The following is a 144,179-nucleotide window of genomic DNA, read 5'->3' as shown; positions in this document are numbered from 1 at the left end:
AGATAGAAGACTATACAAGAGGAAGAATGAGGAGAAGATAGAAGAATTTTCACGGCAATCGCACTGAAACCGAGGCGGTCACACTGGAGCACAGTGAGGTGCCAAATTTTTTTTTGAAATTTCCTCTAGTCGTGCCGATCCAAAAATGGGCACATCGAAGCGTAAATCCTGCAAGAAACCTTCATAAAAAACTCAATGTTTTGTCAAATTTGGGATGTGGGTCCCACCAGGATGCCAAAATGAAGAGGGGAAAAAACAGCAAGGTGGATTCAAGTGGTTAGTGCACAAACAAAACACTAAAAGATATTCAAACATGAAACATGCATATAACCACATAAAAACATGAATATAATGCTTATACCTTGCAAACCTTTACCTTCTCCCTTGGATTGAGCCTTTGGTGAAGTTAAATAGCGCCTCTCTTCAACTTGATTGGATGGGCTCCTTCTTGATGGATGTGGAATGCTCTCCAAATGCTCAACAAGGTAAGTGGATGGTTGGATTGGATTTGAGCAGTGGATAAGAGGATTTGAATTAGAAGAGAATGAGAGAATAAATAGGCAGCATGACAATGCATGAGAAGTGGATGATTTATGAGGAGAATAGGCTCCAATTTATAGATTGGATGAGGCCAATGGAGGGTCAAGATTGATTTGATTATGAAGGGTTGAGATTGATTTTAGATAGAAGGCATGGATCAAGGGTGCCTTGGGAAAATAAATAGGAATATTAAATTCCTTTGGAAAAAGTGGGGAGAAATTTGAATTTCAAATATTAGGAATTAAAAATTCCAAAATAAGGGTGCATTGAGGGATTAAAAGAAATTCGAATTTCTTTGAGAGACTCAATGTTGATGTGACATGAGTGGCAATTAATTATGTTGATAGGCTTAAATTAATTAAATATTAATTTTAGGTTTCTACAGGTGGTTATGCTAATGATTATTTTTGCACTCCTAAGAAGCCTATTATTACTGTGCAAGGAGCTTATCCTACTAAGAGCACTTATGAGTATGCTAAGAAAATCACTAGAGAGAGTTATCATGTTGTTGCTCATTTCTACAACACAAGAAACAATAGGCAACCTATTACTCCTCTAGTTATCCCAACTTCACTTTGTTCCTCTCAACCTATTCTTCCAAAAGCACCTCCTATATCAAATCTTGGCAAGGATTATGATCTCATTGAACAACTTAAGGTCACTCCTACTAAGATTTCTATTTGGGATTTGGTTAAAACTTCACCTTCTTATCATGGGATGTTACAAGATGCTTTGAAAAACTTAGATGTCCCACCTGCAGTGACACCTAATAAAATGTCCGCTTTGATTGATCCTACAAACACATCCAAAGCTCAAATTGTATTTACACAAGATGAGTTACTTTCTCTTGAAATCCAAAATCAATACGATCCTCTTATGATTGTGATTATTATCCATGATAGTTATATAAGATGAACCCTTGTGGAGAATGGGTATGCCCTTAATGTTTGTGGTGTGGACTTATTGGATAAGATTAAAGTGGATCATTCTCTCATCGAATCTTCTTCTCTTACTATTTGAGGTTTTGATATTGTGGCTAAATAATGTCTAGGTGTCATTACCTTGCCCATTAAACTAAGTCATGTTGTGTTACCTACACATATCCATGTTATGCCTAGTAATTTGACATATAACCTTCTAATAGGGAGACCTTAGATTCATACCATGCAAGTTGTCCCCTCAATGCTGCATAGGCAAGTCAAATTCATTTATAACAATGTGACATACACCTTATTAGTTGACCAAAATTCAAGAACAGTTAAAAATTAGATCTTCTTGTTCAACTACTTCTCATTCTTCTCCTAATCCCCCTACTTCTTCAAATACCTCCATTCCCTTCGATGATGTTGTTCCTTCTATTACTCTTAATTCTTCTACTAAATTGAAATCTCCTCCCAAAGCTATCTTTTCTCCTGAAGAAGTGCTCGTAGATAATGATTGGGGATCTCTAGAATTTAACCCTACATTTGTAGGAGAGTATAGAGTATCTTGGAAAGGATCTAAGACTGAGAAAGATAAATCTAAGTAGGAATCTAAAGAGCAACCCACCTTGTCTAAACAATTAAGTAACCATTTTGTAGCTACTTCTAATTCAAATGATTCTTCAAATCCTTCCTCTAATTCATAAAGAACTGAGACCTATGAGGCATCACCATCTCCTTCTAATTTGGCATCCCTTTATGGTCCTGGTTTTCACATTTTAGCTAAGAGTGGCTATGATTGCAATGATTGTGACACGAATGAACAAGGAATTAAAGTTCCTGTAGAACATAATACGCATGAAGCTTCATTTGGACTTTATATAATCCTTCTAATCCCACCAAAGAATCTAAAAGACCATCTCTCAATGTGAATGCTATATTTAGTAGTGATGATGACCTCACCTCAATTAAATCATCTCGTACTTCTTTCAACATTCATCCCCCTCATAACGAAATCTTGGTGATGAACAAATCCCTTTATGAATCTCCTCAAGAGATTTCTAATCCCACTTATGAGGCTTTATCTTCTACTCATTCTAAAATCCCTCTTCTAGGAATAAGGCTCTAAGGGATTACACTTATCCCTCTCCTAAGATTTTTTCTATGCAAGAGAAGTATGACTTAGTGGCCTATTCTTCCTTCTATAAACTTTTCTCTTTCTAAAGACTTTTTAACATTCATCATTTTATACATGTTTTTAATCCTACTTATAGTAGAGCATTTAACATGTCATATTCAAATACCTCATTCAATCTAGCATGTATTTAAATAACATTAATGGTTATTATGTTGCTCATTATTATGTGACATTGGTAGCTCACTTACTGGAGGCTCATTGTCATTCATGATGGTACAATTTCACGTGCAATCATACTTTTGGAAGGAACATAATAGCCTATTTCTATTCCATCTCTTATCCCTATATATATAGGGGGCAAGAGTGATTTCAAACATCTCTCCTTATTAATATTAGAATTTCCCCTTTGTGAAGTAGTGTCTTCTATAAGGATTTCTTATTGATTGTAGAGTTGTATTCATATTTTAATTCCTTCTCTAATATTGGAACAAAAATCCCTAATGGGGATCTTAAGTACATATCCTTAGTTGGGACCTCCTCCTTGGTGATTGGAAGTCTTTGATCAATTATCAATTTATTTTCTTCATTGAGTAGTATCTTTTATAATAAACCCTTCTATTTTGTGCACGTGCATATCCCTGATGAGGATCTCTTGCCTTCTTTTAAAAGAGTGTTTTTATAAATAATCTCTTTTTGATGTCATCTCAATCATCTTTTCTTTCCAAATCTCATGCATTCATTCATCCTAGAAGATGTTATATTTGTTCAAGACAACTCCTCTTGAAGGTAGATGTCTTTTGAACAAAGATATATTTTTCTCCAAGGATCTCCTTTACACTTATATAGAAAGATATATCTTTTCAACTATCTTATCCTTGCTCTAAGAGTATTACCTCTCTTGCTTGGATTTATGACATTGTTGCATGATGGATAACTTCTTTGTGTTGAAGGTAGGTATCCTTGTTCTACTTGCACACACATGCACAAGGTTGAGTGGAACTAACAATTTTCTCACTCTCATCCCTTATATGGATCACCCAGATACACTCTAGGGGCTAGTTTTCCATATCCTTCTCTCCATGGATCACCTAGTTTTAGGGGCGATATGTCCATGGTTCATTTTCTCTTCTCATGGATCACCAAAGTGTGTATTCATGATTTTTGTCTCTTATTCCTTCTCTTTTCCTTTTTTTCCATTTAAATCTTTCATCTTGTGTTAGAGAGCTCTCAAATCCTCACACTCTTTGTTGTGTTGGAATTGAGACTTAGTTCTCTTTCTTACCAAATGATTCTCTATTAATTTTTGATCTTGTATCAAATTTTCTTGTGAGCATTTTTTATCAATCTTCTTTCATAATTCGATGTGGTAAGCATGATACCATGTTTGAACTCACTAAAAATTAGCAAGCCAAAATAGGGGGGCATATAGCTACCCTCGAATTTTCATCACCTTCCTTAGTAAGCATTTAGGTGATTTTGTGACTTTTTCTAACATGTGTTTTGGTAGGGTGTGGATCCTAACTGTGTATTGCAGATACCGTTGGGGGATTCATCCAACAACTTATGGATATATCATTTTTCATGAATGTTTACTTTTTTTTACTTTATCTTGCATATGCACGTAGTCTCATATGATTTCTAAAGTGTGGGATAAATGTACTGTCATAAATTGTACACCCTTGCTAGGGTGGTACAATTTCATACTTAGGTTAGCACCTGCCTTAGTGTGTTTGTATTTTGCATTATTATTTCCCTTTAAGAAATTTAATTAATTAAGTTAATTAAATCTAAAGTCATATTTCATCACTTCATACATTATAAAGTTGGGCCCTTTACCCTAAGTGTGCCCCTTTTATTTTATCTCTAATAAATCATTTAATCATAAACCCTAATTGTGTCCTATTTCAACCTTTAAGGCCCAATTTTGCATATCAAAACACCTTGAAATAAGATGTAAATTTCAAATTGTCTCTAATATCATCATATCTAATGGCCCTAAAAATTTGGTGAAAATTTGATGAGACCATGTGCGTTCCCGCCATGGTCCTCGACTTTTTTCCCAAAATTTTGGGAGCACAATTCCATGATATTATAATGCTTAACCCCAAAATATTGGAAGGAAATTAAATTCCTAAGTCATCTTGAAGGTTAAATAAAGTCAAAATTGAGATCTAGGGTTTCATACATAAGAGCTCTCTTTCTTCATTTGAAGGGAACTAAGATCTATCTATCTGAGAATCTAAGAGCAGGTTTTTGGAGCACAAGGAGCCTTCTATGTAGTGAAAGAGAATCCTATGTGGAGTCTTCAAAAACATTCAACAACATTCATCAATAATTTTTTAAGCATTCATCATTAATTAGGAGCCTTGAAGACATTGAAGAATAATAGGAGATCTAGTGGCAATATCTCTCCCTTGGGGATTAGTATGATTTCATGTTATTTTCATATCTTTGTATGAGCTTCTTTACATCAATTTGCATATTTACATTCATTATTTAGATAATTTAATATATTTGGTTTGAAGCATTTTCATTTACATTCACATTTACATTTAGGGTTTACTCTCATGTGTAGGGTATCTCTAGTTTCTTATCATTTAGGATCTTGCAAACACACAAGATTCTAGCACACATATTTTCAGTATATTATTGGCTATTTGTGGAGGTGGAAATAACCAACACATGGTATTGACTAAGTAAAAACCCCATATAGCCACTCAAACCTTCTCTTTTCACTTGGAGATGCAGAAACAGGTACCCGGAGGCACTTTCAGCTCAATAAAAAGCATAGGAACCACCTAGAATCATCAAATCTGCCCTAAACTGCCTGGGACAGGGGTGTGGCACCTTGGTCCTACCCAAGAAAGTGGTGTGGCTCCATGGTCCCTCTTATTTTCAGTGATATTTAGCAGGTTGCAGTTTCAAGTCATTAGATTTGCAATCTTTTAATTGTAGCCTCTTGTCTGCAGAAACAGGACAGTGGTGGGGAACCCTGGTCCAGGTCAGTTCTGTCTAATTTCCAACATTAGGTAAAGGTGAAAGAGCACTAAAAGGTTTATTAGCATCTTTGCATCTTTTCACCATGTGTTTACATGCAACATAATCTGTTGCCTTCAAAGTTTCTTGTGTAGATCCTAAATAGATGTGGTAGGTCCAATGCTATCAATGCTATGTAATAAGCCTAAGGCTCCAAGGTGTGTATACTTGGTCAAAATCCTTATATGGTAATTTTATTTATTTTTTGGTGTCTAGGGTTCCTATAGGTGTTGTGTGTCCACTTTGTAACCTTTCGTGTGAAGGAAAGTGTGTGATGTAATCATTTGTCCAAAGTTGCCATGTTGTCATAGGCAATTTTGCAAAAAATGTGAGTTGTGGTTGCCCAACGACTAGTTGGTTGCACTTGTACATTAAGGGGTGGTTAGAAGGGTTCCTTGGAATTATTTAAGCTTGAGGAATGATTCCCAAAGGTTAGATGAAGATTGTGAATGAAATTTATGCTTCCTACTATTCTGAAATTGTCATTTTTACTATATTTTCTTGTGTTCTTGTCTTTCGTACAGATTTGTACAGATATCTAAAAGGGATAATTTCTTGAAAATGTTGTAACAATGAATAACCTTCCATTTTATTTAGGTTTGAGGTCTTTAAAACCTATGGTTGAGGAGTAATTGAATTTTCTTTCTCGCTGCATGGAAGAAACCCCAAAAATCAGGGTTTGGATGCAAAAGGTGTCATTATTCAACATTCCTCTATGGGAATGGACTGAAACCATGGGGAATGTTGTTTCACCATGTATACTAACTTTTTTTCTTAGTTTTGGAAGAAGGAGATTCCATATTTCACTTTTGGAGTGATGCCCTAGACTTGACATTACCCATGTGGCAAGTCTGTGAAGTGAAGGATTGATTGAATCCTTGGTACAGTGGAAAAAAAGGTGGTAAAAAATTTCATGGAGGGGACCCTTAGACATGTGAAAACCTTATCCTAAATCCCAAACTTCATTCCCATTTGATTGGTGAAGGCTTTGAGACCAAAAACCTCTATACTAGCTAACTAGGCTAAAATAGGCACAATAGGGTTTGAACACTTACACTCAAAACCTAGAAGAAAAAGTTTGAAATCCTTTAGAGGGTCAAAATGGGTTTCTAAATATCAAATTTTATCAAGGGTTTGTTCAGAGAGGTTGGTAGATAAAGAGGAAAAATCCCAAACAAAGGCCTAATTGCTTGTAGCCATATTTCCTAGGTCACTAAGAACAAAAGGCACAAAGGGCTTGTAAGAATAAATTAAAGAGGTCTAACTCAAGGAAAGTACCATTTCAAACATTCTCAAACACCCACACATGACATATTCCATCATTTGATCAAAAGGTCATGTTGGCAAGGGGCTTGGGGTTGTGAGATGTCTTGGTTCAGGGGTTGAGTACATAGGAGTAGGAGTCTCCTTGTAATACCAAGTTGTCCTGAGTGGATTTATCCTTGGAAAGGATCAAGGAAAATATTAAGAACCTTTCAAAGGTTATTGGTATTGGACCATTGGATGGTGCCAAGTGTTGACCCATAGAAGAAACGAAGGGAATTTCTTATTAACTCCAAACCCTCTACATCATAGTGGTATCAGAGCTATACCGAGGGTGGAATAGTGTATGTCAGACTCAGAATTTGGAAGAGAGGCTGATACAATTACTCCTAAGGAAATGAACCCATAGGCCATCAAGAAGATGGTAGAGGAGCTTCTTAAAGAGAAACTCAAAGAGACCAAACATACCAAGGGAAAGGACAAAACTTGTAATGATGAATCAGAGGAGGAGAATGAAGAGAAGGAGGCCATTCTTCAAAATATGGCACCTGATCAAAAGATGTTCTTGGATGCTTTGAAATTAAAAAATAGAGACAATGTGGAAATTTTACCTATATATGGCGGTAGCATGAATGGGGAAGAGGTGCTTGAATGGATAGAAGCACTCAACAACCACTTTGACTACAAAGAAGTTACTGAGGAGAAAAGAGTGAGTTTGGCAAAGTCTAGACTCAAGGGGTTTGCCTTGTTGTGGTGGATAGTATTGCAAGAAGATAGGATGAATATAGAGAAGAAGAAGATATCCACTTGGGAGAGGATGAAGAGAAAGATCAAGGATCAATTCCTACTAGTAGACTATGAGGTTTAGATGTACAAGAAGTTGCAGAATCTCAGATAACGAGAGTTCAATTGTGAATGCCTATATTTCACAAACTAAGTCTTAGATCAAGGAAATATGAATAAGAGGCGAAGAAGGTGGCTAGATACCTGAATGGGTTAAGGCAAAACATCCAAGATGAGATCAACATCATGGCTCCAGACAATATGTACAAATGTTTCCAATTGGAATTGAGAGTGGAAGATAAGATAAAGAGAAGGGGAGAGAAAAATAATAGAGAATATGCACTGATTCTAGAGGCATTAACGAGATCACAATTAGGTATCGGTTTCCTATGCCTAGGATTGGAGACCTAATGGAATATCTTGGGGGATCTTGCTACTTTTCAAAGATTGATTTGAAATTAGGTTACCATTAGATCAGAATCAGACTTAGGGATGAGTGGAAGACTACCTTTAAGACAAATGAGGGCTTATATGAGTGGTTGGTGATGCCCTTTGGGCTCACAAATGCACCTAGTACCTTTATGCACCTCATGAATGAGGTATTAGTTTAATTTATTGGAAAAAAATTTATTATTTATCTTGATGACATCTTGGTGTTTATCAGGTCCAAGGAGGAGCATTTGAAGCATTTGGATCGGGTTTTGAGGAAACTTCATGAGGAGAAACTGGTAATCAACCTTGAAAAGTGTGAATTCATGAAAACTGAGTTGGTGTATCTAGGCTTTGTGGTTTCTAAGGGATGTTTAAAAATGGATCCTTCAAAGGTTGAGGCTATTGTCAATTGGCCTAAACCTAGGACAGTAGGTGATGTTAGGAGCTTTCATGGGTTGGATTATTTTTATAGAAAATTCATCAAGGGTTTTAGTCATATTTGTGCTCCAATTATTGACACTATAAAGGGAGTAATCAAATGCAGGTTTGAATGGATAGAGAGGGCATCTCAAAGCTTTGAGATTTTGAAGAGGAACTTTGCAGAACTTCTTACCTTGAGTCTCCCTAACTTTGATCAACTTTTTACAGTTGAATGTGATGCAAGCAAGCAGGCAATAGGTGCAGTTCCTAGTCAAGAAGGGTACCCAGTGGCATTATTTTCAGAGAAGTTGAATGAGGCTAAGCAAAGGTATTCAACCTATGATTTGGATCTTTATGCTATGGTGCAAGCACTCAAAAAGTGGAGCCATTACCTTCCTCCAAAAGAGTTCATTATTTATATTGATAACCATGCATTGAGTTTTCTTAATGGATAGGAGAAGTTGAATCAAAGGCATATCAAGTGGGTTGAAAAAATCCAACCTTACACTTTTACTATCAAGCATAAGAAGGGTGTGTCTAATAAGGTTGCAGATGCCTTGAGTAGAAGAGTTCTCACTATCCAATAAATCCAATGGCAAAGTGTTGGTGTTTATTCTCTTAAAACCATGTATAAGGAGGATAAATATTTTAAGGATGCTTATGATGTATGTACTAAGTTTTCTGATTCCTTTCATGTTGATTTCTCTGATTTCATGTTGCGGGATGAATTGCTTTTTAAGGGGCATCAACTATGTATTCCTCAATGCTCTGTGAGGGAGAATATCATTAGATAAAAGCACAATGGCAGCCTTGGCGGTCACTTTGGTTTGGATAAAACTTTGGAGCAGGTATCAAGGTTTTACTTTTGGCCTAAGATGCAAGCAAAGGTAAGAAGATTTGTGGAACATTGTCCCATTTGTCCCTTAGTATGGATTTTGTACTTGGTTTGTCCAAAACTCCTAGGGGGTTTGATAGTGTCTTTGTAATTGTTGATAGGTTAAGCAAGATGGCTCGTTTTGTGCCATGTAAATGCATAAATGATGCATCTCATATTGCACGTCTCTTCTTCAAAGAATTTATCAAAATACATGGTTTACCTCTCAATATTGTCACTGATAGAGACTCCAAGTTTGTGGGTAATTTTTGGAGGACTCTTTGGAAGAAATTGGGTACCAATCTATCATTTTCTTCAACATACTACCCTCAGACTGATGGCCAAACTGAGATGGTTAATAGGTCTCTTGGAAATCTTCTTAGATTTCTTACCAAACAACATGGACAAAGTTGGGATTTGGTGATTGGACAAGTTGAATATGCATATAATGATTTAGTTAATAGAAGTTGTCAAGCTCTGTGAAGTGTACCTATACCTGCAAACATAATGCACTCAATAAATCATTACAAGCATGGTTAGCAAATTGAAACAATGAAAGACAAAACCATAGCTAATCGACTTATTGCCTCCTAGTAAATGCAAGTATGAATTTTGCTCTCAGATCTTATTATGCAAATTCCAGTGACTTGACTACACTTAGATGGAGGATTTGAATGAAGAAAATGCATGATCTAGCAAGAATAGCATGATTAATCTATATGAGTTCATGATTGATCTAGAAAATGGACTAAGATTAAGATGCAATTAAGCTAAAATTGACCATGATAACATTGCTAAGAATGATAAACTAGAAGCTAGATGCCTATAGTAATAATGCTTGAATGCAAATGAGATGAATCAAAAATGATATGGAATTGGGACAAATGATATGAATTGGGGACATGAAATTAGGACCCATATTTCTCCAAAATGAGGTTTATTTATAGGATTTTCCAAGGCTAGGGGTGATGTGGCAAGAATCAACGGTCAAGATTGATCTGAAGATATCAATGGTTAAATTTGAGGAGGATGGAAAAGGGGTTGGTTTAAAGGGAACATCTGTCATCTCTATGGTGACAAGTGTCAAGAGGCTTCTAGAAGAGTTGGATGAAAGGGAACACTTAGTGCCAAGTGTCACAAGGTTCTAGAAGATGTTGCATAAAAGGGGACATGTGGGTAGGTAGAATGGGTTAAGTTTAGGAATGGTTAGGTTTAGGAGTGGTAGAAGTTAGGAGAATTTGAATTTAGAAATTCAAATAATATGGAAAAAGCTAATTATTTTCAACAACTCATGATTGATTTGTTTTAATTAATTAATGGATTTAGAAGAAATGAATTTGATGGGGGGAATTAATTAATTAAAGGGGATGAAATGAACCTATTAAATAAATCCTTAGATTTATAAATAAGTAGATGAAAGGGGAAATTTAATCAAATTGCTTAGTGAATTCAATTAAATTGGGGAGGAGTATTAATTAAATAATTACTTATTCAATTAATTATCTTCAGACCATTTTTAGGTGTATACATTTTCCCCCTCTTTGAAGCGAGGTGTGATGACGTGTAGATTCAAATAATAATCTCATTTTGATGTTGATATTGGTTTGATAGGATGCCCCGGCTCTTGATTGCTAAATTCCAGTATGATGATGCCCCCTCAGGAGATCAATTGAGATAATTGATCTTTGGAGTTTTGTGATGTTGATATCCCGATAGATTTGATTTGATTTCTGCAATTGTGTTTTGATGAAAATGTGAGTTCTTCAATTAGCTTGATTGCTTAGATTGATAAGATTAAAAAATCTTGATTGATTAAATTGATAAGATTGAAAAATCTTGATTGATTAGATTCAGTTAGGTTTCAGGAAGGATTCATCCTGTATAAGACAACGATGATCAAAGCGTTTGGTTTTAGAAAGGATTCATCCTGTATAAGACATGATCAGAACGTCTGGTTTCAGGAAGGATACATCCTGTATAAGACATGAATCAGAATCAGATTGTCTGGTTTCAGGAAGGATACATCCTGTATAAGACATGATCACAATCAATTAGGTTTGATTGATTGATTTGATTTGATAAGTTTGATTAGATAAAGAACTGGTAGTTTGTTGATATCAAGATACAAATTTTTTTGGATATGTTGATTGTTGATGTTGTTGAGGGAGATAGCATAATATTTGGGCTAGGTCGATAGTATCATGAGATAAGTCATTCGTCTGATTGTGTATACACTTGTGATGATACTTTGATGATTCATGTGATAGATTTAACCTTGGATAAAAGGAGCTTGTAGGATCCCATGCAAGAATGAAATGCAAGCTAAAATGCAATGGAGATGCAAACTATGACCAGTCTAGTCACTAGATTATTTTGTGTTTTGTCATCATTGAGCTTTTGAAATATGGGAAGTGAGTGCAAACATCAATGATATAATTAAACCATGATGACCTGAGCACTTCTTTCCTGAATTTTGATATAGAAAGTTAACACAAGCATCTAGGTATAATTGAACCCTGATGACCTGAGTGTTGTTTGCATAAAACAAGCAGTATTAATAATTTCAATATGCAAATTGGAAATGTCTTCAATGATATTCTGATGATCATGTCTTGAGACAAATTTGCACATATTAATGATTAATTTTTAGACAACAGACAAGAAAAATATCATGTTTCTTCCTTGTGCCTCTAGTCAAAGACATCCTGGAGTCACTCAGAAATCATGATAGCGAAAAGCAACATAGAAAAGTTAAAAGTTGAACAATCATGTTACAATCATTATACAAAAAACATATTATCCACTGAAAAGTGTGTGATGTGCTTAGATTGATTTTGTGATAGCTTGATAGTTGATAGTTTGATCTCGTTTTCAATGTTGGATGTGTCTCAATTTTCTCCTGATAAGAGTTGTGTAACTATTTGTTCTGCCTGTTTGATTTAGCTCAAAATTGATCCAAAGTTTTGCCCTTAGCTTGGTGTAGGATTTTTCCCCAAGCCTAGAAACAAAGTTGTTATGATATATCCAATGATCCAAACCATGGCAAGAAGCCACCTGAGATGTCTGAATATGTAGAAATGGCTTATGATGGTCAGCGCCGATGGAAAATGAATGCAAGCGGAAAGATGCATGAACTAATAGATGGAAGAGCTAGCTGAAAGATAGCACCTGTTTGCCAAGTTTTCACCATCTATTTTTATTACACTTTTTCTGATATTTGATTTTTTTCTTTCTTTTTCTTTTTCACTTTTTAGGATTTTTCTACTTTTTCACTGTTTTTTATTTTTCTAATTTTTCAGACATAGAATTTCTTTAGGTGCATGCTATTGATGGGTTCCTTGAGTTGATCTTCATCCTATGTTGATAAATGATATACTCCTAATCCAAATACTATTGTGACCACAAATAGACCTAACCAGTTTGGTTCAAACTTTCCTTTCTTTTCTCGATCTGCCTGGTTGCATGGATTTTCTTTTAGCACTAGTTCTCACACTTGAAAGATTCGAGCTTTAACCTTGTGATTATAGCTCCGACACATTCTTTTCTGATATACCTTTAGATGATAAAAGGTATTTTGTCTTCGTTCATGGATCAGTTCTAACTCTTGCATTCTAGATACTCTTTGTTCTTCATCTGGGATGAGTCCTTTTCGTGATACACGTAGAGAGGGTATCTCTACTTCGATTGGCAATATGGCTTATGATCCATATACAAGAGAGAAAGGTGTGGCACCTGTCAGTGTGTGGATACTTGTGTAGTAGGCCCATAGAGCAGGGTTTAGTTGAATATGCCAATCTTTGCCAGCATCATTTACTGTCTTTTTAAGGATTTTCAGAATAGTTTTGTTAGATGCTTTTGCCTGCCCATTTCCCTGTGGATAATATGGTGTTGAGAATCTGCATTGGATTTTGAACTTCTCAAATAACTTTTGTACATCTTGATTCTTGAATAGTCACCCATTATCAGTGATAATGGTCATTGGTATTCCATAGCGACAGATGATATAATTTAAGATAAATCCAGCAATTTGTTTTCCTATGATGTTGATGAGAGGTACCGCTTCAATCCATTTTGAAAAATATTCAGTAGCTACCAAGATGAATTTGTGTCCATTAGATGAAGAAGGATTTATCTTTCCTACTATATCAAGACTCCATTAGCAAAAAGGCCAAGATGTTGCTAAAGCTTGAAGTTCTTGTGTGGGTGCATGAATCAAATTCCCATGGATTTGACATTGTTTGCATGTTCTTGCTATTTTAAAAGAATCTTGTTCCATAGTCGGCCAATAATAGCCCAAGCATATGAGTTTTTTTGAAAGGATAAGACCACTTGACTGAGTGCCACAAATGTTGTTATGGACCTCATGTCGGCCTTGTAAAACCCGTTTGACCTTGGTTGACTTCCTATGTGGCATTTTTGAATGGTTGGTTAACCGTGATGCAAGGTTGTAGATTAGATAATTTAAATAATGGTGCATACCTATCATTGCGCTTTTGCATCGATTCTTGTGTAAATGTAATTATTTCCTAATTTTTGTGATAAATCCTGAGCTAACGCCTTCATTGAATATGTATATGTATATGTATGCTTGCGTGATTCATGGGTGCAGGAGATTGCAGGTACAACACCGCCTAGGGCGAGGTTCAACTCCTTCGGGATTCGCAAGGTTGAGTAAACCTCCTCCATCCTCAGAATTCGGATTTGGGGGTCATAAAACTCTCATCTTGCCTTAGCCATGGTCAGGTGAGCATCGTGTGTGGTTCGTGGGGCTTTCTTTTCGTTGGGTTGCGTGTTGTGTGATTTGGTGGACTTCCTCGGTTTGTGTGCCTTGCGCGGGGTAAGTGGAGTTTGTTATCCTAAGTATTTAATCCAATTTAATGAGTGGATGTACGCATTAGTAATTTAGAAATTTAAAATAGGTAGTTTCTTTTATATGATTAATCGTTAATTTAAAGAGATTGCTTTAATTATAATTGTAGCAAGCTTAAAGTATTTAACTTGAATTAATGTGTTCATTTACGCATTAGTAGTTGAGAAAATTAGAATAAATAGGTTTCTTTCATGAGATTAGTCACTCATTAAAAATGGTCGCTTTATTATGTTGTAGCGAGTTAATTTAATAGTTAATTTTAAAAAAATAAAAAAAATAAAAATAACAAAATTCAATGAGTTATGCGTTTTAGAAAGGAAAGATTTAAAGTCATTGGGAAATAGAAATAAATTAATCATTTTCACATTTTGGAAGAAAAAGGGTAAATTTTATTATTTAAAAGAAATTATTTTCTTTTTACTTGTAAAGCTGATATAGTATAAAAGATTGATTTTTGGAAATTTAAATTAATCTAAATGCCTTACCCTGGTCAATAGTTTTGAAATATAATGTAGGCCTAAATTAATATTGAGAAATTAAAATTTAAAACTAAATAAGAGATAGAAGCATTTTAATTTTAATTAGAAAAGCGAGTTAGATTTATTGAGTAGTGGAAAAGAATGATTTCCATTTTCATTTTCTTTTATTTTAAAAATAAATGCTTAAATTCGAAATTGGAAATTAGGTCAAAAAAAGGGGGTTTCTCATTTAACCTAGTTGTTGAAATATTTTTGGGGGTTCTTCTTTTTGGGGGCTCTTTGGAGAAACGAAAGGGGGAGATTTTGGGAGGATGGATTTTTCTTCCTACAGGTGGGCTCTTCTTCAAAAATCCTTGCCAAGAAAGCTAAAGGATGTAGGTTTCTTGTTATCCCTTATTTCATTGTGAATCAAAAAAAAATGTGTTTGTTTCTTCCTCATGAGATTCTGTTTGTTTTGAAAAAAAAAATCCATATTGGTTGTGTTTTAGATCAAGAATGTTAAAAGGTTCAAGGGTTTCGAATAAATCCTGCCCATTTGAAAGTTTTCTTGAGTTTTTAGGGAATCATGACTGCTTGAAAAGAAAAGGGTTTCCCATTTTGTATTTTTGGTCATTCTGAAAAAAAAAATTTATTTCAGACCCTTGTGGAACTGTGAAAGAATTAAATGGGGATGTTATCTTGGTTTATCTTCATTCCATTAAATGGGGTTATTTCATTGTTTTTCTTTCAAAAAAAAAATTAAATATTAAAAAGAATGGTAAGGAATGCAAAATCGAAATAAATTCGATTCAAAAGAATTTTTTTTTTTTAAATATAGAAAAAAAAATAATAAAAAAAAAATATTTAAGCGGCTAGGGTTGGAGGGTAGAGGAGCTGAGGGCTCTACCCGCACCCTCCTCCCCATAGGCCGCAAGGATCCCTGTGTTCATTGTGGCCGCAGGGTAAAACCTTCGACCATGGTGGTCGCAGGGAAACCCTGCGTCCACAGTGGCCGCAGGGGGAATCCCTGTGCCACAGTATGGCAGCAAGGGAGCTCCCGCCTCTTCCATGTTGGAAGGTGGGCCCCGCAGTGCCCCCCATTTTTATTTTAGTTTTTTTTTTTTTTTTTTAAGAAAAAAAAAATAATATAATAAATTAAATAAATTAATTTTAATGACAGTTCTTTTAAATATAGTTTTTAGTTAATAATTAATTTTTTTATTAATATATATATTTAATGTGAGGGTTAATATATATATTAATAAATAATTAATATGAAATTCGTATGTTATTAAACAATATTTTTTTATATATATTTTTAAGGAAATTTATATATTATATCGAATAGTAATTAATAACTGGTGATTTTTAATTAATACAGTATTCAGGAAACACATGGTGATTCTATCTGAGCATTCTGAGAACTTAGAAATAGGAATCGAAAATGTTAAAGTATTTTAAGTTCGTCATGGAAATTTTGAAAACTCAACTGATATGCTAACAAGATCATCAGAAACTTAATAATGTGTCGATTTGAAGTTTGGAAGAAAATGATACCTTCTTTTAGTAAAATAAATAGTTTAGTTATTTCTTCCCCGATGATGTGAAATAGATAATGGAAAAAATGGCAAGTTTATTTTATGTTTTCGCTTGTGTTAAGTACTGGCAAGGCTTTGCTAGGTTTGTTTGGACCCTGTCATCTGGTTACTTGTGTTGGTCATAGCCAGTTACATCCCTAGTCAGAGTATCGTCAGTCATTAGAACCTGTAATTGCTTGAAGTGTTCAGTTGGATCCGCTTCAAAAGGGATCATTATGTAAATTCCGACCGAGGTGTCTATTGTATATTGGTTGTGTTCGCCTAAGTGGCAAAGATGTAAAAGACTTATAAATTATGTATTCCTAACGATATTAATACCAAAGGGGTCTTGCAGTTGAGCAGACCCAGAGATGTAGCCCTTTAGGGGTGAACTCCGAGATCATATCTGTGTTATGTGATGCCTTGTCTCTTTTACTTCATACTTTAAGTTATCATGTATGGTTGTTATCTTGTATAAGTGTATGATGGGAATTTAATGAAACTCGGTCAAAGTGCACAAAAGTAGACATCTTGATAAATGTAGTAATCAGGTTCATAAAACATTGTAAATTATAATTATGGAAAAGTATTTGGTTTATGTTAATTAAAAGAAGTAATAGTGGAAAGAATATCGCTAGGTTACCATTATTGTTTTAGCTTGATATAAGTTGGTAAATTGAACGAATGTGAATGGGAAACAAAGTTTGAATTAATGTCATAATTTTCTAATTTGAAATCTAAAGGATGGACATCATATAGGTATTTACTTTTATCTTCTTAAATGAGTATCGCCATGTTAATTATATTTCGCTATATTGGATGGATTTGTTTAGCTATTTCATGTCTTAATCTTAACAAATAATCTTTACCAAACTAACTTGATAATTGGGTGAACTCAACTATTCATCCATAATTATAACCCTAATAAAAGAATTCTCTTATGATTGCTAAAATTGGACTGAAAAGGGAAAGATTCATATAGTTGTTTATATCTTAAACTTAGTAAATGTATCTCTTCATATTAACTTCATTTTAACTAAAGAGAGTGACATACATTAAGTTAGTTATATTGTAATCCTAATGGATGAACGTCACTATGAACTTATATTTTAATCCTGTAATAATGAATATCATCTTGCGAACTATTTATTAATTAAAGGGATGAACTCATGTGTCCCTAATACATTTTCACCTTAATGAATTGAGCTCCATCTATTAGCATTATTAAAACTTCAATGAACGAACTCTATGGCTACTTACATTCTATCCTCCACAAAAGAACTACGATTCATTATGTGGTCATGCTTGAATTCAAACGAAGGAACCTCACTCTATTAATGGTAGTTTAATACTTAATGAATGAATCTCACCTTATTAGCCATACTTCTAATTATAAAGGATGATATCAATTGTGGGTGGTTACCTTAAACCCAAATGAATGAACTTCGCGATATTAATCGCATTGAACCTTATGGGAGGCCTCTTAAATTAATTATGTTCTAAAGTGCATTGAGTAAATAACCTTGCGATGGCCTCCTATCCACCCAAAATAGATGAACGCTTCCTAAAATTCTAAGATGTCAATTTATTGAACATATATATATCCATGACTTATGCATTATCTCGTAATTAAGATATCCAGCTTGTTGGATCAATTGACGCGAGTTGAGTTAGCTGTAAGGCTACGTAATCGCGTTGGGAAACTCCTTAGGTTCGTTTAGCCTTCCGCTGTGCTATCTAAGTTTTAGATAACTCCAAATTATCTTAATGCTGTAACTAATCAGTAATACTCTTAACTATTATATATATAAAAAAAAATATTTACACTCTATTTGAGTGTTTTTAACTTAAACTCCGAGATCAGACCTGTGTTATGCGATGCCTTGTTTCTTTACTTCATACTTTAAGTTATCATGTATGGTTGTTATCTTGTATAAGTGTGTGATGGGAATTTAATGAAGCTAAATCAAAGTGCATAAAATTATTCATTTTGATAAATGTAGTAATCAGGTTCATAAAACATTGTAAATTATGATTATGGAAAAGTATTTGGTTTATGTTAATTAAAAGAAGTAATAGTGGAAAGAAGCTCGCTAGATTACCATTATTGTTTTAGCTTGATATAAGTTGGTAAATTGAACGAATGTGAATGGGTAACAAAGTTAGAATTAATGTCATAATTTCTAAGTTGAAATCTAAAGGATGAACACCATATAGGTATTTACTTTTTATTTTAGTAAATAAGCATCGCCATGCTAATTATATTTCACTATATTGGATGAATTTGTTTAGTTATTTCATGTTTTAATCCTTACCAAATTAACTTGATAATTGGGTGAACTCAACTATTTATCCATAATTATAATCCTAATAAAAGAATCTCTTTATGATTGCTAAAATTGAACTGAAAAGGGAAGAATTCGTATAGTTGTTTATATCTTAATCGTAGTAAATGTATCTCTTCATATTAACTTCATTTAACCAAAAAGCATGACATGCAATAAGTTAGTTTATATTCCAATCCTAATGGAAGAGTGTCACTATGTACTTATGTTTTAATCCTGAAGGAATGAATAACATCTTGCTATCTATATTTCAATTTAAGGGTTGAACTCATGGGCCCTAATACATTTCCACCTTAATGAATTTAGTCCATCTATTAACATTATTAAAACTTCAATGAATGAACTCTATGACTACTTACATTCTATCCTCCATAAAAGAACTACGACTCATTAGTTGGTTATGCTTGAATTCAAATGAAGGAACCTCACTCTATTAATGGTAGTTTAATCCTTAATGAACGAATCTCATCTTATTAGCCATACTTTTAATATTAAATATAGGTATCAAATGTGGGTGGTTATCTTAAAACCAAATGAATGAACTTCGGTATATTAATTGCATTGAACCTTAAGGGAGGCCTCTTAAATTAATTATGTTTTAAAGTGCATTGGGTAAATAACCTCACGATGGCCTCCTATCCACCCAAAATAAATGAACGCTTCCTAAAATTCTAAGAGGTCAATTCATTGAACATACATATGACCATGTCTTATGCATTATCTCGTAATTAAGTATCCAGCTTATTGAACCAATTGATGCAAGTTGAGTTAGTTGTAAGGTTACGTAATCGCATTGGGAAACTCCTTAGGATCGTTTAGCCTTCTGCTATGCTATCTAAGTTTTAGATAACTCTAGATTATCTTAAGGTTGTAACTTATTAGTAACATTCGTAATTATTATTATTAAAAAAAAAATATTTACACTCTATTTGAGTGTTTTTAACTTAAACCCTTAGGGGTTTCCTGGCGGGGCATTACACTTGGTATCAGAGCCAGGTTGCAACACTAGGATCTCTGGTTTCGCTTGTGCCCTTAGTTGGTGTGTGTGTGTCTACCTTATGTTGTGTGCTTGTCCTCCTTGATGTGAGGGTGGGATTGAAGAAACCCTACTTGTGTGTAACGCGTGTGTTCACACCTTGTTTTCACCTTATTGATGTGGGTGTTTTGGAAATAATTATAGGTGTTTTGCCTGCTTATTGAAGTCTTAGTCTACGATTTCTCTTACTTTGAAAGGGATTCATATGTACCTTCGATCTTGATTTGTTTTACTCTTTTGACTAATCCATCTGGGTTGGTTGTTAATATCTTGAATCTAAAAGTACGGTATGTGCTTGTTTATGGTATTGATCGATTTTAATGATTGTCCACTTGAAAGACTAGTATGGCAAATGTTAATGCTTATTATGTAGTACATTGAGTGATTATGACTCTTCTTCTTCTCTCTCTCTAGTAAATTAAAAGGATTTGATATGGGTAATTATCTCTTATTTAAGTTTTCTTATTGCAAGAGAAAGGATGATATTTCTTGAACCCTTGTGTGAGCCTCATAACATTTTGTGTTTTAGATTGTGAAAGGGATTGGTTTGGGAGTTAATTTTTGGTTAATGATAGAAAATGGTATGTTTGCATTAAAGGGTTCTCCATGTGCTTGGTAGGAGTAATATAATTAAATTCCATCTTAAGTAAGGTGCATTAAAATGCGCATAGTGATTTTGTGAAAATTGCTTGATGTGAAAGGAATACCAAAAGAGGACATGTTGTAGTAGCTTCAGGAGTGTATTAATGTGCTCCTTGAAAGATTGTTTTATGTGCTTATTCAACTAGTGTGATTTAGGACCTATTAAGTGATGTACCATTTAACTTGCTTTGGATATGGGTAATTGCCTTATTATGTTTCAAAAAGAGTAAATGAAAGACTTGTTAATTTGTATGCATTAAATGTGTAATATCTAGTAGATAGCTCTTCATTTACCTTCTTGTCATATTATGAATTTTCAATGTTAGATTTGATGTGTTATTGTATTGTATTGTATTACGAATAGTGATTGTTCTTGAGAAGACCTGTATTACAAAAGAAAATTTGGTTGTCTTGAATTCTTGTTCGGAAAACTAGAACATTATAGTGCAACAATAATGATTAGAAATGTCATGTTAGGATGCTTTGGCACCTTCCTAAAAGATAGAAAAATGAAAACCATGCAACTAAAATGATAGACTAATATCCGAGCATATGGTGTGATCTTGAAATTCTTGTGTATTCGTAGGAAATAGTTGATTTTCCAACTCTCTTCCTCCTCTTGTCTAAAATATAGGAATTGTTGTTTTTGAAATACTATTTAGAATGCAGTGATTTAAAGGAATTCTTATAACGCACATGAAATTGTATGTTGCTTTGGGCTTCTAATTGAAAGGGGAAAGTTTTTCATCTTGGAAAGGGAAATTGCATGGTTAGTAATGTGAATGAAAATGCTTAGGGGAAATTGAGGAAGATATCAGAATGATGTTAATTCTTTGTGTAAATTTGATTATTGAAAATTTTAGTACGTGGATCTAGAGTAAACTTTATTTAGTGATTCATGTGTAAAGCATAATTAAAACTTCCCTTAAGTATATGTTAGCATAATGTAAAGTACTCCCCGTAAATGTGACTAAACTAGTAATGGTGCTATTCTATGTGTGTTGTAAGAAACCCGTACTTGCTAGGTGTGCCCATGGGATGGTGAAGTAATCAACCATGGGGAATATGTTTGCTTATGAGTATGGGAAACCACACCTATCTATGTGATGTTTCTTATTTGTTTCCTTACTGAGTGCCAACCCATGGGTTGTCGATAAGTCAGTATGTGAAGGGGTAGTAGTAGAAGTCACCATTCCTTGAATAGAATGAACAGCGTATGAGTAATGTTGACACGAAGCAACTCTAGCTTCCCTATTTTGAGGAAAAATATAGTTTTGTAATGAAATTGTAACATAGGTGAACTCAATACTTCCCCTTGTGATGAAGCGATCTATGAGGTTCATGTGTGCCAGCCTAATTCCTATCCTTTATTTTGAGCATATAGATGACTGATCTTGAGCATATTGATGGATTTTATTGGAGCATCTGTTGCCTTGTCTTCATGAGAGGCGTGTTATTTTTCTTACATAAGTTGCCAACTGACTAGTGTTGGTAGACTTGTGGGTAGACCTTATCCATGTATACCTTTGGCTTACGGCAAGTATCCTGAGAGGAACATCGCTATGCGGGGTGTGACCAGCGTGTGCCTTATCCGTGGAGTACACTGCCATGCGAGATACGTCCATTGTGTGCCCTATCTGCTTGGAGTATTGCCATGCCGCGTTGAGACACAATGTGGGATGTAGTAGGCATTTCCATGCGGCCTACCGATAGGTATAGGGTAGAGCCATGCCACGTGACGACGTGATGCGGGGTGATGTCGAGGTGCACACTGCCATGCCATGCGGATGTGTGACTTGGCCACACCACATGATGAACTATTATGATAGCTAGATGATTGTCCCTTCCTTCCTCGTTGGTGGCTACCTACTAGTCACGTAGTGATGTAATGTGCACTTATGATTTTCTTTTATTTATTTATTTATTTCCTTGTGGGCCAGCAATTTATTTTATTTTGACCTTGACAGTTTAGCCATGAACTTGCAATCTTGATCTTACTTGATTTGATGTTGCAAATCCAGAAATTATTTCTTGTTTTATTGTTGGAATTGACAATTATTATCTTTATTCTTTTGTACTTTGGTGGCTAAACTGGTTTATCCTTGTTGTTTTCATATGCTAGTCTTGTGTTGCAATGTGAATTCCTCTCCAAGAACGTAGGAGAAGGTCTTGGATGAGTGTATACGAGGAAGTAGACGTAGGGAACCTTGAGGATGGAGGTATGTGAGGCTGTGAGACAGCTAGGATCCACTACCTACCTATGAGTGGTGACTATCTCTTGGAGGCTAAACACCTTACACAACAAGGGATATTCACGAGGGACTTGTATGGAAGGTAGCACCGCTATGGTGTACCCTAGCACCATCAAGCCCTTGAGTGAGATGTTGGATATTGATGATCATGTATTTGTTCTGTGAGCAGGCATAGAGATGTTGATCTTATATGTTACCTTTGACCAAGCATTAGACATGCTCACATGTGGCCTTTTGTGTTGTGCAAACCAGTCTTGTGAATGGATATTATGTGTTATCATGGATTAAATGGTATTAACTTGTCACTATGTTATGGGGCATAGTCATTGGAAAGGTTCTTGTATGTCTGAAAAAGTGTAAACAATTGAGTTCTTACGTTGCTCTTATTTGTCGAAAGTTAACTTGGTTGTAGAAATTGATATTTGAAGCTAGTTCTATACGATAAAGTTTTGTGAAAAGAGATGAATTGGTGAAAGAAATTGATCTTGAGGGCATACTTTCTTGTCATGTTTGATAAATGGGTATGATAACTATGTCTATATATCTTAATTGCTTTAATTTGGTGTAATAAAAAGGGAAAATTCTCGTTTCTCTACTATGATTGTGTAAATTCTAGAATATTTTAAGATGTGAATGATGTTAGATGCATTCTCTTAATGGATAATGATACTCATAGAGGATTTATAAATAATGTTCTAAAATGATGACAAAATAGTTGGTTGTGCAAATTGATAATTGTTAATTGAGTTTAAGGGCTAATACGTGTTGCATGACTTCCGTTTAGCTTTGCGACTTCCAGGAGTAAGTCGGAGCCTGGGGGGGGAGAATGTAATGCCCCTACCCTAGTCAGACTTGTAAAACCCATTTGACCTTGATTGACTTCCTATGTGGCATTCTTGAATGGTAGGTTAACCGTGATGCAATGTGTAGTTTAGATAATATAAATAATTGTGCATACTTATTATTGTGCTCTTGCATCGATTCTTGTGTAAATGTAATTGTTTCCTAACTCTTGTGATAAATCTCGAGCTAACGCCTTCATTGAATATGTATATGTATATGTATGTTTGTGTGATTCATGGGTGTAGGAGACTGCAGGTACAACACCGCCTAGGGCGAGGTTCATCTCCTTCGGGATTCGCAGGGTTGAGTATACCTCCTCCATCCTTAGAATTCGGATTTGGGGGTCATAAAACTCTCATCTTGCCTTAGCCATGGTCAGGTGAGCGTCGTGTGTGGTCTGTAGGTTTTTCTTTTTGTTTGGGTTGCGTGTCATGTGATTGGTGGACTTTCTCAGTTTGCGTGCCTTCCGCGGGGTAAGTGGAGTTTGTTATCCTAAGTATTTAATTCAATTTAATGTGTGGATGTACGCATTTGTAATGTAGAAAGTTAAAATAGGTAGTTTTCTTTCATATGATTAATCGTTAAGTTAAAGAGATCGCTTTAATTATAATTGTAGCAAGCTTAAAGTATTTAACTTGAATTAATGTGTTCATTTACGCATTAGTAGTTGAGAAAATTAGAATAAATAGGTTTCTTTCATGAGATTAGTCATTTATTAAAAAGGTCGCTTTATTATGTTGTAGCGAGTTAATTTAATAGTTAATTTTAATAATAACGAAATTCAATGAGTTATGCGTTTTAGAAAGGAAAGATTTAAAGTCATTGGGAAATAGAAATAAATTAATCATTTTCGCATTTTGGAAGAGAAAGGGTAAATTTTACTATTTAAAAGAAATTATTTTTTTTAACTTGTAAAGTTGATATAGTATAAAAGATTGATTTTTGGAAATTTAAATTAATCAAAATGCTTTACCCTGGTCAATAGTTTCGAAATATAATATAGGCCTAAATTAATATTGAGAAATTAAAATTTAAAACTAAATAAGAGATAGAAGCATGTTAATTTTAATTAGAATAAAACGAGTTAGATTTATTGAGTAGTGGAAAAGAATGATTTCCATTTTCATGTTTCTTTTATTTTCAAAAAAAAATAAATGCTTAAATTCGAAATTGAAAATTAGGTCAAAAAAGGGGGTTTCTCATTTAACCTAGTTTTTGAAATATTTTTGGGGGTTCTTCTTTTTGGATTTTTTTTTGGGGAGAAGAAAGAAAATGGTTTTGGAAGGGAGATTGGGGATGGGGAGAAAATGGAGTTTTGCTTTGAGTTGCAGGTGGAGCTCTCCTTCAAAGTCTTGCCCGGAATGCGATACAAGGTAGGATTCTAGCTTACCCTTTTATTTATTTGTTGAATCAAAAAAATTGGTGTTTGAATGTTATCCATGAAATGCTGGAAAAAGAAATGATAATACCCATGAATGTCTTTAAGATTTAGTTTCAGTTTTTGAAAGCTTGGTTGTTCTTGGATTCAAGATTTGTCATGGTTTCTTAGACATTTTGAAAGGAGAAAATCTTCCCCATTCTTTTCTTAAACATTCTGGAAAAAAAAAAAAAAGAGAGATATCATTTAAAAATATATATATAAATAAATGACTATGGTTGTGACTGTGTTTTGGTTTTTTTTCAGTATCCTTTTTTTTAAAAAAAAATTGTCTTAGTTATAAACTGTGATTCTTCCAAAAATAAAAAGAAAAAAAAAATGAATATAAAAACAAAAATATATATATATATATTGGGGTTAGGGTTTGGCCGGCGAAGGAGCCGAAGCTCGGCTCGCGCCACCGCCCCCTCCCCCATTTTCTCCCTACCCGTGGCACTGCAAGGGTCCCACGCCGCATAGGCCGCAGAGACCTGCGTCCGCGGCGTCTGCAGGTTTTTCCCTGTGTACACAGCAGCCGCAGGGGCCTCTGTGCCCGCGGAGACCACAGGCACCTACGTCTGCGACAGCCGCAGGGTTTCCCTGCGTACGCAACGGCCGCAAGGGTTTCTGCACCCATGGCGGTGTCCGCAGGGAGGAGCTGCGGGCCTCTCCCGTGATGGGAGGTGGGCCCCGCAGTGCTCCCCCATATTTTATTTTTAGTTTTGTTTTTTTTAAATTATTTTTTTTATTTAAAAAAAATAAATAAATAATATAGTACAATAAATTAAATAATTTGATTTTAATGATAGTTTTTTTTAAATGTAGTTTTTAGTTATTAATTAATTTTTTTATTAATATATATATTTAATGTGAGGGTTAATATATGTATTAATAAATAATTAATTTGAAATTCGAACGTTATTAGACAATATTAATAATATATATATTTTTAAGGAAATTTATATATATAGATATTGAATAGTATTTAATAACTGGTGGTTTTTAAATAATACAATATTCAGGAAACACATAGTGATTCGATCTGATCATTCTGAGAACTTAGAAATAGAAATCTAAAATGTTTTAAGTATTTTAAGTTCGTCATGGAAATTTTGAAAACTCAAATGATAAGCTAACAAGATCATCAGAAAACTTAATAATGTGTCGATTGGAAGTTGGAAGAAAATGATACCTTCTTTTAGTAGAATAAATAGTTTAGTTATTCTCTTCCCTGATAATGTGAAACAGACAATGGGAATTATGGCAAGTTTATTTTATGTTTTCCGCTTGTGTTAAGTACTGGCTAGGGCTTGATAGGTTTGTTTGGACCTTGTCATCTGGTTACATGTGTTGGACCTAGCCGGTCACATCTCTAGTTAGAGAATCATCAGACAATAGAACCTGAAATTGTTTTTGATGTGTACAATTGAATCTGCTCCTAAAAAGGGATCATATATGTAATTTATTGGCCGAAGTGGTCGTTGTATAGTAGTTTGTGGTTGCCTAAATGGCAAGGATGTATATGTCATGAAACTTATGTAATCTTAACTATATTAAATGCCAGAGGGGTCTTGCAGTTGAGCAGACCCAGAGATGTAGCCCTCTAGGGGTGAACTCCGAGATCAGACCTGTGTTATGCGATGCCTTGTTTCTTTACTTCATACTTTAAGTTATCATGTATGGTTGTTATCTTGTATAAGTGTATGATGGGAATTTAATGAAGCTAAATCAAAGTGCATAAAATTATTCTTCTTGATAAATTTAGTAATCAGGTTCATAAAACATTGTAAATTATGATTATGGAAAAGTATTTGGTTTATGTTAATTAAAAGTAATAGTGGAAAGAAGCTCGCTAGGTTACCATTATTGTTTTAGCTTGATATAAGTTGGTAAATTGAATGAATGTGAATGGGTAACAAAGTTAGAATTAATATCATAATTTCTAAGTTGAAATCTAAAGGATGAACACCATATAGGTATTTACTTTTTATTTTAGTAAATAAGCATCGCCATGCTAATTATATTTCACTATATTGGATGAATTTGTTTAGTTATTTCACGTTTTAATCCTAACAAATAATCCTTACCAAATTCACTTGATAATTGGGTGAACTCAACTATTTATCCATAATTATAATCCTAATAAAAGAATCTCTTTATGGTTGCTAAAATTCAACTGAAAAGGGAAGAATTCGTATAGTTGTTTATATCTTAATCATAGTAAATGCATCTCTTCATATTAACTTCATTTAATTAAAAAGAGTGACATGCAATAAGTTGGTTTATATTCCAATCCTAATGGAAGAGTGTCACTATGTACTTATGTTTTAATCCTGAAGGAATGAATAACATCTTGCTATCTATATTTCATTTTAAGGGTTGAACTCATGGGCCCTAATACATTTCCACCTTAATGAATTTAGTCCATCTATTAACATTATTAAAACTTCAATGAATGAACTCTATGACTACTTACATTCTATCCTCCATAAAAGAACTATGACTCATTAGTTGGTTATGCTTGAATTCAAATGAAGGAACCTCACTCTATTAATGGTAGTTTAATCCTTAATGACCGAATCTCATCTTATTAGCCATACTTTTAATATTAAAGATAGGTATCAAATGTGGGTGGTTATCTTAAAACCAAATGAATGAACTTCGGTATATTAATCGCATTGAACCTTAAGGGAGGCCTCTTAAATTAATTATGTTTTAAAGTGCATTGGGTAAATAACCTCATGATGGCCTCCTATCCACCCAAAATAAATGAACGCTTCCTAAAATTCTAAGAGGTCAATTCATTGAACATACATATGACCATGTCTTATGCATTATCTCGTAATTAAGTATCCAGCTTATTGGACCAATTGACGCAAGTTGAGTTAGTTGTAAGGTTACGTAATCGCATTGGGAAACTCCTTAGGATCGTTTAGCCTTCCGCTGTGCTATCTAAGTTTTAGATAACTCTAGATTATCTTAAGATTGTAACTTATTAGTAACATTCATAATTAGTATTATTAAAAAAAAAAAAATTACACTCTATTTGAGTGTTTTTAACTTAAACCCTTAGGGGTTTCCTAGCGGGGCATTACACAATTATAGTCGGGATGAAATAACTCTTCAACTAGGAATTCATAACACTCTTGATTTTCCTGTGTCTACAATAGAGAAGCAAGTGTAGGCATGGCGTCTGCTTCTTTATTATCATTTCTTGGAATCTGTTCAAAATTTATTTCTACAAAGTATTTCTTGAAATCATCCACTATCTTTTTGTAAGGCATGAGTTTGTCATCTTTTGTTTGATATTCATTGTTGATTTGATTAATGATGAGCTGAGAGTCTCCAAAGACTTGAAGTTGTTTAATGTTCCATTCTACAACCATTTTGATACATGCTACCAATGCTTCATACTCTTCTATATTGTTTGTACACGGAAAGCTTAATTTGTATGCTTTCGGGATTGTATGCCCTTGTGGTGTGATGATCAGAATTCATGCTCCTAATTTGTGTTATGTATATGATCCATCAAAGTATAGTTGCCATGATTTTGTTGTAATTGTTAAGATATCAGCATCAGGAAATTCAATTTGTAGAGGATTGTCATCTTCAAGAGGTCTTTCTGCTAGTTGATCTACGATAACTTGTCCCTTGATAACTTTTCTGTCAACATATTTGATATCAAACTCGCATAGAATCATGATCCATTTTGCTAGTCATCCTTTTAATGTGGCTTTGCTGAGTAAATACTTCAGAGGATCAATTTTAGCTATCAACTTGATGGAGTGAGATAGTAGATAGTGTCATAGTTTTTTAGAGGCAAAAACTACTGCCAAGCATTCTTTTTATGTTAATGAATAGTTAACCTCATATCCCACTAGTGTTCTGCTGATATAGTAGATGGCTCATTCTTTTCCTTCCTTATCTTCTTGTGCGAGCAAAACTCCCAAAGATGCTTCGGTAGTTGATACATAGAGTAATAATGGCTTTCCTAGAATTGGTGACATTAGAATAGGTGGTTGCATGAGATATGTCTTGATCTTGTTGAATGCGTCTTCACATTGATGGTCCCATTTAAAATTAACATATTTGTGCAATAGGTGAGTAAATGGTTGACATTTATTTGCTAATTGAGCCACAAATCTTCTGATTGACTGGAGTCTTCCTTGTAGTGATCTTAGTTGACTGATATTCTTGGGAGATGCCATTTCCATGATTGCTTTTACCTTAGCTGGATCTACTTCGATACCTCTTGCTGAAACAATGTATCCCAATAGCTTTCCTAAAGTAACACCAAAGGCACATTTCTTAGGGTTTAGCCTTAGCTTGTATTGTTCTAACCTGTCAAAGATCTTTTCCAGTATCTCTATATGTTCTTCTCTGTTGTATGATTTAGCTAATATGTCATCCACATAGTCTTCCATGAATGCATGCATAATGTCATGAAATATAGTTGCCATATCTCTTTGATATGTAGCACCTGCATTCTTTAATCCAAAAGGCACGACGTTCCAACAGAAAGTACCCCATGGGCATGTGAAAGTTGTCTTTTCTTGATCTTCAGGTGCTATTTTGATCTGATTGTATCTGAAGAAACCATCCATTAGAGAAAACATGGAGTGTCCAGCAGTTAAATCTACAATGATGTCGATGTTAGGCACAGGAAAGTCATCCTTTAGACATGCGTTATTAATATCTTTGAAGTCTATGCATATTCTGATGCTTTTATCTGGTTTTGAAACAGGAACAATGTTGGATACCCATTGAGGATATGCTACATGTCTGTTGAATCCTACATCCAGTAATTTCTTTATTTCTTCCTTGACTAAAAGAGAAATATGAGGATTCATTTGTTAGGCCCAATATGGAAAGCTAATGTACTGAGAGGGGAGGGGTGAATCAGTACTTCAAATCCTTTGTTGAACAATATATTTACTGTTATGCATAAACCAAAAACTGTTGTAACATAGCATAAAGCTAAAACAAATAGATAACAATCATACATGATTCACTCCATAACACATATATTTTGGTTACGCAAAAACTCTTGGTTAGAGAGAAAAACTCCGGTGGGGATGGTACCCACAACTTCACTACTGCAATAATAAAGAGTTCTCGGTTAGAGCTATCTATTTAGCTATTTCTGATCGCTTACCTTATTAGGAGTATCAAGGTCATTAGATCTACCTTGCTAAAGGATTTTACAACACTTATTCTAAATACTGCACCTGGTTAAAGGCTTTACAATTTATAGACTTTGTTAGAGTTTTTTACCTTGTAAAAGGTTTCTCTTACAACTTCAAAATATTACAATAAAATCTTTACAAATATCTACAACTTTACATCTGGAATGTTATAGCAGATTCTATGTGCTCAAAGTGAGATTACCTTGCTTGAGGCATACCTCGGTAACCCATAGAATAACTCGATAAACCCATCTGTTTACTCTATTCTTTGACTGTTCTCTGAAATCCTTCTCGGTGACCTCTGTGTCTTTGTAACAGTCATAACACTCAGTGCTTTCCCATGATTTTGCTTTCACATATGTCTGTCTTCACATTCATACGCACATACCTCTATATGTCTTAATTTTATCTCAATCCATGCTGTATAAATAGATCTCTTATGTCGGTGATCTGGTTCATTGCTTCGATCTTACAAACATGATTTATAGAATGAATAACCATACAAAATATTTCATTGGTTAGATGACCTCAAAATCATACACAATCTAGAAGTGCAATTTCCAATGTGATAACAGTTCTTTGTTCCTCAATCTTGTAACACGTTTCCACATGTGTGTCTAGGTTCAATGAATCTAGTAACATGTTATCAACTCGGTGTATCATTATTGCTGCTTGGTAGACATAGAGTGTTACTCGGTAGACAGCTCGGTGTATACTGGGCTCTGTGACTACTTTCTTCTATAACCGACTGCTCTGTGCTTACCGACTGAATGTTTCAGTAGTAGAAACCGACTAGAGTATATAGAATGACTTTGGACATAAAACTAATGGTAACTTAATAAGTAGTAACCATCTCCCCTTTTGATATTAGTTGAGATGTTTGACAAAACTTCTTTCAAAGTCATAACTCAAAAAATCTATATACTTACAAAATTTGACTAGACAGACAGTATATATATTTGTCAATGAAATAGTATATTCAGATATACTCCCCTTATCAATATACTGTACAAAACTCTGATTTTGCATGCTCGGTGATCAATGTTCTATATTAACTGCTCGATTCACTATTTCCCTGTCAAAATTAACTGTGCATTTGGATACTCTGTTCTGCTCAGTATACTCCCCATGTATACTACACTCCCCTTGTATACTTTGATACTATACTCCCCCTTTTTGACAAACATCAAAATTTAGTTACCATTCGATGGTGGCAACTGGTCAAAAATGGATTTGTGCTTTGTCCTTGCATTGATAAAAGCTGCAGAGAGGGCATCCTTGACACTGTCCATGAGTGAATTATGAGCGGTAATGTCAGCTAACAGTGAAATTAGTCCATCTAAGGTGCTTCCCTCTTGTTGAGTGGATAGGGAGGTAGCCTTATTGATCTATTCTTGGACGATGAAAGATGAGGAATGAATAATGTCTAAAGAGTCATTATATCCATCCTGATATTCTGCTCTTCATTCCTAAGTTCCAATTGTTGAGCCATGAGCTGTTGTAGCTTGGTGTAGAAATTCTGAATAGAGTTTGGCTCATTGGTCAACTTATTTGAGAGATCGGTGATCTCTTTCTCAATCACTTCTATTTTATTTTTGATATCCTTAATGAATAAAGAAAATTTACAGAGTTTCTGAAATAAATAAAGAACGTGCTTGCGTTGAGGGGACAACTCAGCAATAAATTTGACAAGTTTTACGTTGCCAATAGCAATAGCTTTCTGTACCTCTTCAATCATTTTTGCAGTGAGCTCTTTGTCCTTTAACTTGCTCAAATATTCAGATGCATCTACTCCAGATGTCTCAATTTTAGTTAGGAGTTCATCTAGTTGAACATGGATGGCTGCATCTGTTGTCACTGTAGCTTCAGGTAGCATATCTATTAATAGTGCTTTCACCTTCTGAAGTACTTTGTTTTTCTTTTGAATAGCCATTTGCTTTTCCTATTCATCTTTGGCTTTGCATAGTTCATCGAATTCAATGAGTGCTTGCCCTTTTAGTTTAGAAATGTCAACATTCGGCAACACTATTGGTTTTGATAAATCTAATTTGAAACTATGCTTTTTCATTTTCTTTTCTTTACCTTTCACTGGTTGAACCAATACAATGGCTTGTGAGGCTTGTTGACCCTCGGTAGGTTGCTCGGTAGAGGCAATACTTTTATCAATTTCTTGAACCTCTGATGTAGCCTTTGTTGTGTCTGTCGGTGCTTCTATGCTTGGCATCTCAGATGTAACATTTTCAGTGCTAGAAGGAGCTTGAGAAGTCTATCTTTTGGTGGCCTGACAAGCAGTTTCTCCTTCTGTAGACTTGTGACCCTCTGTTCCTTGTTCAGTGTCTTGAGGGGCCTCAGTTGAAGCAAGTTGAGTGATCGAAGGATAGGGTTGAACTTGTTCCAAAACTGACTCACTGGATACTAGTTTGGCATATGCATTCCCTTCTATCATTTCATGTTCAGGTGTCTTGGTGTCCATGATATCCTCATCAATTTGTATAGTGTCAGCAGGGTCTTGCTCGGTGATATCAGGATCTTGCTCGGTGACATCAACTGTTTCAACTTCAGCTTGCTCACCATCATTCTTGATTCCTGCCCTTTTTCTTTGGTCTCATTCTCTACATCCAAATAAAATCCATTCATCAATTTCAAGGCTCTTTACTTGACTAAGAAGTTTGAGTGGTAGTTTTTCAGATGTTCACTTATTTCATCTATCGACATGTCTGGAAAGAGATGTACCAGACTTCTTTCTCTCATCTTCTTTTCTGAGTCCATGGCATATTTCCACCTGTTATCAATATGCAAATACAATTCTTTTGGAAGAGAATTAGTTACTTCCAATGGGACCAATCAGAATTTCAGAAGTGTGTAGATTACAGCTTCTTCTATGTATCTCTTTTCTACATCAGATCTGGATTCATAATTTAACATATCTAAATGATCCAAATCCACCATATTGCTTCATATTAGCACAAAAGTTATCAACACTATGCACTTCTTCCTTTTTGCTCTTGACAATCTGAAATTTGCTTGCATCTTCAGATTCGGTGTCACTAGACTCTTTAGTCAAAATGAGTCTCCGAGTAGATTTCTTGTAAGTTTTTGTTACCTTGGGTGAGGCAACATTCTTTGGTTTCTTACTCGGTGACACTGCAGATGATCTTGTGTTTGGGCACTTGACTAAAGGAGTCGGTGATACCTTTGATGTATCTTGTTTCTTCCTTTTCAAATCTTTCCCTTTAGACAATTTGGTGCTCAATGTAATAGCTGCCTCTTAAGCTTCAGATTCCTCCTCGGTGATGACTATAGTTCCCTTGATAGGTGTGGAGGAAGAAACTTCACCAAATTTCTCTGTTAATGCCTTGATCATTTTTGTTGCCTTCCTTGTAGCCTTTGGTACTACAATGCTCATCTTAACTTTCTCTTTCACTTATTCATATGTACCATATCTCAGCTCGATAGCATGCCTTGGTAATGTAAGAAAAGAATCTATCTGCTATTGTGTGATGTCAAAATCAAGCTCATAACCCATAGGTGGCAAAGATTGAGTTCTTGGTTCCACAGCATTACCATAGCAGTAGTCGGTGTCTACTTCAAAGCATATGTCATCCTTGTATTTCTCTACTAACTGGGGTGGGATCCGGTACCTGTTATGCATCTTTTCCTGAAACTTGCTAAAGTAATCATCCATAATATCATTAAATTTATCACCTAGTCATTTGATGAAGTCGTTGATTTGATGGGTGATTGGTCGATGTATCTCCCAAACTACATTACCGACTAATGGAAAGAATTTCTCAAAATAGAAAAACATGCATACTAACAGTGATCCAAACTTCAGTGTGTTAGTTAAGTTGTTCTTCTTCGGCGTCCTTATGGTGTTTAGATTCTCAAATAGGTTTTTCAACAATACTTCACAAAGATCAATTTTCATTCCTTTCCTCACAATTTTATATGCTAAATCGACTGCTGCATAGGGTACATTGTTTTCCCTTGCCGATTGAAAGAAACAATAACCTATGACTCTAATGGCAAACTTCAGCTCTACATCTATCACATTATTCAGTTTCAATCCTCTGCAATCTGATTCAACTCCAGTTAGAGTGATCAATTCCTTCTGTGATATCATTTTCTGAGCTCGGGCATGATCAAAGATAGGGTAGCTGGTGATCAAATGAATGATTTCCTTGGTGATTTTGAATGGTTGCTCTTCTAATGACATGAAATCATCATGAACTCTGCTCAAAACAAACTTGACCCACTGGGGTTTGAATACACGAGGATAGGTTAGGGCTTCGGTCAATCCCTTGAGTTTGATGTGTTCATACTTGCTATCCAATTTCCCATCGGTACACAATTCATCATATGTGTCCTTGATCTCAACATGACCTAGTTCCTCAACATGACACTTAGTGAAGAATTTGACATCCTCAACTAGTAAAACCTTATCTAGAATGAGTGAAAATGCAGTTTTATCATCTGGTTCAGATGCTACTTTGGGAGTTAAAGAGTATTTCAGTGAGGGTTTTTCAATGTTCTCAACAACAACGGGCTTCTGGATCTTAGGTGCCATTGCAAATTTTGGATAATCACTTAACAAAAGATCCCTAGGGTTTGATAACTTTCAAATGGCAGACGCTTCCCACTTAGCAAATGAAAAATAGATATTCACAACTGATATGATCAGTAAACTAGTTTGACAATGCATTGTGATTCATGTAAATACCTTCAATTTTGCTTCAGAGGAGGTTTGATCACCTTGAATCACTTTGCTCTGCTTTCTTGAAAACTTGGTAAGTGTAAAATGACCGCGCAAAGTGCTTTAAGTACACAATATACCTTATCAGGCTTTGTGCACTTAGGTCAAAAGACATTAAATGCACTCGGTACCACTTCCTTTTTATGCTTTTACTGAGTAGCCAGACTTCCTGTATTTACCAACTAGACAGGCTTCCAAAAGACTTGATAAAATTTCAAATTTCCTAATGCCTCTTTAGTTATGCAGATTTTGAATTAAGTACATGATAAAATAGGAACTGTTAAGATTTTAACCTTGAGAGAATGCAGTCCCTTCATACCTTTACCGATTAATTTGGAATAGGTGCACCTAACTCGGTAGGTAAGGTGCTTTCTTCATTCAACACAATTTCCTTATTTTTCCAAATCATCTATAATTTGCCTTTTATTTCTTCAGTGTATCCTCTAGGTTGATCTCTGCAATCTCTAGCCAAGTGTCCAACTTTGTGACAATGAAAACATGCCATACCAAGATTTCTCCATGATCTTCGGTTGTTCATTCCAAACCTTATAAAGCAGTTGGCACTTATATGTTCATATCTTCCACAACATTCACACCATATCCTTGTATTATAATCCCATGGTACTAGATAATACTGTCGGTTAGGATCTGTGTGAGTTCAGTAACCTCTAGCATTTGCTCAGTGTGCAAACCACATATAGTTCTTCTGCTTAAACCAACACTTCTCGGTACTATGTCCATATCTATTGCAGTTTTTACAAAACCCTTTGAATTTTTCCTTCTGATAGTTGTTAACAGACTTTTTCCTACATTGATTAGATGTGTGACCATATTTATTGCAATTGTAACAATAACCATTAGACCTAATGACATTCGGTTTCTTACCTTTTCTGATTTGGCACAAGTTAGCAGTATGACCTTGATTTCCATAGTAGTTGCAAATAGGCTTCTTTCCTTTGATGTTCTTCTTGTTTCCAGCTTGTTTTGATGATTCTCCTCTCTTGGCAGTGTGGATTCCTTTCTTGATAGAGTCTTTTCCTTTGTAACCGAGTCCTACATCTTTGTTGGGTCTTCTTGTATTCAGTTGTTCATCCAACATCTTCGATGCTTCATAACTCTTCTTCAGTGTTTCTTTGGATTTCTTCTCTATTTCAAGTTCATCGGTCAACCTTAATACTTCAAGTTTTAATGCTTGATTCTCATTATCCTTCAGATTTGCTTCATGATGTGCATAACTCAATTGATCTGATAGATTACTTTGTATTCCAGTCATCCTAGTGATTTCATCATTCTTTTCAGATACTAATGCTTCAAGTTGTTGCTTTTCTCTTTCTAGATCTCTTACTTTATCCTCAACTGTCCTTAATGCATCAAGATTTTCAGTCATCTGTGTGTTGAAATGTTCATGTCCTCTTTTCATTTCTTTTAGCTGACCAGTCAGTGCTTTGTTCCTTTCTTTAGTTCTCCAATCATCTCTTCAGTCTCTTTAGATATACTGTTCTCAGATGATGTCTCAATCTGTTCCACTAGCTCTTGAGAGTCCTGCAAATCATCAGACAATCTTCTTCTAACCTTCAATGATTTTTGCATTTGTCTTTGTATGTCTGCAATCACTTGATTAGCATGATCCAACTCTTCTTGCAAATACACAATTCTCCGAGATTGTTTATAGCCTTTCATTGATAAGATCTTTTTCTTTAGGCTATTAAACCCTTTTCCAAGATTCAAGCTCTGATACCAATTGTTAGGCCCAATATGGAAAGCTAATATACTGAGAGGGGAGGGGTGAATCAGTACTTCAAATCTTTTGTTGAACAATATCTTTACTATTATGCATAAACCAAAAATTGTTGTAACATAACATAAAGATAAAACAAATAGATAACAATCATACATGATTCACTCCATAACACATATATTTTGGTTACGCAAAAACTCTTGGTTAGAGAGAAAAACTATAGTGGGGATGGCATCCACAACTTCACTACTGCAATAATAAAGAGTGCTCAGTTAGAGCTACATGTTTAGCTATTTTTGATAGCTTATCCTGTTAGGAGTATCAAGATCGTTAGATCTACCTTGCTAAAGGATTTTACAACACTTATTCTAAATACTGCACCTGGTTAAAGGCTTTACAATTTATAAACTTTGTTAGAGTCTTTTACCCTATTAAAGGTTTCTATTACAACTTCAAAATATTACAATAAAATCTTTACAAATATCTGCAACTTTACATCTAGAATGTTATAGCAGATTCTATATGCTCAAAGTGAGATTACCTTGCTTATAGCATACCTCGGTAACCCATAGAATAACTTGGTAAACCCTTATGTTTACTCTATTATTTGACTATTCTCTGAAATCCTTCTCGGTGACCTCTGTGTCTCTGTAACAGTCATAACACTTAGTGCTTTCCCATGATTTTGCTTTTCACATATGTTTGTCTTCACATTCATACACACATACCTCTGTATGTCTTAATCTGATCTCAATCCATGTCGCATAAATAGATCTCTTATGTCGGTGATTTGGTTCATTGCTTCGATCTTACAAACATGATTTATTGAATAAATAACCATACAAAATATTTCATTGGTTAGATGACCTCAAAATCATACACAATCAAGAAGTGCAATTTCCAATGTGATAATGGTTCTTTGTTCCTCGATCTTGTAACACATTTCCACATGTGTGTCTAGGTTCAATGAATCTGGTAACACATTTCACTCGGTGTCTATCAACTTGGTGTATCATTATTGCTGCTCGGTAGACATAGAGTGTTACTCAGTAGGCAGCTTGGTGTATACTGGGCTCTGTGACTACTTTCTTCTATAACCGACTACTCTATGCTTACCGACTGAATGTTTCGGTAGTAGAAACTGACTAGAGTATATAGAATGACTTTGGACATAAAACTAATGGCAACTTAATAAGTAGTAACAGCATTTTCCTAAACTTTTGTTTGACTGGTTCTTCTCCTGGGCTAACATTCAAGTGATGCATAATAAGCTATGGATCTAACCCTGGCATGTCTGCATATGACCAGGCAAAATTGATTTGTTGTCGTTTGAAGAATTCCACATATTGTTGCATTTCTACCTCTGATAAAGATGTTACTAGATGAAGAATCTTTGGTTGCTCTGTTCTACCAATGTTAACTTCCTCTGTTGGTTCGATCAAAATGGATGATCTTTCTTGATAATGCTTAGATAAAGTGTCAAATCTCCCATCTTCCAGCGCCTCAAGGAGGTTTTCACCGTTAGATGTGTCCTTTCTTTTTACTTTTTCTTGGTCTAATGTTGCCAAGAAATGGTTTTCCACATTAGAATTGATATTGTTTTCTTTATTTTTGCTTTTGCGACTAAGAGATTTGGCACCCACTTGAATGGAAGATACATTGCTGAAATTCCTGGTTAAAGTTGTTATGGGTTCGATTGTGTTAAGATATATAGATGTGGCATGATCATTTGGAAAGGTATCGATAGCAGTATGTCCTTCATTTTCCCAATCAATAAGTTCAGGGTGGATTAAAGGTAGGGGATCTTCAAGTTGGGATGTTTTAAGGGTACCAAGGGTCAAGATGGATGTATCAAAGTTTCCAATATGTGTGTCAATGTCTAGAATGGTACTCTCATTAGAATGATCTCTTGTAAGAAGTTCTTGATCGTCCTCGGTTAAGTCCAAGTTAGCCAAATGTGATTCTAATTCAAGTGAACTAGTTCTTGACGTTTGTCCTGCATACATGTGAACTATAGCAACTTCTATATCTCCTTCAAAGCATTTTTCTTCAGTTGATTCTTCAAAGTGATATGAATTCCATTTCCATTTATTAGAATCTGTATCACTTGTAGCTTGTAGTCTACAGATTTGGACATATAACATTTCTTCCACTTTTCTGGCTAGACTTTTTCTTCTTTCTTATTCAACCTCTTCAGGACAAAGATTGAGTTTTGTCAACTTTTCTATGAGTTCCCCTGAACTTATAATAGCCTCTTTCTTGTTTTGATTGAGATTTAATGTTGCTTGAGAGATGTTTTTAGTTTGTTTCTCTTGTTGATTTAAAGCTTGCTTCTTTTGCCATTTTGTGTTTGCTTGTGGTTGTTGTTGGTTGATTTTTCTTCCTTTTCAATTGCCAGTTGTTCTTGTCTGTTTTCATAAAACTCTTGTTGTTGACTAAAAGATGTGTCTTTCGGTATAGTGACCTATCCATATCCCAAACCTATTTTTGTTTGTAGTCTACTAAGTATGAGGTTGAATAGGTTCTCAGATACCTTCTTTTCTTTTTCCTATAGGGCATGTTCCAGTGTATCCCATCCTTCAAAGAATGTTGAATCCTTTTCAATATTTTTCTGTAGGTACTCTGACATTGTTGACCTTTTGTTGAACTTCTTCATCTTTATATAGCCATTGTAGAACATATTTGTCTTCTATTTCCTTTGATAAGGTTCCATCACTAATAAATGCTCCATCAAATATCAAAAGATGTTTCACAGTTGGTTGTTGTTTAGAGCTTGATGGTTTTCCCAGGATTTAGGAGAAAGTGGTAATTGTGATATTGAGTATTCTTCGTTCCCTTGATCTCTTAGCTGCATTTGTTTTTCCATACTTGATAGAATAGAGGTGAATGATTTTTCCTTGGATTGTGTGTTCGAAGATGTTGCTTCCTTGTTATGAGGAATAATTAGTTGTTGAGCCATTTTTAGATTGCTACAATATTGAAACTGATTTGCATCTGCACATATTGTGATTTCTTGTCCTTCATAGGGAAATTTGACACATTGATGATAGGTTGATGGGATAGCTTGGAAGTCATGTATCAATGGTCTCCCTAGGAGCACATTATATGATAATTCCAAGTCTAGAACTTGGCATGTTGTGTCTTTTTGTAGAGGTCCTACTCTGATTGGTAGTATCACGATCCCCTTGGAGGAACGTTCTTCTTCATCATAGGCTTTTATAGTAATCCTTTTCCAGACATCAACTATATCTTCTGAATATCCTAAGGCTCGAACAAGACTCAATGAGCAGATATTTAGGCCAGCTCCACCATATATTAGAAAATACTTTACTCGAGTTTTGTGAATAAGGACTTCAATATGCAAGGGAGCGTTGTGAGGATGTTGCAAGGACATGTTGTCTTCGTTAGTGAATGATAAGAAATGAGGGGTTGTGAGGTGTCCCACCATGGTTTGGAATTGATCGATATCAAGATCTTTGGATACGCTTGTATCTACTAATGCTCGTTCAAGAATTTCCTTGTGTGCAGGTGAAAGTTTTAAAAGTTCCAAGATTGATATTTGTGCAGGTGTTTTCTATAATTTCTCCACTAGATTGTATTGTTTTGTTGTAGTGGATGATGTGTTTGTTATAGGACCCAACAAAATAACTTTGGGTTTTCTTCTTGTAATAGCTTGAGCGTGTTCTTGATTTTGTTTTTCTTTAACTACAATCACATTCACCACAATGTCATATGTATGAGCATAGTTTACCTTTGCTTTACCCTTACCATTATTTGTTGTTGATGATTCACCTTTCTCATAGTTTGGAAGTAGAGTTTTAAAGGCAGTATGAGATTCATTTGTTGTATGTCCATCTATAGTTATTACACCATTATCAATTAAGTCTTGTATGACATGTTTCAACTTTTGACAATTATCTGTGAGATGTCCCTTGTTTCGATGGAAATTGCAATACTGATTATTGTTCCACCAAGCTGGTTTGATTTGAGGTTCATAGTTCCTTTCTTCTGGTAAAGTGATCAATTTGTTTGCGAGAAGTGTCTTTAGTGGTGATCCAGGGGTTCACCAATGTTTGTGAATTGTCTTCGAAAGAAAGTTTTGATAGTTGCTCTTTGGTAATTGTTGTTTTGTTGTGTTGCTACCGAGTGAGTAGATAAATTGAAAACGGGTTGCTTTGGTTTCACATTGTTGTTATCTACTATTCCATCATTGACGACATTTCAATTTCTATTCCAAAACTTTGGCTTGTCATTGTGATTGTTGTTATTGTTGTTGTTAGGAGGATGGACTCCTTCTTTGTATACTTTCAACTCACCCTTCTTTATCATGGCTTCTTCCATTCTGATTCCATTATCAAACATTTTTCCAAAGATTTGATTTCCTTGTATTTTTAAGTAATAACTCATTTGATCATTTAAGTTGTCAATGAATATGTCCATTTTTTCATACTCTAGCACTGTACGAGGATACCCGCGATGCTAGGCATCTCCATCATTGTAAGAATATCATGAAGGGTTCTCCAATATTTTGTTTAGTGTTACATAGGTCTAGAATTGTTACTTCATGTTGTATGTTATAGGAGTATTGTGAAACAAACTTATCCATCAACTCTGAAAATGATTTGATTCCAGGTGTAAGTTTGGAGAACCATTCCATAGCTAGTCCAGTTAAGATTTTCAAAAATAGTCTCATTAAGTAGGTATCCTCATGTGCAAACTCCATACTCATTGTGCAAAATTCTTGTATATGATCTTGAGGGTCAGTGCTTCCATCATATTTTTCGTATCTCGGAGTTTCAAAACCTATAGGAAATGGTATCATGTTTAGATTTCTATCGAAAGGATAAGGACAGATTTCTTGAAGTGAGTATCGTCTAACATTTCCTCTTTGAATCTCTTGGATTTGTGTTCGCATTGCTTGTATTTGTTGTGTGAGAGTCATGGTAGGATTATCAACATGATTTTTTCTTGCATGACCATGATTTTGCATTCTAGGAGGATTGGGATATCTTCTTGTTTCATCTCTAGCTCTTCTTGTATCCTCATTGAATTGAATATTATTCAGGATTTCTACTTCATCTCTTATAGGTATGCCAGTTTCTTCATTGGTCCTGGTGGTATTGGGAATTGATGTGTCATTCATGTGGAGACCAAAGATGTCCTCATATTGTTCGTTATTAGGGGGAGGTTCATTTTTCTTTTGTCTCAATTTAATCACATCAAAATCTTGGGGAAGTGTAGCACCACATTTGGCTAGCATTAGTAAGTATTTTTCTTTTTCTTCCTCCAACAATCTCTGCATAAATTTGTTGAGTTGGGGATCTTTCTTGATGTCTCTGATGTTTTGTTCTATTATTTCTCCTTCAACTTGTATTTCTTCTTCATGTTCCATGATTATATTTTCTTTGATTGTTTTTAATGTTTTGATTTCAGTCTCTGCTATCCTTCATCTCTGAGCTCTAGTTATAATGGACATACATGTGTGTTATTTTTCTTAGGATTCGATTGTCCAAAAGGTTGTTTTGGGTAAGTGATCAATAGCCAATTTCAAGGCAATAGAGTGATATGACACTAAAAGAGAATTAGTGTTTTAAAGTTTGCAAGTTTTTCGATCTTCGGTTTAGGAGTGCAATGGTGATGATTTGATAAGAACCAAGTCCGGTAGGAATGATATATCCTATGATGTGGGACAAGGTTATCCTGACCAAAAGTTTCAATTTCATGATACAGGATGATTGATCCTGATGAGAAACTATGTTTGAGTGATCAGTTTATCAAAGAGGGTGATAATGCACTTTGAGATGTTTAGATCTTGAACTTGTTGGGGGTGAGCACTTGAAAATATTAAGGTGTTTATCTTCTAAAGTCTTATTTTGACGGGTGATAACTTGACCAAGTGAACCAAGATGACAATCTAAGCATAGACTGATAGATAACAGGTGTTTATGCTTACTGCAAATTGATCAGGCATAAATGATAAATCTAAAACAGGCATGCAGGACACAACTCTAGACTAACAAATGCAAAGTTTTGTATGACATAAGATTCAGCTTCGGATGACACAAGATATAGAGCCATACGACAGAACAAATTTATTCATATAAACAGCAACAACTCGTACGACACACTTTTCTGCACCATACGACAAAACAACTGACTCATACGACACATGATAGCAAACTCGTACGACATAGGATAGCAAGTTAACTCGTTTGACAGAGATTATGACTCATGCTATAGAAAATTAAAGCTCGTACAATAGGTTGCAGAGAATGATAAAAAGTGTTTGTTTTGCTGATTTTGATCTTTGAACTCTGATGATGTTTTGCTGATGTTTTCCATATTTTAGGTGTCTGATTTTCTCATTTAGGGATGAATACACAACAAACACATGATGTGATAAATGACTCCCAATCAAGCTAGACCCTAAGGAAGTTGGCTGAGAATGAAAACCTTTTCTTGCTGACTTAGGTATACATCCAATAGCTAATCAGAATATGGCCGCTGAGTCTCACGCAATGGATTCTCAACGTTGTATTATCCGACTCAAAAGGCTAATGGGGGCACGATATGGCAAGTGTCTTGGGAGAGTTAATATCTCTCTTGCACAAATATTATCAGCCTTTCGAAGGTGAATGGGGAAGCTTCTATTTTAACTGATACTAGTAAGGGATCCTTTCAGCGCATCGGGGTATAAACTCAATTAAGAGGTCTCCCAGTCTTGAAAACCAAGGTTTGATATACCCAAAGGTATGGAAGAGAGCTATTCCCGAACACTGTTGTTGCTTTGATTTTCATCAAAAACACATTTATTTTATAGTGGGCTGGATTACTTGGCATTAGCCATTCCCACTTAGGTCGTTCCCCTCTCACCAACCTTAAGGGCTAAGAGTTAATAACTCCTCGGCAGGGCAGGTCTGCTAAAGAGATGCACTAATGAAAGAAAAAGATGAGTCTACCTTTCTGATCACCTAAGAAAGGTGAGAGCATACTCGCCTATCATCAAAGACACATAAGACATAGTTATTCATTTCTTTAAGCACAAATTGAAGTGTGCCTAAAAATCTTAAAGAATACACAAAGTTTTTGTTGAATCCTTAGGCAACCTGCAAAATAGATACATTAGTAGTCATGATTGTGTTTTGAATTTTTCTTTGAAAAGCGTACCTTTGAAAAGCGTACCTTTGACAAGTGTCCTGCAGAAAAGAGTTAGGCAACAAACATCTCATAAATACATCAAAGGTAGTGTTAGAAAATTTCATATTAGAATCAGAAAACCATAAAATGCAGTCTGTTAAAAATCACAGAGCTAGAGACTTGTACAACACAGATTTCCAGTTAGTACGACATAACTTTAGATTTCGTATAGTATCCAAAACAGGCTCGTAGGACACAGGATCAGCCTAGTACGAGTAAAGAATTTGCAAGAAATAGACTTGTACGACACAAATTTAGACCAAGTACGAATAAAGAATTCGCAACATAAAAGCTCGTATGACACAAAATTATACCTAGTACGAGTCAAGATGAGGTTTCGTCTGATAGTTTTGATACTTAATGTAAGTACAGATCCAATAGCCAACAAGATGAGAGGGGGGGTGAATCATACAAACTTAATCTTCCATAAAAACATCAGATTCAACCTCGGTAACATATACTTCAATAATATAACCAAAACTGCAAAACATGCAAACTCAAAAGCATATAAACATCATAAACCTCATAACACCAGATTTAATGTGCAAACCCAAATAGGGAAAAACCACTATGGGATTTTGGACCCACTAAGAAATATACTCTTCTAGAGTATGCTCGGTTAAAAGCAAATCCTATTAAAGATTACAAACACATTGCTAGATGTGACCCGGTTAAGGGATTTCCCTCAGATCTGTTAGGATCTTCACCTTGTTAGAAGTGACCTTGTTAAAGGATTTCAAACACTCAATCAGAATGTCACCTTGCTAGAGGGTTTTATAAATAAGACTGTTAAGTCCACTCGGTTAAGAGATTTTCTGTCACTTTCACAAAATAATAGTAATAAAATCTATCTGCAACTTCACATCTAAAATGCTAAAGTAGATTCTCATTTGCTCAATACAATATAGACATAGAACTAATCTTGTCCATCTGTTGGGCTTCTATACTCTATTATTCAAACAGGTCTTCAAGCTTCTGTGCTCGGTAATCACTATGTAGCATCCCTGTGCATACATTTGCCCGCATACACTATTTATCAATAGTTCCCTATTTATAAACAATTAGCTAACCACTTAATCTCCTTGATCATATTTCCCATGATCAATCATAGCCATCAGATCTTCAATGTTGTCCAAGTTCAATGCATCTTTCGATCATAAAAATGTTTTGCCCTGCCTTGGAACTTGCATACATTTCTTGGAACTTGTGTTAGGGTATTGTGGTTCAATCTGTGTTGTAGATCTTCATGCCAACTTTCCTTTGCCATAGATTCATTAACAAACTTTATTTACAACATACCAATCATTTAATCAGTTCCAGCTCATCAGCTTCCTTCATTAAATAACGCATGTAAACATTTAATGCATTCTGTTACAGCTCGGTTACAACTCGATGAATACTAAACTTCACTCGGTAGACATTCTGCCTTCATTAACCGATAGCGATAACCTTAGGGTTTACCGACTAGGTTCCTTAGGGTTTACCGACTAGGTTCTTTGCTCGATAACATAGTATAGTATTAACCTTACAATTTACAACATATGTATGATGTTAAAATAATCTAAACATCATGATCTCATCATTGTCTGACTCGGTAATAGTTGCCCATTGAATACCTTATTCATCCCCTTCCTCATCATATTCTTTATGTGTCTTTTACCGACATCTTTATACTCTTCAAATCATAGTTCTCAAGATATGGCAACATTATACTGAATTAGAAAATCAATTTCTTGACATCAATGACAAAATAATAATATCAAGACAGTAAACATCCTTAATCAGTTATATCCATAATCATCAACAACCTTCTCAATATCCTTATTGAAATGCCAACAATCTTCCATTGTTTGTTATAATGTCAAATGCTAACAATCTCCCCCTTTGGCATTGATGGCAAAACCAATTGATTTGACCTTAAAAAGATTCAGATTGCTATGATTTTGAAATGTTGAAATGCTCTCTTGATGTCAATAGATTTCTCCCCCATACATTAGACTTCTTCTCTTTTCAATCTTCAATCTTCTCCCCTTTCTCAATTTTCTCCCCCTTTGACAACAATGCCAAAAAGTAAAGAACTAAAACATAATTTCTTCCTCTATGAAGTGAATTCCTGCTGTAATGTGTCAATTCAATCTCGGTCAGAGCATTTTGTCTTCAATTCTTGTTCCCTGTATTGTATCCTGTATTATTTCCTGTACACCTTTAGAAAAAATCCTAAAGTGTTTAAATCAACATCAACTCTAAAAGGATATTCGATAGAGTCATTGAATTGATGCTTTCACCGAACTTGGTCAGTGAGTAGAAGATAGGGGTAGGACCCCTAACTTACTTCTGAGATATTCAAAAGTGTCCCTTGGTAGTGGCTTGGTAAAGATATCTGCTATTTGTTCCTTTGTGCTAACATACTCCAACACCACTTTCTTCTCTTGAGCTTCTTCTCTAAGATAATGATATTTGATAGAGATGTGCTTTGTCTTAGAGTGCATAACAGGATTCTTTGAAATGTTAATGGCACTAGTATTGTCACAGAATATAGTTACTGGCTCAGTAACTTTCTCATTTATTCCTTCCAACAGTTGTTTGATCCATGCAATGTCGGTATAATTCAATGTTGCAACAACATATTCAGCTTCTGTTGTTGACTGTGAAACACATCCTTGTTTCTTGCTAAGCCAACTCACTAGTCTTTCTCCTAAAAAGAAAGCTCCTCCACTCGTGCTTTTTTTGTCATCAATGTTGCTTGCCCAATCAGCATCAGTATAAACTTTTAAATCAAAATCATTTCCTTTCTGATATACTAAGCCATAATCCTTTGTGCCTTTCAAGTATCTAAAAACTCTTTTGATTGTTGTCATGTGTGTTTCCTTAGGATTTGCAGAGAATCTTGCAACTATACCTACTGCATGTGCTATGTCTGGTCTGCTATGAACAACATATTGTAGCTTTCCAATCATGGATTGGTAAAGTGTCTCATCAATAGATGTAGATTTATCATTCTTTGATAATTTACAGTTGGTAGTCATAGGAGTACTTACTGGTTTTGAATCCTCCATTCCAAATTTCTTCAAGATTTCTTTTATGTACTTGGATTGAGTAATGAAAATCTCATTTTTCATTTGTAGTATCTGTAAACCTATTAAATACTTTATCTCACCGACTAATGACATCTCAAATTCTTTGCTCATTTCATTTCCAAAGTTCTTGCATAAAGAGTCATTTCCACAAAATATAATATCATCAATAAATATGGCTGAGATGAGTATTCCATTTTCATCATTCATCATGTACTTATTGCTGTCTCACTTGTCCTTATAAAACCAATCTTAATCAAATAAGAGTGCAATCTTTCATACCATGCTCTAGGTGCTTGTTTCAGACCATATAATGCTTTATTCAATTTACATATCTGATCTTTATTATTGTCTTCAACAAATCCTTCAGGTTGTTCAATAAAAACTTCTTCTTCTAATATTCCATTCAGAAATGCATATTTGACATCCATTTGATATACCTTGAAGTTTTTGAAAGTAGCATATGCCAACAATGTTCTTACTCCTTCAAGTCTGGCCACAGGTGCAAAAGTTTCACCATAATCAATTCCTTCTTCTTGAGCATAACCTTTGCAAACTAGTCTTGCTTTATTTCGAATGACCTCTCCTTTTTCATTTAGCTTGTTTCTGAAAATCCACTTTGTACTGATTACATTTTTGTCCTTTGGTCTTGAGATTAGTGTCCATGTGTCATTCTTCTTGATTTGATCAATCTCTTCTGTCATAGCATTTATCCAATCTTCACTGTTAAATGCCTCTTTTACTATTCTCGGTTCAAATTCAGATATCAAACATGTGTTCTGTCTCAGTTTGTTCCTTGTCATCATTGGATCATCCTTATCTCCTATAATCTGACTTGGTGCATGATGTTTTCTGACATACTTGGCTAATATAGGCTCGGTAGGCTCTGTATGACCACCTTCATCACTTGGTAACTGAATATTCTCTTCATTTTCTTCAACAGTTTTCTCGGTAAGACTTGTCAGTTGAACATAGACAAATTCATCATAATCTTCTGGTTCCTTGGAATTTCCTTCATCATTTCTTTCTACAAATTCATCAATTTTCACATTTGCACTTTCTACTATTTTTTTAGATGATTTGATCAGACATTTAAATGCTTTGCTTCTAGAAGAATAACCTAGAAATGTTGCTTCTTCACTTTTCTGATCAAACTTGCCATTTCTATCATCTTTGTGTACATAGAATCTACTTCCAAAGATTTTATAATAACTTACATTAGGTTTCTTATCATACCATATTTCATAGGGTGTCTTCAAAGTACCTTGCTTCAATTGTACTTGATTCAGGGTGTAAACTATTGTGCTTATTGCTTCTCTCCAAAATGTTTGTGGTACTTTCTTTTCAATCATCAATGTTCTAGCACAATCCACAATAGATCTGTTTCTTCTCTCAGCTATCCCATTCTACTATGGAGTTCTCGGTGCAGAGACTTGTCTTTTAATACCATGATAATTGCAGAATAAGTTGAACTCATCAGATGTGAACTCTCCTCCTCTATCTGATCTAAGACATTTCAGTTGTCTTCCTATTTCATTTTCAACTCTTGCCTTATACCATTTAAACATTTGAAAAGCTTCTGATTTTTCTTTTAAAAACATTACCAACATCATCCTTGAATAGTCATCCACAAATAATATGAAATATTTATCACCATAATAACTTTGAACTTTCATAGGACCACAAAGATCAGTGTGCACAAGATCTAAAATTCCCTTAGAAGTGTAAGACTTACTTGTAAATCTTGATCTTGTCATCTTACCCATCTGACATCCTTGGCACATAGCATTCTCAGGTTTTTCAAGACTTGGTAGACCTCTTACTCGGTGCTTCTTACTTATTTTGATCAAATTATCAAAATTTACATGACAAAACCTTTTATCCCATAACCAGGTGTCATCTATATTTGCATACAAACACTTGTTCCGAGTTGAGTCAAGGTGAAATGTGTTACCTTTTGTTTGTGTCCCAGTAGTAGCTAACTTCCCATTCTTGTCATGAACTTTGACAATTCCTTTATGAAATTCTATTCGGTAACCTGTATTGTTTAACTGTGCTACACTCAACAAATAGTATTTCAAACCTTCAACCCAATAAACATCATTGCATCTTGCATTGTCAAGAAATGTTATAGATCCTTTACCTTTCACCGGACATGGTGCATCATTACCAAATCTTACATAGCCTCCATCATAATCTTCTAACATAACAAACTTCTGTTTATCACCTGTCATATGATGTGAGCATCCACTATCTATGATCCAAGAATCATTAGTATTTATGTGAGATATTAGGGCTTTTTCTTCATACCTTTCTTCATCTGATCCATCTTTGATAGTCACATAAACTACTTCCTCTGTATCAGTTTCATTTGATTTGTCATCATTGGATTCCCCATCAGCTATTAAGCATGTCTTTTTATCTCTTCTTCTGAAGTCTTGATGTCCTCTGTAATGATTGTCTTTCTGTCTGTCATCTCGGTAATCTCTCTTTTTAGCAGAATCTTTGTTAGGACAGTTAGAAGCCATATGTCCTATCTTATCACAATTGAAACATTTCAAAGGTAGTTTTCCTTTATACTTACCTTTGCCTCTCGGTAACCTTATGGCTAATAGTGCTTCAAACTCTTCCTACTTTCTGATTTCCACATATAGTTTGTGTACTTCTTCCATGTTCTTACAAAATCTTTCACTTGCTCCACTGTGATCTCATTCAGAGTACTTATACTTTCTTTCATTGTAATCATTAGATTCATCAAGATGAAAAGAACTAAATGTAGATTCAACTTTATTTACCAAAGATCCACTGTTATCAAAGTTACTTAATTCAAATGCATGTAGCTTACCAATAGTAGCATCTAAAAAAACTGGCATATTAGGTACATACCTCAATTCATTGATTGCGGAGACTCTAATTGTATAAGTCGGTAGAAGGGTTCTTAACAACTTACTTGTTATATCCTTTTCTTCAATAGTTCCACCTGCTCCTTTGATTTGATTGACAATCTCCTTTAGTCTTGTACTGTACTGAGTTATGTTCTCACCTTCATTCATCCTCATAGATTCAAGTTGTCCTCTTAGACTATCTACTTTTTCTCTTTGAACATGTTCATCTCCTCCATATACTGATATGAGCTTATTCCACATAGCCTTTGCATCATTGCAACCTTCTAGATCATTAACCTCTGAGTCGGTCAATGCAGATGTTATTTCAATCATTGCTTGGATATGTTCTTGCTTTGCCTTTATCTCTTCCATAGTCAATGGATAGGTGCTTGGTGTGATGAAATCATTCTCCAGATAATATACAACATATTCTCCAACTCCTGATAGGTGCAGATTCATCCTTTTCTACCATGTAGAGAAACTTGACTTGTTCAGCTTCAGTGCATCCCTCTTATACATCTTCGGATCTTTGCCTCAAGTACCTTTAAACTTTTCTTCTTGGAGTCCTATGCTCTGATACCAATTGATAGTTCTGATACTTAAGGTAAGTACATATCCAATAGCCAACAAGATGAGAGGGGGGGGTGAATCATACAAACTTAATCTTCCATAAAAACAGCAGATTCAACCTTGGTAACATATACTTCAATAATATAACCAAAACTGCAAAACATGCAAACTCAAAAGCATATAAACATCATAAACCTCATAACACCAGATTTAATGTGCAAACCCAAATAGGGAAAAACCACTATGGGATTTTGGACCCACTAAGAAATATACTCTTCTAGAGTATGCTCGGTTAAAAGAAAATCATGTTAAAGATTACAAACACATTGCTAGATGTGACCCGGTTAAGGGATTTCCCTCAGATCTGTTAGGATCTTCACCTTGTTAGAAATGACCTTGTTAAAGGATTTCAAACACTCAATCAGAATGTCACCTTGCTAGAGGGTTTTACAAATAAGACTGTTAAGTCCACTTAGTTAAGAGATTTTCTGTCACTTTCACAAAATAACAGTAATAAAATCTATCTGCAACTTCACATCTAAAATGCTAAAGTAGATTCTTATTTTCTCAATACAATCTAGACATAGAACTAATCTTGTCCATCTGCTGGGCTTCTATACTCTATTATTCAAACAGGTCTTCAAGCTTCTGTGCTCAGTAATCACTATGTAGGATCCCTGTGCATACATTTGCCTGCATACACTGTTTATCAATAGTTCCCTATTTATAAATAATTAGCTAACCGCTTAATCTCCTTGATCACATTTCCCATGATCAATCATAGCCATCAGATCTTCAATGTTGTCCAGGTTCAATGCATCTTTCATTCTGAAAACTATTTTACTCCGCCTTGGAACTTGCATACATTTCTTGGAACTTATGCTAGGGTATTGCGGTTCAATCTACGCTGTAGATCTTCATGCCGACTTTCCTTTGCCATAGATTCATTAACAAACTTTATTTACAACATACCAATCATTTAATCAGTTCCAGCTCATCAGCTTCCTTCACTAAATAACACATGTAAACATTTAATGCATTCTGTTACAGCTCGGTTACAACTCGGTGAATACTAAACTTCACTCGGTAGACATTCTGCCTTCATTAACCGATAGTGATAACCTTAGGGTTTACCGACTAGGTTCTTTGCTCGATAACATAGTATAGTATTAACCTTATAATTTACAACATATGTATGATGTTAAAACAATCTAAACATCATGATCTCATCATTGTCTGACTCGATAATAGTTGCCCATTGAATACCTTATTCATCCCCTTATTCATCATATTCTTTCTGTGTCTTTTACCGACATCTTTATACTCTTCAAATCATACTTCTCAAGATATGGCAACATCATAATGAATTAGAAAATCAATTTCTTGACATCAATGACAAAATAGTAATATCAAGACAGTAAACATCCTTAATTAGTTATATCCATAATCATCAACAACCTTCTCAATATCCTTATTGAAATGCCAACAATCTTCCATTGTATGTTATAATGCCAACTGCTAACATCGTCCTAGACTGAAAGGAAGTTCGTACGATCTAAAATGGCAACTCGTACAAATATCTAAATCAGAGCCGGACAGAGATGAAATTTGTTGAAGATTAAGAGGCCAAAAGTGATGATTCCAGCCCCACGGTGGGCACCAAAATGTTGTGCTCTATGAAGTGTACCTATACCTACAAACATAATGCACTCAATAAATCATTACAAGCATGGTTAACATATTGAAACAATAAAAGATAAAACCATAGCTAATCGACTTATTGCCTCCTAGTAAATGTGAGGTGGATATCACAAATTGTAGCCCAATTGGTAGTCCACATAATAAAATCGTTAGTGCAAATCAGCATTAGGCCTAGTGTAATGCCCCGCCAGGAACCCTATAGGGAAACAACACATCTAGGCAGCTAAAAGGTGGAATAATTTTTTTTAAAAAGATTATGTGCATTAATTATAACATTGCATGTTTATTAACATAGTAGAAGTCTAACACATGATATCCTAAAGGGTTACCAACGAAGATTACTTCGAAACTAAACAATTTCAAAAGGTTAATCCAGTTATCCATCTAATCAGGAAATTCAATTGCAATTAATAAAACCATTCTTATAAAACTGAATTCCATATTGAAAGATGTAAAGTGTTACATTATATTTATTTTCAATGATTCATTTACACATAAGAAGAAAGATAACTGAAATACCATACCTCCCATTGAATTAAGATTACAATATTCCATAATTACATAGCTTCCAATAATACAAATGAAGTACATAGGTTACAATGCCAAGGTTACATAGTTTATTGATACAATGACCACATGGTCTCAAATATACAACAATCTCGAACAAGAGCTGATACAAGAGTCACCAACCAAGAAACACCATATATATAAAATGCCCAAAATTTAAACACACACACACACACACACACACACACACACACACACACACACACATATATATATACATATATATATATATACATATACATATATATATACATATACATGTATATATATACATATATATACATATATACATATATATATATATATGTATAAATATGTATATATGTATATATATGTATATGTATATATGTATATATGTACATATATATATGTATATATATATATATATATACATATATATATATATATATATATATATATATATATTAAACATAACACAAACAAATAAAAAACCTAATTCTTGATTAATATTGGAGGCATGCAAACCAGGGAGGTGAAATTAATTGTTGCCTTGGTAGCCTTTTTTTGCTACCCTACGGTAGCACTACTCCCCCACTGCTACCGCAGGTAGTACTGCTACCCCAGGTACTACCGCAAGTAGTACTGCTACCTTACGGTAGCATTGCTACCTTAGGGTAGCAAGTGATGCCACCAGTAGTACTACTACCATCGGTAGCAAGCTATTGACCTCCTCCCCATTTGACTTTTCATTTTTCTTTTTTTAAATTAAAATATTTTAATTTAACATAGAGATTAAACATTTCAATACTCTCTTCTTTTTTTTAAAAGGAAAATTTCAACAAAGATTTTCAAATCTCAACATCCCCACTCTGAGACAACAGAGTCTAATAAAACACAACAATTAATTTCACCTCCCTGGTTTGCATGCCTCCAATATTAATCAAGAATTAGGTTTTTTATTTGTTTGTGTTATGTTTAATATATATATATATATATATTAAACATAACACAAACAAATAAAAAACCTAATTCTTGATTAATATTGGAGGCATGCAAACCAGGGAGGTGAAATTAATTGTTGCCTTGGTAGCCTTTTTTTGCTACCCTACGGTAGCACTACTCCCCCACTGCTACCGCAGGTAGTACTGCTACCCCAGGTACTACCGCAAGTAGTACTGCTACCTTACGGTAGCATTGCTACCTTAGGGTAGCAGGTGATGCCACCAGTAGTACTACTACCATCGGTAGCAAGCTATTGACCTCCTCCCCATTTGACTTTTCATTTTTCTTTTTTTAAATTAAAATATTTTAATTTAACATAGAGATTAAACATTTCAATACTCTCTTCTTTTTTTTAAAAGGAAAATTTCAACAAAGATTTTCAAATCTCAACATCCCCACTCTGAGACAACAGAGTCTAATAAAACACAACATAAAAATAATTATAAAACCGTGCAAAAACCCCATTTCGTTAACCAAAATTTTCCTCCATAATCCAAATTTTTCTTTTAACCCAAATTCTAATTTTATTTTCTCTCAAGCAGGAAGAACACAACATCGCATAACACACATGGAAAATTATATGGAACAAAGGAGAGTAAATCTGGCAAATTTTTGCCAGCATAACCCCCTATAATTTCACAATATCAAGATAAATAATACAAAAAGGAAATAATAAAACATTTAAACATAAACAAAAACAAGACTCAACCAGAAATATTTTTCTTTTACAATACACACTAGAAAACTACAGAGAAAGGAGAAATACTTGAGCTAATATATAAAAAAATTAAAAAACCAGGCAGAAGCTATCCAACCTTGGAAAGTCTTCCTGGAGATCTTGAGGAAGAGCTCTTGCAATCAGATATCCATGCCAATCCTCACTTCTCCAACATGCATCCAAGAAAATTTTGAAATTTCTTCCTCCAGACTGCTGCCTCCTTCTCGTGAACTCTTCCAAAAAATAATTTTAAAAAAAATATATATCTTTTACCCAAACCTTTCTAGGTATCCACTGAAAGTAAACAATAGTAAAATATGAGTCTAATAAGTTCAATGGAGGAGGGGTACTACACTGAGATTTTTCAAATTTGAAAATTGCCTCTTTCGATGATACCTATGAGCCCAAAGGAGACCAAGTGGGTAAAATTAGGGAGGTGGATATCCATGGGGGATTGGAATGCTATACTCTCCTTGAAGGAATAATTTGACATCAAGAGGCAAGGAATTCAAATTCCTCCAACATCTCAGACCCTAGCCAAGAAGGCCAAGCGCTACGAAAGCATCAACAACCCAAATTTATTAGGTTTTCTATCCCAAACATAAATTAACCCTCACAAATATTTTAATTAGTCAAAATAAATTTTAATTAAGACTATTTCAAAAGTGTAACTAATATTAATGTAAATAATAGAAAAGATAAAATATAGTTTTCTATGAAAATATATAATTGAGAAAAATGTAAATAAAATAAAGAGAAAAAGAAATGTAATATCTTCACAAACATAGAGGATACTTCAAATTCCTTAGTATTTGGTGGAGTGACCATGGCTTCATTGACAAGCTCAGAGAATGGCGGTTGGAAGGGAACAACATCGTAGGCACTCTGAGCTTCAGACTTGTCAAGAGACTACATTGTTTAAAACACAAGATCAAGATATGGAACAAATTGTCCTTCAAAAATATCTTCTTAGAAAAATTGAGGTTAGAGGAAGAGCTTGAAGCACTTAACCAAACGGTGATGATGGCTGGGATGACCAAAGAGTAATATCTGCTTGAAAATTAGTTGAAAAAGGAATACAATGAAGTACTCAAAAGAGAAGAAATCTACTGGAGGGACAAATTGAGAGAACTATGGATCACAGAAGGGGATCGCAATACTACATTTTTTCATGTCTCCTCCAAAGCCAAGAGAATTAACAACAAGATCACTACCATCAAAGATGAAAAAGGACAGTGGCAGATGGAGGATGAGGATATTCAGAGAACAACCCTTCAGCACTTCCAAAGACTGCTAGGGTATGCTGCAGGGGGAGGTAAGGATTTTTAAGACCTGGTTGATGCAAACACTAGACATAATCTCCTGTCCAACACGGATAAGGATCTACTGACTTCACCCTTCACAATAGAGGAAGTTAAGGCTGTGACGTTCAGTATACACCCGAATAAAGCCCTTAGCCCGGATGGGTTGACTGCAGACTTGTTTCAAAACTGTTGGGAGTTTATGGGGAGAGACATTTGGCTGGTGGTAGAAGAATTTAGGAAAAAACACAATCTTCAATACCAGTAAGGCCCTTCAGACCAAGATTGCTAGCCTGTTGGGCTTTAAGATAGGGACTCTACCCATCAAATATTTAGGGGTAAGAATGGGTTCTAGTTGCAAACAGAGCCACATTTGGGAGGATGTGTTGCACTCATGCCAACGGAAAGTAGAAAATTGGAAAAATAGGTGGCTAACGCAGGCGAGAAGGTTAACAATGATTAGAGCAGTACTCTTAGCCATTCCAGTCTATAGTATGTCTTGCTTCAAGATACCACAAGACACTGGGAGGAAGTTGGATGGTTTGCTTAAGAGATTTATTTGGGAAGGTGCCAAAGACCATAGGAAGATCCCTTTAATCAACTAGGATACTATGTGCCTGCTAAAAGAGGAAGGTGGTGCTAGACTAAGAAAGATGGAGCTTCCGAACCATGCGTTGGGGGAAAAATTAACATGGAAAATGTATAAACAACCAAACAAGCTATGGTGCAAAATTTTTAGGAAGAAATGTTTGGATAGGGAAAATCCAAATAGGATCCTTATCATTGCGGATGCAGCAAGATGATCCTCGACATGAAACTTTTTGTGGGATAGCAGGAGCATAATCAAGGATCACTTATCTTGGTGCATAGGCAATGGTCAAACGGGCATGTTTTGGCGAGATTCATGGGAAGGCAAGCAGGTACTTGGTGATTTTTTTGTCGAACACGATTGGGTTATAGAGGTCGAAAGCAAAATTGGTGTATTTGTTAAAGATTATGTCAGTGGTAGCTCAGACATTGGAGGGAGGCTAAGGTGGAAATCAATTGACATTGGGGATAGTAGGTTGTGTTTGAAGTTGGCAGAGTTACTCAAAAATAGATGCATCATGCAGTTAGAACAAGAGGACACCATCTTCTGGTGTGCTTTTCAACAAATACAGTGTGAAATTGGGATATGAGATCCAACGTCAAAGAGTGAGGGAAAGTAATTGGCCTTTTTATCTCTGTTGGAACAACATCGGTCTCCCTAAAGCCGGAGTTTTTTTATGGATTGTCCTGCATGGCAAAATTCTGACTAGTGACAGACTGAAACTCATTGGGATCGCGAGACCAAGTTGGTGCATCATGTGCAAAAGGAACAAAGAGTCAGCCAATTATTTACTATTTTAGTGTCCCTTTGCTGAAGTGTGTTGGGAGTGGCTTATGAATAAGCTACAATTTATTTCTGCTAGAAATGAATCACTCAAGGAATTCCTAATGGCATGGCCTAAATCAACCCAATCAAAGTGGAGTGGATTGTGGCAGATCACACCTGTTATATTATCATGGCATATTTGTAAAGAGAGAAACAAGAGGATCTTCAGGGAAGCATCTCTCTCGATACAGGAGGTGATTTTCAAAATCAAGGAGGGAATTGAAGAAGTGATCAATGGCAAACCCCCCAAAATGAAATCACTCAGGTATGGCAACTAGGATAGGGAAATGGAAAGTAATTGGACACTCAAAGATTGGGGGTTGGGGGCTATCAGTGCTCCCAAAATTAATAGGAAGTTAATTAGATGGGCTCCTCCGCAAGGTGATTGGATCAAACTAAATTTTGATGGAGCATGTAGAAGGAACCCTGGACCAACAGGAATTGGAGTGGTTATCAGAAATTCCTCTGGGATATTACTTGGGGGACTATATGGGAGTTTGGGACTAGCCACAAACAATGAAGCAGAAATCAGGGCATTAGCGGCAGGATTGGACTTATGTATACAAAGAGGGCTGGAGAAAATATGTTTCGAAGGAGACTCAAAAATTATAATCAATGGGGTTACCAAGTCTAACTTTCTGAATTGGAAACTCGGCAAGTGGGTACATCACATCAATAAGTCTCTAGAATCTATCAACTCATTTGAATTCAAACACACATGTAGAGAAGGGAATAAGGTCGCAGACCTCCTGGCCAACATGGGAATTGAGAAGAATATTGGTACAATTATCTTCGGTAATGAAGATGCAGATACAGTGGTACTAGACACTATATTGAGTGAGAGACCAGAAAGGCAACACACGGGGATCGGTTAGATTTGGGTTATGATACCCTCACATGAGCCGAAGCATAGGTGGCAAGGTGGTATGATAAAAATGTAAAGCATTAGCTCTGTGGTTCCTCGAGGATCTCAACTTTCAGAGAGTGGCGGCGAAGGGTACAAGCTAGTCATTCTTTTGGCAGAAATCCAGAGGTGTCACATGCTCGATTTGGCAATAAGACCCAGAAGGTTCCATTGGTTTTAAATGGAGGGAAAAGAGAGAGCCAGCAATAGGCTCTGTGAAAATGCCGCCTTTTGTGGGTCTGAGCTGCATTAATTGTGGACATAGTTTGGAGCGATAGTGTCTTAATTTGTTCATCCTAGAGGAAGAAATATGTGGGGCAATCATCTCCTTGGTGGACTATTCTTTGAACTTGGAGAGGCATTGGTGTGATGGGCTAGTATATGGAGCATTAATCACTCCCATTGTAGACATTCTAGAGTCGCGGGTGGAAGGTGTTGGCTTGATGCAGGGCTTTGTTAACCTAGTAAACATACATGCTGTAGTGGACACTATTTTCGAACTTAGGGAAGGAAATAGGGAGACTATCTTAAAGTTGTATTTCGAGCCTATAGAGAGTTCCTCCTCTACCTCAGAATCAGAGGACTCATTGGAGAATAATCATGAGGAATCAATAGAAGAAGGCACCAAAGGGATGGAAGTTGAGAGTGAGGTGGGAGAGGATGTAGATGAGGCAGAGGGTGGGGGTGTGATAGACATGATAGAATCAGAGCCCAATGTGGGCATTGAGGAACCTGCAGAGGAGGCTTGCAGAGATGACCAGAGAAGGAGAGCTCGGTTCACAAGAGAGGCATGGCACACAATCAAAACAGGAGTGTTGAGCGGTAACCTCGACAACTTCAGGACGCTTCTGGATTCAGAGGATTGGTGGCTCTCCGAGGGCTCTACTGATAATCTCCTCAGCATTGGGGAGGCAGTATTGGTCATCCTCTGCTTTATCAGACAGATTTAGGAGGTGTGTCGATGTTGGTAGGACAGTCTAGGTTGGTATGTAGGTTTAATATCTTTCTAAGCATAGAAAGTAATGTACCTAAGCTTCGGCTTCCCTTGGTGAAGGGTTTTTGGATTTGTGTAATACTTTTGTACTCAGTTTTTATATTAATATAGGGCGCTATCCCCATAGCTGATAGCACTTACCAAAAAAAAAAATGTAATATATTTAAATATTGTTCTTGTGAATCTATATTAGTTTGACTCCTATATTTGGCAAGTAACTTTTTGAGATCAATAAGAATGAACACATGATATTAGTACACTTTGGAAATAGTCTAGTTGATCATTCTTTATCTCCTAGTCTAGTTGATCATTCAAACCCTAGTTTTTCTCATCATTTGCAACAAGAGGAATAGAAACCCTAAGAGGTAGTCCTTGGCTCTCTCTTTCTCAAAAGAAGTAGCCAAAGTGAGCTATCTCCCTAGGCTCTTTCATATTCCCAATGTAATAGAAAAAGTGGGATTAGGTCCTAGTCACCCAATCCTGCTTTTCCGACCACCACACTTCTGTAAAAACTTCAAAGGAAATCCCCCCAACAACAACTCTACGATTGTTCCAGGAGAGAACAAATTTAATGGAGAGCTACTCATCATGCCCTCATAGATTTTCCATGAACTTTTCCACCCCGCCTTCGACATGACAGTTCGAAACCATAATGACTTTCTTGAAGTCATCAGTTTTATTTGGCTCATAAAGAACCGTGTCACCTCCCATGGCAAAATCATAGATGTTGATAGCCAAGGATTTTTACTGAGCCCTCAACATAAACTCTTTAGCAGAAAAGGTAACCAAAAAAAATTGCCTCGTCAAAATGAGATTATTCTTAACATAAATGTTTAAATTTTTGAAATCATGCAAGCCACCAATGAAATAATTGCCAGAAATATCCATTGGATAAGAAGAAGAATGTGAAAGTTTAATCCAGCCTTTTGAAGTGATATTGGATATTAAAAGTGTCACCTTATAATCAGGGCTTAAGCAATGATCATTAAGTAGACATCCACATGTCCAATCAAGCTCAATCTGTTCCTTGAGCTCACATTTATCTAGAGGTTTCACATGTATTGTAGCTTGAGTAATCTGCATAATTAAAAGAAACACATAGAAACAATGCCAACAAATGATGGTGAGGTGGACATCACAAATCGTAGCCCAATTGGTAGTCCACATAATATGACCGTTAGTGCTAATCAGCATTAGGCCGAGATTTTTCAAATTTGAAAATTGCCTCTTCCGATGATACCTGTGAGCACAAAGGAGACCAAGTGGGTAAAATTAGGGAGGTGGATGTCCATGGGGGATTGGAATGTTATACTCTCCTTGAAGGACTAATCTGACATTGAGAGACTAATCTGACATCGAGAGGCAAGGAATTTAAATTCCTCCAATATCTCAGACCCTAGCCAGGAAGGCCAAGCACTACCAAAACATCAAAAACCCAAATTTATTAGGTTTTCTATCCCAAACATAAATTAATCCTCACAAATATTTTAATTAGTCAAAATAAATTTTAGTTATGACTATTTCCAAAGTGTAACTAATATTAATGTAAATAATAGAAAAGATAAAATATAGTTTTCTATGAAAATATATATAATTGAGAAACATGTAAATAAAATAAAGAGAAAAAGAAATGTAATATATTTAAATATTGTTCTTGTGAATCTATATTAGTTTGATTCCTATATTTGGCAAGTAGCTTGTTGAGATCAATAAGAATGAACACATGATATTAGTACACTTTTATATATCTAAGGCAAAATACGGAGTTTACAAATATGCATGTTGATTATATTGATATGTGAATGGTTGCTAGTTATTTATTTTTATTTATGCCATTAATATAAATCTTACCAATTTTATCAATTGATCTACTTTAGGCTAATATACTAGTGCACTATGTATTTAAGTGTTTATGAATCGATCTAGCATGAGCATTTGAATGTTGGCCTAAATTTTGGTTCCACTATTGAGACTTGATATACTAACCAATGTGCAATATTAGGTATGTATTAAGTAAAATGTGTTAAGATCAGTCACTAGTTTAGTGTACTATTTGGAGTTTACTCTTCAAGAGGTATCACTTAATGAATTATCACATGAATGGTGTGAGTGTGTGTTGTATGATGATTTGTATGACTTTATATAGAGAGCTATTGATTCATTTGTTTGGATGGTCATCATTATGGTTTTACAAATGTTGGAGAGGATTATTGTGTGTAGTATACCAAATGCCTAACCATGTTGTCTAACTCAAAAAACTAGCTTTGGTGTGGAATCATGTTGTGAATTATTTATAAATGGTGTTTTAGAAAGATATATCTTAAAAACAATTACCACATATTCCTCTTTGGATAAGACACTTAGTTTTTAAGCCCATATTTAAAGAATCACAAGTCAATTGCATTGTTTATTGAGATTTAGGTGATAAGACACCTAACATGGAGTAGACGAAGACCCCATAGTTGGGACACAACAAGAGTGGAATAATAATGAGTTAGTGAAAATGGAAAGAAGTCCTAAGATAGTGCATCATGAGAGATAGAGTGAGAAATGGGAGGCTACAATCATCATAATAGAAGAATAATTATGAATCAAGTGGATACAATGCAAACCACAAAAGGATTGATATATAAGAGAGAATTAGGGAAGAAGTAGTATTCCATATAGTTGTGAACATCATTAGAGGAAGTATTCTATGTGGAAGCATCTGATCAAATGATATATTGCATTAATTATTTTATATTATGTTAACCCTTAACTTGACATAATATATTGACTTGATTATTAACTCTTATCTATGAGACAGATAGTTGTGCTACTAGATTGGATTATTGCTTTGAGTATGATTTTCATTATTGGATTTGATGCTTTACCTTCAATGTGTGGGATATATTTATATAGTTGTTTGATCCATAGATGGATGCGAAGGAGAATACATGGATTCACTTGAGCATCTTACCTTACCTAGTTCCAATGGTCAAATTATTCACCCTATGTTTAGTATGGCATGCTGACTTTTTAACCAGTCCTATTCATTTATGAATATAGTAATGCTATTTTTATCTATGCACTTTGCCTCTAATATTAAACATTTATGATTTTAGATCCCTTTGTTGTGGGTAAACCCCTAAAGTTTGTGCATCCTTTGCATATATTTATTTCCAAAATTGCTTTCTATTTTCTTATTTATTGATTTCCACAATGCTTGTTGTGAAGTGTTTGCTAATGATTTTTCTATTTGAATCATTTTTTAATTTATTTGTGTGTGCGCGTGTGTGTGTTCCCTATAGGAAGATGAAAAGAAAGAGAGGTAACGATATTCGCAATAATGATTTATATATCAAAGTCCTTGGAAGATTAATATGGATAAATGTAATGTATACTTTTGCTTAAGGTTATACTCTCATCCCAAGATTTTTTGAGATTCACAAGTGCATCTTTCACATGGCTCATATAAGACAAATGCCATGACACCCAAATAGAAAAGTAATAGACTCTCTCACTCGTTTGACCAAATAAAACTCTCTTTTTTGTCATTAAAAGCAAAATATTTTCATTCTATGTTCTCAAGCTCTCTATCTTAGTGAAACTTTGCAAAAATATCCCCATCCATTGCATAATTTTGCAGAAAAATATTAAGCTATCATGATACATTTGCATACAGTAGCTTAAGCTTAAACAATTTGACTCTACATTGCTATTTGATAAAAAATCTCTAGGAAGAATGCCAAGGTTGTGGTAAAACTCACTTTGTTTATCATTTTTTTTATTTTACAAAATAAATCTTTAAACAATTATATCAATTTATTATTTATCTTTTCTCAAGTATCATGATGCTCTTCCCAATAGACCAGGGTTGACACCATATACATATTTTTAACATTATACATATAATTCTTAATTCCTAATATTGCTAGGGTTTGAAATAACCATTTATCAATTTTACCATCTTTTATCTTTAACTATCATCTTTTATATTTCAAATTGGTTGGAAGATTTCATTGTAACCGAAATGGTTATATATCAAGTTTGAGGCAAGTAGATTTGCAGGGTAAGCAAGAAGTGAATGAGTGGGGCAATGGACAAAGGGAAGAAGATGGAGAGATGCAGCAGGGTGCTTGGCGTAGGCATTGTAATGGTGGTGGAAATATATGTGTATGAATCATAATTAGTATTTTTCATTCAATGTTTCGAAAGAAATTAAAAAATTATTGCATTTATTTGTTAATGTGTGTATGATTATCTGGTTCCTTGAGGTTCCTCGTGGGAGAGATTACAAAACATGATAGCATCCCAAGATTTTTTGAGATTCACAAATGCATCTTTCACATGGCTCATATAAGACAAATGCCATGACACCCAAATAGAAAAGTAGTAGACTCTCTCACTCGTTTGACCAAATAAAACTCTCTTTTTTGTCATTAAAAACAAAATATTTTCATTCTATGTTCTCAAGCTCTCTATCAATTTTACCATCTTTTATCTTTAACTATCATCTTTTATATTTCAAATTGGTTGGAAGATTTCATTGTAACCGAAATGGTTATATATCAAGTTTGAGGCAAGTAGATTTGCAGGGTAAGCAAGAAGTGAATGAGTGGGGCAATGGACAAAGGGAAGAAGATGGAGAGATGCAGCAGGGTGCTTGGCGTAGGCATTGTAATGGTGATGGCAATTATCATGGCCAAGATCAGCACCGCAGAGGGACATGTACTAGACAGCATTCAATACACTGCCAGTCTCGAGTCAATCAAGAAGCTGGAGCTGAAGAAAGGCGATACCCACGCCATTCTTGCACAGATAAAAGTTCATTTACAGAGGTTGGGGTACGCAGAGGCGAAAGCGGAGAAGGAGAATGGGTTGTTTGATGAGCGACTGGAAGCGGCGGTGAGGTTATACCAGAGGAGTTTTAACTTGCCAGTCACGGGTATTCTTGACGGTCCCACAATCCACAGTATCTCTGTCCCAAGGTGCGGTCGAGAAGACGCACCCCTGCCCCAATTTTGTTCCCACTCTGCATATCTTCTGCTGTCTACATTTTTCATTATAGCCTTGTTCACAAAGCTCCGTCATGCTATTCCAATTTTAGTTTCTCGAATCATGAAAAGGGTTTCTTATTATTTCGACTACAGTGAGAGCCACTGATTATTTGTTACATGGGTTACTAGAATTTTCATTTGGGAAAACGTTTGAACCAGGTCTTTTTGCTAATACATTTTCTTGATTCTTTATTCAATGTAAGATTCATTTCTTCATACTTTCAGGTTTTAAATTGAATCTACTCTGAAAAGTATTATAATTATTTGAAGATTTTACATCTTTCAAAGACCCAGTGGCCTACAGTGTTATCTCATCCAGAATGATATTTCCCTCTAGCTTATTTACTTCATTTTTGAAAAGATTCGTTGCAATCACAGTTTATTAACATTTACATTTATTCGTTTTCTTATTTCACATGGCTCGCTTTGTGGGTTCCTCTGACAATTTTCGGGCTTTCTGAAGAGCATTAACAATGTTGCCCTGCTGTTTGAATTAGGTTTTATGGATTTTCCGGAATTTTAGAGCATTATAGGAAACTTGCAATGTTTTTGTTCTGCAATGTTTTGGGCTGTGCAATATAGTGCATGCTCATGGAAAATTAGCAATGTTTTTGTCATAATATTGATGTAGAGTTTAGGGTTTTGAAGAAAATTTGCTATTTATTTGTCTCTTATTTAACACGTTTAGCTTTGTGGATTCCTATGAGAATTTTAGGGCTTTCTGAAGAGCATTAACTGTTTGAATTTTACGGCATTATGGAAAAGTAGCAATGTTTTTGTTCAACAATGTTTTGGGCTGTGCAATATAGTGGATTGTACAGAAATTTTAGGGCATTATGGAAAAGTAGCTTCTGCAATGTTTTTGTTCTGCATTGTAGGAAACTAGGAATATATCCCGCAATGGTGATTCCTTTGCACTGTGCAACTTCCATCCTGGCTTGCGTTTTAGTGTCCCTTTTCACTTTATCCATTAGTGTTTTTACTATTTACTATATGTGAAGACATCTCTACAACCGTTGTCACAGCAAGTTACAACAACAATGAAATACTAAATTATTAGTTTTGTGCAAATACAGCTATCATTTTTATTGTGAAATCTATTTCTTAGAAGCATTTTCCTGCAATTTCTCCATAACCATCAATTTTAATTGATAACCATACCTGATGATACCTGATGATAATTTTAAATGATATCAAACAGTTTCAATTGTTAAATCTTCATATGCTACCAATTTGCTACACAAGTCTAGAGTAAAACATTGGGCTTTCAAATTGTAGGTGTAAGTAAGAATTCGGCCATTCATTTATTATGGGGATTTAAGAGATGATTTAGTTGTCGGGCAGCTTTGTTGTTATGAAACCCTTTTGATACAATTGGGGCTTTGACAATAAAGCTTCCATAATTTTGTCACTTGCATATACTAGTTAACCTTGCTTTAGTTTGCAATTGCCTTAGTTTTTCAGGCACTGAGAATAATCCTCTAGTTATGACCCATCATAATTAATAAGATCACTATTAATGAAAAAATTAATATTATCAATATTAATGAAAAATATGTAGTATTGAAATACAAATTTTCTTTCTAAGTAATATTAAAAAATCCTCTAATATTTTAAGACAAATTACATTCTTCTTTTGAAGATAGTTATTGTTGGGCATGTAAAGTAGGCAAGTATATGGTAGAGTTGGTGAGTAATGGGAGGCTTTGCCAAACTAATTTTACTGTAAATTGAAATAGTCATAACATATTAATTAGAAATATTATCTCTTCAAGAAGTATTATAATATATTTATTTTATATACTGTGAAATGTAATTTAAAATTTTCTTTGTAAACATGTTGGTTATGTTTATGTTATAGATGTAGGAGATTATCAATCAAATTGAAAAAAGCATCATCAATTATGTAAAGCAAATAACCTTCTTTCACATTGACTATGGAATTTATGCGAGCCCTTGAAGAACAGTAAGTGTACTGTTTATAAACATGACAACTCTTAAGGATGTTAAATTTTAAATAATTTAATATATAAACATTTTCTTTTAGATTTGAACCTTCCAATTTATTATTTAAAACATATTTTACTATCAATGTAACCATTGCACCTTGTTTGGTGCAAGTTCTAGTTATGTGGATTTTCCATGTTTGAAAGATCCCATTGCAAACAAGCAATGTTTTGGGTTGTGCAATATAGTGCATTGTGGAAAATTAGCAATGCTTTTGTGGTTTGCTATTTAATTTTAGGCATGGATTTTGGTGTAGAGTTTAGTGTTTTGAAGAAAGTTTGCAATATTTTTGTCTCACAATGTAAATTGGATTAGTTTAGGGTTTTGTGAAATATCAAGAGTTGTGTAAGAGTCTTCACAATTAATAATTTGTGTCCTCTATTTTTTGTTGTGTTTATTTCATTTTAAAAAAATTCTATTAATATCTCTTAAATGAGGCCATCGGTTATTTGATTATTTTTTAACATTATGGCTACCTATACACAAAAATATAGAAGAAATCAAGTATCAAAATGATATATTTATAACAAAGCCAAGGGTGAACTCACAATAACACTAAGATGTACATTTTTAAAATAATCTTCAACTTCTATATACATTTTTTTCAATTTTTTTTTGGTTTTATAGTGATATGTTCAATATTTTTCATTTTATAAAGTTTTGAAGTCCGACTAGTCATAATTCAGACATTTTTTTTTTTTGTTAGAAAGAAGACATGAATACCAGGGGCTGTGTTGAACAAAGAAGTTCATGTTCGGTGAAAAACCAATTTTCCATTAAATTAAAAAAACTAGAACATAATAAATTCAAAATATAACAAAATTATACTCGTTGGAAAGCTTGCTCCGAGTACTACCATCTAATATTTTAGGGTTATCAAGATTATTTCAAAATAGTCGTAACATATTAATTGTATCAAATATAGACCTTAATAAGTTTGTATTAATGCAAAATACTAGTTTTTCCTAATTCTACTATATTTTCCTTAGAAATTCTCACATCTAATTTAGAAATATTATCTCTTCGAGAAGTACGGTAGAATAATTATACCTTGAATTAAAATCTTTCTTTAATTACTATTTTCTTTTTGATAAGAATATCTTTTAATGTTGTTTTCTTATATTAGATATTCTATTATTTATTTATTTATTCTAATTCTTCCACCTCTTATTTTAAGGAATAATTTTTTATTAGGTTAACATTGTATTTTATTTTTTTGTGTTTTTTTATAGAATTACAAATAATAATCAAAAGATGTTAGAATTTATACATTTTGTCTTATTAAAAATTTATTTATTATAGAATAATTATATTTGAATTTTATTCTAATTTATATAATAAAATGAATTTCAAATTAAAACCTAAATTAAATGTTTAGAGCAAGAGAGCAAGAAATAGCAACTAACTTTTGATTACTCATTTCATGCCAATAATTTAAGGATATAATATGCCCTTGGGCAGTTATGTTGATGGTAGCACACCATTTAATTATTATCTCCATCTCCATCTCTCTCCCTTATCTATATATCATTACTTCTCCCTATATCTCTCTCTTTTCCCCTTCTATCATTCCCTCTATTTATCATGTTATCTCTCCCTCTTTCTATCCCCATCTCTCCCCCCTCTCGCTCCCTCTTTTTATATCTCTCTACTTCCATATCATCTCTCTCCCTCTCCCCCCTCTCTATCTATTTGCATATCTTTCTCCCTCTTTATATCTATCTCTATATCTCTTTTACTCATACACACATTCCCTCTTTCTCCCTCCTTATCTCTATATCTATATCTCTCTCACTCACACAAACACACACTCCCTATTTCTCATTTCCTGTCTCTATTCTATCTTACTATCTCTAGATCTTATACACTCCTCTTCCTCCATCTCTCTCACTCTCTCTATATATCTCTCTACCTCTCCATATATCACTTCCTATATCTTTATCTTTCTATCTCTCTATCTCCCCCTTTCTATCTCTAATTCTCCCTCTCCACCTTTTACTCTTCTTCAATCTGTCCCTCTTTTTCACCCCCTTTATATTTTACAAGTTATATTTCTCTCTAGATCTTTTTTATCCCTATATCTATCTCTTTCTATTCATTTACATCCCTCTCTCTCTCTCTCCCTCTTTAGATATCTTATCTCTCCCTCTCTCCCCATCACTCCCTCTTTTTATATCTCTCCACTTCTTCTCTCTCTAATGTGTATACACACACTCCATGTTTTTCTCTCCCTCTCCCTATCTCTAACACTATATTTCCCCCTCTCCCTCACCTCTCCCTCTCTCTAAAGTCTAAACCTTTCTCTTTGTTACTTGTCTTTGTCAGTTCCTTTCTCTCACTCTTGCCTCATCTCTCTCTCGCTCATTCACTCCATATCTCTTGCACAATATATCTTTTTTTTAATATTTCTCTCTATCTCTCACTAGCACATTTGTCTATCTCTTTTTATACAAATATCTCTATAATGGTGAAATAATTAGGGTTCCATCACTAGATGTAGTAAAACTACTAATTTTTACCTAGGGGCCATAACATTAGGGAAAGATGAAATGTGATATATCTAAGTCTAAAAGACCAAGATTCAGGCCAAATTCCAAGGGTTTTAGGTATGCCTCTTCTTTCCCTTTAACTTGAATTGATTTAATTAATAATGCTGAAATTAGGGTAAATGTGTGTAAATTGAAGCAATTATGCATAAACAGTGAGCTACAATCATCAAATGGAGCCACAAACCTAGATCTGAGCAATATATGAATGTTTAGATTTGTTCCTAGAAGGTCATCCTGATTTATCAGAATCAAATTGCCAGTCGCCCTAGTCCTCTGAACTTTTCACCATCCAAAAGGGAACTTGTTTGTCTCTATGAATAATGTCGATCCAAAAAATTACTGCTTTGTACCTATTCTTGCACATAGTAGTGAAGGGAAAATGGTTGGGAATAGGGGTTTTCCTTAGGTCAAACCTTGGTTTTAGAATTAACCATGAAATATAATTCAAATGTAAATAAAGTGCTAGAATGGAAATTCTTTCCTTTTGAGGGAAAGGCTAAAAAATGTTTGAAACACTAATGTTATACCTCTTTACTAATTTTTGTTTATCTTCACAAGGAATTAGGGATTCATGTAGATAGTCTTTGTAAAACATAGAACATGAATGTCATCTCCAATGCTTGAATCTTGAATTTACTTTAGTTGCAATGCTTGAAAGAATATTGATTGCTTGTTCACTTGACTTTGTTGGATGTAATTGAGAACTTGAATTTTTTGGATTAGGTTTAAAATCAGAGGGGTAGACCTCCTTTTATACATGATAGTCGAGAAATATTTTTTTTTGAAATGAGCCAACACAGGATCTAGGTTCTCACTCAAATAATGTTACTATTATGAGACCCCAAAATGGGCCCTTTTGGAGAGGACTAAGGTGTTGGGTGCCCTGGTCCAAGATCTTGGGGAGGAAAGTGCAGACACCGAAGATCTGAGCTTGATACACCATGTGAGCGGAATCAAGACTTCAATCAAGCCTTAAGGGATGAACACCAAGGTGAGGGCCCAAGTGAGGACAAAATTTTAAGGGAGTATAATTTAGGATGCTATAATCTATATCTCTCTTCCTGTCCATCTCTATCTATCTATATTTTCCTCTATCTATATCAATTCCCACTTCTCTTTGTGGGACCTCCATTTCTTTATCTTATCCTCCTCTCTATTTCTCCCCATCTCTCCCTCCCTCATCCCCTCCCTATCCCCCTATCTATCTCTTTATCTCTACCTCTCTCTCCCTTTTTCTTCCTGTACATCTCTATATCTCTCTCTTTCTTTTCCAATATATATCTCTCCCCTATTTCACTCACCCTCTCTCCATCTCTATTTGTCTATCTCTAGTTCTCTCTATTTGTCCATTTATTTATCTCTCTCCCTATGTTCCTCTCCCCCTCTCTCTATATCTCTAACTCTCTATCTCTGTCTTACAATATATAAATCTCTCTCATCTCCCCCTCTTCCTTTATATATCTCTCTATCTCTCCTCTTTGTTTCTCCCTCTATCTCCTCTCCTCCTATCTTTATCTCCCCCTCTCCCTTACTCTATCTTTTTTTCCCTCTTCTTATTTTTCTCCATCTTCATCTCTACCTTTGTCTTCATCTCTCCCCTTAATCTATAGACATGCCTCCTATTATCCATTAATTTCTCTCTATCTCTCTCTCATTCTTCCTCTTTTTGGACCTCTATATACATATCTCTTTTCCTCTCTCTATATATCACTTCCTATCTCTATATTTATCTTTCTATCTCTTTGTCTCTCTTCAACTATTTATTTTTCTCTTCCATATCTATGTATTCCTCTCTCTTCTCTCTTTGTCTCTCTCATACCTCTCTTCTTCTCTCCATTTTCTTCTCCCCATTCTCCATGTCTATCTTTGACTCCATCTATATTTCCATCTTCTTATCTATCTATATATCTATATCTTTATCCATCTCTCTCTCACTCTCACCCCTCTATATATTCCTTATTCTATCTCTATCTCAACCTCTCTCTTGTGCTCACCCTATTGCAAACATAACATGAGCCTATTTTTAATGAAAGTTGATTATCCTCTAAATTCAAAGGTTTCATTTCTATTAGGATTGACTCATTTTAAGTGGATACATAGTTTATTTTAAGCTATCACCTCTCAATTAAGTCCTTTGTTGCACAAAGAACATCATGGCCACAAATTGACCTCATGCACTACACAAATTTATCCAAGAAATAGACCAAATTTTCCCCAATTGACCTTAAAAACCTCTTTGTCATACCCATTGCACGCCAAAGTGCAATTGTTAGTTTATCAAATCATGAAAGCTTTCAGCACTTGGTTACAACCAAAACCCTTAGTTGATGATAAGGTTTTTAAATTCTCCTCATATTTGAAAGAGAGAATGACAAAAAACAAAAGAGGTATGAAAGATAAGATTCAAGAGTTTGAGGTAGAAGAAGAAGAAGAAGAAATAGAAATAGGCTGAAAAGGAGAAGAAGAAATATCAATAGGAGAAAAAGGAGAAGGAGAAGGAAAAGGAGAAGGAGAAGGAGAAGGAGAAGCATATTCATTTACAATATTAATTTCTATTTTAGGAGTATGGATGCCTTAAGCAGTCCTTTGATGAAATAAATTAACTGAAAAAGGGACATCCTACATGTATTTCATAATCAAAATAATCAATGACAGTAACACACCCAATGCCATGAAAGAGAGCACTACAACCAAAACCTGTAGGAACTCTGCTAATGAAGAAAGAACCATTTTGATTTCACTAAAATCAATCAAGAATAAAAGGCTTGCTTCACCTCATTCAAATGATTAAAATCACATGTAAGAGAATGCCAATGCTCTTGTTATAATAAAAGCTAGGCCTACTATGAACATCCCTGAAAGAAACAAACACCTTGCTAATTTTGCATCTCCACCATTTCTTACCATAATTATTATCTCATCCTTTTTTCTTATTACAATAAAATTTGGGTTATCAATTTTTTTGTTCTACAATATTTTGGGGTGTCGAATATAGTGCAATTAGCGCATTGTGTAAAATTAGCAATGTTTTTGTGATGTGCTATTTATATTTTGGTCATGAATTTTGGTGTAGTGTTTAGGGTTTTGAAGAAAGTTTGTAATATGTTTGTCCCACAATTTAAATTGGATTATGATTTTTTATGTAAGTTTTGAAGCATAATGGAAAATTAGCAGTGCGTTCTCCTGTTGTTTGAATAATAGAATCTAGATTAGGGCGAATTTTATGGTAAAATTGACAATGTTTCTATTTCACTGTTTAAATTGGGTTACATATTTTAGACCAAATCTTGAAGAATTATAGAAAATGACCATTGTTATTATCCCCCTATTTAGTATTCATATTTTTGGTAAAAATTTTAGGGCTTAGTTGAATGATAAAACATTATTTTGCCCCCCTCCACCCCCCAATTAATTGAGTTATGAATTATAACACAAATATAGGGCAACATGAAAAAATACTAATTTTTTTCTTGCTATTTAAATTTGGTTCTTAAATTTAGAATTAATTTTAAGACATTTGAAAAATTAATGATGTTTTTGTGCTACTATATTATTTGGGTAATGAATTTTTTTCAAATTTTATGGCTTTGTGAAATATCATCAGTTGTGTAGAAGTTTTCGTAGTGAGAATTTTGTGTCATGTATGTTTTTTTGTGTTTTTTCTGTGAAATATAATTAGAACACTAGACCTGAGTAAAATAGTCTGCAAACACACTATCGAAAATATAAATAGAAAACACTTGAAAATCAATCTTCTATTATATTGAAATAAAGTACACTGCACTCCAAATTGCTCTCTATATTTCTATGTTGTACCCTAGGTTATGTGCCTCAAATATCTTTTCATAAAATAAGAGAAGCTTTTAATCTTTGCAAACACCCTTGTTAATAGAATGGCAAGTTTAGGAAATGCAACTTTGCTAAAAAAATAATAATGATTGTAGACACCTAAAATTGTCCAGTCTAATTAAATAAATATTTTATTTATTTAATTATTTTAACCTAATTCTTCTATTAATTAAATAAATCCTTATTTATTTAATTAATTCATTTATCCTCTTCTAGCCTTATTTCTCATTTAAATAAATACATTTATTTATTTAAATTATCCTTTTTCTAAATTAAATAAATATCTTATCTATTTAATTGATCCCACTTCCTCTATTAATTAAATAAATATTTATTTATTTAATTAATTCATTAACCTTTTCTACCCATGACACATGTCATTCATCTCTTAATTCATACATTACCTACCCTCTCATTATTTTATTATTTCTTTTACCTACCCTCTAATCATAGCCGACCATTTATCTCTTACACCTCTCAATCTTATCCCTCCATTTCTTATAGTGTCTTCTATATAAGGAGATGCTTCCTTCATTATCAAGCCCTGGACATATACATTCTAATCAAGCATCCTAGCATTCGATCTTTCATATATAATCCTACTTGCAACCACATTTCCGTTCTTTGTTGAGCTGTTGTGCACACACAATCTGAGAGCAAATATATCAAGCAAGATCAATGGAGATAAGAAGAATGGAGATTCAAACCCTATTGGGCATGTGATGGTATAATCTTTGTGATTTCATTTGATTTGCGTTGTCTTAGGTAATCTTCATATGTTATGGTGGATCTTTGTCATTGTTAGGCTAGGGTTTTGTGGTTGAATTCGTTTAGTCTTTCAATATTGTTGTTATCCATTTTCACCGTATACAATGATAATGTAGAAATTGAATAAAGTAGAAAACAAAAAGCACCGTGTTCTGACAATAAGAACAACAACCAATTTTTAGAATCTCTAAATATAAGAAAAAACTGTATTTGAAGTAGAAGACCTGCACTTAGTTAAGAATTAAAAATACAAAGCTACTGATTTCTATGCCTTGCTCAAGGAGATATGCCTTGCTCAAGGAGAATAAAAATCAAGCAACACTTTCAATTTTGTTATGAAAAAATCCTTCATAATGTCAATAGATTAGCCTTATATAGTTAAGTCGTTATAAATGAAGTTAAGTGTGCATTCTATAAATAGAAGGCTTTGAGATTCTTTGTCATTTAGTTTCTCAATAAGAGTAAGTATGTTAGAGTTAAAACTTTCAAATGGTTTTCTAAAACTCTTTAGGGGCTTACCACTTGAGTTTTCTTTAACATACAGTCTGTATCTATTATTTTTAGTTTTTTTTTGTGGATGAATTGTATTTTGATTTTCTTTTTCTTTTTCACCAATTTCTTTCTAAATGAAATCTACAACGATTATTTTAAATTTGCATTAGATAAATTTTTGTTCTTTGATTGTTTCCATGTTTATTTTTTATCATTGTATTTTTGTTTGGGGGAGAAAGACTTCTAGGTTTTCTTTAAGTTCTCCAGTTTGTCAGTATTTAAATTTTTTCAATTAATTAGTAACTTGCTCCATTTAATTTTTTTAGTGAATTCATGACTTGTTCTCTACCATGATATAAATAAGATTACCTATCCAGGTCTCCTTTTTGGACATGTTAGAAGTCATTAATTCAACTTTTCCCAAATTTACTGCTCACTCATAAGTTAACAAACCTCAAATGTCACAATATTTTCCTTATTTGAATGTTACAATTATGATCATTGAGTAGGTTTATTCACTACAAAAATTATGGCCAACTAAAAATACTAAAACTAAAACACTTTAGCTTACCTGATTAGCAAAGAAATATTTAGGCACATGAAGTGCTAATTGGAACTCTTACTGATACTCAAGAACTAAGATAAATATGCCCATTATAATTAATAAGAATGAAAAAAATAAAAATCCACATGCTAACTGAAGAGTATGAACAAATCTACATTATTTTTTTTTGTTTTTTTTTATCGATAAAAGGCCAAAGCCAAATAAATTTTATTAATTAAAAAAGTAATTACAACTCCATTCAATGTGGGCACCAGTAGGAAAGAATGGAGGGAAGAAAACCTCTGGGCTCGCTCAGATCCATTGGAGGATTAGAATCTAATGTTACAGTTAGCTGATAAATAAGTACAAGATACATGAGTCCCTGGGTAAATCACATCCAGGCTAAACTGCTTGAGAGAAAATTTCAACCAAGATTTTTGATGCATTGAAATTTGACCCTTTGTTGAGAATGATGTCTTCGAAAATGATGCCCCAAAGAAAGCTCTAACCTTTATTCCTTTGTTCTTATCTCGTGAAAAATAGGTACAAACTATTCCACTGATCTGCAAAGGACCTTAACACACCTTATGACTAAGCTCGATGTCTAGAAAAAACATTACGAAGCATGAATGAAATAAACAACATCAAGAAACTTTCTGTTTGATTAATAATGCCCCACTTTCCTCAAAGGGTAAAGCCCCTTTAAGCTAACCATGACCATACCTGCAAAAACCTTCGGACATGTCCTACATTAAATCACTTCAAGAGATGTTAGCCCACAAATATACTCCATCTATGATGCCAAGCCTTTACCAGTAAAGCAACAACAACCACAGAGGTATCAGAAATAAAAATAACTTCAAATACAAAATCCTGCCTATATCAAAGTATAGAGATATCATAGCACTATATTGGGAGATGGGGAGCCATTTGGAAAAAGGATCAATAAGACACCACAACTCCTTACAGAGAAACCAAAGATAAAACATAGACCAGAACCTCTCTAGAGACATAATAAGGCCAATTCTTCTCAACATTCTGCTAGTTAAAACACCAAAAAGAGAATTCAAAATGACATCCTTCTTAAAAACAAAGACAAGCATCAAGAGCATGAAAGGAGACAAGAGGAGATATCCCTAGACCAAATATAATTATCAGAGAGAAGCTAGCCCATACTACATACATCTCCTTCAAAATGAAGCCAGAAGCAGACATCCTTACTGATTCAGACATTCTATTCTTCTATAAGAAACCAAAAAGTCTTTCAATAAATAAATGCATCCATGCAAATATATATATATATATATATATATATATATATATATATATATATATATATATATATATATATATATATATATATATATATATATATATATATATATATATATATATATATATATGACTCTTAATTTTTTTAGTGAATTCATGACTTGTTCTCTACCATGATATAAATAAGATTACCTATCCAGGTCTCCTTTTTGGACATGTTAGAAGTCATTAATTCAACTTTTCCCAAATTTACTGCTCACTCCTAAGTTAACAAACCTCAAATGTCACAATATTTTCCTTATTTGAATGTTACAATCATGATCATTGAGTAGGTTTATTCACTAGAAAATTTATGGCCAACTAAAAATACTAAAACTAAAACACTTTAGCTTACCTGATTAGCAAAGAAATATTTAGGCACATGAAGTGCTAACTAGAACTCTTACTAATACTCAAGAACTAAGATAAATATGCCCATTATAATTAATAAGAATGAAAAAGATAAAAATCCACATGCTAACTGAAGAGTATGAACAAATCTATATTATTTTTTTTTTCTTTTTTTATCGGTAAAAGGCCGAAGCCAAATACATTTTATTAATTAAAAAAGTAATTACAACTTCATTCAGTGTGGGCACCAGTAGGAAAGAATGGAGGGAAGAAAACCTCCAGGCTCGCTCAGATCCATTGGAGGATCAGAATCTAATGTTACGGTTAGTTGATAATTAAGTACAAGATACATGAGTCCCTGGGTAAATCACATCCAAGCTAAACTGCTTGAGAGAAAATTTCGACCAAGATTTCTGATGCATTGAAATTTGACCCTTTGCTGAGAATGATGTCTTCGAAAATGATGCCCCAAAGAGAGCTCTAACCTTTATTCCTTTCTTCTTATCTCGTGAAAAATAGGTACAAACTATTCCACTGATCTGCAAAGGACCTTAACACACCTTATGACTAAGCTCGATGTCTGGAAAAAACATTACGAAGCATGAATGAAATAAACAACATCAAGAAACTTTCTGTTTGATTAATAATGCCCCACTTTCCTCAAAGGGTAAAGCCCCTTTAAGCTAACCATGACCATACCTGCAAAAACCTTCGGACATGTCCTACATTAAATCACTTCAAGAGATGTTAGCCCACAAATATACTCCATCTATGATGCCAAGCCTTTACCAGTAAAGCAACAACAACCACAGAGGTATCAAAAATAAAAATAACTTCAAATACAAAATCCTGCCTATATCAAAGTATAGAGATATCATAGCACTATATTGGGAGATGGGGAGCCATTTGGAAAAAGGATCAATAAGACACCACAACTCCTTACAGAGAAACCAAAGATAAAACATAGATCAGAACCTCTCTAGAGACATAATAAGGCCAATTCTTCCCAACATTCTGCTAGTTAAAAAACCAAAGAGAGAATTCAAAATGACATCCTTCTTAAAAACAGAGACAAGCATCAAGAGCATGAAAGGAGACAAGAGGAGATATCCCTAGACCAAATATAATTATCAGAGAGAAGCTAGCCCATACTACATAGATCTCCTTCAAAATGAAGCCAGAAGCAGACATCCTTACTGATTCAGACATTCTATTCTTCTATGAGAAACCAAAAAGTCTGTCAATAAATAAACGCATCCATGCAGATATATATATATATATATATACACACATGCATATATACATATATATGTATATATATATGACTCTTAATTTTTTTAGTGAATTCATGACTTGTTCTCTACCATGATATAAATAAGATTACCTATCCAGGTCTCCTTTTTGGACATGTTAGAAGTCATTAATTCAACTTTTCCCAAATTTACTGCTCACTCCTAAGTTAACAAACCTCAAATGTCACAATATTTTCCTTATTTGAATGTTACAATCATGATCATTGAGTAGGTTTATTCACTACAAAAATTATGGCCAACTAAAAATACTAAAACTAAAACACTTTAGCTTACCTGATTAGCAAAGAAATATTTAGGCACATGAAGTGCTAATTGGAACTCTTATTGATATTCAAGAACTAAGATAAATATGCCCATTATAATTAATAAGAATGAAAAAGATAAAAATCCACATGCTAACTGAAGAGTATGAACAAATCTATATTATTTTTTTTTGTTTTTTTATCGGTAAAAGGCCGAAGCCAAATAAATTTTATTAATTAAAAAAGTAATTACAACTCCATTCAGTGTGGGCACCAGTAGGAAAGAATGAAGGGAAGAAAACCTTCGAGCTCGCTCAGATCCATTGGAGGATCAGAATCTAATGTTACAGTTAGCTGATAATTAAGTACAAGATACATGAGTCCCTCGGTAAATCACATCCAGGCTAAACTGCTTGAGAGAAAATTTCGACCAAGATTTCTGATGCATTGAAATTTGACCCTTTGCTGAGAATGATGTCTTCGAAAATGATGCCCCAAAGAAAGCTCTAACCTTTATTCCTTTGTTCTTATCTCGTGAAAAATAGGTACAAACTATTCCACTGATTTGCAAAGGACCTTAACACACCTTATGACTAAGCTCAATGTCTGGAAAAAACATTACGAAGCATGAATGAAATAAACAACATCAAGAAACTTTCTGTTTGATTAATAATGCCCTACTTTCCTCAAAGGGTAAAGCCCCTTTAAGCTAACCATGACCATACCTGCAAAAACCTTCGGACATGTCCTACATTAAATCACTTCAAGAGATGTTAGCCCACAAATATACTCCATCTATGATGCCAAGCCTTTACCAGTAAAGCAACAACAACCACAGAGGTATCATAAATAAAAATAACTTCAAATACAAAATCCTGCCTATATCAAAGTATAGAGATATCATAGCACTATATTGGGAGATGGGGAGCCATTCCGAAAAAGGATCAATAAGACACCACAACTCCTTACAGAGAAACCAAAGATAAAACATAGACCAGAACCTCTCTAGAGACATAATAAGGCCAATTCTTCCCAACATTCCGCTAGTTAAAACACCAAAGAGAGAATTCAAAATGACGTCCTTCTTAAAAAAAGAGACAAGCATCAAGAGCATGAAAGGAGACAAGAGGAGATATCCCTAGACCAAATATAATTATTAGAGAGAAGCTAGCCCATACTACATAGATCTCCTTCAAAATGAAGCCAGAAGCGGACATCCTTACTAATTTAGACATTTTGTTCTTCTATAAGAAACCAAAAGGCCTGTCAATAAATTACGAAGACTTTCAGATAACCAAGAACTCAAACAAGTCTTAACTTATGTAAAACAAAATTAAAGGCGTCGAGAAATACAACTCATCTTTCACGAAGAGGACCGATAATCGCTAAAGGATGTCAAAGGATCAAGGGTCCAGATGCAGCTTAAGCAATCTCCAAGATCAAGGTAATAAATACAATCTCTGCTAGATGAGCGGGTTTCTTAGCATTAGTTGGCTATCACGACAAGGGAGGTCACATCAACAATCCCAAGTGTGCTGCCAAATTGGATCAACTTGAGGGATTTTTCTGACAATAAGATGTCCTGATAAATATATTGAACAACATCTGGCTGCCCTTGAAAATATGGCAAAAATCCAAAGATAAATCTTGTCATAATCATCTCTACAATAATATATATTTCTAAATCTCAAAGTGTCATAATCCTTTATACCTATTGGTATAGGATATATATATGTATATTAATACATATACATCCATGCATATATATATATATATTTATATACATGTATGTCTGTATATATATGTATATCCATATATACATATATACCAATAGACGTAAAGTCTTATAAGGCTTCGAGAAAAGAATGTAAAAAGAATATATATGGAGATAAGAACTTCATAATTTTTTCCCAAAGATCTACAATTATAATCTGAGAGATCGAGAAGAGGAGTGAGCTAAAAAGCTCGCATAACTATCTAGGCTTTGAGAGATGCTAGAAACTGTGTGTGTGAAAAGTGGATAAGTATCTGCAAGTTGTAAGACACAACACTTGAATTAATTCATTGCATGCATGGTTAGATAGATATAATCATGAATATGAAAACCATAACAAATCAACCTATTGCCTTCTAAAAGATGCGAGTATAGGCTTTATCTCAGATTTGTCTAAGAAATACCAATGAATAGACTACACCAAGACAAAGGATTTAATCTATATGAGCATGATATTAAGCTAAATGGATGCAAGATTATGTTAGATGGATGCAAGATTATGCTATATGAATTCAAGCAATCATAATTAAACTAAATATGCAAAAAGCTAAACTAAGATGCAATAATTTCAAAAACACAATATCTTCAATGACTCCAGAGCAAAAACTGCATAATAACAATAAATCTCTAGGGTATTTTGAATGAGAGATGAAGGCTGAATTTATAGAGACTCAAAAGAGAGACCAATGGTCAAGATCGATTAGCAATGAGCGGCTGAGATTCCTCAAGAAAAAACACAATTTAGGATAATTGAAATAATTGAGAGATCAGATTTAGTTAACCTTGAGATAGATTCCAATTATAGCTTGATTGAAATGCATTCGGATTATAAGTTCAAGTTTGCATTGGAGATAAAATATAGTTGTTTCCATGCACTTGAGATAAAAATAGGTGATTCCATGCACTTTTCTTTAATTTATTCAAGAAAAAAATCCTTTTCAATGCAACTGAGCTTCTTTTCTCAAAAGCTTTGAGTTTTATTGTTAGAGAAGATGATTAATTCAATTTAATTGCTTTTCTGATTTCAAGTCTCAATTTAGAAAAAGAAATATCTCGAGTTTGATTTCTTCTCTCAATTTAATTCTTTCTTTTATTTTCAATTTAACTTTTACTTTGTGATTAATCTCTCTTTGTGCTAAATCTCTTTTTGTAAATTAATTCCCTTCTTTAATGATTAAATGGAAAATTTATTTATTAATTACATATTCTAGGATATTTAATTAAATAAATATGATAATTGATCGAAATGATTTACTTGGAATGATTTTATATTTTGATTGATTTTTTTGCATTTTTAAGTCGTTTAATGTCGTGTCTCATGGTTTATCATGTGGGATAAGACCATTTCTCATACGATTAACTGTCTCTGTGGTGGTTTATCGTCTGATGTGGGCCCACATTTCGTACAAACTTGTTCTTCATAGCCCATTATATTGTGTGATATTTTTTTTTTTTCGTATTATGATAGTTTGTCATGCTAGACATAATCCTGATTCATAAGAAATTATGCCCTTCTGTGAAAACTCGTATGAAAAATACAAGCATGTTTTAGGGTCAAAATATCAAATTTTGATTTTGCATTTTGTATATTTGGCTTCACAAGCATGTTTAGCATATTTGTAGCACAATTGGGATCACATGTTGACAGTGTTTATGTTTGATTTTACAAATTTGGTTGCTAGATATCTTGTTTCGATGTGTTTATCCACCTATGATGAGATTAGTTCGTAGTTTATCAGACATAGATATGGGACACATTGAGTTGTGTGGGTTTGGATACTTTCTTCAGATTCCAGATATTCATGTAAATCACGGGATGTTGACCGCATTAGTAGAGCGATTTCATTCAGAGCATAATACTTTCCATTTACATGTAGGAGAGATGACAGTCACACCTAAGGATGTCTACCAGATTCTTAGGATTTCGTTAGTTGGTGACAAGGTCAGTTATGATTCTGCTCAGCGGTCTGGGATTTTATCTTTGAGACAGATATTCCATGATGAGAATATCCTTGAGCGGGCTATCACATGGGATGTTATGATGGCTAGGTATAGTGAGCAATTTCCACTAGCATGCATGTTAGCAGGTATCATTGGTTGTTTCATTATGCCGGATAGGAGACAATAGGGATTTCTATATAGTTGGGCTAGGATTCTCAAGAGACTATTGCCTCATCTTGAGATATTACGGTGGGGATCTTGTTTGTTAGCCCATATGTATCATGAGATGCATGAAGTTGCATATAGGGATGAGAAGAGCATGGCAACAAGAGTTTTAGTTTTTCAGATATGGGCTTGGGAGCACATCGCAGTATGTAGGCCTATAGTAGATGATGCCAGAGAGCCACACTAGCCTATTGTATATTGCTATTCAGGTTATGTCACTCAGCCCCATCTGGGCAAGATAGATTACTGGAGGAGACAGCTGGATGATCTGATTGTGGTAGTATGGGGACCATATAGGGGTCTAGAGCTATGGGATGAGTGGAAAGGGAAGAAGAAGGATATGTTTATGGCTTGTCCTCTTATTGACAGGTCGGTCTCCTTCATTGAGCGGTTCGTGGTTTCTAGGGATATGTGGTACTATGGCATACCACAGGGTATATCACAAGAGTTTACAACCTATGCCTGATATGGAGATGAGGAGAGATGAGGATGGGCTCCAAGGTTAGCCTATGCCTTGAGCATGCAGGAGCTATTCAGTTTACAATGACAACGATGGGATTATTTGGAGGATGTTTCCAATGCAGGGTATTGCCTCAGTATAGGGATTTGTTTTAGAGACATCCATTTCCTAGATTCACAGATCCTGCAGAGAATGTGTTTGTCATAGAGGAGGTCGAGGATGAGGCACCAACACAGGCATAGGTAAGGGGTTAGGTATAGGGGTGAGGATGGGTGTAGGGACGTGTACAGGTGCAATGACGCAGAGTGGATGCACCTAGGTAGACATGAGGTGATCCTGGAGCTAGAAATAGAAGGATACCAGCTGGAGGGAGACAACAACAGAGAGGGGAGGGTGGATCTCTAGGAGCTGGTGGTGTTGAGGCTAGTGGTGCCAGGGAAGCAAAGGGTGGAGGTTAGGAGGATTGTGTAGCTCCTAGGCAGGTGAGATAGCAGAGAGATGAACAGGGAGGTGGAGAGGGAGGCAGAGAGCCTTGGAGAGAGCAAGGTGCACCAGACGTAGTACAATCTCTGAGGACTAGATTGGTGGGTTTGCAGTCACAGTTGATAGTGGTGCAGACGCAGCTTGCAAAGTGGGGACAAAAGCTTACGGAGGTCAGAGCAAAGTGCGATACTCTCCAGTGTGAGGTTTTACATCAGACGAGTCGAGCAACCTATTATGTTGTAGCTTATAGTGTAGCAGTCCCAATAGCGCAGTAGGTTGTTCCATATTCTTAGTATATGGCTCAATCTGAGGGAGCTAGGGCACCTAGATAGAATGTTGGTCAACAAGAACCACCTCCTCCACCACTTGGCAATGAGGGAGAGGTAGAGAGCTAGCTTGTCATATCTCATAGATTTTGTTATATACCCCATTTTTGTAGCACCTACAATTATTGCTTCGATGAGACATTGTATATGACAGTTGATATCATTTGTATTCTGAGACTTTTATGATGATATATACAAGAGCTTGATTTGATTTCATCATACTTGTGTTGATTGATTTATGAGATGTATTTCTATATGCTTTATTCTATATGTATGCACATCTTTTCAGTATGGATGTATGCAATGCAAATGAATATGGATGTTTATTTTTTTGTTTGTTTTCATATGCAAATAAATGATGAAAATGAGTAATAAGTAATGTAAATGTTTATTTTTCATATGCAATAATATGAATCCCAACAAGTATATAATAAAATGTATGGATCTATATAGGATGCTTATGTATGTAGCTTACATCTCAATACACAACGATGATGAAGGATTACAACAGTGGTGATGAGAATTTATGTAATTGTCTTATCATATTAATAGGGCACAAATTATGGGTTGTTTTTTAGAGCAATAATAGAAACCAGAGAAGAAAAATCAGAGCAGATATTAGGAATTCCAGTGATTGTGAAGGAAAAATGGGAGGGAACAAAAAAGGTTTGAACCAACCTCATGTTTGGATTGGAAGAAGAACAGAGAGGTTTGGGAGATTCTTCAGGAGGGGGGATTAAGAGTGTTCATGGAGAGGCTTTGTGGTAAAGACCCAACTATCACCAAGCTTTTTATAAAGAATTGGAAGAGTGGCAAAGTTTTGATGGGAACTCAGATGATGATTGTGGATGAAGATATTATTGCAGAAGCCACGGGGATGGTGACAGAGGGCATTAAGTTCTATATATATTGTAGCATCTTTGATAAGGAAACGGACAAATTTCCTATCATGGATGGAGAAAAGAAGAAGATGGTGAAGGTGGATAACTCCTATCACTCCAAAATGCATCTGCAGGCCATGGAGATTCATGTTGTTTGCTACCATAACCTACATTACACTGGATGGGAGATTTACGAGAGCTTATGGGCACCATTTTGTGTTGCTCAACCACTTCCGCCATGGTGAAAAGGTAAGCTTGCCCTATTATCTTGCTTGTTCCATGGATCACAAAATTAAAGAAATGTAGAAAGATCCTCAGGGCGGCCATTCTCTTCATCAGGGTCTTATGGTTTTAGTGTATAAACTGTTGAAAGGGAAATGTATAGAGAAATTAATTAGAGGTAAAAATACCAGGGCTAAAGAAATAGAAAGTGAGTATAGTGGTTTTAACTATGACTTAGAAACCGAAGGTGAGTCGGAGGAGCTTAGCAAAAAGGGGAGGAATAAGGGGAAGAGAAAGAGGATTGTGGTTGTTTCTGATATCTCAGACTCCGAGGATGAGTCCTCTAAGGGAAAATTCATCAAAAGCAAGAAAGGTAAAGGAATGGGGAAATAAACCCAGAGGAATAAGAACATTAGCAGGGGAGTTAACAAAGACAAAAAACATATTTTGAAAGCTTCTGATGAGGATGCAGAGGAGGAAAAAAATGACAATGTGAAGGGTAAGGAGGGGGATGAGATTTTGGATGTGTGTTGTGATAAGGATTTGAAAGATATTGGTAACCTAAAGAATGATATGAATGCTACCAAAAAGGCCACGATAGGCGACAAACCTCTTTTTGAAAATGTTAAAGAACTGGTGGTGGCTATCAACAATGTTGAAGCTATTGAAAGCATGGTTGGTAAAATTCTTGAAACTAAGAAGAAGGTTAAGGAAATGGAAGAGAATAGAGAGGCCAATGGACTGGAAATTACCATGAAAAATCTGGGCAATAGAGTCGACAAGATGGAACAAACCGTGAAGAGGATAGCTAAACAAAATTTCCAGATTCTTAAAGCCTCCGTGGACAATATGAACATTTTGATTAATAGATTTGATAACTTTAAAGACAAAGAGGGCGACAAGGACTAGACGTAGAAAAGAGGTCATGAGAAGAGAACTAGAGCCAACACCAAGAATCAAGGTGACATCAAAGGACGTGAACTAGATGATTTGAAGACCTCTGTGGACAACATGAAGTAGATGGTGGTTCATGCAAAAGCTATTATAAAAAATATCTAGCTGTCTCGGTCTCTATCTTTGTCTTTGTGCTGTCCTTTTGCTATCTTTTTGCTGTCTTTTGCTGTTTTGTTGTCTTAGTGCGGCCCTATGTGTTTTGAGATCCCCTTTTGGTTTGGATGGGATCTAATTTTTTGTTGGGGTGATCAGGCACAAATCTTTTCTACTTTAATGCTTCTTCTTTCTCCTGTTATGTAAAAGGTTCGAGTTCCTTTCAAACACCTATTTTTACTTAATAAGAAGATCTCAATACATAAGTACTCTATCGGAGAAATGATGATGAAAAAGAGACCACTTAGCTGAGAAATGATGATGCTTCAAAATCTCATTCAGAAGATAAAGAGATCATTCTTATCATGCCAAAATCACTCAAAATGCATAAAATTTAGAATGAATACAAACTAAACCTAGTCACTAGATTTGGAATGCTTAATTTTCATCACTGACATTGATTGGTTTCAAGCCATGAGGACTCCAAAAGAACCAGGATATCACAAAAGCGACTAAAAGATATGTACAAGCAAAATCAAATATGGCAAAAAGCGGGAGTGAAAAATGAGAAATGTCATCATTGCCTTGATAGATAGAGTGCTTGAGTAGAAGAGGCACCTGTTTACCAAGTTTTCACCTACTTGGCAAAGATTCTTCTTTTCTCTTTTTTTTTCTTTTCTATTTTTTTTCAGGACATTTTATGATTTTTAGAATTTTTTTCAAGACATTTTAGCTATACAGGTTGCTAGAGTAGAGAATACTAAGTGAATAATTTATTCAAGTGGATGGTGTTGATTAGTTCACAGAGTTGTTCTCCTTTTGATGTTGAGAGTTGATAGGCACCAAAGCCAAAGACTGTAGTAATGATGTAGGGACCCAACCAGTCGGGTTCAAACTGTTGTTCACCAAAAGTGATAACCCAAGACACCTATAAATCTATCTATGAGATAGCCAATCTCAATCAATGAAACACTTCAGGGATGGGACAACATAACATAGGATCCTAATGATCCTCCTGCACTTCAGGTTCTGCCAGACCTAGGGGGGGACACCCTTTTGATGCATTGAATACAACAATCACAAACATAAGACTGCATCAACAATGAGCAGACAAACCATTCCACAAGCTCACCAAATTAGGTAACATGTACAGATGGGCTGGATCTTATACAAATAATAGGTGAAATAGAGCTTTGGAAGAATAGAACATTAACCCCTAAACATAAAGGGAAATAGATTTGTCTTTTAAAATGTATATCTGAGACCATTCCCAAATCTGTCAAAGACTAGTGCCTTGTTCATTGGGCAGCAGAGTCACTCATAGAACTACAAATATGAATCATAGATGCAAGTTTGTTTTCCTTAAACAAGATATTCATGCATCAATACCTTATATTAATGCACTATTTGATTCATTCACAAATTCATCAGATCTGGATACATATTTCATTATTTATGACTGACTATAGAATTTAAACTCTTCATTGAAGAATGCCTACAAACAATCATACAATCTCCTTGAGATGACAAATTTCATCCTCCTTGAGGATTGAATTCATAATAATGAAAAAACATATCACAGAGACAATCTTGTGGGAAATTACTCATGCCTGACACAAGTAAGACCTGCAATTAAAACCATATTTACAACACTGCACTGCAATCTCTATACCCTGAAACCAAACATAAGCATTTACAAACTTGGGTCAAGATCTTCAGAAAATGGAAGCCATCAAATCTGGAGCATTTTCCAAATTTCTGGAACCCTTACAACTGAGAAGAATTCGGAATAAAAAGAGGAGGGAAGAAAATCAAATCTGCAACTGAATTGCCAAGTGTCTCCTCTCTAACTGAATTTTGTTCCCGTGGAAACTACCTCCAAAATATCCCACATCTGTCAAAATTAACCTCATAATCAGATTCCTCACTCCGAGAGCTTTCCGGCGATATATAATACTTTATATTTTGGCCAAAATTTAGACCCTGGGCGAATTAATTCCCATTTGTGCTCAGTCATTTAAATATTTCGAATTTTAATATAATCAGAACTATATCATTTATTCATTTTAATTTTGATTTTTTTCCTCCATTTGTGCTCTGATTCCTTGCCACGTGGTGGCCTCTGATTGGTCGATGGGGTTGACCGGATGCCACTTGGGATGACACCTCATCTTTTGCCACCTGTCGGCCACGTCACGACCACTGGGCTGCTTGCTTGTACGCCACTTCATCGCCATGTCATCGCCACTGGACTGCCACCTGTGCGCCAACTGTGTGCCACGTGGACGACTCTCGTTCACTTTCTCTATTTCGCAGGGTTTAAACTACGTGCATCTTCCCTTCGCGAAATAGTGCGCACTGTTGATCCATCTCGAACCTGCTCACTCGTTAACCCGACCTTTCTCTGCAAAATTTCTCCTGTCTACCTCAGGAAGCGTGCCCACGTGGGGTCCACTTGGTCATCATCCAGTCAACTCCTCCATCACCTTGGGAAGCGTGCTCGTGCATGGGCCCACCTTGGGCGCCCATAGGCACCATCCGTCAAAAGCCTTTATGTCTTAGACATATTGCTACAACAAGGATTTGCATATAAACATTTTAAAAAAATACTTCCCAGTGCATGTGGGATAATGCAATTATGCCTAGGACTGTGTATTTTGAAGATTTCTGAGTTTTTAATGGCGAGTTCTTCTATTTGCATGAAAATGTTGATGCCCAAGCACCACACAGGGGAGGGAAAATGCTAGCAAGGTCATGAACATTAGCTTTACACCAGCCAAATGCATTTGCAACATGTTTAATATGGCCTCCAAATAGCCACGCAAAGGGGTTTTCTATTGCTGAATGCATTTTAATGTTTCAAATCCCTTTGTATAGACAGTTACCTGGGGATTACTGAAGTCTTCTACAAGTTCTCCAACACCACGTTGCCCAATCTCCATTGCTATCTGCTGCACATTACTTCTCACACCTCTTTCTAATTTCATTTTGCTTGCTCTCTGTGATGGCTGTTACCACGTGGGAAGGGGAAGATTTCAGTATTGCTATTTGGTTGAGAATTTTATGTTGCTGTTGTTCCTTTCCATGCACCACAGCAAGGGAGGGGAATACTTAACTATTTTATTTGCTTCTTCCATAGAAGCCCCCAACAAACAACCTCTTCAATGCACTACATGCAACCTGGAGTCTTTTGCAATCCCTTCTCTAATCCTCACGTGGACTGCTGGGAGAATGAAATGGCAATGCAAGTTAGGGAGGAGCTATTGCTGGAGCATTGCATTTGACCGATTTTTATTGCTCTTTTTCACAAACCACACATAGCAAAAAGAAATGGAGACCAGGCCAATGGAATTTGCATAAAGTTTTAGATTGTTGAAGGTTTTAACTTGCACTCCCCAGCCATTATTGAAATCTTTTGAGGGCTGCCAACACGTGGGAGAAGGAAGGAGGCTCTTCACCTATCAATGGTATTGTTGGAGTTTTAATTCCCTTCTCCAAACACTGCACATAAGACTGCCATTTCATTTTGCTAAAAAGCTTTTAAGCTTCCTGTTCAACTGCCACATTGGGGGAAGAAGCTGGTTCTGAATTGTCAACACACTTGTTTGAAGATTTAAAACTTCCCAAACTCCGCAAATCTCTTCTTTTCAACAATATAAATACCATTCCTTCATATTTAAATCATATAAACATATGATTGCGAAAATAACAATTTAACTTTGCCTGAAAAGATGCATGAAGCGGCAAGCCAGGTCGGGCCCCAAAGTGGTCCGACTAAATTTTTTTTTGTTTTCGAGCTACTGGCCTCTGGAATATCTTCACAAACCTCAAACATACCTTTGGGAACGATCGGCATCATTTTCGGATCATTAATCCGCATTTTACAACCTTCAGGCAATTACGCCACAATTTTCACATTTAATCGTGAAGACGTAATTTTCAAACCTGTCAAAACACCTTTTTGGAGCTCGCCATCTGACAGGCATGTACTTTGATATACAAGGATGACATCTACCAAATGGTTTCTCAAGACGAGTCCCGAGCGAAGAGATATTAATTTCCGAAAACGGCCAACTGGCTTTGTCGACACTGCGGACCTGATGAAGTCAATGTTCTGGCAACACATGATGCCTTTCTCAAAAATATCAAACGACCTCCGTAGGCTCTCAAATTCGGAACATAGGTACCTTTAAGTAAATATTAAATCTTTGAATTTTTAGTTTGATCACCCGACTGACAGGATGCAAACGGCGCGCTCACCAAAACGGCTACATTAACTGATCTAACACTAGAAGTGCGGATAACTGAATTTGATGGCAAAATGAGTCCTTTTGAAAACCGATCAAACGGATTGATAAAAGCTTGAAATTTGAAATGTAGCTCACCATTTATACCAACATTAGCCCAGAACAAACATTCTGACATGACGCTCACCGGGACATTTTTACACTTGTGCAAACATCACAAACTACAAACGGATTGAGCTTTGAAAACTGAGCAAACGGATTCATAAGGACTTGAAATTTTGTGAGCTCACTCACATTTATGCATAGAATTGAATCCACTTTGAATTTTTTCATGATAATAAACATGTCAAAAGATATAAACACCCAAAGTAGGCTACTTAATAAAATTTGCACTTGTGCCTAGAATGCACTTTCAGCTCACCCCTCGAAATGGGTACCTAGTAAACTTATCCAAACTGAATTCTGAAAGTTGCACATCACTTCATAGGCCAAATGAAAGGTGTGGGACATGAATCCCGAGCCTTACCCTCTGAAAATCAACCGGCTCCATTTTACCCCCTTGCTAACTAGGCCATTCAAACTGACTTATTTTAATCATTTGGAAATGCAGGGCAAAATTTTGAAATGGGCCTATAAACTTGACTCAGTTTTAAATACTCCCAACACAAACTTCCCTTTGTTGTCTCGAAACTGTTGATTTTAAGGATTTTCCCTCAGAACAAGGTCACCAACCTGAAATTATCATTGTCGAACCTTCTTGTTAAAACCTTTAGACATTCTCTTTTGATATGCTCTCAAATGATCAAACGACACTTTCTGATGTTCATCGAATAACTCAAGTTCTTGCAATCTAGATATTTTGTAGTCCTCATTAGTAACGAGACCTTGCAAAGAAACTCTCAAAGATGGCATTTCCGCCTCAATAGGTAAGACTGCTTCGTATCCATACACCAAAGAAAAAGGTGTAGCTCCAATAGGTGGTCTGATACTTGTTCTATAAGCCCATAGTGTAGGATTGAGCTATAGATGCCAATCCTTTCCAGATTTATTTACTGTTCTATGTAAGACAGTCAACAAATTTTGGTTAGATGCTTCAGCTTGTCCATTACCTTGAGGGTAATATATGGATGAATAGTGCTGTTTGATTTTGAATTTTTCACAGAGCTCATCTAGATCTTTATTTTTGAATTTCCCTCCATTGTCAATCACAATGGATGAAGGTATACCATACTTGTAGATGATATAGTTAAGGTTGAATAGAGCTGCTTGTTTACCGGTTGCTTTGATTAGCAGAACCGCTTCTACCCACTTAATGAAGTACTCAGTGTCAATTATAATAAACTTGTGTCCGTTAGATGATGCAGGATATATTTGGCCAATGAGATCAAACACCCATTGTTGAAAAGGCCAATGTGTGATGAAGGGTACGAGATCCCTTGCTGGAGCATGTATGAGATTCCCATGTATCTGACACTTCTCACAAGTTTTAGCAAACTTTATAGCATCTTTCTCCATATCTGGCCAGTAGTAGCCAGTCCTTAGTAGTATCTGAGCTAAAGACCATTTGAATGAGATCCACAAATACCTTCATGGACTTCAGATAATGTGTGTTGGGACTCTTCAATTTCTAGACACCTAAGCAAAGTATTATCCAAACCTTGCCTAAATAGATCGTTAGCAATGATGACGTACCATGAAGCATTTCAGATTAGGTTCCTTTTCTCATTACGAGTAAGATTAGCAGGGATAATTTGGTCACGCAGGTAAAAGTAAATGTGGTTGTAGCGAGATGAGTCATGTCCAATAATGGAACAGACCATCTGGGACTCAGGAGAATCATAGGTAGGATAATGTAACTCTTCCACAAGAAATTCAAAGAAAAAATTAGATTCTTGTAACTTTGGTATAGATGCCAAGGTGGCCATAGCATCGGCTACTCTGTTTGCTAATTTGGGAATCTTCTAAAATGATACAAAAGTAAAATATTTCTTGAGAACATCAACCATTCTCTTATAAGGAATCAGTTTCTCATCTTGAGTCTAATATGTATCATTTATTTGGTTGATGATTAGTTGATAATCTCCATAGATGTGTAATTCAACAAACTTCCATTTGATAGCCAGCTTGATCCCATTTACCAAAGCTTCATATTCTCCAATGTTGTTTGTGCAAGGGAAGAGAATCTTGTAAGCCTTTGGGATGGAATATTTTTGAGGAGTAATAAAAAGTATTCCAACACCAGAACCATGTTGAGTGAAGGATCCATCAAAGAACATCTTACATGATCATTGAGTAAAGTGCATGATGGATTCATCCAGAAATTCTATGTATAAAGGTTGACTATCTTCGAGTGGAGCATCAACAAGTTGATCTGCAATGACCTATCCTTTGATGGCTTTGAGTTCTACATATTCAATATCAAATTCTATAAGAATCATGACCGATTTTGGTGCAGAGAACCTTCTAATTTTCAAGCAAGATTCATAGCCATGGTAGTGTTTACATGTTCATTTATGTTGTAATAATTGGTTGGATCAATGATCACCCTTGATGTAATAGAGTGCCTATTTGTATGGTCAATAATCTCTTAGGTGAGCATATAAACCTAGAGGTCTATTAGGTCATGATGGCTTAGAATTTGGATTTTTAGTGTTGATAGGTCTAGGATGTTTTCTTAGGTGTTTGGAGTCAAATAATGACCTTGGATATGTTTCCATAAGGCCTAAGTGCTTAATTACCATTATTGTCCAAGTTGCTAAAATGTTGCATTTTGTTGTCAAGCAACTTTTCAAAGTTGTCGGTAGGATGACAACTACCTTCCCAACATTCATAACTATTAAAAATTTGGTTAAGGACATTTAGGATGGTTTATATATGCTTGAACAACTATGGGGAAGGTTGGTTGAAAGTTTTGTAAAGTTTGGTGGAGAAAGTGAATAGAACAAGTCTGGTTTTGCCATAACAATGATAGTTTTTGGTATTGTCCGTAGAGGGTGTGATAAATTGTGATTCAATTTGGATTTGATTGGGAATTTCCCTAAATCACCTTTCCAATTCACTTGGTTTGACATCTTGAAGTGAAGTTTGGAGGAAATTATAAGTGATTTACTCTTTAAAGGTCTGAAACCCTCCATTTTAAAGGGTTTCAATGCAAATGGAACCCTAACTTGCAATCTACCCATTGGAATCTGATGGCCATTAGTAGGATGCAAGCTAGAGGCATGTCTTTTGAGATTCCAAAGGGGTGAGGTTAGAGGAGTTGGTTTGATAATTTTACCACCAAGCCCTAGTCTAAACTGTTTGAGGGTTTAAATTAGCCTAGAGAGAGATTCATTGTGCATACAAAGAATAATGATGAATTGAGGAGATAATTGTTGGATTGGGAACATTGGGACATAGAAGAATCCTCCTGAAGAATTAGAACCTTCCCATGATCTCATTCTCACACACTTCCTTTGTAAAATAGACCTAACTTGATCAATTAGGCCTGAGAACCAAGTAGGTGTTGAAGAGTGCAGGAATAGGTTGGAAGCCTAGTCTTTTGGAATTTGATAGTAGCCCCAAAAGGGTATCTGAAACCTAATTTTTTTTTGTGTGTTGTTTGTAACAATTTGGAGGAAAAACCAAAAAAGTAGTAAAACAAGGCTACTAGCCGGTAGAACTATTTAAGCCCAAGGACCAATACCCAAGCTTGTATCCCAAAACATTGTTGTGGAAGGCCTTAGTGAGTCATAAGAAGGGTATGGGATTTTTGTACCATCTGTAGATAGGTGTACGAATCCAATTTCATATTGGAGTGGGTTGAGACCTGGTGAAGGAGCATAGGTATTGTCAAACCTAGGAGTGAGTATGTGGGTTTGTCACTTACTGCTGCCAACCTCTGCATCACATTTAGCAAATCTTCTTGTGAGTGTTGCTTTTCTAAGAAGATATTTGAGTGGATCAATCTTAGCCACCAGCTTAATTGAATGTGCTAACATGTAGTGTCTCAATTTTTGTGATGCAAAGACTAATGCCAAACAAGTTTTTCTATTATAGTATAGTCATCTCATAGGACACCAAAGTTCTACTGATATAGTATATAGCTCTTTCCGTTTTATTCTCATTGTGTTGTGCCAGAAGTGCCCCTAATGATGTATCAGTAGCTGATATGTATAGAATCAATGGTTTACCTTGAATTGGTGGCATCAATATTGGTGGATTAGAAAGGTATTCTTTGATTTGTTGAAGGTGATGCTCATATTCCTTATCCCAATTGTATGTTACTCCTTTCCTTAATACTTTTGTGAAGGGTTGAGCTTTATCTACTAGTTGAGAAATAAAGCATCTTATTGATTGGAGATGTCCTTGTAAACTTCTCATTTGACTGATATTATTTGGAGGTGGCATATCCATTATGGCTTGGACCTTCTCAAGATCAACCTCAACTCCTTTCTTTGAAATAATGTAACAAGAAATTTCCCTGATGTCACTCCGAATGCTCACTTTTTAGGATTTAGGTGGAGCTTGAATTTTTCCATTCTATCTAGTATGAGTCCCAGTTCTTGGATATGTGTGGATCTCTTCATGGTCTTTACTAAGGTGTCATCAACATAATCTTCCATGTTTTTGTGCATCATATCATGGAACATAGTGGTTATTTCTCTTTGGTAAGTTTCTCCTACATTCTTAGCCCAAATGGCATAACGTTCCAACAAAAGGTTCCCCATGCACAGGTGAAGGTTGTCTTTTCTTGATCCTAAGGAGCTATTTTGATCTGATAGTAACTAGAGAATCCATCCATTAATGAGTACATCTCATACCCAACAATCATATCCACTATCATATCAATGTTGGGCAATGGAAAATCATCCTTCAAACATGCTTTGTTGAGATCCCTGAAGTTTATGTAAACCCTAATAGATTTGTCTACCTTTGATACAAGTACTATGTTTTATATGCATTCTGCATAGTCTATAACTCTAATAAATCCATCTCTTAGCAATTTTTCTAGCTCAACCTTGACTAGCAGTGCCACATGAGGGTGCATCTTACGAAGTTTTTTCTTTACTGGTTTAACTCTTGGTATAATAGAGAGACGGTGCATGATGAGATCAGGATCTAGGCCTGGCATATCAGAGTATGTCCATGCAAAGTTGATCTTCTTTTCTGAAAAGAGGTTGCTGAAATATTGTAACTCTTCTAATGATAGTGATTGAGCTAAGTGGATGATATGTGGTGTCTCTTGAGTCCCAAAATTTACTAGTTGAATTGGTTCAATTAATATTGAAGATGTTTCCTGGAAGTGACTTGCAAATATATCAAGTATCTCACCTTCAGGTGCCTCAGAGAGGTTTTCATCCTTAGGTACGTCCTTTATTTTCACTATTTTTGATTCTGACACCACCACAATGTGGTGTTCGCCATCAGATCTTTTATTTTTCTTTTTTTGATTTTTGTGACTAAGATACTTGATGTCTGTTTCAGTCATGTTCCCACTTTTCTCACTGGTGGAAGAGTCCATTGGTTCAACTGCATTAAGATAGTAGGATAATGTGTAGTTATTGGCAAAGATAGGTACATTCATAGGTTGGTTTTGGAGATTACAGTCAATTAGTTCAGGATGTACCAAGGATAAAGTTTGGACAGGTTCAAGGAAGTGCATAGTATTATCATCATAACTTCGGACCGATAAGTCAAGTTCTAGAAGACTCCCTTGCGTAAATGTCTCGAGACTAGGAAGAGTTACAACATGATCATCAAAGTGCATGTTAATATTTTGTTGACCTAATCCAATAGACCTACAACTAGCACCATCCTCTACTCTAGAATGGACTACATGTCATGGCTTGACAGTAACAAGGTCAGCAGACAAAATCTCGACATCCATGATGAAGTAGTCATAGTTTGATGACAAATAGGTATTGTCATAAATAGAGCTTATGTCAGAGTGATTAGAGTCATAAGATGAAGTTTATGGCTCTTCTTCAGGTGATCTAGTAAAGGTATGTATAGTATCAACACCTACATCTTTGATGTTGCAAGTTCCTTCATGATTTGGTTCATGGATCACTTGTATTTGACATACCTATTGACATGGCTTTGATGACTCTGTTAGTCTCTGTTGTCTTTTCCATTCAACTTCTTCTTGACTAATGTCTGGTCCTTCTTCTGTAGCTTCTAATTCTTGTTTTGTAGTTCAATACCTGATTTGTTCTATCTCATTAGAGGGAGATATAGTCGATGAATAATTTTCTTGTGTTCTTCCTTCTTTCAGCTGTTGTTCATAGTCTTCTTGTCTTTTTAGTCTGATTTCCTCCATTTCCTTTTGAAGCTTTAAGCGTATCAACTCTTGTGCATCATCAATGATATCACTAGATTCTTTTAGAGTTTCTATAGTAGATGTAATTGAGAGATTATATGGACCCCATTCATACTCATTCAAGTCAGTTTCTGAATCATCTATTTGTTGTCTACTAGTGTATATGACCGGAATGTTCCATGGTGTAAACAATTTTTTAATTCTTTCTACATCTTCTCTCATATCCTCTGGGGCTTCTACTCCTTGTAGTGTTATTGCTTATACAATTCGAACTTGATTACCAACTACTTCCTCTCTCTTGATTGCCAATTCTTCTTGTTCTTTTTCATTACTCTTCCTGATTTTTTTGAGTGTTTACTTCCTATGATGTTGAAGGTAGTATCCTTTTCCTCCACTTAGACTAATGATGAGAAGTATATTTCTGATATGATGACTTTCTTGGATTGTATCCCATTCCATCTTTATCATTTGTAGACTTAGTTTTTAGCTAAATTGGTTCAACAATACCTTCTTGATGCTTACCTAGAGGAACGATACCTAAATATCCATGCGTTGAATCATCTTATAGCCTAGACCATATTGTGTCAGGGAAATCTCAGAATATCATGCTTCTTTGTTTTCACTATCTTCTTTGAAAAGCCATTTGAGAACAACATCCTCTTCTATTTCATCTACAAGGGAAGTAGAGGACTGTACAAAGATACCATCATAAATGACATTTGGAGTTTAAGTTTGTGGCCTCATAGCCTCTGATGGTTTTCTTGACAGTCTTGGTGATGGAGGAAGAGAGATTAGTAAAAGTACAGGTTCTATCTTGTATCCATCTATGCAAGTATCTGTGATTTTCAATTTCTTTTCTAAATCTTTCATCAAAGTTTATGAACTGTCAGATATAGAGGTTTCTCGAAGAACAAAGGTATCAACACTCTGTGTTAATGCATTACAGGGATAGTTTGTATCGGCATGAATATTGACTTCAACTCTATTATAAGGAAATTTCAAGCATTGATGATATGTAGATGGTACTACCTTCATTTTGTGAATCCATGGCCTACCTAGTAAGATGTTGTATGAAAGAGGAAGATCAAGCACCTGAAAAAATAACATCTCTTTCCACATGTCCTACTTGGATTGGTAATATTACTAGACCTTTAGAGGTTCTTTCCTCTTCATCATAAGCTTTGATTCTTATTTTCTTTGCTGGATCAATGAGATTTTCATAAAATCCCAACTATGTCAGTAGATTGTAGGTAGGAATATTCAACCCAGTGCCTCCATCTATCAAAACACATTTAACTCGGTGTTTATGGATCATAGCTTCGATGTGCAATGGATGGTTATGTGGGTGATTCAGTGAGTTATCATCTCCTTCAGAGAAAGTGAGATAATGAGGTGAAGTCTGGTGACCCACCATAGATTGAAACTGATCGACATCTAAATCTTTTGGGACATTTGTAGTGAGAAAAGCTTTTTCCAGGATCTCTTTATGAGTAGAAGAGATTTTTAGTTAAAAAATGGAGATTTAAGCATTGTTCTTTTCAATTGTTCGACAATGCTATAACCAGGAGAGGATGATGTAGCCAGTTTTTTAGATTTAGCCATGATTTTATCTTTTTGTCTGTTTGAAGAATTTGGTAGGTTTGATGTTCTTTGAGTAGGAGTTGAGGAACTAGCTCCTTGGAGAGTAACCTTCTTTTGAGTGCGGGTCACAACATTTGTAGTTTTTGCTTCATTTTGTTTATCTTTGATTATGATCACATTGCAATATTCAGGTTGGGAAGACTCAATCATGTTGATCACATTGTCATTGTTAGTGTAGGTGTAATTGACTTTAGCACCTCCCTTTGATTTTGAGGAATCACCTTATTCGTAAACAGGTAGGGGATCTTTAAAAGATTTGTGATCGATATTAGTCATGTGATTTCCAACAAAAAATTTTCCAGCATCGATGAGGTCTTGAATCTCATGTTTAAGCTTCATGCAGTTGTTTGTTGTATGACCTTTATTCCGATGATATTCACAGTATTCATTTTTCCTCCACCATTTAGGTTTAACTTTTGGATCATATGGCCTAGAGTTGTCTGGTAATGTTATCAGATCATTTGCCAATAAAGTCTTAAAAGTGGATTCATATGATTCTTCCTGTAATAACCCACTTGAACTTAATCCAAAAACTCAACTGATTTTTTTTTCTAATATATAAAAATATTGATTTCTTATTCTTATTTATTTTTGATTCAATCACATACTCATGTACATCTATCCAAACAAGATAGGCATCCATCCAACTGGGATGGGCATCTAACCATACAGGTTAGGTATCTATCCATATGGGTTAGGCATCTAACCATATGGGTTAGGCATATGTCCATACGAGACAAGAGGTTTCATCTATCCAATCTAGGATAGGCATCTACCCAAACAAAGTAGGCATCTATTCATAAGAATAGGATATGCTCTGGCCAGAGAATTTAGACTCATCAGGACCATCCAGGTACTGAGTCACTCTCTAAAAACTACACTCCCCTACTAGGAGTGCACCGAGGTCTCTGTCCTTAGGAGTATTAAAATAATTACATAAACAAGATTGAGTTCTATCTCGGAATTCGACTTAAAGCCTCGGGAAGTCAAGCGAATCCATACGAGATACCTCTTGAGTATACATTGAATTAATTTTAACCTTTCAATTATTATTTGCAACATTTGATTAAAAGACCAAGGAGCTTCAAGAACCAACTACTCACCCATAACCAAATCCTAATCCCCATCCCTGAACACCTGAGTACAAGGGACAACTTCATCCCTAGACTGCCTACATACCCATTTCGACACCAGATCAAGGTGTAAAGTATGTAGTTCTAGTTTCTAACTATGGTTTAATGTAAACTGTTTGGTGGGTACGCAACCCTTTCTAGGGTCAATGTCCTAGACAGTTTCTCTACGGTTGCTACCCACGATGGTAGCACTTAAGAAAAGGCTCAAGATGGCCTATTGGTTGTGGCCTAAAACAACTAGATCCTAATCCTATCATAAGCATCACCCTTGAACCAATTGTCAATCGCCAACAACTCTTCGATTTTAAATCAAATTTATAATAGCATTTCACTCAATCAACCCTAAAGGGGTTAACTATGGTTTAACTCAGTGGATGTAAAATCATTTAAGGATTATCTTATTAGATTATCGATCCAAGGGGGATTACCCTCCCCTTGGATTTTAACTTCCAAGTGTCCCTTATTACTCCCTGACGATTTATAGGGACGATGCCACAAACATCGGTGATGTAGCTTTATTAGGCATTAAGTGCAGTAGTTCAACATGATGGCATTACTCATAAGCGTGACCCAGAGGCATCGTAAATACCGAACGCTGCTAGGTTTTTGTTTTCCAACTCCCTTTGTTTAGTTTTCTAACTAAGAGACTATGAAAACTTTTAATTAGCATCATGCTTAAAACAATTATGAAATGAATGTGCATAATTAGACATTGCAAAGCTTAAATAGTTGGAAAAAACTACTTCTATGGGATTCATGAACCACTTGAAAACCAAATTATTTAATATTTAAAACTTGAAATGTAACTTGCACAATAATGACAATTATGAAACTCGCATATTGATAATTAAATGTGTAATTGCATGAAGGTGATGAAAATGTAACTTGCTCATCAATAAATGCAAATAATGTATAAGTAATTCGCATGATGCAAGGATAGTGCCATTTACATGCAAGACTAAGCAAATGTTATTTCTATTATAGAGTCATTAGTTCAAAATAAGAAATTAGTTTAGACATTAGACAAATTTGGGTCAAATCATAATATTATGAATTAATTGTTTCTAATGAATCTAAAACACCAACTAAGTAATCCAATAAATCTCAATTAAATTGAAAGATTCCAATTATAAAATTAGATTTTCAATTATAAATTTACTAAACAATGACCCAAATTATTTATAATTTTTCCTAAGTTTAACTTTTAAATTAAAGAAATATTAGCAAATTCCAATTTGTAAATTAATATGTAAAACAAAAATCTAAATTAAAAAAAAAGGTACAAAAAACAAGCTTTTAAATGCTAAGTGGGGGGTGGGGGCCATGGGTCCCATTAGCACTGTGGACCTGTGGGTGTAGGCCCACAGTGATGAGGGGGCAGTTGTGGGCCCCTCCACTCCCCCTGCGGCCACTGCCGTAACAGTGACCATAGGGGTAGTGGAGAGTACCACCCCCCTGACGGTTAAATTAACTCCCCCCCCCCCTACGTTGTCTGTTAAATTTATTTGATGTGAAAAATTATTTTTTTTAAACTTCTTTAGTTTTTTTTTTTCTTATTGTATAAATTTAATATTGCAAATATATATATATATATATATATATATATATATATATATACACAGTTTAATTCCAGTTCTATTAACAATTTAAGAGGGGAATATATAAAAATGTGATTATAAAAATAAAAATAAGAATCTACTCACAGGAATGAAAGATAATAGAGAAATTTGTTTCACATGATTTCACAGGAGCCCCCAAAAAAGGTACATTGTGCCTGAAATTGAGGCAAGCAATACAACAGAGAGCTAAATTACCTCAGAGATAGATAAATGTATAAATTTCGATTTCATAGTGATCATATTCAACAAATTTTCCTTACATTGAGATAAACATAATTTTTATTTTTTTTTATGAGGAGTTTGTCAGGAATTTAATATTCACAAAGGAAGAGAGATTTCTGAAAATAAAATAAATAACAAAGATAATATTTTCATAGCGACTTTATACAACAATATTGAGAAGAAGAAAAACTTCATATTTGAATTACTATCTCACTTAGCGAGATTTCTTATTACAAATGAGTATATGCACAGATAAAGAAACTATTTACAGAGATAAAAGAATTTTGAGTTTTTCAAAAAAAAAAAAGTAGAAATGTTGAAAAGCATGATTTTTCCAGATTCAAGATTTTCTCTAGATTTCAAAAAGCAGAAAAAGGTAGAAGTCCGATTTCTTTCTTTTCTCTAAATAGATTAACAAATAAAAAAAGAAATCTGCATTTGCATGTTTGAAAAGTACTTTTGTCAATGCATTTCTTTAATGAAAAATAAATTTTCCTTTCTAATTAATCTATCTAACAATTAAGAAATAATTTCCTTCAGAAAATTATATTCAAATAAAAGAATCTAAGAGGAGATATTTCCTTTTGAAAATATAAAATTTACATAAGCAATTAGCAAATGCAAAAAGGGAGGGAACCTGGAGAAGCCTTTTGATGTTGAATCCTCTCCAAATCTTCAAGCTAGCCTTCCTTGATCCTTCTTTGCAAGCTTGGAGAAATTTCTTCAAAACAAACTTAACAATTCTACAAATGAAAAATGTGACTACTAGAAAAAAAAACTACTCGAGAAAAATTTTCTTCACAAAAAAATAATCAACTCCCTCTTTTTTGAAAATTGCATACAATATATAGGAAAAACCCCTTAATTCCACTATCTAGAGAAATTAATTGAGAATGAGATTCTTTTTCCAATATTGGATCCATGCAAAATTGATTAATATCCTAGCGGGGGAGTTACATGCAAGGGAATTAAAGAATGAAGATTCCTTTAGAAGCTTCTAATTCCTCCTACAACATGTGCCATAATTGGGAATGGGAAAAATAAATAATGCCTATTTAAATTATATTCTCCAAGTGTGTATGTGGGTCCATTATTTAACCTTTTATAATATTTATTCAACCATATTCAATAGCTCAACCAAAAGAAGATATAATAGAAATTGCATCAAATTAAAAGTGATAAAAGAGGGTTGTGACATCCTCCCCCCCTTAAATTGAGCATCATCCCGATGCACTTATTGAATGTATCCATAACAGACTCTATAGTTCATGATTAGTTTAAAACAAAAAAGGAAACAACTGTTGCATTTCCCTAGTATCTTCCCATGTGGCATTCTTTTCATCATACTGATTTCATTGTATTTTGCATTGATCAACCTCTGTTGCGCAATTGGCACTGGTACCTCTCCAAGATTCTGAATGGATCTATCATTATTCCCCCCATTTCCTATACCTGTAAAGCATCCCAATTCAAGATATGTTTCTCATTGGGTACATGCTTTTTAAGAAGAGATACATGGAAGACATCATGGATTCGGCTCAATTGGGGAGGTAAGGCCAACTAGTATGCAAACCTTATGGAACTCTTGTGTGGCGTAACCCTTAGGAAGACTTTCTCTCCCACCTAAAACTCCCTTGGTGTCCGATTCTTGTCTGTATAACTTTTCTGCCTATCTGAGGCTTCCTTCAATCTTTGCCTAATTTCCTTAGTTTTCCTTTTCATTTCCTTCAACATATCTGGTCCAACAATTACCCTATCTTCAAGACTATCCCAACTCAAAGGTGTACGACATGGCCTACCATACAATGCTTCGAAAGGTGTCATCCCCAAAGATGTTTGATATGTATTATTGTAAGCAAACTCTACTAGAGGTAGGTAATCTTCCCATTTCTTCTATTGGTCCATGCAGTACATGCGAAGTAGGTCTTCCAAAATCTGATTTGTCCTCTCTGTTTGACCATTAGTTTCAGGATGGTATGTAGTACTAAAATTTAGTTGAGTTCCCATAGCAGATTGAAGAGTTGTCCAAAACCTTGAAGTGAATCTAGCATCTCTATCTGATATGATTTTCTCTTGCATTCCATGGCACATAAATATTTCCTTAACAAAGCACCTTGGCAAGGTAGGTGCATCATCTGTCAGATTACCTGGTATAAAGTGTGCCACCTTAGTTAGTTTTTCAATTACCACCATTATTGTATCATTCCTAAAAGGTCACATGGGTAACCCTTACACAAAATCCATGCTAATAACTTGCCACTTGTGTTTAGGTACATCATGTAACTGTAATAATCCAACTAGATGTCTACGCTCTGTCTTTACTCTTTGACACTCCAAAAATTTAGCCACATACTTGACTATGTCATTCTTCATCCCTTTCTAAAAGTATAGCTTCTTTAGATCTGCATAAAGTTTCTCAACCCTAGGGTGCCCTGAGTAAGGGGCATTATGAGCCTCAAACAAGACTACCTTCCTTAAGTCCCCTGAACTAGGAACATAAATTATATTATTATATCTGAGTAATCCATCTTCATCTAATGTATACCCTTCAATCTTAGGATCTGTTGGATCATATTCTAAAGTCAATTTGACTTGCTCATACCATGGGTCATGTCCCTGCTCATCCATTACTTTCTTTTTGAAAGAAGTTTTGAATGTTGCTATAGTCATCAAGTGTCTCCTCCTAATTAAAGCATCTAACACCCTATTTTTCTTCCCCTTAATATATTCAATTTCAAAATCATATTCACTTAGAAACTCTAACCACCTTCTTTGTCTAGCATTTAAGTGGGGTTGGGTAAAGATGTACTTTATTTGAATATAATTTTCAGAAGGAAATAATTTCTTAATTGTTAGATAGATTAATAAGAAAGGAAAATCTATTTTTCATTAAAGAAATGCATCAACAAAAGTAGTTTTCAAACATGCAAATGCAAATTTCTTTTTTGAAAAATAGACTTTCCTTTCTAATTAATCTATCTAACAATTAAGAAATAATTTCCTTCAGAAAATTATATTCAAATAAAAGAATCTAAGAGGAGATATTTCCTTTTGAAAATATAAAATTTACATAAGCAATTAGCAAATGCAAAAAGGGAGGGAACCTGGAGAAGCCTTTTGATGTTGAATCCTCTCCAAATCTTCAAGCTAGCCTTCCTTGATCCTTCCTTGCAAGCTTGGAGAAATTTCTTCAAAACAAACTTAACAATTCTACAAATGAAAAATGTGACTACTAGAAAAAAAAAATACTTGAGAAAAATTTTCTTCACAAAAAAATAATCAACTCCCTCTTTTTTGAAAATTGCATACAATATATAGGAAAAACCCCTTAATTCCACTATCTAGAGAAATTAATTGAGAATGAGATTCTTTTTCCAATATTGGATCCATGCAAAATTGATTAATATCCTAGCGGGGGAGTTACATGCAAGGGAATTAAAGAATGAAGATTCCTTTAGAAGCTTCTAATTCCTCCTACAACATGTGCCATAATTGGGAATGGGAAAAATAAATAATGCCTATTTAAATTATATTCTCCAAGTGTGTATGTGGGTCCATTATTTAACCTTTTATAATATTTATTCAACCATATTCAATAGCTCAACCAAAAGAAGATATAATAGAAATTGCATCAAATTAAAAGTGATAAAAGAGGGTTGTGACATCCTCCCCCCCTTAAATTGAGCATCATCCCGATGCACTTATTGAATGTATCCATAACAGACTCTATAGTTCATGATTAGTTTAAAACCAAAAAGGAAACAACTGTTGCATTTCCCTAGTATCTTCCCATGTGGCATTCTTTTCATCATACTGATTTCATTGTATTTTGCATTGATCAACCTCTGTTGCGCAATTGGCACTGGTACCTCTCCAAGATTCTGAATGGATCTATCATTATTCCCCCCATTTCCTAGACCTGTAAAGCATCCCAATTCAAGATATGTTTCTCATTGGGTACATACTTTTTAAGAAGAGATACATGAAAGACATCATGGATTTGGCTCAATTGGGGAGGTAAGGCCAACCGATATGCAACTAGATTAATCCTTTCCAATATCTCAAAAGGACCAACACAACGAGGTGCAAGCTTAGTCTTTTTCCCAAATGTTATGGAACTCTTGTGTGGCCTAACCCTTAGGAAGACTTTCTCTCCCATCTCAAACTCCCTTGGTGTCCTGTTCTTGTCTGCATAACTTTTCTGCCTATTTGAGGCTTCCTTCAATCTTTGCCTAATTTCCTTAGTTTTCCTTTCTATTTCCTTCAACATATCTGGTCCAACAATTACCCTTTCTTCAAGACTATCCCAACTCAAAGGTGTTTGACATGGCCTACCATACAATGCTTCGAAAGGTGCCATCCCCAAATATGTTTGATATGTATTATTGTAAACAAACTCTACCAGAGGTAGGTAATCTTCCCATTCTATTTGTCCATGCAGTACATGTGAAGTAGGTCTTCCAAAATCTGATTTGTCCTTTCTATTTGACCATCAGTTTTAGGATGGAATGCAGTACTAAAATCTAGCTGAATTCCCATAGCAGATTGGAGAGTTGTCCAAAACCTTGAAGTGAATCTATCATCTCTATCTGATATGATTTTCTCTGGCATTCCATGCAACCTAAATATTTCCTGAACAAAGCGCCTTGCCAAGGTAGGTGCATCATTCGTCAGATTCCCTGGTATAAAGTGTGCCACCTTAGTGTGTTTGTCAATTACCACCATTATTGAATCATGCCTAGAAGGTGACATGGGTAACCCTTGCACAAAATCCATGCTAATAAATTGCCACTTGTGTTGAGGTACATCATGTAATTGTAATAATCCAGTTGGATGTCTACGCTCTGCCTTTACTCTTTGACACTCCAAAAATTTAGCCACATACTTGACTATGTCATTCTTCATCCCTTGCCAAAAGTATAGCTTCTTTAGATCTGCATAAAGTTTCCTAATCGCTGGGTGACTTTGTGTAAGGGGCAATATGAGCCTCCAACAAGACTACCTTCCTTAATTCCTTTGAACTAGGAACATAAATTCTATTATTGTATCTAAGTAATCCATCTTCATCTAATGTATACCCTTCAATCTTAGGATTTGTTGGATCGTATTCTAAAGTCAATTTGACTTGCTCATACCATGGGTCATGTCCCTCCTCATCCATTACTTTCTTTTTGAAAGAAGTTTTGAATGTTTCTATAGTCATCAAGTGTCTTCGCCTACTTAAAGCATCTACCACCCTATTTTCCTTCCCCTTAATATATTCAGTATCAAAATCATTTTCATTTAGAAACTCTAACCACCTTCTTTGTCTAGCATTTAAGTGGGGTTGGGTAAAGATGTACTTTATTTGAATATAATTTTCTGAAGGAAATTATTTCTTAATTGTTAGATAGATTAATTAGAAAGGAAAATCTATTTTTCATTCAAGAAACGCATTGACAAAAGTAGTTTTCAAACATGCAAAGGCAGATTTGTTTGTTGAAAAATAGATTTTCCTTTCTAATTAATCTATCTAACAATTAAGAAATAATTTCCTTCAGAAAATTATATTCAAATAAAAGAATCTAAGAGGAGATATTTCCTTTCAAAAATATAAAATTTACATAAGAAATTAGCAAATGCAAAAAGGGAGGGAGCCTGGAGAAGCCTTTTGATGTTGAATCCTCTCCAAATCTTGAAACTATCCTTCCTTGATCCTCCCTTGCAAGCTTGGATAAATTTCTTCAAAATAAACTAAACAATTCTATAAATGAAAAATGTGACTACCAGAAAAAAAACTACTTGAGAAAAATTTTCTTCACAAAAAAATAATCAACTCCCTCTTTTTTTAAAATTGCATACAATAAATAGGAAAAACCCCTTAATTCCACTATCTAGAGAAATTAATTGAGAATGAGATTCTTTTTCCAATATTGGATCCATGCAAAATTGATTAATATCCTAGTGGGGGAGTTACACGTAAGGGTATTAATGACTGAAGATTCCTCTAGAAGCTTCTAATTCCTCCTACAACATGTGCCATAATTGGGAATGGGAAAAATAAATAATGCCTATTTAAATTATATACTCCAAGGGTGTATGTGGGTCCATTATTTAACCTTTTATAATATTTATTCATCCATAGTCAATAGTTCAACCAAAAGAAGATATAATAGAAATTGCATCAAATTAAAAGTGATAAAGGAGGGTTTTGACATCTCGATGCACTTATTGAATGTATCCATAACAGAGTCTATAGTTCATGATTAGTTTAAAATAAAAAAGGAAACAACTGTTGCATTTCCCTAGTATCTTCCCATGTGGCATTCTTTTCATCATACTAATCCCATTGTACTTTGCATTGATCAACCTCTCTTTTGTACAATTGGCACTAGCGCCTCTCCAAGGTTTTGAATGGCTCTATCATTATTTCCCCCATTTCCTGGACCTGTAAAGCATCCCAATTCAAGATATGTTTCTCATCAGGTACAAAGTTTTTAAGAAGAGATACATGGAAGCCATCATGGATTCGGCTCAACTGGGGAGGTAAGGCCAACCAGTATGCAACTGGATTAATCCTTTCCAATATCTCAAAAGGCCCAACATAACGAGGTGGAAGCTTAGTCTTTTTCCCAAACCTTATGGAACTCTTGTGTGGCGTAACCCTTAGGAAGACTTTGTCTCCCACCTCAAACTCCCTTGGTGTCCTGTTCTTCTCTGCATAACTTTTCTACCTATCTGAGGCTTCCTTCAATCTTTGCCTAATTTCCTTAGTTTTCCTTTCCATTTCCTTCAACACATCTGGTCCAACAATTACGCTATCTTCAAGACTATCCCAACTCAAAGGTGTTTGACATGGCCTACCATACAATGCTTCGAAAGGTGTCATCCTCAAAGATGTTTGATATGTATTATTGTAAGCAAACTCTACTAGAGGTAGGTAATCTTCCCATTTCTTCTATTGGTCCATGCAGTACATGCAAAGTAGGTCTTCCAAAATCTGATTTGTCCTCTCTGTTTGATCGTCAGTTTCAGGATGGTATGTAGTACTAAAATTTAGTTGAGTTCCCAGAGCATATTGGAGAGTTGTCCAAAACCTTAAAGTGAATCTAGCATCTCTATCTGATATAATTTTCTCTGGCATTCCATGCAACCTAAATATTTCCCTAACAAAGCGCCTTGCCAGGGTAGGTGCATCATCTGTCAAATTCCCTAGTATAAAGTGTGCCACCTTAGTGATTTTGTGAATTACCACCATTATTGTATCATGCCTAGAAGGTGACATGGGTAACCCTTGCACAAAATCCATGCTAATAACTTGCCACTTGTGTTGAGGTACATCATGTAATTGTAATAATCTAGCTGGATGTCTATGCTCTGCCTTTACTCTTTGACACTCAAAAAATTTAGCCACACACTTGACTATGTCATTCTTCATCCCTTGCCAAAAGTATAGCTTCTTTAGATCTGCATAAAGTTTGTTAAATCTTGGGTGCCCTAAGTAAGGGGCATTATGAGCCTCCAACAAGAGTCCTTAAGTCCCCTGAACTAGGAACATAAATTCTATTATTGTATCTGAGTAATCCATCTTCATTTAATGTATACCCTTCAATCTTAGGATTTGTTGGATCGAATTCTAAATTTAATTTGACTTTCTCATACCATGGGTCATTTCCCTACTTATCCATTACTTTCTTTTTGAAAGAAGTATTGAATTTTGCTATAGTCATCAAGTGTCTCCTCCTACTTAAAGCATCTACCACCCTATTTTCCTTCCCCTTAATATATTCAATTTCAAAATCATATTCACTTAGAAACTCTAACCACCTTCTTTGTCTAGCATTTAAGTGGGGTTGGGTAAAGATGTACTTTATTTGAATATAATTTTTTGTAGGAAATTATTTCTTAATTGTTAGATAGATTAATTAGAAAGGAAAATCTATTTTTCATTAAAGAAATGCATTGACAAAAGTAGTTTTCAAACATGCAAATGCAGATTTCTTTTTTGAAAAATAGATTTTCCTTTCTAATTAATCTATCTAACAATTAAGAAATAATTTCCTTCAGAAAATTATATTCAAATAAAAGAATCTAAGAGGAGATATTTCCTTTTGAAAATATTAAATTTACATAAGCAATTAGCAAATGCAAAAAGGGAGGGAACCTGGACAAGCCTTTTAATGTTGAATCCTCTCCAAATCTTCAAGCTAGCCTTCCTTGATCCTTCCTTGCAAGCTTGGATAAATTTCTTCAAAACAAACTTAACAATTCTACAAATGAAAAATGTTACTACTAGAAAAAAAAAACTACTTGAGAAAACTTTTTTCACAAAAAAATGATCAACTCCCTCTTTTTTGAAAATTGCATACAATATATAGGAAAAACCCCTTAATTCCACTATCTAGAGAAATTAATTGAGAATGAGATTCTTTTTCCAATATTAGGTCCATGCAAAATTGATTAATATCCTAGTGGGGGAGTTACATGCAAGGGAATTAAAGAATGAAGATTCCTCTATAAGCTTCTAATTCCTCCTACAACATGTGCCATAATTGGGAATGGGAAAAATAAATAATGCCTATTTAAATTATTTTCTCCAAGTGTGTATGTGGGTCCATTATTTAACCTTTTATAATATTTATTCAACTATATTCAATAGTTCAACCTAAAGAAGATATAATAGAAATTGCATCAAATTAAAAGTGATAAAGGAGGGTTGTGACACTTCCAAAGGAGTGAAGTCGCGTTTAGGTTTTGGGAGCCAAGGTTTCTCTTTAAACAACTCTTTTGATTTTTTTAGTGGATTTTCTGCTGCAGTTTCAGCTGTTTTGAGTGCTTGTGTGCCACTAGCCAAGTTAAATATTGTGGACTTTGATTTCTCTTTAATAGTGTCTACCACTCCATGATTAACTATGTTTCTGTTGTTGTCTTTGCCGTATTTCCAATATTTGTTCTTTTCTTTAAAACTAGAACCTTTTTGTGTTTCAAGTGAGATATCTCCTTTCTTTGTAAGCACATCTTCCATTCTGAGGGCACTATCTACCATTTTGTTGAATGAAGAGTACACTTGCATTTGGATACTGTATTTCAATTTAGGGATCAAGTTATTGACAAAGATATCCATCTTCTCAGAATCTGGAATAGGTCGTGAATATCTAGAGAACACATTTATCCAATGTTGAAGGAAAGTGAGAAAGCGCTCTCCTATTTTTTGTTTGGTATTGCAAAGATCAATCATAGTGACTGGATGACGAATTTTATAGGAGTATTGCTGTAAAAATAATTGGATTAATTATTCAAAATTTTTGATTCCCATAGGTATTCTTGAGCCCACTTGAGGTGAGGAGATCTAAACATTATCCAAACTAATTTAGCCCCTAGCGCTTTGCCTCGACCCTCAATATTCTTAATCCCAATACTCCCTTCTGACTTTGGCCTCTAGATCTTATCCCACGCCATAAGGGAGATCTTTTTCTTCTCTCCCGCTCCTTTCCAAAAGATATATGTAAGATGTTTATTCAGTATTTTATTTTTGGACTAGGGCAAGTTATACATGATAACTGATAGATGGGCATAGCAACCAAAACTAATTTGACTAGAGTGGCTCTTCCTGCAGAGGATACCCACTTGCCTTTCCAGGTTTCTACCTTGCTTCTAATCTTATTTATTACCAAATCCCACAAGTTTGATGACCCATTACCCTTATCGAGGGGCAAACCTAGATACTTATAGGGGAGTCTTCCTAAATTAAAATTCAAAATTCTACAAATGTCATTTTGTAAGCATAACTTAGAATTGAAAAATAAAACTTCAGATTTAGATGGATTGATTTCCTGACTAGAAGCCTTAGAGTAATATTATAGGATCTTCTTAAAATCTTGTTCTTCTCCTAAATTACTGAGCCCATATAACATAGTGTCATCCACAAATTGTTGATGCATGGTAGGGTCTAGGTTGCTGTTAATTCTAATTCCCGAAATATGACTATTTTCCTTAGCTTTAGAGACCGCTCTCCCTAAGGATTCTGCCATAATGCTAAAGAGAAAAGGGGATAAGGGATCTCCTTTCCTTAAACCCCTAGAGGAGATGAAAATAACCTAAGGGGTGCCATTAACTAGCATTGAGAATTTAGGCATTGAGATACATTCAAACATCAAGTAATCTAGGAAGAGGGGAATCCAAAAGCTTCTAAGCATCTACACAAAATCTCTATTCCACCTTGTCATATGCTTGCCTAATGCCTCATTTTTATAGCATACTAGGAGTTCCATTATTTTGGATAGAGTGGATGGCCTCCTGAGATATAATAACTCCATCATAAATAGACCTTCCAGGAACAAAACCTGTTTGTTCCTCACTAATCAGAAGAGGAAGGCGTTTCTAAAGCCTATTAGCTAGAGTTTTAGTAAAAAGCTTATAGATGGTGTTACACAAGGTAATGGGTCTAAATTCATCAAAGCGCTTAGGTTTTTCCTTCTTTGGGATAAGGGCCATAAAAGTGTTATTGATTTCTTTGAGGATATTACCTAAGTTCCTCATACCTTCAAGAGCCGCTGTCACTTCCTCACCTAAGAAGGACCAACATTTCTGAAAGAAACTAGTCAGAAAGCTATCCGGACCAGGGGATTTGTCTGGACTCATCTACATAAGAGAAGCTTCTACTTCTACTAAAGAAAATTTAGTAGTCAGATTATAGGTATGGTTCTTACTAAGTAACCTTGGAATACACTTGATAAACTTGTTCTGGACTGAGCAGTGATGGCTCCAGTCTGAATTGAGAATAAGAGAAAAAATATATACAACCTCCCTCGCAATGATTTTGGGATCATCCACCTTAGAGAAATCACTCATCTTAATCTTAGAGATATGGTTAATGAATCTCCTATATCTCATAGTATTGTGGAAGAATTTGGTATTCTTGTCACCCTCTTCCAACCATGTCTCTCTAGATTTTTGTTTCCAGAAGACCTCTTCTTTTTCAAAAATAGATTTTTATTCTAGGAGTTTCTTTCCTCTAAGAAACAGGGCCTCATCCATCCCATGTCTCATCACATTCTCATTTACATCTAACAACTCGGCTTCCCCTTGGGCCTTTTTGTCAAAAATATTGCCAAAGTTCTCCTTGTTCCAAATAATTCCACCGGTTGGGGAGAGCCATTAAAATTGCTCTAAACATCCAAACCAACAACCAGATTAGGGATAAGAGGAACGACTCCCTTCTCCCCACCCTTCCTATCCTCAAAAGCAAGAATAAGTCCACCCTTCTTGACTTGAGATATGTCTAGATCAACAGTCCTACCTTTCTTATCCATCAACATGTCCTCATGGGTTTGAAGAGGAGAGGGATTCTTCCCTTCTTCCCTGCTCTAGTCTACTATAATTTCCCCCTCTTCCACCTCGTCAAATTGCCTAGTCAGCAAAGAGTTTTCCTTGATCACAAACCCTCCTTGCTACAAATTGAGATAGATGTCCAAATTAGGAATTAATCTAGGGTTTGTTTGAGAGGGAGGGAATTCTGAGACCAGTTTGGATGCCAAGTCTAGATCCAGAAAGCCTTTATAAAATTCAGGGTAGATTAAGAAAGACGACTCCCTAGTTCTGATTTCAATGGTGCTAAGTGATTTCACACTAATATCCATGTTAATTATCAATACACAATTCAAATATTTCCAATTTTTGTCACCGACATCTACAAATTTTCCTAAGTAATTACCTATTTTCCTAATAATTTCTATGTCCATTAATTATACTGGTAAGTTAGGGATCATAACCGGTCTATCTACCTTGAAATATTTTAGTTTAATTGGATTGAAATCAGGTTGCCATTCTAAAAATATAAAATCAAAACCTTTATAAATTGGAGATTTACCTGTTAAGAATTCCTCCTTATGCCTCATATTCCCACAATCAATATACAAAAAAACCTCAGACAAAATAGCTATACTTACTATCCAATTGAAGGAAGACTTGAACTAGTCTGCAATAGCCTCTAACGAGACTCCAAGTCAACAACATCTGGCAAAAACAATGAATTCTTTGAAAGATTATTGAATCCTTTCAACTAAACTATCATTGATTTCCAAAACATTCACCATTTCTAAATTAGGGATCATATTCATGATCGGCTTAGCCATAGAGGGTTTGGGAGGAGGCATAATTTTGTTGCCCTCTTCCATAGAAGCCCTAGGTCTGGTGTGAATACCACCTGACCTCCTGTAAACCTTATTTCCATTGCTTATATTATTTTTGGAGTGTGGCCTAACTCGGGGAGTTGGTTTTATAAAACCTTCCTTAAGATTCTACAAATGGTTAAACCTATTGGAGATAAACGACTTGAAAGCACCTCCTTGGTGATGGTAATTCTTTTTACCCTAATCACCATTTCCATTAAATAGAGGATTTTTCTCTATTGCCTTTCGAAACCTCCTAGATTTCACCACCTACCATTCAAATTTAGCCTGAGGTGGGGGAGCCCAATTCCCCGGGTCGCAAGCCAAGACCGCATACTTGGTTTGATCAAAAAACTGCTTGTCGCTCGAGGTCCAGAAATTTACACAACAGAATTCGCAGAGCCATCTTCGCATTTTTTTTTAATAGAGATTTTCAACAAGGAGGTTTCAACAAATCTATATTCTTAAATACATTATTTTTGGGTAAAATCATGAACTCGAACCTCTTCTAGTGTAAAATAACTGAATATTCACACATTATAGCTCTAAAAAAATATAAGAATTTCTCAATTAGCTACACCCCATGAAATAGGGAATTCTAAAGAATGCATTTGATTGATGCTAACTAAATACCAAATAAAAATATTTAAATACAGTTTCTTAAAAATAACTATTTTTTTGCTGGTTAAAAACTAGTTTTGTTCTAGGTAGTTTAAATATTACTAGAATAGATAAAAATAAATTAAAATTTCTTTTTACATAAATTCTATGTTAGATTTAGATTAGAAGTATGAGTTCTTATAGGAGGCACTCTGTTAGCAAAAATCAAGAAGGAAGACTGAGAGGGGGGGGGTGAATCAATCTTCACCAGATGAGAAAACTTAATCACAAAAATAAAGATAAGAAAGTTGAAAGCACAACACATAACACACAACACCATGATTTTTGATTTGGAAACCCCAGTTAAGGGAAAAACCACGATGGGAACCTACCCATAGTAAGATGATACTTTGCAGTAGCATGCATAAATATTAAAATGGGGAATGCATAGGCATTCAGACACACTACCTAGATCTCACTACTCAAATATAAAGGCCTAGAAGGCTACAACCCTCAGGGAAGTCTCACTAAATTATAAAAAGATTTAGATTATAATCCAGAAGAAATTAATTGCAATAGTAACATCTACAAATGCCTGATGACAGTTCTAGTTAAGCACAATTGTTTGCCCAACAATACCAATCTCTTCTCAATCATAAAAGGGAAGGATATATCACTAGTTCATACATACAATAATCTAAGATAATGCAGACACAACCTTGACACCTAAATTACATGAATATATCACCTATATATACAAATCATCAACCTTGACAACAAGGTCGGCTAAACCCTCAACCCTCAATTACAAAATTATATTAGATGATATAAAGCTCGACCAAAAAACCAATATAATTATTTGCATTGTATAACATGGACCTAATTTAAATTCCCAAACACACAATACCACCGGAAATCATGCCAAGAACAACTGTAACACGCTACACCACCAAAAATACCGCATAACATGAAAAATCATCACCGGTTGATAGAAACCACCAAAAACTCATACAATGATCAATGTAGATTGCCAAAAAAAATAGGACACGATTAGGAAACACCAACAAGCACGTTAGAATCATTAATAATAGTTGTACCAATACCACTTACAAAATCTTCATCAATCAACACTTGAAAGCTCAAGAACACAACCAATCAACAATTGTTACAAAGAAAGATAACTTGAAAAGTACTAAATCATCAACCATCTGAAATGAAGATACACAAGATCATCCCAAACAATATACCAAAATCTTAGCACAAGATCTAATCATACTAAAATACACCAAAGGAAATACGGAGCTCTGCAAAACAATGATCAACAAAACAATACTACAAACCATATCATAAGATCTTCCCAATCTACAATCACTAGAGAAATTCAAAGGAATATGTTGACATCAATGACAGCAACATATCCTAGAAGAAACAATGACCAACAATATCTAACATCACACATATGTTATTCTTATATAAATCAGATTAATTTATATAAATGATGGAGGGATTCTCTTTGAGAGTACTTGCACTTAACAGTTCTACTTCTTTAATGTAGTCATGTTAGACTCTCAATGGATTTCCTTTTTTTCTTTCTATTGACTAGTACTAGTGTAGCACAGATAAATAAAGGTCACCCATTTAGGCAATTCCAAACCCTTGCAAGTATTGAAAGAAAAGAAGTTAATGATTTGTCCTCGGATTACAACATTGAAAGTCATTTTATTTAAAAATTGATAGATCCATGGAAGGAAATTTAGACAAGTTCTTTCAAGATGTGATTAACGATAACAAAATCTAAATTGTTTTAACCTTAATAGGATTGTATCACCATACAAATAATGAATCAAAACTTATTTCTCTTATCCACAATATAGCAATTAGTCTTACTCAATGGATTTATTATCAATGTTGATGTATTAGGGGTCCATGGAGATGCATCCCCAATATCGAGCCTAGCATGATCACATCTTAGACATCTCACAGAAAAGTGAGACAGGGACAAAATGTCTTCACATCATCCCTCATACTGATGTCTAGGAAACAACCATGCCTAAGATGCCCTCACAAAGTGGTAATACCTCTTGTATGTCCATTAATGCTCTAATGTTCCAAGGATGGAAAAGGGGTCATCTTAACATATTCAACTCCACAATGTAATATCCATTTCTTGGCCTTTCAAGAATTCTTAAGGAACTCCAACTTTCTTGGAAAATGATTGGAGTTCAATTATCAACATTAAGTTCTAGGAATCATATTAAGCCCATTGATTCTTTTAGGGAGTGGTTTTTCCCATTCTAGTGCACTCCAAATTTCTTGAAAGAAAATTCTATTTTTAGTAAGTTTCATCTCCAATGAGTTATATAGTATATTAACGCCTCAAATTTCACTTTTGACCATTCTTTTGTATTTGTTCATACTCTCATCTCTAATTCACTATGTGTTGATGGGTGCTTTGTGACACTATTTGACACATTATAAAATACAAAGTATTATATCCTCTCTTGGATAAGGAAACCTCAAAGCTAAACAATATGATCAATTAATGTAACCCCAAGGTTCTCTAATGTCAATTCTTGATGTGCAATGGATAGAATTAATGGAATAATGTGATTATGTTGGTATCACAAATGAACTTAAAATTTTCACTTTTACATAGCAATTGGAACTTAAACATCCTATACAAACAATTTAGTGATGATTTTATTCCTAAACCATCTTATACTTCTACCAAACAAAGATTAAATGAACATAAGAGTTTTTAGAACCCAATCCAATACCTAAGGACAATGATGATAATGGATAGTGTTTTAGATAAATGGATTCCTTGAATCAAGCTTTCCTTCACCATGATAAAAACAACTGCATGAAATTAATGTGATCTCTAAAGGTAACTTGAAATTGTGTGTGAGAAAATTGGTACAATGACACCAAAATACTTGGACAGGTCCACACAACAATGGGACTCTCGGTGAAATTTATGGAGTTATATTGAATAACTCAACTTCCCAAGGGACGTTCCATTGTTCTCTATCTCACAGGACCCCTCAAGCCAATTCCTTTGCTCATCAGATCATTGAGAAAAGTAACTTAGGGATGACAACCATGAGAAAGAGGGATATTGATCATTCTAGTATGAATGTATTCATAATTATGCATAATACTTAATATAACATGATTTAAACTAGCATGGATACGATGATAAGATAAAATGACTAGTGAAAAAACTATCCCAACATGCTATAATAGTCTAATATGATAATTAGAAATGCTTCTAAAATTGCTTATTTAGATGATTTCTATTCAAAGAGAGGCTAAATGCTTGATTAAAATGATTTATATTAGATTCTTAGTAAAATGTCTATAAGTTTGATACTAAAGACTTGGATATGAAAATGAGAGAATAAGGGATCTATTTATAGGAAAAACGGGGCAATGAATGGTTAAGATTGGATAATCTTATCAAGGGCCAAGATTGAAAGTTAATCAATCCATGTTTACAATTCTCACCAATGAAATGGTGACAATTGTCAACATAAGACTGCTTGAGAGGAGATGTAAGAAGCATTAAATGCTTGAGAAGACCTCATGGTTACCTTAGGAGGTAAGGGTTAAGGTTAGATTAAGGTTATCCATTGCATAAAGCTTTTACCCAAAGGACAAACTCTTATGCAAGGGTTAAAGGGATAACTATGGTCAAAGCAATGAATGCTTGATGAGACCCTTGGGTTAGATGAGGGTTGAGTTAGAGAGAAAGTCTCTAATCATGCAAGAGGGTTGAGTTAACCATTAATGGTTTGGAAGACTTTCAAGGTTAACTTGTTGAAGACATAAAGCCTTTAATGGTTTCCAAAGACTTTGAGGGTTTGAGAAGTGACTTCCCTTTGCTTCAGGATGTGACAATATTTAGCAGATGGGTTAGGCTAATTTAGAAGTGATTAGAATAATCTAGAAGGGGGTTTAGAAAGGCAAGTGGAAGATGTAGGAGAATGCAAGTGGATGAAGGGTAATTTTAATTAAAATAAATTAATTTATTTTAGAAAAAATAGATGCAACTTGAATAAATACAAGTGGGGAGATTTAAATAAATAAATTAGATTTATTTATCTGCAATGATCAATTTAATTAAAAGGAGAGAGAGGGGAAATAATTAAATAAAGTGATTTATTTATTTAAAGGCTATGAAAGGATTAGGTGAACTTAATTAAATAAATTGATTAAATCCACACTATTGGGACTCATTAAATTTGAGTGAATTTGAGAGGCCCATTTCAAAATTTTGATCTACATTTCCAAATGATCATAAAATGAGTCAGTTTGAATGGCGTAGTTAGAGAGAGGGTAAAATGGAGCCAGTTGATTTTCAAAGGGTAAGGCTTGGAAACTTGTTGTACACCTTTCATTTAGCTAATGAAGTGTTGTGCAACTTTCAGAATTTAGTTTGGATCAATTTATCAGGTACCCATTTCAAGGGGTGAGCTGAAAGTGCATTTTAGGTGCAAATGCAGATTTTACCAAGTAGCCTACTTTGAGCACCTATAACTTTTTTCCTGTTGATCGTCAAGAATAAATTCAAAGTGCACTGAATTCTATGTATAAATGTGAGTCAACATGCAAAATTTCAAGTCCCTATGAATCCATTTGCTCAGTTTGGTAAACTCAATCCGTTTGCAGTTTGTGTTGTTTGACAAGCCCCTGTTTCAGCAGCTAGTTAGAGCCTCGCTTTGCACATTTGTAAAAGTTGCCCTGGTAAGTGTCACATCAGAATGTTTTTTCTGGGCTATTGCTGGTATAAAAGAAAAGCTATGTTTCAAATTTCAAGCTCCTTCCAATCTGTTTGATCAGTTTTCAAAAGGGTTTATTGAGCCACCTTATTCAATGTTCCGTACTTTCATTGTCGCATCAGTTAGAGGCCATTTTCATGAGCGCACCATTTGTACCCAGTCAGCCTTTTGGTCGAATTGAGAATTCTATGTTTTGATATGTACTTCAAAGTACCTATGCCTCAGATTTGAGGGTCTACGGAGATCGTTTGATATTTTTAAGAAAGGCATCATAAGCTCCCTGGGCATTGACTTCATCAGATCCACAGTGTCGAGAAAGCCAGTTGGTCATCTTTGACCATTAATATTTCTTCACTCAAGATTCATCTTGAGAAACTGCTTAGTAGAGTTCATTTTTGTATATTAGAGTACACGCTTGTCAGTGGGCGAAGTCCAGAAAGATGTTTTGACCAGTTTGAAAATTACATCTTTGCGATTAAATGCGAAAATGTGGCGCAAGTGCCTGAAGGTTGCAAAACTCAGTTTGATGATTCAAAAATGGTGTCGATCGATTCCAGAGGTATGTTTAAGGTTCGTTAGGCATTTCAAAGGTCAGTTGCATGAAAACAAATTTTTTTTAGTTGGACCTACTTTGGGGCCCGACCTAGCTCATGCCCTTGCAGTATTAAATGTTTTTTGGCAACTTGGTTCTTTTAGAGATGATTTTCCTGGAAAATGCACACTCCAATGAGAAATTGTAGGTGATTGAGGGTTTTGTCATTAATGGCAACCTTGCAATCATATGATACTGACAAGACAATTATACCGACACCAACAACAACAAACTCTACACTGGCACATAGAACACCGACAGTGAAAGGAAGGATATCGGCACCCAGGCCGACATAAATTTTATTTGTAATATATTTTGTAATTAATTGTAAAATCATTGTAAGCCAACATGGTGTGTTGTAAGATGACTCATATATGTATGAGATCATTATAGAACATTTGGTAATGAAGGATAGGTGAAATAATGTAGACCTAATATGTGAATTTTAGGTTAAGGGTTTATGTATGAAGTAGAGCTAAAACAGTACTGGATCTGGCATAGCAGATGTTAATTTGAGGTAGTACAAGACATTGGATTATTATAATCCATTTTTGTAAGTCAGTGTGACTTCCTTTTGTAATTGAGCAGTGAGCTCTAGGCACTTGGCCTTCCTGCATGTGCAGGCCCCTATTGTAGCAATAATATTCCCTTATTGTCCAATAAGTGAATATTATGGGTCACAAATCCCACCGAGGTTTTTCCCACACCGGGTTTCCTTGTTAAACTACTGTGTTATGGTGTGCTTTTCATGTGGATGTTGTTATTCTTGTTTATTGCATTATTTCTGGTTTACCGGTACACAGTATTGATATGCTTGACATGTTTTAAATCAAGTAAACTCATTAACCAGTTAGATAATGATTCACCCCCCCCTCTTAGTATCTTTGGGAATCCTAACAATTGGTATCAGAGCTTGGTCCTCTATTTTCAGAAGTCTAACAGCTTGAGGAAGATCTTGACACCTGTAGAGATGGAAAACTTGAAGAAACAATTGGAAACAACTCTTTCAGACTATGATGCAAAAAAGTTGAAGAATATCAAACTTGAAGATGATCTGAAGGCTGCTCAGGACATAATTCAAGCGCTTCAAGAAAATCTTACCATTGGAGGAAATAAGAGAAGAGAACTTTGTGAAAAGATGCAGAATGAGAATGATGAAAAGGAAACTCTTAATGATCTGGTAAACAGGCTAAGACAAGGAAACAATACAACACAGAATGAGATGCAGGATATGACTATGAAATTTTGTAAAGAAATTGAAGATAGAAAGAAAAATGAAGAAGACTCGACTTGAAGACTGAATGATGCTGCAAAAGAAAACACAAGACTTAGTCATGAAAATGATATGTTGAAGACAGATCTGATGCATACACAAAATGACTCAAATGAACTCATGAGACATAAAGGAATCTTGGAAAGAGAGCTGGCTACTACAAATCAACACAAGGAGAAATTCAAGAAAAGCTTAGAAGAACTTGGTGACATGCTAAAGAATTAGAACCTAATGGTGACACTAATGGCCTTGGTTTTGAAGCTGGTGAAAGCTCCGAAATTGCAAACACACATGATCAGAGCAAACCGGTAAGACAACCAAATGCTTTAACTGTAACAAGTATGGTCATAGAGAAAATCAATGTAGATCTAGAAATCATCAAAACACCAATACACCCACCGGTCAATGTTCTAAATGCAAAAAAGTTGGTCATAATTCAGAAAATTGTAGAATGAATATAAGATGTTATGTTTGTGGAAGACTTGGACATTTATCTAATCAATGCAGAACACATACTGACATAGGATATGGGAAAGCTATATAGAAAAACAATGTGACTTGTTATGCCTGTAACAAGATTGGATACATTGCTAAATTTTGTGGAAGCAAGACCTCACCGGCAAATAACAAAGGTCCTAGTTTGAAAGGTAAAGAAAAGGTTGAAGAGGTAAAGAAAGAATTCTCAAAACAATGGATTAGAAAGTCAGATCAGAATGTTGATATGAATTCTCCTCCACTGATAGAACAGAGTAACACTCCACTGGTAGGAGACTCTTCATCCAACTGAAGAAAATTCTTTTGGGGGTTTAGCAACTAAGTGAAAAACATGCTATTATTCCCTCGGTTGATGGTAAGAAGTTGAAATTACTTCTATACCGACAGATAAGTTAAGTCATTACTTAACCGACAAGCATTAAATGTGGTAGATGGCAAAAATAACATTATAAAGCAAATATTTTGGCTCCATTTTTCATTCACCGAGCATTGAAATTTTTGAGAGTGCGAAAATTTCCAAGCGAAGGCACCCTTAGCGAAGCAATTCATCAAGCAATCATTCCTTAAGGTAGATAAAAGTATTTATAACCATGACTTCTTCATCTACTCCTGAATTCATTGCAAACCCTACTATTGTTGAGGTAGTTAAGCGCCCTAGACCCATCTTCAAACTGGTTCCCAAAATTGCTAAGAAAGATGATAACATTGGTGCATTCTCTAAAATCCCTAAGGGAGTAGTTTATGCTGAAGATCCTAGAATGTATATACATTGTCATATAGAGGAATTGGGTGATGATGAAATAAAAAACATGTATAAATCTGTAATTTGTGATGAATCTAGAAATGTCAAAACTGAACACAAGATAATAGAAACCCTAGGTTTTACGAAAATTCTTAGTATACCAGATTTTCCGAAGGATATCATAAGAATTGTGCTAAGCAAGGTTCACGGTGAATTCTTTTGGTTGGACTCTATTCACAAGATTACTAAGGAAGCTATCAAAGCTATAACAGGGTTACCTTCCACCGGTAATAGACCTGACAAAACCAAGAGAGTCTCAAATGACATAATGATAGACCTAACTGGTGCAACATTTGACAAGAGATCACTAAGGGTAAATGATGTAATGAATATCAATGTCAAATTTATCAGTATGATCTTAGGCTACAAAACTACACATGCAAATAGGTTAAACTTAGTCTCTAGCCTATGCATTAAAAGTGCCTATGATATAATAAAAGATAATGCAAGAATAAATGTGTGTGAATGGCTTAAAGATGAATTGATTGATAATTTGGGAAAGATAAAGAAAGACAAAAAGGGAACATTCAGATTTGGAAACCTACTTGTTTGTCTGATGCTGTACATAACCAAACAAGTACCCGATATTGGTATTAGAAATTTTGGTTTTGATATACCGGTAGGCAAACAATTGTTAGATTTACTGAACAACATGGGAGAGAACAGGGAAAAGAACATAAATTAGTATTTTTAGGCATTGAAGGCCCGAATGAAAACTAGAGTTAGATTGTCACAAGCAATTGTGGACAAATATAAGGATGAAATCTATTTTGTAATAAAGAAAGATTAAATTTGGATGGAGGCAGTTATTCCTAGAACCATCTGGACAACATAACAGAAACTTATGCAAAAGCCCTCCTAGAAGCTCTAAAGGAACCTGAAGAAAAAGTTTTTGGCAGTGCTGAAACAATAGAAAGCCAAATTCAATCAAGAAAAAGGGTTAAGAAGGTTGAGGCAACTATTAGAAAAGGAACCTGGCAGGCAAAAGCTATCAAGGAAGATGTATTAAGACAAACCGATATTAAGGAGAGTGAACTAGAAGAATTTCAACCGGAAGTTCATCTGTCACCGATTGCAACTTCCTCTAAGAGTGACATACTGGCTAAATTCAAAAGAGTTGAAAGAAAGAGAAAAACTTCACCGGTACCCTCACCTTCTCCTAGAAAAACAAGACATAAGAAACAAGCAGTTAGGTCCCCTGCAAAGAACTGACTCCAAAGAAAAAGAAGATGACCCCTAAGAAGAAGACTCAGCAAACTATTGCTCCCATTGATAAACTTCTCAATGAAATAACAGAGTATGGAAAGCTGAAAAACATTAACAAATTATATGACACACTATCGGCTGATGACAAGGAGAAAGTAGAGAACAGTGTAATCTTACACTTAGATATTTACAAGAAATTTTTGATGCAAGTTGTTGATGAAATACCGTCAGATCTGTATAATAGACTAGAAGCTAGAAGAGTAGCTATTATTGAGCTAGATAAGAAAATAAAGATTGAAAAACTACTTGTAGTGCATCTTGTCAACTCACCTGAAGAGATAGATCAATTGATCTCTGAGGCTAACTGGTCAGTATTTTCAACTGCTCACCGGCATGTAGCACTGATGGTAGGTAGAGTGAATGAGGTAATAGAAGAAACAACTGATGCATGGGACATATTTTTGGTAGAAAAAGAGAAACAAGAAGAGTATCAAAAACCTAAACCCATCAAGGTATATCAAAAGGATAAGGGAAAAGGTAAGGTTGGTGGACCACCTAGTATAAAAATAATAGACAACTTATCCCCACCGCCTCTAGATACTCAACCGGTAGTTACTACTGACAATCAACCGGCTACTGAGAGTATGGACACACCAATTAAGGATACAAATCCTGATTCTGAGGTGTTATATACAATGAACATTGACACTCAGAAAGTCAATATTGTGGTGGATAAAGAATCAACTGGGAAATCAGATGTGGCAACAAAGCCACTGGCAAAAAACATTACAGTGACCCTGGAAACTGGAAAGGAAAAGACCACAGATGTACATAATCATTCATCTACTGAGCCATTGGCAACAGGCAACATAGAAGAAAAATTGGCAATGGACAACACTGAGAAACAGGTAGAGCAACAAGCTCCCTCATAGGAACAGGTTCATGCAGAGATAGTGCCACCAACAACAGCTGAGAAACCCAAACCTTTTCTTAGAGAAATGCAAACACAAACTGACCTACCAGAGGTCACTACAAGCAAAGAAGTTACTCACACTGGAGGAATACAGATTGTTGGTTCTTCCATGGTAGAATTCAGACCAAAAAATGTGACATAAGTTCTATTGGATTCAATCAAGAAAATAACAGAGTGCAGTGCACAAGCATACAAAGCTATTGATGATACAATCCCAATTTTGAAAATGATAGCACCCAAGTGTAATGTGGTTAATAAAGATTCTTTAAATCAACTTGACACATTGTCTAAGTATATTACTGACAACATTGTGACAGTTGAACAAATAAATGAGGAAGCATTCAAAGAGAAAATTGAGAAAGAAAAACATAAATTCTTTGAAAAGGAAATTAAGAAGTGCATGAGACAAATTACACTCTTTTACCGGCACTATGTAAAACACTAAAAGAATTTAAAAAGTTGTACAGAGATACATGTAAAACAAACTTTTTGACAGTAGATATAGACAAGAAGATTAGTATGGTACAGGAAGAAATAAATAAATTAGCTTACAATTTCATTAATTCATCTAAACCATTATCAGTTTTTGAGCAATAAATAACAGGTTTTGAGGAGGAACTTTAGAAATTTGAAAGAGAGAAGGAAAGAATAAAAGGAAAGGCAAAAGATCTAAAATGGAGACTTAGTCCAAAATTGGACTACCTCGCCTCCTTGAGAAAAGAGATATCTGAGGCATTGTTTCAAGGATAGAAGACACCAGAACAACAAATGCAACACCTCACTAGTACAATTCAGAGGACAGAGGCCACATTAAAGGACAATGAACGGTTCACTGAGAGCCTAAATCTGGTATTGGCAGACCTTTTTCAGATTATAACCAACCGGTTACAAGGATGAAGCTGGAAACCACACTCAGTTGACACTTTGACAACCTTTGTCATTGATGCCAAAGGGGGAGTAGTGGTAATGAGAAAAATGATTAGCAGAAGACACCATCAGCTCAAGGGGAGTACATATGATTTGGCACATAGTTTTTGGTAAGACTATTTTTGGTAAGACTATTTTGGCAGATTCTTTTTGGATGACACTTTTTGGATTTTTCTCATGAGTATTGCCATCAATGCCAAAGGGGGAGATTGTTGGCAAATGCACACTCCAATGAGAAATTGTAGGTGATTGAAGGTTTTGTCATTGATGGCAACCTTGCAATCATATGATATCAGCAAGACAATTATACTGACACTGGAAACGACAAACTCTACACTGGCACACAGAACACCGACAATGAAAGGAAGGATACCGACACCCAGGCCGACAAGAATTTTATTTGTAATATATTTTGTAATTAATTGTTAAATCATTGTAAGCCAACATGGTGAGTTGTAAGATGACTCATATATGTATGAGATCATTATAGAACATTTGGTAATGAAGGATAAGCGAAATAATGCAGACCTAATATGCAAATTTTAGGTAAAGGGTTTATGTATGAAGAAGAGCTAAAACCGGTACTGGATCTAGCATAGTAGATGCTAAATTGAGGCAGTACAAGACATTGGATTATTATAATCCATTTTTGTAAGTCAGTGTGACTTCCTTTTTTAATTGAGCAGTGAGCTCTAGGCACTTGGCCTTCCTGGATGTGCAGGCCCCTATTGTAGCAGTAATATTCCCTTATTGGCTAGTAAGTGAATATTATGGGTCACAAATCCCACCGAGGTTTTTCCCACACCGGGTTTCCTCGTTAAACTACTGTGTTATGGTGTGCTTTCATGTGGATGTTTTTATTCTTGTTTATTGAATTATTTCTGGTTTACTGGTACACAGTATTGATATGCTTTACATGTTTTAAATCAAGTAAATTCATTAACTGGTTAGATACTGATTCACCCCCCCCCTCTTAGTATCTTTGGGAATCCTAACAAATTTCATTTCATTATGTGGGCATATAACTGAGAGTTATTGTATGGGCCATTATGGTTTAAAATTTGGAAAATCCTTGGGTAATGTGCTTGAGCCAAGGGATCCTGTGGAGAGGTTTGGATTTGATGATGTTAGATCTTTCTTCCCGAGAAAGGTTGAATTTGGTAATAATGGAGATTATTGAGGAGAATGGTTTATTAGTATTGTGAATGTCCATCTTGATAACACTATTTGAAATCTACTAAACCATACACCTGGCTTTTAAAAAAAAAGAATTGCCAGTCCACCTTAGCATTTGATGTTAATTTTGCTATAGAGGATAACACAGCCAAATAAGCTCTCAAGAAAATGCAAACAACAGGTATGAAGCATACTCCTCCCCACGTGGAAACCAGTGAATTGTCGCATTGAAGGATAAAATTTAAAAATTCCAAGCAAGTGCTTTCGGTAGGTGTATCGCCAATTCCATTGCCTTAAAGGCCAATGCCTCCTTTCTTCTGCATTGAATAGAAGCTTCATAAGCAAATGCGTGGCAGATGGAGGGTGATGAAAGCCATAGAAAAATGTAGATTTGGTAGGTGTAATTCTAGTTTCCCTGCAGTTAAGTGGCCTACATGGTAAACAATTATTAGAATTCAAAACAAATTGTAAGGCAGACGTAATGCCAAGAATCCTCCCTATGTGGTATAGGCAGCGCCATTGATTTCCCAAAAATCTTCAAAAATGCATTGCCAAGCTAAATGCCATTATCCCACATTCACCGGAGAAGGGAAATATTTGATATTTAAAAACAACACTCCACACAAACATAGTGTCAAAGCCTCAAGGGCTTTCTATGCATGGTGCTGGTTGGGCGCCCTATTGTAAAAGGATGATAAAGATCATGCAGATTCATCAAGATTCAACGGTTGGCATTATTTTGCAAGCCGAAGTTGCTCGCCCATTAACCATCATGAAATGGAGAAAGATGAGGTGGCAGGTCCAGTGGCAGGTGAGCTCGCGGGTCCCACTTATGTGGAGATGACATGGTGGACAGGTGGTGATGACAAAGAAGTCCAGTGGCGTACAGGTGGTGATGACATGGCAGTCCAAGTGATGAATCAGTGAGGTGTCATCCTAGTGGACCCCATCAGTGAATCGCAGGCTACCACATGGCAGGGCGTTAGGCCAAAAAATGGTGAAAAATCAAAGTTAATAATAAAGTCCTGACTATAGTGTAAAATCCAAAAAATTAAATGATGGTGCACATAAAAAGATTAATTCACCCAGAGGTTAACTTTTGGCCAAATATGCAAGTATTAGATATCACCGAAAAGCTCTCGGAATGAGGAATATAGTAATGAAGTTTGTTTCAACAAAAAAAAGATATTTTTGAGAGAAGTTTCCATGGGAAGGAAATAAAATTCAGTTAGGGAAAGAAGACACATGGCTTGTTCTGATGAAATCTGATCTTTTTCCCTCTCCTTCATATTCCCATTTTTTCTCAATTGTAAGGGTTCCAAAAATTTGGAGAAATGCTCTAGATTTTTATGGTTTCCAATTCTGAGTTTTCTTGAAAATTGTACAGGGCAATGTCCTTTTACATAGAATAGAGTATGATTCATGCTATAGGTGTTATTTTTTTGCAGGTTCTTGTGTATTTATGGCATGCACAAATTCACATAGAACTTGTCTCTGAAATGTATCTTCATTTTATTCAAATCTGATTCTTAAGGAGGATCAAGTTTGTCATGAACAGTTGTGTCTGTGAGTGTAATGCTTGTTTGTAGGTAATCTTCAAGGAAGATTTTAAACTCTGTGAGAAAACATTAATAAAATAGGGTTTATGTTTCTGGATCTGATATTTTCTGTGGATAAGCTTAGTAATGCATTATGCAAGGCATTAATGCAGGAATATTTCATGATGAAGATGGATTTGCAATGAGTGTTTTCATTTGTAGTCTGATGTATGAATCTGTTGCCCTTGGATAAGGCACTGGTCTTGCAAATTTTGGGGTTTTCTCAGAGATTTAAAATCAAATCAGAATATCTACCTTTATTTTATGTTCTATGGAAATGTTCCATCCATCTCATGATTCAAACATTGTTGAGTTGTAAGTGTAGATCTAGCCCATCTATAGTACCCTCCTTGTTTTTGAACCTTTGAGATCCATCTGCTTTTGTTGATGCAGTCTTGCGTGAAATGGGTCTGATTAAATGCATCAAAGGTACACCCACCTAGGTTTTACAAATCCTGAAGAGTAGAAGGATTTAGATCCTTGTTATGTTGTCCAAGTCCCAAGGTTCTTTATAGATTGAAATTGGCTATTTCATAGATCAATTGTAGGTGAGCTTGGGTTAACCAGTTTTGGTGAACAACAAAAATGGTGACTCTGCTAGGGAAGCTAAATAGAAATTGCATAATTTCGTCCAGTTAGTAAGTCCATTGAGATTTGCACAGAGTTGAAAGTGATTTTATGGTGAAGAGAGTGTTCCTTATTCTGGATCTGTAGAATGATATGTTATTTCATGTCATATTTTATGAAGGACTAACAATAAATTCATGTTGCTGAGTTGTGAGCAGGTCCTTGGAGTTGTATGCAAACTTTTCCCCAATTCCTTATTTGGGTGGCAACTCCATGGTTGATACCAGTGTTGAATGTCTATGCAATTAGTATTGCATAAAGTTTTATGGTTTTATATATAGTGCAGAGATATGGGTTATCACTGCTAATGTAGATTTACCCATAAGTTCTTCATCATAAAAGTTTTATAAAAAAGTACAGTATAAAGATACACATAGGTACAGTATAAAGATACACAGTATAAAGTTTCAATGCAAGAGATTTATTCTGAAAATTTGAATGAGTAAAATAGTTTTCCCATTAAGTGAACAACACTAGTAAAGAGGGAAAGAGAGAAATTACAAACTTATTTGCATATCTATTTTGCTAAAATATCCAGCATATACGTTCTTCCGTAGTATGCAAATTTGGAAACTCTTTGTGTCAAGAAATGTATGAATAGATTTGAATGATGATATGTGATTGAAGTGTTTCATTATTCAACACAAAGTTGTATAATCATTTGTGGGAGTAAGAAGAAATGAGTACTAAAGTTTTTCAGCCTTGTGTATTTCCACATATGACTATGCCTAGTGAAGTGTCACAACCATGTAATAGGAAAAGTTTCACTATGAAGTATTATGTTGCTCTAAATTTTGAAGGTATTCCGGGTTACCCAAATATTATACCCACATAAATTAGATAGTATTTGCCAATATTCAGTGGGAAGAAATCAGAATCAGCATGTCAACATTTGAAAAGATTTTTCAGATTTGATGGGAGAGTTTGAAGTTTATCAAGAAGATGTGTGCATGAAGTTATTTGTCCAGTCACTAAAAGAGGATGCAAGTGACTGGTTCTCTTTCTTGCTAGAAAATTGTAGAAAATGTTTTCTTGTAGACTCAGGTACACACCCAATAGCTAATCAGAATACGACCGCTGAGTCTCACGCAATGGATTCTCAACGCCGTATTATCCGACTCCAAATGCTAATGGGGGCATGAAATGACAAGTATCTTGGGAAAGTTATTATCTCTCTTGCACAAAGATTATCCCCCTTTCGAAGGTGAACCAGGTAGCTTCTAATTTTAATTGGATCTAGTAAGGGGTCCATTCAGCGTGTCGAAGTATAAAATTAATTAAGAGGTCTTCCAACCTTGAAAACCAAGGTTTAATATACCCAAAGGTATGAAGGAGAGCTCTTCTCGAGCACTGTCGTTGACTTGATTTTCATCAAATCACGTTTATTTTATAGCGAGTTGGAGTACTTGGCATTTAGTTGTTCCCACTTAGGTTGTTCCCCTCACACCAGCCATAACAACTTTAAGAGTTTTTAAGCTCCTCGGGAGGGCAGGCCTAGAAAAGATGTACAAATCTCAAACAAAGAAAATGCCTCAAGGGTCTGGATTTCTGATTGTCTAAAAAAGACAAAAGCATACTCTCCTACCTCTCAGAATTTACTCAAAATATAAAATATAGATTTGTTCTTTAACCAGATAGCAATTTAGGTGCCTAAAAATGAATTGAAAGAGTCGATTCTTCTTAGGCAACTTGCAAAGATAATGAATCAGTAGTCATATTATCTTTGTGCGACAAGCATATTCTTCGACAAGCATTCTACAAATACTAATTAGGCTGTGAAAAATTCTAAGATAGATAGATAAACAAATAGGGTCAGTCGTCAGTATAATCAGTTTGAACAGAAAATCAGAATAATGAAATTTGCTTTTTTGTCTTTTTAACCAAAAAAATAAAAATTTACAAAATTGTACGACAATATTTAAGCTTGTACGATACATGATTCTAGTTCATACGATACAGGATTCTAGTTCATATGACACCTGTAGTTTGTCATTTTGGCCCATGAGAAATGTCGTACGATATGACACAAAGGCTGTATGAATGAAAATTCGAAAAGTAAAAAATCTGAAAAATAACAAAAATAAAAAAGTCAGTCTTGGAGGCTGAAAAATGTAGTCTTCTGCCCCACGGTGGGTGCCAGAAATGTGTGTGAAAAAATGAAATAACAATCTATATCTGCAGAACACAACACTTCAATTAAGTCATTACATGTATGGCTAGAGAGATATAAGCATGAATAATAAAACCATAACAAATCGACCAATTTCCTTCTAAAAGATGCGAGTATAAGATTGCTCTCAGATTTTTATAAGCAATGCTAGTGACTAGACTACACCAAGATGAAGGTTTTAATCTATATGAGCATGATATTAAGCTAAAATGGATGCAATATGGATGAATAATTCAAGCAATAACAAATTCAAGCAATATGGATTCGAGCAATATGGATAAAACTACATATGGATGCAAATAATCTAAAAAAGCATAATATATTCAATGACTCTAGAGCAAAATCAGCATAATAATAATCTCCAAGCGTGTTCTCAAAAATCTCTGGGGTAAATTGGATGAGAGCTGAAGGCTGAATTTATAGAGAATTACAAGAGAGATGATGAAAAAGCTCAATTTAGGATTAATTGAAAATAATTGAGAAATCATGTTCAGTTAACCTTGAGATGATTCCAATTATAGTTTAATTGAAATGCATTCAAATTATAAGTTCAAGTTTGCATTGGAAATAAGATTTAATTAATTTCATGCAGTTGTGATAATAATAGATAATTCTTTGATTTATTCAAGAAAAGAGTCTTTTCAATGCAACTGAACTTATTTTTCTCAAAAGCTTTGAGTTCCAATTTTAGAGAATGATTAAATTCATTTAATTGCTTTTCTGATTTCAAGTTCTCAATTTAGAAAAAGAAAAAATATCTCAAGTTTGATTTCTCTCTCAATCCAATTCTTTTATTTGATTTTCAATTCAACTCTTGCTTTGTAATTAATTCCTCTTTTGTAATAAATTAATTCCTTTTTGCATGATTGATGGCAAATTCATTAATTAATTAAATATGCGAGGATATTTAATAAATTAAAATAGGATAATTGATCAAAATGATTTTCTTGGAATGATTCAATTAATTAAATAAATATTTAATTAATATGAGTAATTGACTTGTCATATGATATTTGATGATTGAAGAATTAATAATGTGCTCAAGATTGATTTAATTGCCTTTGGTTAGAACCTTGGTGATGTTGTGGAGATTAGGGGCCCATGGTTTAAATGACCAATTTTAGGGTATTACATTTGCCCCTCTTTGATTTAATGTGCGAGCAACACATTGGTTCAAAGAATAGTTGTTGTCTAGGAGATACCAGTTCTAAACTTGATTGATCACGAACCAGATAAAGAGCACGGTGTTTAGCTTTATTTGAAGTGATGAAGCTAAACAAAGTCTGATTAAAGCGATACTGATACCGAACTTGATTGAACTAGGAACGATAGAGAGAAAAGATACCAAACTTGAACTTGATTGATCAAGAAGTAGATCTTACTAGCTGAACATGTTTGCCATCCAAAGAAATAATACCTCTACCTTTGATCATACATGCCTTGTCATCTCTAAAACTGACTTGACCACCATTGTATTCTTGTGGGGACAAAAATTTTCTTTTATCTGCAAACATATGATGTGAGCATCCACTATCAATTACCCATTCATCTTTATCTTCAACTTTTGTTGCCATGGCCTTTTCTTCATTTTTGATAGCTAGTTTCGATTCATCTTCCCTCAAAGTATAGAACACCCATTCCTTACCATTACCAGATACACTAGTAGATTCTTCTGTTGGTTCATCTCTAGAGTCATCTGTTACTCCTTCCTCATTTGATATGTAGCAATGTTTGTTTTTCTTGAATCTATATCTATTTTGGTTAGGCTTAAAAATTTTATTAACTCTTTCCTTGTTAGATTCAATGGTAGTCCCAAAGACACTGAGAGGGGGAGGGTGAATCAGTGTCTAATTGGTTGGTGAAATATTTAAACTTATTTATAACTTTGCAACCCAAATCAATGTACCAGTAAACAAGAAATAATGTAGTAAAGAGAAATAATAGAGACAACATAAATGCACACCATAACACAGAATATTTTAACGAGGAAACCTAGTGCGAGAAAACCTCGATGGGATTTGTGACCCATAATATTTACTCACTAGCCAATATGAATAAATATTACTTACAATAGGGTCCTACACATGCAGGAAGGCCAACAGCCTAGAGCACACTGCTCAATGAAATAGTCTCATTGACTACAATATGGATAATTAAATCCAATACAATATACTGCTCAAAATAGAATCTCTAATGCCTGGTTTAGTAATGGTTTAAGCTCAGTCATATACCCTAACCAAAAAACTTTCATTGTCCAACAATAATATTCTGTCCTTCTTCCTTACAATTCCATTTTATACAATTACAAAAATGATCTATAAGATCTGGTACATATATGAGTCTTTTACAATACACCAAGTCGGCTTACAAATAATTAATTATATTTACAATAGAATTCATCTAAGAAAAACTTTATCTCCTGTCGGCCTGAGTGCTGGTATACTTCATTTTCGGTGTAATCTGGATGCCAGTGAAAGTGCCTGTCAGTTTCGGTGCCTATCAGTGTATGATGTCTATGATGCCAGTGCATGTGTAGAAACTTGTTGCTGGTTGATTGATAGTTGGTTTCCATTAATGGAAACATCAACTATTCTCATTAGAGTGTAGAATACCAACAATATCCCCCTTTGGCATTGATGAAAACACTCATGAGAAAAATCCAAAACTGTTATCCAAAAATGGAATCCAAAAGAAGTGTGCCCCCCCTGAGCAAGTGATCTCCTCTATGTATTTATTTTTCTCTATACTACTCCCCCTTTGATATAAATGGCAAAGGATGTCAAAAAGAATCAAAGAATACAAAAATGCTACCTCATAGCCTATAACCGGTTGGTTACAATTTGGAAAATGTCTACCAAAATTAATTTCAGGCTTTGCATGAATTTGTCACTATCGGAGAGAATGGTCTCAGTCCGTTGGATCATTCCGATTAGATAGTTGTTGGCATTGTGTTGTCATTGATGTCAACTAGTATTGGATGACCACCAATAGAAGAGATGTGTGTGCAACACCGTTATGAAGGAGTACAAGATATGATGTCTTGGATATCACCTTGTGTTGCAAAACATCGGTAAAGGTAAGGAAGGTGAACTCAGAGGTCATCTGTACACAAGTTAGTGCCTATCTTGTGTGATGAGATAGAGAGGTATTTGAGTGGTTTTTTATGATGAAGAGGTAGAATATTACTTGAATCACATTAACCCTAGAGGAGAAGAATGAAAAGGTCATCGGTATGCTGTGAGGTTCCAAAATAATAGGACTTCCACCAGATGAAGATGCAGTCATCATGAGAACCAATGACTAATAGTCAATGTGCTCACATCAGATCACATGTTCCTGTTTGAAGAGATGTTGCACAAACAGAGAAGGCATGTTGAGATGCCAATATAGCAGAAGTGTGAAGTGTTTGTCACCTTGACAAACTAGTAGAAGAATGAATAGAATTGATTAGGAAGAAAGGAAAGGTTAAGCATATACAATCTGAAGTAGAAATATCTAATTGAAGATGGAGTCTTGTGAAGGTTGATAACATGGTGTCATCAAGAGTGGTAACTGGTATGTAAGTCCACCGGTTATATAAGCAAGGTGCAGATACAGAAGACTTCCCACATGTAGGAATGAGCATACTTTGGATTTACCTCTTTGGAGACCATTTTGAGAGTTCCATCAAGAGTTCAAGATGAGGGCAGATATGACGAGGTAATCGGTATAGTGAGTGAGACCCGCTGTGTTAGCAAACTAGAAGAGAAGAGGAACTGGTAGCATGGTTGATCGGTGATCCTATCTGAACCGACTAAAAAAGTCAAGTTAATAGATGGGTGATATGGATGCCACATGGGATCAAGGTGGCAAGCTCACAGAGGTTGGTGAAGTGTCATGTGGAGTTAGGTATCTCAACAGATGTGCATTGAAAGTGGATCCCATGATTTGTGGATCAGGTTGGAAGCGTGTGACTCAAGGAAGAATGAACAAACATAGAAGAATTAGGGAGTGGATGGCACTTAGATTGAAACAAGAAGATCGGGCTATTAGAAGACCTCAAGAAGACAACAACAGAGGCATTAATGGTGACAGACCAAGATGTATGCTGACAGATTGTTTGCAGGTTAGTGAAGATGGAAGGCATGTTTTGAAAGGCACGTTGATGGTGGACTTGTGTAGGTGGATGTCAAGAAAGTCAAATCGAGAAAGATATGATTAGATTTGGTTTGCCTCAAGGATTGTGAGGAAACCCTAACCACCTAGTTTTTGAATTGGGATTTGGTGGGAAAACATGGCTATAAGTATGAAGGACAAAGAGATTGTTTGCTGCTGGATAAAAGATTATTGTGCTACTGCGAAGTGGGATACTTTTGTGAGAGAAAATCAGCCAAGTGCTCATTAATCATCTGAGAGAAGTGAGTGAGAGAGAGGGAGAACCTGGTTGAAGTATTCAACTAGCTAGAAAGAAGAACTAGTAGTGTTCATACCGGTCGAGCAGAAGTGAAGGAGGTTGCAGAGAAGGTAGACAGAGATTTGATAGAGTGTTAGTACCGGTAAAGAGAAGAGTGGTAAGGGGGAGATTCATTGAGAGAAGAACAAAAGAGAGATGAATCGGTAAGGCTTATCAATAGAGAAGCAGCAGGTGAAGAGAAGCAAGAGAAGTGAGTCAGTGTAGAAGAGAAAGTATCTCATCGACAGAGTAAGATATATGAAAAGGTTGCAAGATTCACTTGTAACAAGACAAATACTTTTTTAATTAAAGATATCTTTGTGTCCACTGAGTTGTATCTCAATGTAGGGGTCGGTGCTCCTTGGGTTGGTGCCCTAAAGTCAGGGGTTGTAGCTCCTTGGGTTGGTGCCCTAAAGTTAGGGGTTAGTGCTCCTTAGGTTGGTGCCCTAAAGTTAGGGGTTAGTGCTCCTTGGGTTGGTGCTCTAAATTTTGTAACAATGTTTTTTATTATGAGGCTGGATTGGAGCAGTAGACTCTAGCAGCACTGCTCACCAAGGTTTTTCCCAACTTGGGTTTTCCTCGTATATGCTAGTGTTATGAGATGTCCCTTGTGTGATTTCTTTTGTGTTAGTCTCCCCACTAACTAGTAATTCTGCATTGATTTAGATTTATCAACTGGCATGCTCACATAGGATTGCTAAAGGGAAAATATTTGAGAACCACTGATTCACCCCCCTCCCCCTCTCAGTGGTGGATTGTGTCTACCAATTGGTATCAGGGAATAGGTTCCAAGCTAGATGAGTTTTTCTCTAGCTTAGGTAGATTTCAGCCTAAGGACATAATGGTTTGTTTAGTGTCATTCCTTGCTCCAATGTTTGATGGTTCAAACTATGCTATTAGGAGTTGCAGAATGGAAGTCTTTCTTTCCTCCCTAGGATTTGATGTATGGATATCGGTTATCAATGGTCTCCTGAGGAATGTTAGTCCTACCTCTAGATCTGAAGAAGAAAGAAGTTGCTTGTACCCTGCACCACTGGATTAATATGTGGAAGTAGGAAGAACTATGTAGTAGGAAGAACCCTACACCACTGGATTATTATGTGGAAGTAGGAAGAACTATGTAGTAGATTCATATGTAGATAATGAAGGCAGATCTATTAGCAGCTACAACAATGAAGACCCCAAAGGAAAAGGGAAGATGGGATAAGACAACTTCACCAGAAGCAAGGAAATGAGGAAGCAACAAAGAAGACCTCCTATCGACAGAGGACAAAGAAATACTACCACCCACAGGGCAAAGTAGGTATGGAGGAAGAAGATCATGGATCGATATTGTACATTCAACGCACTTCTAAGGCCTAAAGGAGATGCAGGATCTTAGGGGGAGTTATGCACATTGAAATAATCATTCACCCCCTTAGTGAAGAAGGCAACATTGAAGAATGTGTTATTTCCAGTATGAAAGAAGAAAATGTAAAGATAAGTGTGTGTAGATGCTGCCTTGACTACTCACCTACAGATCAGTGATGGATCACCACTGCATGTTTCAATGAGTAAAGGTTAACAATTGGTATCAGGTGTTAACCGGTATATGCAAGATGGTACCGGCATGTATGCTAATAGGTACTTGTAGGTTATGTAAGACATGAAGGTGGGAGTTCATAGCATTAGCCCCTGTAGTATGGAATGTGGAGTTCATGTCTTAGGTGGTATTGGAAATGACCTAAATGACATATGTTGGCCTCATGGTTTTTCATGTAGGCATGCATGCTTTTGGGCTAACTGGTTTGCTTCTTGGCATGATAACGTTTCCTGGCATTGTGTAAATCTAGGATCATGTCATAGGCTGTAGTGAATACAATGGAGTTGAGGGATCATCTGATGATCACATACGAACAACTAAACTGGTATATGGAGAAGATGAGAGATCTGGTACTGTACTCGATTGGAGAAAAAGAAGATGTGATGTATGACTCAGGGGGAGTTCAAGTGCTCATCATGAAGTCTCATAATGAAGAGTCAGCTTTCTTTAACATGAAAGGATACCGACTCTTCATTATTGAGAAAGATCTGATTAGATTTGGTTTGCCTCAAGGATGGTGAGGAAACCCTAACTGCCTAGTTTTTGAATTGGGCTTTGGTGGGAAAACCTGGCTATAAGTATGATGGCCAAAAGAGATTGTTTGTTGTTGGATAAAAGATCATTGTGCTACTGCAAAGTGGGATCCTTCTACAAGTAAGAGAAAATCAGCCAAGTGCTCATTGAGCATCTGAGAGAAGTGAGTGAGAGAGAGCGAGAACCTGGTTGAAGTATTCAACTAGCTGGAAAGAAGAACTAGTAGTGTTCATACTGGTCGAGCAGAAGTGAAGGAGGTTGCAAAGAAGGTAGATAGAGAACCGATAGAGTGTTAGTACCAGTAAAGAGAAGAGTGGTAAGGGGGAGATTCAGTGAAAGCAAAACAAAAGAGATATGAACTGGTAAGGCTTACCGACAAAGAAGAAGTAGGTGAAGAGAAGCAAGAGAAGTGAGTCGGTGTAGAAGAGAAAGTATCTCATCAACAGAGTAAGATATATGAAAAGGTTGCAAGATTCACTTGTAACAAGACAAATACTTTTGTAATTAAATATATCTTTGTGTTCACTGAGTTATAGCTCAGTGCAGGGGTTGGTGCTCCTTGGGTTGGTGCCCTAAATTTTGTAACTGTGTTTTTCATTGTGTGGCTGGATTGAAGCAGTAGACTCCAACAACACTACTCACCGAGGTTTTTCCCATCTTGGGGTTTCCTCATATATGCTAATGTCCAGATTAATTATAAAAATAGGTTTTCAAGACTCATAACCTTTAACATAGGAGATTAAGAAAATTCATCATAGAATATCTAGAACATATAAACTACTTACAAAAAGATTGGCAAAAAAGCTTGTAAACAGAAAAGATAGCAAAAGATAAAAACAACAAAACAACCAAAACTAGGAAAACACTGCACAATTAAAGAGTCTTCAGATGGTCCTCTGCCTTAATCACCAACTGGTCATAGGAGGCCGCAACAACTTTGAGTTCATCCAGGTCCTTATTAGGCTTCTTCTCCTTCTTTTTACCTGTAGTTCTTGTTCTAGGGTCCTTGAACATCTCCTATACATTCAGTGTCAAGGTCAATATCTAGGGTATCCTCCTCCTCATCCAATTTGCTGATGAGAGTCTTAGTATTGCCAGCAGAGACCTTCAGGATGTTTAAGCTTTGCTCTGTGATACTTTTGAGACATTCCTCAATTTTGTTGACTTTACTGACAGTTCCCAAAATAGTTTGATCCATAGCATTATCAGTTGTTTTCCTCTCCAGTAGGTCTTTCTTGATTTGCTCAAATCTAAGGTTGAAGGAGTCTCTTATATTTTCAACTTTAGCAACAGTACTTGTCAAATCCTCCTTATAATCTACCATAGTCTTCCCTTCCCCAGTGTTGATAGTTTCCAGAATCTGGATTCTGTGGCTGAGCTTCTTGTTGTCATCCCTAGCTTTCTTGTAACTAGTGATTAACCATTCCATGGTGTCCATAAAACCTTTCATACCCTCAGGAGGTGGGTTCAAGGAGAGATCAATCTTACCGGAGTTATCCTATTCTTGATTTGGAATGTCACTAACAGTAACTTTGTCATCAACCCTATGAACTTCTCCAGTGGTCACCTCCTCCAAGTTCTGGTCAGCTTCCAGAATCTTTTTTTTGCTTATGATCCTCCATCTCCTTCACATTATCATCCTTTCTCTTTTGTTTGTTTCTGGTCAGTGTATGGACTTTAGTTTTCTTTTTCAGAGAACCCTGGGGCTTCACCTTCTCAGAATCTTCAGAGACCTCCGAGGAGGAGGAGGAGCTAATCTGGAGGATTTTGCCTTTGGATTTCTTTCCCTTGGAGGAGGAAGGCCTGGTTTTCAAATATTTCCTCTTCTTACCTACTTCAACTTCTGAGTCATCCATACTCTCCTTAGACTCGCTTGTTGGATCACTATCATAACCCTCATCCAAAGAAAAGATAGAGTCTGACCCATCCTCCTTAGACTCTAAAATAGAGGGCTACGGGAGGGCTATTTGGTTAGCCTTAAGATGGTCATAAATAAGAACCATTAAACCCTGATGCATGGCAGTGTCCCCTGCAGGGTTCTCTTTATAGGATCTAATGGTGGTGTTCATAGAACATAACAAAAAATAAGGAATGTTAACCTTCTCATCATGCCTAAAATGATTCAGCAAAACAAAATGGTAATCGTATACTTTAGTGAATCTACCATCCAAAGTAATATAGTGCATTATAACAAAAAGGACCTCCCTCCATGGTTTAACATAAGCCCTAGGGGGATAGTAAGTTTTACTTAGCTTAACCAGACATTTTTTCTCGTTATCAGTTTCAGGATATCTTTCAATGGCCTCCTTGCTCACTTTTCTATGTCTGTAGTAGTTGCTACCTTCCCTTCAAAGGCCCATGGCCTGGGCAATAAGGTCTTCATCTATGACAACAGACTGGTCTCCCATCTTCAAAATGCTCTTTCTCCAATTTTTATAGAAGAAATTGGTGACTGTGGCGTCTCGTCCATGAAGCCTCTCCATAAATTTAGAAAACCCACCCTTCTGCAGAATGTTCTAGACAACCTCCTTTTGCTTCCATTCCTTGCAGCTACTAGGTTTGTATCAGCATTTGTTTTCGCCCATATTTTCTCTATTCAGAGTAGAATGTTAAAACTTGCAAAGCACTTTAGACAGAAATTTTCTCGGAGCTACCAAATTTACCTAGAAAGCGTGGGAAATGATAGATTGAGTGTTATAATAAATGGTGCTGACAATATTATAATTGCTCAAAGTACTCCTTTTAATCTGTTTCATTATTGTTTTGTCCATCAAAAATATTTGGGATGCTATTATATTGGTCATTGAAAATGATTAATCTGACATCCTCAAGGAGGCCTTGTTCACCCTTCCAAGTAATCATTTTGTCTTGATTGACCGCCGCGTTGGCTACCCAATCAGTAGACCCATTAGCTTCACGGTAGATGTGAGATATGTAACTTTTCTCAAAAGTGTTAACGAGGTCTCTAGAAGCTTTTATAATTTTATTTCTAGACCATGAGGTCTTAGAGGTCCCCTTGAGGCATTTGATGATGTTGTTATTAGATGTCCCTTGTGTGATTGCTTTTGTGTTAGTCTCCCCACTAACTGGTAAGTTTGTATTGATTTAGATCTATCAACTGATAGGCTCACATATGATTTCTAAAGAGAAAAGATTTGAGAACCACTGATTCACCCCCTCCCCCTCTCAGTGGTGCATTGTACCTAACAATAGTGCATCTATTTCTTCGGCAACCATTCTCCGTGAACTATTACCTTTTATAGCTCAACCCGCTCAGTAATGAGATTGTCCAATATTGGACCAAGTTTACTTTTGAGTTCTTGAGCCTTTAACCTTATCCTTGCTTTCTCTTTCTCATGTTTCTCTAACTTTTCCTCATAGATTGCCATTTCCTGCTCAAACACTAAGGTAAGTTCCAAAGAAGCTATCATATAATCTACAATGTCATCTATCTCCTTTTGTGTCTTCTTGATTTCCTCATCTATATCTTCAGTCAAATGGTGAGGCTTGCAAGCTTCTCTATAGAGCTCCTTATATTCTAAAATTTTTGAGTTAAGTACCAGTAATAATGAATCCATGTGCTCATTACAGTCTTTTATGGTTTTCTCAAAGAATTCACCTTTCTCTTTATCTACTCTTTCCTTTACAATATCCTCATTCACCTTATCTATAGTTATAACATTTTCAACAATGAATTTGGACAATGTGTCCAATTTACCTAAAGAATCATTAATGTGATCTATCTTACAGGGAGGTGCAATCATCTTCAAGATAGGTAATGTGTTATCAATAGCCTTAAATGCTAAGGCATTGCAATCTGTTATCCTCTTGATATAATCCAATAGAACATCTATTATGTTAGTGGGTCTGAACTCTCCAGTTGATGTGCTTGGTTCTGCTATGGATTTCCTTTTAACAGATACTTGCCCAACTACCTTCATTATTTACTCCTTATTTCCATCAATTGCTTCCTCTTTACTTATATTTTCTTTCGGTTTCTCTATCTATGTTTGTACCTCTGCTTCTGATGATTTCTTAGTGTTAGTGTCAGGTTATTCTCTATTGGTTTATCTATCTCCGGTTCCTTATCTTGTGTCGATATCTTAGTATTTTGAGAGTCAACAGTGTGTGCTAGTGACTCAACAGTGTGTGTTGGTGACTTAGAGATCTCACTATTCTTAACATCATCTTCCTTAACCTCTGTAGTCTCTTTATCCACAACAATGTTAATATCCTGTTTATCCACATTCATGGTCAAAAGTATTTCAGACACTTGGTTAGTATCATTATGAGTTACTTCTTAAATTTTTTTATTCGGTTGATTATTTGTATGTACTAGTGATGCTGAAGTTATTGGATGAGTGTCTTGAGCCGGTGGATGGATGTTATCTGTTACCTTTATAGCAGGTACACCACCAATCTTGCCTTTACCTTTGTCCTTTTGGTACACCTTCACAAAATATTTATCTATTTTTTGTCTTTCCTTTTCCTCTTTCTTTTCCCTTTCAACAAAAAATATATCCCAACTGCTTGTAGTTTCATCAGCAATCTCTTTCACTCTACCAGCCATTAGGCTAGCCTGTCAGTGTCCACTGACATAAACTGACCGGTTTTCTTCATAAATTAGCTCATCAATTTCCTCTCTAGAGTTTACAAGGTGCACTGCCAATAATGCTTCAACTTTTAGCTTTTTATCTAATTATATTACTGACATTCTTTTAGCCTCTAGTCTTAGATACAAGTCATTAGGTAGATCATCTACAACTTCAATCAAAACCTTCTTATAGATGTCTAAATGCAAAATTATACTAGCGTCTATTGTTTCCTTTTCTGAATCTTTGTAAGAATGATAGTATTTATTTACATTGCAAAGATTGTCATCTTGTGTTATCTCATTTACCAGTTCCTCTGGTGTAAGGGTATCCAGTGTCTTAATTTTTTTCTTCTTTGGTGTCAACTACCTCTTAGGTTCCCTTATAGCCTATTGCTTCTTCCTCAAAGTTCTAGTCCTTTTGGGAGAAGGAGAGGGTACCGGTGAAGGTTTTCTCTTCTTTCTTTCAACTCTTTTGAACTCTACTTCTTTTCCACTATTTGTATCTAAAGAAGTGACAACCGATGAAACATGAGCTTCTGGTTTCAATCCTTCTAGTTCACTATTAGATATACCACTTATGTTCATTACATTTTCCTTGATTTCCTTAGCCATATTGGATGCATCTTTGATAAATTTCTCTCTTCTTTTTCTTGGCTTTTTCATTGAGACAACACTCTCAATGGTTTCAGCACTACCAAAGAATTTCTCAAATGGTCCTTAAGTGCATCAAGTAGTTTTTTAGCATATGCTTCAAGAACATTTAGGTCAACTTCATATCTCATTTCTATTATCCAAATGGTTCTAAGACTAATAGCTTCCATCCATGTCTCATCTCGTTTGATTACAAAGTAGATTTGTTTGTCATACTTGTCTACTATGCTCTGTGGTAACCTTTCTCTAACTTTCATCTTAGTTTGAAATGTTTTGAAATAATCTGCTATAATGTTGTCACTGTTAGAGTCCATATCAGTGATAGCTTCCTTGATTTGTTTGTGTCATGCCCAAAATTTAGGGCAAAAATGGAATGATTTTTTTTTTTTTAAATACTATTTAATTAACAAGTTCGCTCACACGACAAGCGTTAATAAATTTGCCATAATTATATTCGAGATAATTTTGAAACGAACCAAGCATCGATTATTGTTTAATTATATTTGTGGAAATCTATCTGGTCTAATTTTATCTCCACGAGATACCTAGTCATTAAATTTTATTAAATCAATCACGTTAAAGAAATTAGGAGAGGAAAATTAATTCAATCCCCAATATGACTATATACTCTAAACATCCTTTTTTTAAATTTTAATGCTCTAATTAAATTAACTAGGGCATAATTAAGTATTTATTACATTAAATACATTTAAAATTATAAAGGCTAGGCTTTCTTCGTAAAATTTATATATTTCACTTTCCTTTTTACTTCCTATGAGTAATCATACGGAGGAATTTAAATATTTAAAACTCTATTAAATTCTTTTAAATATTTAAAACTCTATTAAATACTTTCTTCAATTTATAACCAGAATTTATATTTATATATATATATATATATATTTATTTATAAATTATATATTAATCCATTAAAATTATCTTCCCAAGATAATAGTCACTTTACCTTCCAACCCTAATTAGGGATTTAGTTTTTTTATTTTTATTTATATATATTAATAACTTCTAAACTATCATATTAATTTATTTCATTTACCCTAGCTCTACCCGGGCTAGGGTTTAATCCCTTATTTTTGTTTACCACTGCATTTTTTTTACAGGGCTGAAACCCCAAGGCGACGACCTTTTTTTTTGTTGCAGGTTCGAAGAAGGGTGACGGGAATGGGCCGAGGGCGCCACTGTGTGAACGCACAGTGGCAGCGCGGCACCACTGTGCGTCCACACAGTGGGAGCCGCTAGCGGCTCTCACCACTGTGTGTCCACACAGTGGGAGCTAAAGCGGCCCACACTGTGTGTTCGCACAGTGCAAGCCGCACGGCCCACACTGTGTGCACACACAGTGAGTCCGCGAGCAAACCCAAATTTCTCTTTTTTTTTTATATTATATTTTTTTTAAAATATATTTTATATAAATATATATATATATATATATATATATGTATATATATACATATATTTATATAAATTTATAAATATAAAAGTTATAAGGGTGAAATTATACAAATATATTTTTTTTTATAAGATTTACATGCAATTTTTTTTAAAACAAATATAACAAGGAATAACATTATGTAAAAATCAAATTACATGCGCACACACACACACACACACACACACACACACACACACACACACACACACACACACACACACACACACACACACACACACACACACACACACATACATATATATATATATATATAATCTTAGGGCCTTTTTATGTAATTATTCTAATTGCTGATAAAAGAATGAAGCAAATCTATTGTTAAGCTTTTGTTCAACACTATTTAGAAATACAATTTAGGAATTACTATTTAAAGATACAAATTACTTTTCTATAATAAATGCATTTATTAATTTCCCAACTAAATAAAAAAAAATCAACTAATTTATTTACATGTAAATAGCATATCCAAATCATGATTTTTCTTTTTTTTATATTACAAAAGAAGCTTTTGCATGCAAATCAGAGCAATCCCTTTACTTTTCAAAATGGAAATAGAAACATATCTGGCTTTTTACAACTCTTTCATTATTCTGCAAATATTACAAGATACTTCTTTATTTAACTACAATATTAAATCACATGTCCTATCTCAAAATTACAACTTGCTTCTCATTCAACGAACGAGGTATTTTTCTACTACAAATTTAAACAAATAACTACAAAATGGATTTAGGTATCTTCAACAATAATCTTCTGCATCTTTTCACTATTCCTATTCTCTTCTCCTGACTTTTGCTGCATAATAAAAACACAATATGACCACAGAGTGCTCACCTCCCAGCCTAGGCTAACTGGTAGCCACCCCCGAGCTCGGAGAACCAATTCCTAGATGGGTAACAAACAGGCAAACACATAGAAAGAAAAAATACATACAAATTTTCCAGACACACTCCCAACTTGGCTTCACAGCACCACACTTTGGTGGTGACATTTTTTTTCAAGGGTGGTAGTGGACCAATACCCTGAGGAGAACTGCAAGTATGAAATAAACAAGTAGCCACCTCATGACATAATAAATATATCAAGAATCTCAAACCCTTATTCCTTATGCCCCCCAAAGGCATTCTAGCCTTATATCCCTCCTTATGACCCCCATTGCACAAACAGGCCATGCAGCAAGGGTCACACAAAGATCCCTTGTGATCGCTCTCAAACGAGAGTCTCTCACTCGAGGGTTGTCACTGGTACCACCCACAAGATCCTCCTCTCTCCCAAGAGTAAGAGGTCTTGAGAAAACTCCCAAAACACAACAAGCATAATGAAGGATTTTCAAATGAAATTCTAAAACAAGACATACACAAGAAACATAGATTTCTTTCACCATTCATACATTCAAACACATGCAAGAAATAACCATTTTAAAGACTAATCAAACCAACCTTATTCTACCCAATGGTAGATTTGATATTTGAGGAAGAGCTGCCCAATCCACGGTTCTTCTTCTTCTACCCTTAGTTAAATTTTCTATTCCAAAACTATTCTTTTTCTTTTACAAAATTTCTCTTGTCTCCAAAAATGGAGAGTGGGTGATTACCCTCCAATTCCCAAAAATCTTGCTTAAGAAGCTCATTCCCCGAGTTCTCACAAGTTTCTAAAAACCAAAAAGGAAAGAAAAGCAGAATGCAAAAAGACACTCATTCCAAAGGAAAAATCTCAATTAGATTTAAACTTCTAATTTTCAATTTTCGCAC

This window comes from Cryptomeria japonica, chromosome 9, assembly GCF_030272615.1.
Source record: "Cryptomeria japonica chromosome 9, Sugi_1.0, whole genome shotgun sequence".
Lineage (NCBI taxonomy): Eukaryota > Viridiplantae > Streptophyta > Pinopsida > Cupressales > Cupressaceae > Cryptomeria > Cryptomeria japonica.
This window is presented reverse-complemented; position numbering follows the sequence as displayed.